The 144,179-nt window shown below is 42.6% G+C and overlaps 2 protein-coding genes across 3 annotated transcripts; one reads left to right on the top strand and one right to left on the bottom strand.

Moving 5' to 3' along the window:
- Nucleotides 1–11,587: 11,587 nt before the first annotated feature.
- On the bottom strand, nucleotides 11,588–32,080 carry tmem26 (transmembrane protein 26). The gene is made up of 6 exons (XM_033034290.1): nucleotides 31,791–32,080; nucleotides 24,481–24,604; nucleotides 17,218–17,286; nucleotides 16,456–16,652; nucleotides 14,937–15,013; nucleotides 11,588–12,659 (listed from the first exon to the last, which is right to left on the bottom strand). The coding sequence occupies exons 1-6, from the start codon at nucleotides 31,979–31,981 to the stop codon at nucleotides 12,316–12,318; spliced, it is 1,002 nt and encodes a 333-aa protein (XP_032890181.1). The 5' UTR covers nucleotides 31,982–32,080; the 3' UTR covers nucleotides 11,588–12,315.
- Nucleotides 32,081–69,941: 37,861 nt separating this feature from the next.
- cabcoco1 (ciliary associated calcium binding coiled-coil 1) lies at nucleotides 69,942–139,714 on the top strand. Of its 2 annotated transcripts, XM_033034291.1 has the most exons (8): nucleotides 69,944–70,331; nucleotides 76,870–76,976; nucleotides 91,964–92,133; nucleotides 94,984–95,128; nucleotides 118,943–119,015; nucleotides 128,517–128,636; nucleotides 130,256–130,387; nucleotides 136,177–139,714. In XM_033034291.1, the coding sequence occupies exons 1-8, from the start codon at nucleotides 70,218–70,220 to the stop codon at nucleotides 136,249–136,251; spliced, it is 936 nt and encodes a 311-aa protein (XP_032890182.1). In that variant the 5' UTR covers nucleotides 69,944–70,217; the 3' UTR covers nucleotides 136,252–139,714. The 2 variants fall into 2 exon arrangements, with proteins under 2 accessions (XP_032890183.1, XP_032890182.1); XM_033034292.1 differs by lacking the exon at nucleotides 118,943–119,015 and having other exon boundaries at nucleotides 69,942–70,331; nucleotides 136,177–136,503.
- The last annotated feature ends 4,465 nt before the right edge of the window (nucleotides 139,715–144,179 follow it).

Raw genomic sequence — 144,179 nt, 5'->3', positions numbered from 1 at the left:
TTAAAGTGCGGGGAACGCTGGTCGGCGCGGACTTGGTGGGCCGAAGGGCCTGTTCTCTAAACTAAAACTAGGCAGAATTAGGCCATGGGTTCTTCTGTTACTAATAAACCACTCAATATCCTCCCAGTAACTGTCGGCTTATTCGCTGCCTTGTTGCACCTTCCCGCATGCAACATGCTAAAGTTAACTGGGTTAAATTCCATTTTGTTGCTTTTCTGTCCAACTGATCGTACCATCTAGATGAAACCTCCCCCCATGTTATCAACCAACGTCTGGATGTGGAAGAAATATTGTAGGTTTCCCATGATAATCTTTTAATATTTTCTCGATCCAGGGACTGTTCTTTAGATTGGAAAATTGTGCGTGTCCCTCCACTGTTTAACGAAAGTAAAAGAGGGAAGCACCAGATAATCATACACTAGTGAACTTGATGTTTATTGTTTGAAAATTACTATAATTACGGATAAGAGAAAATGAATACCTTGAACATTTTCAGTTGATCTGAAAGAGTCGGCATAAGGACAAGTTCAAATAGATTTGAGAGGAATAGATCGGGTAGATGCACAGAGTCATCGTCCTTTTCTTCTTTTGTTGCTTTTAGTCTGTTGTTATATGTATGTTTTAGTGTATCGTTAGTTTTGTATTATGGGGGGGAGGGGGGTGGGAGAAACTTTTTTTAGTCACTTTCCTCGATGGAGATGCAACTTTTCCGTATCGTATCTCCGTCCGCACTACGGCCTAACATCGTGGAGCTGGCGGTCCCTTTGCTGGGGATCGACTTCAGGAACTCCAACCGCGGGAGCTACGACCGCCCCGACACGGATGGTTCGACACAGAATGAGTCAAATGACGTGGGTTTGACATGTGTGAAGGGAAGCATCCTTGGCCAGATGATGGGGGTGGGGGCGATGCCTGCAAGGAGCATGGTGCTAGGCCAATTGGTACCTGTGGAAATAAAGGCGCACCAGCTTAAATACCCTCTGAATTGGCCCAGCAACACTTTTGGTTGCATCATATCCATTAGATTAAAAGACAATAATTACCTGGGCATGGAATTCAGATAAGGGAAGGTGGACAGCTCTTAACCTCCAGCAATTGCCAAGGTAGTGCAGAGCCACTGATCCAATAGCGAAGTAAACCTCAGCCATACGTTAGAGCTCTGCTTCAACTCTATTCCATGCGTAAGACATGTGGAACTCCTGGCAACAATTTTGGTCAGAGGTACTGGTTCAGCCAGACCCATGAAATGCACAAGCAAAGTTCCCCCAAGCATGCCAACATATCTCCCACCCAGTCCCTTCAACTCCAAAACTCTAAGTCCTGGACTTGCCTTAACATTCATGCAAGTTTTCAAGAGAGAGGCACGTTAATCTCAGGGCTAACGGAATCAAGGGATATGGGGAAAACCAGGAACGGGGTACTGATTTTGGATGATCAGCCATGGTCATATTGAATGGCGGTGTTGGCTCAAAAGGCCGTATGGCCTCCTCCTGCACCTATTTTCTATGTTTCTGTGTTTCTAAAGCGATTTAGTGCAATGCTGAAGATCGCCTTAACTTTCTGATTTCTAAGTGAAATAAGTATCTTAACCTGCCCAATATAGAATAGGGCTGCAACAGGGTGAGGTCTCTGAAGTGTTGAACACATTCCCACTTGTTTTGTTGGTACTTTTACTCAATAAAATACTGTAGTGTAGACGTTAGAATCTGTGAAGTGCTTTGGGACTTTGTGGGAATTGAAAGTGTTGAATTTTTAAATGCATTTTCTTACTTTCGTTCTTCAGGAGCTTCACCTTTTGCGAAGGGGTCAAGGAAAGAGGGTTCACGTCGCAGCCCTGTTTCCACCAATCTTTCCACCACCACGCACAAGAAGCGACAGGACAGACACCATCGTAAGCAGATGCCGAGAAGTGTGTTCAGCTCTGGCTGAGCAACTTCTAATCTTGTGTGTGAACTCGATAAGAAGACCTTTTGCAAAAGGTAAATAAATATATGGACATCAGCGAATCAAACTGATGAATTACTGAAACACAGACAAAGCATTGGCATCAGTCTTATTGCAGGATAGTCAAACGATGCCATCTAGTGGTGAGAAAGACTTTCATCAACTTTAGCATCACAGCTGACTCAGAGAATGGGGCAGGGCAAGTAACAGTGTCAGTTGGTCGAGATTTTAGGGCCAGCAACCACAGGTCTATTAGATTTTAAATGGTCATGGATAAGAACAGGGCTAGTCCACAAGGAAAATTGGGCAGGAACTTGCAAAAATAGGTTCTTTGACAGCAAATGGATGCCGGGGAAAGTGGGGTGTTTCTGAATGTGTGATGGTTAAAGTTCAAAACATGTATGTTCTTGTTAGAGTGAACGACGAGAGAAATTGAGGCTCTGCTCAGGAACAAGTAGGAGGTATGGGTCAGGTATAGACGGCTGGGATCAAGTGTATCCCTGGAGGAGTATTGGGGATTCTCAAGAATGAAATCAAAGAGGGCAAAATGGAGGTATGGGATAGTTCTGGCAGATAAGATTAAGGAGAATCCAAAGAGATTGTATGTGTATTAAAGGAAAAAGGGTGACTAGATAGCGAAAAGGGCCTCTCAGAAACCAATATGCGGAGCTGCAGAAAGTGGATAAGCTCCTCAATGTATATTTCTTCTCTATTTTTACCGTGGAGAAAGACATGAAGACTAAGAAACTTAATGGCAGCACAGTGGTTAAGCAGTAAAGCTGCTGCTGCCTTACAGTGTCGTGGAGCGCCAATGGAGTTCACTCTGATCACCGATCGGCTGTTAAGGCTAGTTCCATGTCATACCACTTTCACATCCACTCCATACACAACAGTGGCGACTTAACCTACAGAGGCCACTTAACCTACAAACCCGCATGTCTTTGGGATGTGGGAGGAAACGGGAGCACTCTTAGGGAACACACGCAGTCACAGGGGGAACGTGGAAACTCCGCACAAACAGCACCCAAGGTCAGGACCGAACCGGTTTCTGGTGCTATAAGACAGTAGCTCTACCAACTGTACCACTGTGCCACCCTAAAGTTCCTGAAGTTCCCAGCTGCAAACTATGGGTCAGTGATCCGAGCAATCTATTGATCCACCGGCAGGATTGTTCATGGAGTTTAGTAGCAAACTAAAGATGCTCAGGATCTGCATAATCTGGAAAAGATGCTAAAACGAAAACGTTATCTAATGAATACAATTGAATGAAGCCACAGATGGCTGTGGAGGCCAAGTCGTTGGGTATTTTTAATGCGGAGATTGACAGTTTCTTGATTAGTATGGGTGTCAAAGGCTATGGGGGGCAAGCAGGAGAATGGGGTTGAGAGGGAAAGATAGATCAGCTATGATTGAATGGCGGAGTAGATTTGATGGGCCGAATGGCCTAATCTGCTCCTATGACTTATGAAGACAACTGTTATCGGGCAACTGAAACATCCTACCACAACCAGAGAGGTGTGCTGAACTACTATCTACCTCTGTGATGACCCTCGGACTATCCTTAATCGGACTATGCTGGCTTTACCTTGCACTAAACGTTATCCCTTTATCATGTATCTGCACACTGTAAATGGCTCGATTGTAATCATGTATTGTCTTTCTGCTGACTGGTTAACATGCAACAAAAGCTTTTCACTGTACACGTGCCAATAAACGAAACTAAAAACGACTATCCTGAGCAGAGCAAAATCCTCGAGTGTGCTGCATGTTAAGAATAGATTCTTGTGCGCTCAATAGGGGACATTCACGAACAACATCCCTTGGAAGATATCAGTAGCTGAAGTTGCATTTTATGATCAGTGCTGCACTCCAAGAATTTTACAACAGCTGGATAAGGAACTTGCAGGACACACAGGCACAGAGAGCAAAAGGGTTGTCCATTGTTGGAGTAGGCGAGTCTGTTGTGGGATTCTCCCTTATAATCTTAGATATGGGGAGGATGTTTAAGGACTGGAGGGTTTCAGAAGCTGAACCCTGGTTTAGTTTTAGTTTAGTTTAGAGATACAGAGCGGAAACAGGCCCTTCGGCCCATCGAGTCAGCGCTGACTTGCGATCCCCACACATTAACTACACACTCTAGGGACAATTTTACATTCATACCAAGCCAATTAACCTACAAACCTGCACGTCTTTGGAGTGTGGGAGGAAACCGAAGATCTCGGAGAATACCCACGCGGTCACGGGGAGAACATACAAACTCCATACAGACAGCACCCGTAGTCGGGATCGAACCCGGGTCTCCAGTGCTGTAAGCGCTGTAAGGCAGCAACTCTAACACTGCGCCACCATGCCGTTCAAGTGCAAACATGGAAATTCAAGCCATAGGTCTATGGTCAATGCTGGGAAAACACATAGGAAGACTTAATTGTTACTTGGCAAAAATAAGTTAGAGTCAGCAGAAATTTGTTAAGACAAGTTGTATTTAACTAGATTGAGTGGGATGTGTGATGTGGTAATGGAGAGAGTAGATAGAGGGAGTGTGGTTGAAGTTATGAGCATGGATCTTCAAGAATCGTTTCATTAGATGCCATATAGCAGATTATTTGTAAAATTACAACTCTTGGGATTAAAGCCAGAATGGCAACGTAATTCTGAAATTGGCTAAGGACCAAAACCAGAGACTAATAAGTTACGAACAGTTGTTTTCCTTGCTGGAGAGAACAGTACAGCGTTTGATTAAAAGTCGATGTTGGAATCAATGCTCCCTTTGATATAAATTAATAACCTGTAGTTGAGCACATCAGGCATCATTTCAAAGTTTCAATTTGACAAAAATACAGCAACATTGCAAGCAATTAGAATGATGGGTACGGACTTCAGCAGAACAAAAACCGCTGGAAAAAATAAGGGGAAGGAATGTGGAGTTGAGGTTACGATGAGCTCAGCCTTGGTTTAATTGAGTGACTGGGGAGGTTCCAGAACCCTAGTGGTCTACTCCTGCTCCTAATCAATGTGTGCATATGTTCAAACTGCACATATATGGGGCTATTCGACTTGGCATGGAAGTGGATGGAGATTCACTTTGGGGAAGAATGAGAAAATGGTACAATTTGAAATGGGGACACAGGAACAAAGATCCAGGGACCTACAGGCATGTATTTCTAAAGACCGCGCATTCGAGAAGAAGGCTGCCAAAAGTGCAGATAGCACCCTTAGCTTTACTATTGTTCAAAAACAGTACAGAAAGTTACGCTGAGCTTTTCATTGGAGGTTTTTGTTCAATATTGAGCTCAACTCTTAAGGCCGGAAGTCTAACTGTTAGAAAGGGCACAAACTGATTTCTGAAATGGTATTAACAGTGAAATGGTTCAGTTATGTGAGAAGGTTGTAGAAAATAGCATTCTTCTCCTGAACTGAAAAGAATAAAGGAGATATAGAGATGTGTAAAATTGTGAGATTTTATTTGAATGACGAAGTGAAAGACTCTGCTGCCAATGGTCTTGGTAATCTGAGGATTAAATGTTCCATTTAACTTATGTGCTATTCTTTGCATAGTTTTAATTTAGTTTAGTTTAGTTTAGATAAAGTGTGGAAATAGTCCTTTCCGCCCACCGGCTCTGCACCAGTCCCCGTACTCTAGCACTATCCTACACAATGGCTATACCTTTAACTTGGAGAAAGTGAGAGGAGGCAAAAGACAAGTTGTTGAGGGCGAGGACAAGTTCCACCAGCTGGGGGAGAGTTTCAGTAGAGAGTGTTTTGTTCGAGGTAGAACTGGAGAGGGCCTTGAGACCTTCCTGAAAGTGGTGTCACAGGCAGACAAGGTGGTAAAGTTTGGCATGTTGGTCTTCATGTTGGCTTGGAATACAGAAGAAGCGCATGATGTTACAATTGTACTAGAATTTACTGAGGCTGCATTTACAGTATTGTGTTTAGTTTTGGTCACCCTGCTATAAGAAAGATGCTACTAAGCTGCCTCGCCAATAGTCTGTCTGTCCCTTCCTTCTTTGTTGTTTGTTTGTATGTGTTAAATGTATGTTTTTAGTGTTCTTTAGCTTGTTTTCTGTGGGGGGGTGGGGGGAGTTGGGGGAAACTTTGTCTAGTCTCTTACCTCGACGGAGATGTGATTTTTTTCTGTATCGTATCTCCGTCTGCACTGCGGCCTAACATCGAGGAATTGGTGGCCTTTGCTGGAGACCGACTTCGAGAGCTTCACCGCGGGAGTCTGTGGACTTAACATCACGGAGCCCGGGATCCCATTACCAGAGATCGTCCTCGGAGCTCCATCCATGGGTGTGTGCGGACTAACATCGTGGAGCTGGTTAGAGACTGACTTTCTGGTTAGAGACTGACTTTCGGGAGCTCCAAGCCACAGGAGCTTCGACCGCCCCGACACGGGAGCTTCGACCGCCGGCTGTGGGAGCTTCGATCGCCCCGACTGCGGAGGGTCCGACTGCCCCGACCATGGGAGAATAAAAGAGAAAGAAGATTGGACATTATTGCCTTCCATTACAGTGAGGAATGTGGGGAATCCACTGTGGTGGATGTTTATGTTAACTTTTATGTAGTTGTGTGTCTTGTTGATTTTTTTTAGTATGGCTGTATGGTAATTTGAATTTCACTGTACCTTAATTGGTACATATGACAATAAACTGTCCTTGAAACCTTGAAGCTGGAAAGAGAGCAAAAAAATGTACAGGGTTGTTATCTGGACTTGGGGGCCTGAGTTAACAGGAAAAGTTGAGCATGCTGGATATAAGAGTATAAGAGATGGATGAGTGATCTTAAAGACATTTATAACATCATGAAGGGCATAGATAAAGTGAATGCACACTCTCTTTTACCCAGGGATGGGGAACCAAAAAATAGACCATGGAATTTTAATTAAGAGAGGGGGAAGTTTTAAAAGGGACCTGATTGACAACATCTTCAAACCTTAGATGGTACATGGAATGAACGAACAGTGGAAGTAATTGAGGCAAGTAAAATAACAACATTTAAAGAACATTCAGTCAGGTACATGGATAGGAAAGGTTGAGTGCCATGGGTCAAACGCAAGCAAATGGGACTAGATTGATGGATATCATGGTTGGCATGGATGAGTTGGGCTGAAGGGCCTGTTTATGTGATCTACGACTCAAATGAAAACACACACGCCCAAGCTTTTGGATCAATGAGTTTTTATTGACATAAAACAAATAAATGAACAGTAAACCATGTAACAACAGAGTAATAATGTCCATACGTTCCCTGTTATATAAAAATACAATTTCCAGTTTAATGAGCTGACTCTTCCATATGGATTTGGGCATGGCAATGTTACTGGATCAGAACTCTTAGATTCAACCTGAGTTTGAAATTCCACCATAGTATCTGAGGATTTCAAATTAGTGTGAAATACATCTGGAGCATGGGTATCTGAAAAATTGACCATGGAACTGTGAGATTGTTATAAAGGTCCAGAGGCTCCAAAGTTGCTGGGATCAATGAGCAAGGAGGAAAAGCACTCATGGCCAAGGATCCATGATCTCCAGGTTATCACACGCAGCAACATCTGGAAGCTAACGTTACGTTAGCGGGAGAGTTGGAGGGGTGGGTGTCTAGATCTTGGAGGAAGCTGTGATCAAGGGATCTCAATTGATTGTGGGGAGAGGCCTCTGATGTTGAGGGGTGATGGGCTCTGAAGGCAGGGAGAAGATCTGCTTGATAAGGTAGAGTCTGAGGCAGGGGAATAGTTGTGGTGTAACTACACCACTGATCTAGGAGAAGGGTTGGACTCCAGACCCTGAGCAAAGTGGGCAATCTTATGGCAATGAGGGCGGCAAGTTCTCAGCTTCTCCTGTTCCACAAAAAGGGCTGTGAAAGAACCAGCCTCTTCCACAATATTGTCCTTGAGTCTGCTTGGCTCCCCACACTGCCCCTGGCAAGGATTATACCTCTTAAATAGTTAATATGTTCTATAATATTGAAATGACCAATCCACTTCTTGGAAGAAGTAAATTATTGACCACCCCTAATCTGCTGAAACCAGAAATGACCTGATGGTCCGAGTTGGGTTTGTGGTTTTGCAAATTATAATTTCACAAGCAACCCCATCCCAACTATTTTGGAGGTTGAAGTTATCCCAAGTTGTCCACTAATGCCTGTAGGGGGAATGAACACCTTGATTTGACCAGGACTGGCCTGTCTTTAACTCTAGTCACAGGTCAATATGCCTAACCTTAAAGGTACACAAAAAAGCTGGAGAAACTCAGCGGGTGCAGCAGCATCTATGGAGCAAAGGAAATAGGCAACGTTTTGGGCCGAAACCCTTCTTAAACTGCCTTCTCAGCAGATGAGCAAAGTCATTTGTCCCTGACAGTGGTTCAAGAGAAAGGCTCACCATCACCACCTGAGCCCCAGGAGGGATGGATGGATAATAAATTATAGCCTTCCTGAAGATTGCGTCTAAAATCCTTGGTTTTATTAATGATTGGTGAAGAATAGAACTAGCAGTTCAACTGAGTCTGAACAAATATTTACCAGAAAGGGAAAGACAATGTGTCTTTCCAGAATGATGCCTGGATTAGGAGCTATTACCTAAAGGAAGAGGTTGGACATTGTTTTCTCTGGAATGCCAGAGGATACGGGGAGACCTGATAGAAGCATAGATGGGGGAAGACAAAACCTTTATCCCAGGATGGAAATATCAAAAACTTGAGGGCATATCTTTAAGGCGAGAACTTTAAAGGAAATTGTGGCAAGTTTTTTTACACACAAAGTGGTGTTCCTGAAATGTGTTGCCAGGAGCGGAAGGGGAGGCAGGCACGATTGTGGCAATTAAGAGATGGTTGGATATGCAGGGATTGGAGGGATATGGGTTATGTGCAGGCAGATAAGATTTGGTCTTGGCATCATGTTCAGCATCGACATTGTGGGCAGAAGGATCTGTTTCTGTATTGACTGTTCTATGTTCTATGTAATGAGTAATGCTACCTCTTGCAGTGAGATAAATGGAACCAGGGAATGTTGTGGGCTGGCAGAGGTAGGTAGTGACCGGTTGTGATAGTCCAGCCATTGTGTAGAAGAACCATGGAGATTAGCTGCACCACAACTACACCAATCTACACACAGACCATGCGGCAGGTGTGTCAAATGGCCAAGAGGCCTGTACACTCGAGGGATGGCGAGCCCGATTTTTGTGAAAACATTCAATGAAACAGCAAAGAATTAATTGCCAACATAACAAATCAGTGTTTCAATCAATTGTTTAAGAAGGAACCGCAGATGCTGGAAAATCGAAGGTACACAAAAATGCTGGAGAAACTCAGCAGGGGTGCAGCAGCATCTATGGAGCGAAGGAAATAGGCAACGTTTCGGGCCGAAACCCTTCTTCAGTGTTTCAATCAAACTTCATTTGTGATTCGTGGTGATTAGCCTAATTAATTGCCCATTGACTGGGAAATATTGGATAAAACTCAACGTGGAGCGATAAATGTGGACAGCAGACTGCCCAAAATCAGAAAGAGTGGATGAAAATATTCAAAGAACAGAGAAATTATACTTGGGAGACCAAGGCTGGTGAATGCATGATAATACGTATTTGGTTCTGCATTCATCTATTAAGTAAGATTCAGCCCATTCTTTAGCTTAAAAGGCTGGCTAAAAAGATTCCAGGGCATAGATGGGGGAAGTAAATTCACTGAAGAAAATGGCTCCGACAACAGACCATGACTACCAACAGATGAATGACGTTGTGGAAAGCTAATCAGAACATGACGTAAAAAATGGAAAGAGTGAAGTTGTGTTATCTACAGGTTAAGCAATGGGCAGTTAATGGATCGACTCGGCTTAGATTCACTTAGAATTTAGTCACTGTAATGACAGGGGATCTTACAGAATTTTTTTCGCCCAGAGAGTTGTGAATCTGTGGTATTCTCTGCCACAGAAGGCAGTGGAGGCCAATTCACTGGATGTTTTCAAGAGAGAGCTCGATATAGCTCTCAAGGCTAACGGAATCAAGGGATATGGGGAAAATGCAGGAATGGGGTACCGATTTTGGACGATCAGCCATGATGATATTGAATGGAGGTGCTGGCTCGAAGGGCCGAATGGCCTCCTCATGCACTATTACAAATAGCTCTACATACCATAAAATAATTAAAATGGGTGAATAAAAATAAAGACAGGTGTAGACATAAAGAACTGAAATGCTGGTTTACAAAAGATAGATACAAAATGCTGGAGTCAATGGGTCAGGCAGCATCTCTGGAGATCACGGACAGGTGAGGTTTCAGGTCGGGACTGATTGTGGTTGGGAGGGGTGGGGGGAGAATGCTGGAAGAGAGGTGGGGCAGGACAAAGTCTGGCAAGTGATAGGTAGATACGGGCGAGGTAATGGGGGGTGTAGATTGGCAGATGGCTGGACAAAAGCAAGAGATGAAAGTGTGAGATATGGAGGTAAGAAGCCCAAATTGTGAAGCCAGTGGAAGGAATATTGGTAAGTCCAACCTAACACAGTTTTAAAAAAAATTGACACATACTTATGCTCCAAAAGCACATTTCACTGAAGTACAGAAAGATATTTTTGGCACTGAGCCCAAAACGAGTTCACTAGAGAGTTCACAAAAGGACACAGCACTGAACGCAAGCCCATTGCTCAATTGCTTTTTTATCAAATAGTTTTTTGGTCACAAAAAAAGTTGCAATGTCTGGTTTGTTCGGCGCAGATTGCACACAGTGCCAGTGCAGAAGATACACTGTGCGTTTTGGAGCACTCACAGAACACACACACACACACCCTGTCATCAACTAACAAGCATGTTTCCATCTAATCACTGCACTGCAGCAACAGTGTGCGAATTCATGGAATTTGACATTTATTCATCCAAGCAGTAATTCAAGTCTGTATCTTTCTATTTTATCTGTTCAGTATGAGTAATCTGCAGCGTACATGAATAGTTACATTTATGACTTTTTCCCTTGATATCTTACAAAGAAATAACAATAGTAAATTTAAAAAAAACGTTTAAATGACGCACATCAAGGAGGACTTTTGAAATTTACGAAAACACGATAAGAAAATTGGTAAGTATTTTCCATTATAACAGGCATCGGATCCGTTACAGCAGGTAGTTATGTTGGAGACTCAAAAAAAACAACAGATAATGGAATCTTGAGCAAAAAACAAAGTGCTAGAGAAACAGCTGGTCAGGCTGCATCTGGGGAAGAAATGGACAGGCGATGTTTCGAGTCAAGGCCCTTCAGACCAAATGGGGTTATTGGGTAGCTATGACAGTCATGGGTTCAAGCCCCATTCTAAAGATTTAAGGGCCTTAGGCTTATTTTTAGGCGACTACAGGCGACTAGGCTGTCGCCACATGGTCACCGGGGTGTCGCCTGTATGGTCGTGAGTAGTCTCCTCAGTCGCCCAAAGAGTCGTAGCGTCTTTCTGGTCGCTGCTGGATTTTCAACATGTTGAAAATTTTTCGGAGACAGTGGGTTTGACGCCAATGAGCGTAGCTTGACTTCTCCTGACGTAGTTGTCGCCAGGTTAACGTAGGTTGTCGGCAGGTGACGTAGGTTGCCACCCGTGCTGGCATCGGTTATTTGTTGTTGTTAAAGTAATGATTCTTTTCCAAATTTTATGTCGAAGGGGGGTCCAGTCGTCGGTTTTTCGGCGACCTGCTACGACTATGACAGTTGCCGGCAGTTGCCTAAAAATAGCCTAAGTGGACAGGCCCTTTAAACGCATATCCAATATTGAAGTTTCCAATGCAATTTTGAGAGACGACTACATTAGGTAAAGAAGTTATATTCCGAATAACGCATTTAAACTCTCCTGCAGATGTAAGTGGTAACAAATGAGGAAAGAGCAGAGAGATTATCCTGATGCCTAGCCTAGAATTATTTGTCAAAATTCTCAATTTCGGCACACAAACCAGTTGTCACATTCCCTATAGTAACAGTTATAGTGTTCTGCTTTGGATTTCCGAAAGGTGACTTTGCCTTGAAAATTTATTTTCTCTTGCTTTGAATGAGCAGAAAAAGGCAGCAGAGATTCAGAGTTGCAAAGGGAAAATGTTCTAATGCGGTTGTGTCAAAGAGAGGCCTCTCAAGGAAGGACAGAGGAATGGAGTTACGCCAATCCCGGTCTATCTCTAAATCATGAAGTCACATGCTGAAGAAGCATTCCTTACAATTATCATCCAAGTAACCTTGGAGCTGTGCCTTCTGGTGCTTCCTCCCTTGCGCATGAGCAAGCAAATTTGCTAACTCCAACAAGCAGCTTTGTGTCTCAACCAATTGGACATATTCATTTCTAATGACGATGGCGAGATCTTGCAAGTCCGAGTCGGTTCATCCTATCTTTGCCCCGGCCAGAAGCACCTGCTACTCATCGACGTCGACGTCTTCCATCTCAATAGTAGAAGCAACATTGGTCACAGTGGTCTTGTGGCTTTCCCTGCGCTGGGGGTGACGTAGTTCTAAATATATGACAACCAGCCGATAGATCTGCAGTATCAACACCAAGCTGTTCTTGATCGTGAAGAACAATAACATCTGGTGATTTATTTTTCGACTTAGCATTAAGAACAATCGAAACACAAGGAAAGGTCCATCTTGTATAAATATGGATATGGATATATTCCAGAGGTCTGCGCTGTATTTGTATAGCTGTGCTTTCCATAGTGGGGTGTGATGTCCTGGAACTTCTGCATCTTCCCTCTGCTGTACTGAAATTTAACAAGCAGCATGAGAACAGTTTAGTAGCCAATGTGCAATTTTGTAGATAACAATATCACCTTTCCCTTTGGAGAACAATGTGAAATAGCAAGATGATTACAGGCTAACTGCCCAACAGGCCATAATATATATGTAACTTCGATAGCTAGCACTTTATAGTCCAAAGAAGGACACAAAGTGCTGGAGTAACTCATTGGTCAGGCAGCATCTCTGCCACAACAAACCATTACATCTCACTGCATGAACCATTGCCATAGAAAATAAGCATCTGTTATCCCTCATTCCATGAATCAACGTCATGAATCAACATCGATCCTCACTGCATGAATCAACGTCAACTCCATGAATCATACATCATCCCGTCCCTGTCTATCTTTCACAAACAAAACGATGCTCACAGCAAGCTGCCTTCACCCATCACTCCATGAAACAACACGGCACAAAGCCAGCTTCCGCCACACCTGCAGCCATGAGCAGACATCAGCATTCATTGCCTTTACCTCAGATGGCCACATAAAGTTGGAGTAAGTCAGCGGATCAGACAGCATCTCTGGAGAAAAGGAATAGGTGACGTTTTCGGGTCGAGACCCTTCCTCAGACTTTTTGGTTTAAACTAGCCTTTATCTCAACTCACTTGAGGAAACACCACTCCATAAAACAATTCTAGTCACACCTCACTCCGTGAGCCGGGTGGGTGGCACGACTGTCTTATTTTTATTTTTTATTTTTTATTCCATTTATTTATTTGTCCCGTTGAGTGTAGTTTATAGCGTTTTTTTAACTGGGTATGTGTGTGGGGGGTGGTGGGTGGGGGAAACTTTATAATATTTTCCCTGTACGGGGGAACCGACCTTTTGCCTGTCGGGTCTCCGTTGTCGTTGGGACCTAGCACCGTGGAGCGGCCTCCAAGCAGAACGACCTGGGGGCTTCAGTCGCGGAGCCTGCGGACTCACCGTCGTAGGGCTGGCCGAGTTCGGAACGGGAGGAGCTGTGGTGGCGCGCTCCTTCGGCCCGACCCCGGAGCTTCGGAGGCTCCAGCCGCCGGCCCGGTGGACGGTAACACCGGGAGCTCGCGGGTCCCCGGTGGGAGACCGCTTTTCAGAGCTTCCGCAACGGCCACTTCTCCCGCCCGAGTTGCGGGGTTGAAAATGACCTGGAGCGGGGCCTTACATCGCATGGCGCAGCTTTAAGCGCCGCGGGACTTGCTAGTGCTTGCCGGGCGCTCCAGCATCAAGACCCGGAGCGCGGCCTTGCATCGCCCGGCGCGGCCTTAATGGCCACGGGACTTATTCACCATCGCCCGCCGGGGGCTTTGACTTTGACATCGGGAGGAGAATGGGGAGCACAGGGGAGAGATAAGACTTTGCCTTCCATCACAGTGAGGAGGAGATTCACTGTGATGGATGTTTGTGTAAATTGTGTTGTGTCTTGGTTCTTTTCTTGTTGTATGACTGCAGAAACCAAATTTTGTTTGAGCTTCAATGAGGTTCAAATGACAACAAATAAATTGTATTGTATTGTATTGTATTGTATTGTATTGTATTGTGAACCAATGCCACAATAAAACGACATCGCCCCTCATGCCGTAAAGCAACACCACACTAACCAACTCCATCATACTTCACTCCATAAAACATCATCTGAGACATTTCTGTCACATCTTAAACCATAAACCACCACATAAACCAATTCTCCGTCATGGATTCCAGCCCACCCCATTCCCAGAATCAACAACAAACAAGACAATGCCGTCATAATCTTCTCCGTGAAACATTGACCCAAAAAAACATACCTCGGTCACATTTCACTTAAAACACAAGACGAGTCTCTATCACAGCTTACTACATGAAGCAACTCCAAAAGCAATGATTTCTAACATACGTTTAAAACCACATATGATAGCTGCCTCCATTAACATTGACAAAATATTATAATTTCCCAATTCCTTATGGCACTGAAGGAAGCATTTTGTCCCATTGAGTCTATGTTGGTTCATGCACAATCCCTTTCACTCACTTATTTTTCCTGTAAGCTATTCTCCTCGTCCATCAACTACCCCTCAAATTCTACCCTTCACCAACACACCAGTGACAAATTGCAGTAGTCTTAGTGAGGAAATTCCAGCACATGGAAGAAACCCAAGCAACTTAGTTACAAGGGGAGGGTCAGGATTGAACCTAGGTTCCAGGAGCTGTAGGGCAGCAGGTCTTCCAAACATGCCACCGTGCTGCCCTAACAAGGGAACAGATAGCACTGTTAAGATTTACCTGCAAGGTCCAAGGGAAATTGCAGCATACTCCATGTCCATAGAGCCAGAATGGCATAGACCAGCTCAAGGCAGCACCTGAAATCAGCAACACTTGGTCAATGATGTAGAACTCGAACAACACCAATAATAACATAGAACAGTACAGCAGGAGAACAGTCCGTTTGGCCCACAATATCTGTGCCAAACATGATGCCAATACCATCACTTATCTGCCTGCACTTAACACATATCTCTCCATTCCCTGCCTGTTCCTATGCCAATCTAAAATTCTTCCAAATGCCACTAACATATCTGCTTCAACCACTACCTCTGGCAGCACATTCCATGCACTCACCACCCTCTGTATAAATCCTTGCACATCTCCTTTAAATGTTGCCCCTTTCACTTTAAAACTATGCCATCTTGCATTTTATTTTTCCATTGTGAGATAAAGATTCTGACTGTCTACCCTATCGATATACTCTTATTAGGTCTCCCCGCAACGTCCGACGTTCCAGAGAAAACAATCCAAGTCTGTCCAACCTCTCCCTGTATCTAATAGCCACTAATCCAGACATAATTCTGGTAAACCTTCTCTTCACCTTTCCAAAACCCCCACATCCTTTCTGTAGTGGGGCAACCAGAACTGCATACAATAATCCAAAAGTGGCCTAACCAAAGTCCTATGAAGTTTGCTGTAATTTCCTGCCAAAAACCAGGTCGAGTGAGTGACGTGAAGTTCGAGCGAAGTTCGCGGGAAGTTCGCGAGTGACGTACGGCGTCAGGACGCTGCGTACAGCGTAATGACGCTGCGCACGCCCGTTGAGGCGGTGCGTACGGCGTCGAGGTAGCTGCGGGCCAGCAGGCCGTTGCCACGCGGAATTTTTGAACACGGTCAGTTTTTCGGAGCCCCGCGCGATGTCGGGACCAGCTCCGCACAACTCCATACGGCTCCGGCGATCGAAGTGGGACCGGCCCCGCGAGGCCGTACGGCTCAAGCGACCACGTTAGGTCGCGCTTGCCGCATGGAGTCGCATGCTCGTGGGACAGGCCCTTTACTTACCACCCCGTCTATGTTTAGGTCCTAGTCATTTATATATGTCACAAACTGCATGAGTTCTTTCCTCCTTTCTTTCTCTTGAAGGCCCTGTCTGATTCTGGCCTCTAAAATCTTGCATGCACTTCTTTTTCCTTGTTGACCAAATTTGCAACCTCTTTGGTCATCCAAGATTCCCTTACTTTGCTGCCTATCCCTCCTCCTTATTGGAACATGTCAGTTCTGAACATCGATCCTTTACAAAAACAAACATCACCCATTCCTTCTCTCCGGCGATGCATTTTGGGCCATATGTCAGATGTGGACTTAACCAATAATATTTGATCCCAATGTACATTCCCGAACTCCTGCCTAATAACATTGTGGTTTGCCTTACTCCAATTTAGCACCTTCCCGCAAGGTCTAGCCTTCTCCCTATTCAAAACCATCTTAAAACTTATAGAGTTCCGATGTATCTGAGTTGATCTGAGTATAAACCCACCTGACCCCAGTATGTGATTGTGTTTCACTCTTAAACTCCAATATATCAGCTGCCGTCCCCACAAACATCAAAAGCAGCTGGGAGAGTTGGTCGCGGTTGACTCCGATTCCCAAAGGCAGTATCCATTTTCCTATGATAAGTACAATAAGGAGAATCTGGTGTAGGCCCAGGATCCAGTCGAAATTCTGAAAAATGTCCTAATGCAACAGGAAACATGAGAAGAATCAAAGGAATGGCATACACCAACAATTTTTAAGAATAATTAGAAACCAAAGTTACAAAGAATGGACACAAAATGCTGAAGTAACACAGCGGGCCATGCAGCATCTCTGGAGAGAAAGAATGGGTGACGTTTCGGGTCAAGGCCCTTCTTCAGACTGTTTAAGAAGGAACTGCAGATGTTGGAAAATCGAAGGTACACAAAAATGCTGGAGAAACTTAGCGGGTGCAGCAGCATCTATTGAGCGAAGGAGATAGGCAACGTTTCGGGCCGAAACCCTTCTTCAGACCTAGGCAACGTTTCGGGCCGAAACCCTTCTTCAGACTGTTTACTCCAGCATTTTGTGTCTACCTTTGATTTAAACCAGCATCTGCAGTTCCTCCCTTACCAGGAAGAGAAATGTTTGTGCAGGTCTTTTCTATCAATATATATTTGTTGTGGAATTTCATTGTTTATTGGCAGAGGTAGACACAGGAAGAACAATAAAGTAATATAGCTTTTTCATGCAGTAAGAAGTGTAATGAAATTAAACAGAGATTTACCGAATTGCCTGTGGAACTGGGATTCGTGTTCCTTTCTGCGTCTAGACTTCCAGTTGGACGGATATCATACTGTAAAAGAATTATCCGTTAATTGTTTTTCAGCAAACAAAGGAACAAGGCGCAAAACTTTAATTTAAAGTTTCTGCTGAAATAACATTAGTCTGAGTTCTATTCTCTCATCAAAGTGCAGCCTGGCTCCAGTACCTGCCACTATTTCTAGCGATGTTACAATACTTACCTTCAGCGGTGCTGAAGTTCTGCCACTGGCCGTGTGCGCGACTTTGGCGCCTTTGAGGGGGGGGGGGGGATAACAGTATCACAATAACACCCATGTTAATCGAGAATCTGTCAATCTCTGCTTTATAAATACCCAATTACTTGGTCTCCACAGTCAACCGTGGCAATGAATTCCACAGATTCACCACCCTCTGCCTAAAAAAATTCTTCCTCATCTCCTTTCTGAAGGTACGTTGTTTTATTCTGGAGCTATGTCGTCTGGTCCTAGACTCTCCCATTAGTGGAAACATCCTTTCCACATCCACTCTATCTAGGCCTTTCATTATTCGGTAAGTTTCAATGAGGCCCCCCCTCATTCTTCCAAACTCCAGCGAGTACAGGCCCAGTGCTGTCAAACGCTCATCACATGTTAACCCAATAATTTCTGGGATCATTCTCGTAAACCTGGGTTTCCGTGCTACATTGCGTGATTCTCTGCTGACTTCTCTAACTTCTACAGGTGCACAGTAGAGAGCATGCTGACCGGTTGCATCGTGGCTTGGTTCAGCAACTTGAGCGCCCTGGAGAAGAAAAGACTACAAAAAGTAGTAAACACTGCCCAGTCCATCATCGGCTCTGACCTTCCTTCCATCGAGGGGATCTATCGCAGTCGCTGCCTCAAAAAGGCTGGCAGTATCATCAAAGAACCACACCATCCTGGCCACACACTCATCTCCCTGCTACCTTCAGGTAGAAGGTACAGGAGCCTGAAGATTGCAACAACCAGGTTCAGGAATAGCTACTTCCCTACAGCCATCAGGCTATTAAACCTGGCTCGGACGAAACTCTGATTATTAATAACCCATTTTCTGTTATTTGCACTTTATCAGTTTATTTATCCATGTGTGTATATATTTATATCATGGTATATGGACACACTTATCTGTTTTGTAGTAAATGCCTACTATGTTCTGTGTGCTGAAGCAAAGCAAGAATTTCATTGTCCTATACAGGGACACATGACAATAAACTCACTTGAACTTGAACTTGAATGCAGATAACTGATTGGGGCTCAGTTGCCATGGTTAAGATTCATTTGCTGGTGTCTGAGTTGAGTTGTTGATGTGTGGGTTGAGCTGTTGGTATTGAGGTTACTTTCCAGATCTGGATTTGCACTGGCAGTGTTTGGCTAGAATTCCAGTGCTTGGACTGGGTTGTCTGGTGTCTGGTTTGAGGGATCAATGTCCGAGTGAGCCTCTATTCCCTTAGGAATTCTGTTCGGAACACTTGCAGTGAAGCTTTGGGGCCGGAATAAATGACATCAAGCAAACAGAATAACCTGCCTTTAATCACGGTTTATTCAAACTCATGTAAATACTCACTTTGATGCCCATTGATATTGGTTTTACTGGACCTCCTTGATGCCACACTCAGTGAAATGCTGCCTTGAACTCAAGAGCAGTCGTTCTCACTTCACCTCTGCAGTTCAGCTCTCTTGTCCATGTTTGCTTCAAGACTATAATGAGGTCTGGAACCAAGTGGGCCTGCTAAAATCCAAATTGGACAAAGGTAAGGAAGTTGTTGAAAAGCAGGTGCCAATCGATAGCACTATCGACAATGGCTTCCGTAACATTTCTGATAATCAGGAATAGTCTGATTCAGTAATGTTAAGTCCAATTGGGTTTGGCCTGCTTTGTGTGAACAAGACATAGCTGGATAATTATCAACATTAAAGACTCCTGAGATGGAACATTACTGGAAAACTCTGGAATTCTAGGTGTGGGTCTTTACAACTGTACCTGGCATATTGTCCGATCCTATAACCTTTGCACTCAAGCTGTTCCTTGCAACCACATGAGTGAATCAAATTGACTGAAGACAATGTTGCTATGGGTCTCCAGTTACATATGTATATGCCAGGCTGAGAATGAATGGATGAGTTCCTCCTCTGAAGGACATTAGCGAGCTAAAAGTGAGTTTTTACAACAATCCAATAGTATTGCGATCAACTTAACTAAGATAAGCGCTTGTTGCTTTCTTATGTTTCAGGTAATTAACAAAACTTGAATTCCACTACAGCCAGGATGTTATTTAAGTGTCACATAGAGGGCAGTGAGTAGAAAGAATGAGCTGCCAGAGGAGGTACTTGGGGTAGCTACTATAACAACACATAAAAGACATTTGGACAGGTACATGATAGGAAAGGTTTAAAGGGATATGGGTTAAAGATGGGCAGGTGGGACTAATGTAGATGGGGCACCTTGGTTAGCATAGGCAAGTTGGGCCAAAGGACTTGATTCCGTGCTGTATAATCTCTAATTTATTGTTCCAAACCTTTGGATTGCAAGGTACACAAAAATGCTGGAGAAACTCAGCGGGTGCAGCAGCATCTATGGAGCGAAGGAAAAAGGCAATGTTTCGGGCCGAAACCCTTCTTCAGACTGATGGGGGGTGGCGGGGAGAAGAAATGAAAAAGGAGGAGGAGGAGCCCGAGGGCTGAGGGATGGGAGGAGACAGCCCGAGGGCTGAGGAAGGGGAGGAGACAGCAAGGGCAAACAAAATTGGGAGAATTCAATGTTCATGCCCCCAGGATGCAGACTCCCCAAGCGAAATATGAGGTGCAGTTCCTCCAATTTCCGGTGTTCCTCACTCTGACCATGGAGGAGACTCAGGACAGAGAGGTCGGATGGGGAATGGGAGGGGGAGTTGAAGTGCTGAGCCACCGGGAGGTCAGATAGGTTCTTATGGACCGAGCGGAGGTGTTCGGCGAAACGATCGCCCAGCCTCCACTTAGTCTCACCGATGTAGATCAGCTGACATCTAGAGCAGCGGATGCAATAGATGAGGTTAGAGGATTGCAAGTCTCGTTAGTCCACTAAAAAACAACAACATTCCTGCAGCACTTGCTGGAATAATGATGAACCATGATGTCTGCTTAATTCACAAGATGAGCTAAAGACAGAATAATGCCATGTTCTTTTGTGGCTTGTGGAATCTGGACAGGATACAATTTCACAAACTGGGTACAAGGGATTGCAGTGTGCTTGAGAACAGACTCAAATCAATCAAGAAAACAAAGAGTGGAGGGTTCAGAACATCTTGTGCTGATGTACTGATTGGGGATAAAGAAGCATAATGGTCGTGTTACCAGCCATAACTGGAAGCACACGACAAACTCATATTCAAGGTCCACCTTGGCAGTTTGGAAATGTCATTGTAGTTTAAAATTCTTTTCTCGGTGAGGTATCTCCCTGTTGGTGCAGATGCAGGATGTGGACTTTTTAGGGATGGTTATCATGGCTCAACCAGAGCCTGTGGATGCTGAGGAGAAATGATCCTTTGGTAACCACCATCCTCCTCCTCCTGCTCCTCTCAGGCTTTGCCTCCTGAACTCCATGACGCCACTGGTTGCTGTCTTCGGTTGTCATGGTTGTGCAGTATCTCCGCACCTGCTTGGTGTGTAATCTCGCCATCGATGCAGAAACCAAAATCACACTTCTAAGTATCCAATGGCATTTTTTCACTACTCTTCTGGTAGTTGTGTGGATGTCCTATCTCGGCTCATTGCTGAGATTGGGAAAGTCTCCTGGTGCAAGGTGCCAGGTAAGTCCAGTCTTACCCCTGGTCGCAAGATGCATGCGGTGTAGGCAGTGTAGGTTACTGAAAATGCTCAGCAGTGCGATCTCTTTGGAGGTGTCATTTATGCTGCCTGGAAGAACAGCGCTCACCATCGGGAAAGTCATCTCACGATCCACAGCAGGTTGCATAACAACGGAGTGGAAGCCTTTCCCATGTATATAAATGTCCAAGTACTTCATGATTAGTACTATAAGGGCATGGATGCAGTCAATGGATGCCACGGATAAACGTAAACCCTGGTGCCCGATGTCAGCTGTTCCACAAGATATCAAAGTAGACAAAATGATTTATTTGTGCATGCAGTGAGCAGTAAAGTAAGAATTGATTGGAGTTATCGTGTAGCAAGGAGGTTTGGGAGGATTTATAACCTCTCTTGAGGGAGCTGTCCAGTCATATGGTGTAGCTGACGGACATAATTCTCAGTGACAACAGCATTGGAAAACCCGAGCCTGTGAATGCATTGGTCGGTCAATGTAGGACAAGGAATGTGTAGGAAGGAATTGCTGATGCTGGTTTCAATCGAAAATAGACACTAAAAGCTGGAGTAACTCAGTGAGTCAGGCAGCATCTCTAGAGGAAAGGAATGGTACCCGGACATGGCATCGAAGGATGAGAAGCTGAAGCAAAGAAGTTGAAGCCAGATAACCGAACGGAAACTAAGCCGAAACGTCAAATAACCGAAAGCGTACGAAGCCGAAACGCCAACTAACAGAAAGGGTGGTACGCCTAAATGCAAACTAACCGGGATGGGACGCCTAAAAGCCAACTAACCGAAAGGCTGCGTCGCCTAAAAGCAAACTCACCAAAAGGCCGCTGTGCTGAAACGCCAACTAACCGAAAGGCTGTGTCGCTTACAAGCCAACTAACCAAATGGCCGCCCTGCCAAAAAGTCAAATAACGGACATGACGTCGCCGGGGGGGCGGGGGGGGGACTTGCCAGCGATTGGTCCAGACCCCCGCATCCATCACATTACTGGCCGGTGGAGACGGGAGGGTGGGGGTCCTCTGACGCCACGTCCACACACGAAAGGAATAGGTGATGTTTCGGGTCGAGACCCTTCTTCAGATTCAGACCAAGAATCAGGGGAAATGGGAAACAAGAGCTATAGATGGTGATATAGAGGGATATAAATCTCCAATGAGTAGCTTCTTCACTGTTGGGCATGTATGTGCCTCCTGCCCCAAGTTGCCCTGAGTTGGTCGGTCATGCCCGTAAGAAAGTCACTGGTTATTGAATTATCGCTCGACCTAATGGCCGCTGATCACTGCTGTCATCCTGAAGAAATTAGTTTCATTATTTTATCCACACATATGCGCACCTTGGAAAAAGTCTGAAGCCAACTTGTCAGATCTCCCAGAGTTAGCAGGACGTCCATTTAAATAATGTCATCCATTTAAATAGTGAGGAGGACCACAAACTGGAACAATGTGTTCTTAGTACAACAGAGATTACTCCATAACAGCTGTAGTTTGGAAATTTCAGCGCCAATTATGTTGATATTGACTAATCAAATCTTGATGTCCTTAGGTGCATGGCTGATACTGGCAGTAGGTCAAACATGCTTGTGTACTTGTTCCTGGAAGTGCCAAAACCAATTTAGAAGTTGACGCAATTTCACCCAGAAATATTAGTTGCGGTGATTCACGATGGGAATATTCAAATAAAAAAGATCAATGCTATGTAATCATAATTTAGTTTAGTTTAGACATACAGCGTGGAAACAGGCCCTTCGGCCCACCGAGTCCGCACACGACCAGCAATCACCCGTACATTAACACTATCCTACACACACTAGGAACACTTTACATTTCTATACAAGGCCAATTAACCTGTACTTCTTTAGAGTGTGGGAGGAAACTGAAGAGCTCGGAGAAAACCCACGTAGGTCACGAGGAGAACGTACAAACTCCGCACAGACAAGCACCCATAGACAGGATCAAACCCGGGTCTCTGGCGCTGTAAGGCAATAGTTCTATCGCTACGCCACCGTGCCGCACTATTCGCCCTAGGTTGCCGCTCTAGGTTCAAATGTATATGGGAAACGCTATCCGTAGGAATTCAAATGCTGCAAGAAGTAATGCAGGAGTTCAGGATGACAATTACAATCTAAAATGTTCATTAACAAAATGGTACTACGTCATCTGTGTGGGACTTTATAATTTTAATTTCACTCTCCTTTCTGGACAAAGCACTGAATTACATCCCCAGCCCCAATAACAACAAAAGAAACATTGTTGTATCTGATCCAACACATGTCCACATTTTTTGAGAGAGATTGCTCGGAATAAACTTAGTTCTCACCAAGGAGACCAACTAACACATAATACGGCTGTGACATAACTTTATCTCCTTTGTTTTCTTGCCATCATCAGCTATAGATCACCTACATTAAAGTTTTGTACGATGCATCAGGAGATATTGCATTGGAATTTATGGTAAGCAACAACTTATAAAAACTGCTTGATTGAAGAATTCAGAATGAGCAGTTCAAAGTCTGAATGTGGTTGTTTTTTGCAATTTAATTAAAGGCCCAATCATGCAAATTATTTGAGAAAGCAAATTAAAGAAAAGCTGGTCTTATTAGAGAGAAAAAATAAAAATGGGGTAAAACCTTTAGCATTCTTTATGAAAAAAATGATTCCAATGTAAACTTGTAAAGTTAATTTTCAGTGCAGAAGAAATTGTATGGCAGTAAATGGACAGGCATTGTTAACCTTTTCTATGGCAAGTTTGTAAGTAATGAGTGGGCAAGTACAGTAACTCCATGTCATTCGGGCTTCAATACTGAGTATATCAATGAGATGTTGTTATAGTGGTAATGCTGGAGGTACTATGCTAGATATTCTATGTGCAATATCCCATGTTTCCATCTGACATTCTTTATCAATGTTGAATGAAGAAATCTCCAGTTATTCTTATGTAGATAATGATCTAGTCTCACTGTGGTGGTGCTGTCCCTGGTATGGCAGACTATCCAGTTTACTCTAATGTTACACTAGTTTAGTTTAGTTTAGTTTGGAGGTACAGGAACAATGGCGTATTGAGTCGACACCGAACAGTGATTCCCATAAACTAACACCATCTTACACATGAAGGACAACTGGTTGTACATGCTACTGGTTAGCTGGCTTGCGTGCATTCACTGTAATGCTTTTTGAAAAATAAATAACTACACCCATGTTAATCCGCCTCTCCATACATTACATTGCCACACTAAAGCTAGGCTGTGAAAACTAAATAAAAATATCACTCATTTACAAACGGATCAACAAGAAATCTATAGGCCAGTAGAATCCGAGGGAAGATTTGTCATAATGGGAATTCAATTACTGTCAAAATTAGTACAGGGAATACCAACATTTATAAAATAGCAACATTTATAACAGTGAAAAATAAGACGGCCATACCATGCATGTGGAGTTATTCTTTGAAACACATTCGTCGTTGCGCATTTTTTCAAGTTGGCATATTTCAAGGATCCATATTGGAGGTATTATGTTGATCAGATAAAAAAACAATGCTGGAGAAAACCTGTTCAAGTGAGCATACAGAAGTGTTAGAATACGCTCGTCGCTTTACCTCCCCCCTTTACCCCATTCAAGGACCCAAGCAGTCTTTCCAGGTGCGGCAGAGATTCACCTGCACCTCCTCAAACCTCATCTATTGCATCCGCTGCTCTAGATGTCAGCTGCTCTACATCGGTGAGACCAAGCGCAGGCTTGGCGATCGCTTCGCCCATCACCTCCGCTCGGTTCGCAATAACCAACCTGATCTCCCGGTGGCTCAGCACTTCCCCCTCCCATTCCAAATCCGACCTTTCTGTCCTGGGCCTCCTCCATGGCCAGAGTGAGGACCACCGTAAATTGGAGGAACAGCACCTCATATTTCGCTTGGGCAGTTTGCACCCCAGCGGTATGAACATTGACTTCTCTAATTTCAGGTAGACCTTACTTTCTCCTCCCCTTCTCAGGTCTCCCTCAGCCCTCTGGCTCCTCCTCTTCCTTTCTTCCTCCCCCACCCTCACATCATTCTGAAGAAGGGTTTCGACCCGAAACGTTGCCTATTTCCTTCGCTCCATAGATGCTGCTTCACCCGCTGAGTTTCCCTAGCATTTTTGTCTACCTATTAATAATCATTCGTCCAGCACCTGCTTTTGTTCATCCATGTTTAACTACAGTGAAAATTACAATGAGCGTGACATTGAAAATGCATGAGGGAATCCAATTTATATAATTGCTGCAGAATATTTCAGTGCTGAAACAACTATTCAGCATCTGCTGTACATTAATGACAGTCCAGCTCAGTTCATGAGAGCTTTGAGTCATTGAGTCATAGGTAAATATTGAAAGGTGTGGTGAATGAAACAGAAAATATAAATCAGTGCAACATGGCATGGCTAACATAAGTGTGTTTTCTGTGCTTAAAAGATTAGTGAATCAATTGGATTTTAATAATGGGTTATCCAAAAATAATTTTTACTTTTATACTGTAAACAAATGAACATCTGAGATGCCAGTTTTGTTTTACCAATTAAAGTAATGTGTTTTTGAAATGGTGGAAATACTATATGGTCGGCATGACCCTTGTAACCACAGCTTAATCAGCACATCAAACTCAAGCCATTTGTACACTCAATAGTACAGTAAATGACAATATGTAGTCCTAGATTTTGTAAATCTTCTGGACCATTAAAAAATATTCGACAACCTTTGGGAAAAATCACCAATCAAACATAAATTGAAAATAATTAGCTTGGAAGTGCAAAAGGCAAGCGATGAAGTGTTTTCAATACCAATTTCATGCCTCAGACCATGTTTCCCATAAGTGTGAGGAGTGGCGATTGATCAGCACAACTCAATTCATGGCAGCAAAGTTAAAGTGCAATGACGTTTACAATACCCTGAAAGACCTAGGATTGGATGGATGAAAAAAATGTCACATGTTAAGCAATTCGTCAGGGTTAGGCTGCAGGATTGATTCCATGTACAAAACTGATTAACAACGATTATATATTATTAGTGCCTCTGTAAATCTATTTCATACTTTTGGTTCATTTACTCCGCGTTTTCATACAAACTTACAATTCTTTTATGGTCTTTATGTCTTTATCCCAGTGAGGCTTATCTTCTCAGCTTGTTTATCTTATCAGCTTGTTTGTGCATTGATGTGAACTGCTTCTTTCTTGCAAGAAGGGCTGCTACACTCTTGCGAGAAAAGACTCAACTGCATCCTTCTTGTAAGAATGTAGCAGATCACATCAATGCCCAAGCTGTTTGACAGGCTTTCACTGAAACACGGTATGGCCTAAGTTATCCATATTTCTATTACTTTAAATCTAGTCCTTCACCTGCCAGATCAAATGGCAGCTTTTCTGCTTGCACACTGTGATTGCATGCGGAGGACCAAAATACCAGTCTGGAAGGTCTCCTTTCAAAGATAGACACAAAACGCTGGAGTAACTCAGTGGGACAGGCAGCATCTCTGGATAGAAGGAATGGGTGACGTTACAGGCCGAGACCCTTCCTCTCCTTTCGAGTCAGTTGAAGTAGAGCCATATCTTTACTGTCCCAAGCTTTTATTAGGCAGCGCCAGGATAGCCATCAGTAGCAAAAGCCAGTTTTTGTTAAAAAAAGAAGAAAATATAACAGCAAATGCAATCAATGAAAAAATAACAAACACTACCCATTCCTTATTTTTATTGGCTCCAATTTGTATGCACTTCCCATGGCGTGTTATGTTGCTAAACCATGCACAGACCCTTCTTTCAATGTGATTTCTGGCACAGTAACCTGATTAAACTCAATACACCTAACCAGATAACCCTGAAAATACGGTCACAAATAGGGACAAAAATCAAAGAGGGGAAGCTGAGAAAATTACAACGTCAAAGAAAATCACTTTGTGTTGCTGCCAATGGATGCCAGGGTGCAACTGGAGAGGTTTAGAAAGCTGGGATTTTATTGAAAGAGTGATGCTTAAATTAAGACGAAACAAAAACGTTTTATGAGGAATAACAGTTTAAGATCTCAGACAGATAGGATTAAGGGAATGCTGCTTGACCCCAAGGTTAGTTTTGGTATTCAATCTAGGCCTTTCGATACCTTGTTCACATAATCTTATATAGACACAAAATGCTGGAGTAACTCGACCTGACTCGTCACCCATTCCTTCTCTCCAGAGAAGCTGCCTGTCTCGCTAACTTACTCCAGCATTTTGTGTCTATCTTCAGTTTAAACCAGCATTGGGTGAGGCTGAGTCGGGAGCACTAACATCGCGGAAGGTTCGACCAGCCCCGACGCGAGGTTCGATCGTCCAGCGCGGGGGAGCTGACATCAGGAGCAGATCAGCTCGATGCGGAGGGCCCGAACTCCGCCGGCTACGGGAGTCAAGATCATCCCGTCAATGGGGGCTCGAGGTCCACGACCAAGGAAGAACTAAGGGGAAGGACTTGAATTTTATTTCGCCTTCCATCACAGTGAGGAATGTGTAGGAGTCACTGTGGTGGATGTTCATGTTAAAATGTGTTTTTGAGTGATCTGTTGCTTTTAATTGTATGACTGACCTGGCCAATGAAATTCCTCGTATGTTGCAAAACATACTTGGCGAATAAAGTGTGATTCTGATTCTGATTCTGATCTGCAGTTCCTTCCTACTCACATAATCTCTACTGCTTTGGCTTAGGAATGCTTTTTTGATCACAGTTCGAGCCTCAACAAATTTTAACGTATTCATCATTCCACCTTTATCTTATCCTTTATCCTTATGTTTAGAAACATAACTCCTGACGAACATAGTTCTAAGTTTAACATTACACCCCTCTACTCCTCCTCCTGAGGAAAATGTATCTCTTCTTCTTCATCTTCAACAGTTCCTTGTGATCAAGCTTGCTTCCACTAAGGAGAGCGACTTTTCACTTACTTCTTTGTCTGACATCTTTTAACCATTCTCCATACCTCCTCTCTTACTTCATGTGGTCATCTTAAACAACAGTGTGTTTGGCCTTGTCGAGAGTCACTGCACTGAATAATTATCCAAAGAAGAGTTGCTCATTTCTAGGAATTATGACCTTCTTACTTGAGATATTAGATGGAAATCACTGATTTAAAAGACAAAACTAGAAGAATTTTTGATAGGAGCTCACTTCCCTTTCTCACTCATATTTTTGTGAAATGTGGTTAGACTTAAAAAAAGAACCATGTGATTTATGATAATTTTCAAAGACCAATGTGATTTTCTGTAATTATAAGTTCATATGTTGTAGGAGCAGAATTAGGCCATTCGGACCATCAAGTCTACTCCGCCATTCAATCATGGCTGATCTATCTTTCCCTCTCAACCCCATTTTCCTGCCTTCTCCCCATAACCCCTGACACCTAGAATTGCTGCCTTACAATCCTGACTACATGTGCTTGTCTGTACAGAGTTGTATATTTTCCCAGTGACCTGTGTGGATTTTCTCTGGGATCTCCAGTTTCCTCCCACACTCCAAAGACGTGCAGGTTTGTTAGCTAATTGGCTTGGTAGAGTTGTATCCTGTCCCAAGTCTGTGTAGGGTAGTGTTAGTGTATGGGGATCACTGGTTGGCATGGACTCAATGGGCCGACGGGCCTGTTTCCACGCTGTATCTCTAAACTAAGCTAGACTAAAACTTAGTCTATTTTTCAAACTGGAGTCTGAAGAAGGGTTTCGGCCCGAAACGTCGCCTATTTCCTTCGCTCCATAGATGCTGCTGCACCCGCTGAGTTTCCCCAGCAATTTTGTGTACCTTAGACTAAAACTAAACCTGGACTAATCAAAATCTATCAATCTTAAAATCTATTGCCTTAAAAATATTAATTGACTTGGCCTCCACAGCCTTCTTTGGCAATGAATTCCACAAATGCACTACCCTCTGATTAAAGAAACTCATCCTCATCTCCTTTATGTTCTTTTATTCTGAGGCTGTGGCCTCTCGTCCTACACTCTCCAGTTGTTCAGAATAATAACCTGAAGGGATGTTAACTTTTTGCCTTGTGCACCAGATGCTATGAGCAGCCTCTCAGATTTCCATTCCCTCTACTGCACATCGTGCTTCATCAGTTAAATGTGACTTAATTAATTCCTGTACAGCATGCCTATTCTGACATAAGTTACTGTCAGAATAGACAGAATTACATGATATCACTGCTGCTTTTCAAAGAATATTTCCTCCTGGTGCTGCTCAAAAAGTGTTAGCTCATGCCACATTTTCTAATTATAAATTATATTGTCACGCAGTATTGCAACCACTTTTGCATTAAATGCCTAACTTATCGTGCCTTTCCACCCATTTGATCTTGGCAAACAGGTATGCTGCAAAGCGTATCAGCAAATTGGCAAATAGCATAACTGCTCTATCGTCACTGCAAACCATTGTAAAGAAGAGAGGGATTGATATTTTTTTTTGACAATAGCATTGTCAAAGAGGAATCGTAACAAATCAGGGCATACAATTGGGTGCTGTGTGCATCTACTGACCAGATTCACAGTTACATAAAGACAACCATCATAGACACATGATGGTGTTTCCATCACCTGTGGAAGCAGGTGGAAGCAGAAATACATGGTTGGTTCTTCATCATTATAGGGTCCTATTCCCCACCCAACCACACTGCGGGTAATGCAAAAGTCACACAAATAAACAACCCATCTTCAAGTTGCATTGGATCTAGAACCTGCGTCTATTTATGTGAGAAATATTCATTCTTAAACAGACTGGTCATTGAAACTGGAATAGGGCACCCCCCCTCTGTTTGTCAAGATTTATCCCAATCACTCATCATTCTACCTATTTTTGTCTCAGCAGCAAACTTGGAAACTTAACATGTTGTTCCCTCCACCACGTCATTAATGTAAATAGTAAACAATTGAGGACCATGAACTTCAAGCGATCCTTGCATTCCCTCCCTCTCCGTCCCTCCCCCACCCTAGTCATCCATCTAGTTTCACTGCCGTCCTGCTTAGTTTCAGAGTTTGTATCCACTCCTTATTCACCTTCGTCACAGACAACAATGGATCGTTGTGAACTACACCATTCCTTGTTCATCGTTGCTGGCTTTGATTTGTCCTTTTCACACCTTTCATTCATTTCTTCTTTGGACCTTCTCATATCTCTAGTTGCCTTCTCCTCTGACTCAGCCTGAAGAATGGTCTCGACCTGAAACGTCACCTATTCCTTTTCTCCAGAGATGCTGCCTGACCCGCTGAGTTACTCCAGCATTTTGTGTCTATCTTCTGTGTAACTTACTCCAGTAATTGTATCTAGTTTCAGTCAATTTGTTTGAATTAGATTCAAAAATAAACTTCAGAAATATATTTAAGTTGAAAAGTTCTCCCTCCATGATTTTGTTCTAGTTATATTTCAGATTACAAATCAAATTCATGAAATTTCTCTTCATAATCTGACGTCAACCCCCGGTAACATTAGGCTGGTTTCTCTGAACTTGATGTGAGGCAACCATCACAACTTAAGAGTCACAAAAGCTGGTGTAACTCAGACAGGCAGCATCTCTGGAGAGAAGGAATGGGTGATGTTTCGGGTCGAGACCCTTCTTCAGACTGAAGAAGGTCTGTCTGAAGAAGGGCCTCGACCCAAAACGTCACCCCACCCTTCTCTCCAGAGATGCTGCCTGTCCCGCTGAGCCACTCCAGCTTTTTGTGACTATCTTCGGTTTAAACCAGCATCTGCAGTTCCTTCCTACACAACCATCACAACTTGCTAGACACAAAAAGTTGGAGTAACTCAGTGGGTCAGACAGCATCTCTGGAGAAAAGGAATAGGGTCTGAAGAAGGGTCTCGACCCCGAAGCGTCACCTATTCCTTTTCTCCAGAGATGCTGCCTTTACGGCTGAGTTACTTCAGCTTTTTGTGTCTATCTTCGGTTTAAACCAGCATCTGCAGTTCCTTCTTACACATCACAACTTGTTAAGTCTTCCCACACCATTGCATCAACAATACAACTTAAGAGTCACAAAAGCTGGTGTAACTCAGACAGGCAGCATCTCTGGAGAGAAGGAATGGGTGATGTTTCGGGTTTTCATGAGAATCAGAATATTAGATGTTAGAAATCTGGAGTAACTACAGATATTAGGAACGCTCAGCAGAACATACAGTATCTGTGGAAAGAGAAACGGTTTAAGTTTCAATTCTGACTGGAGTCTTCGCCCTGAATCGTTGAGCGTCTCACGTTCCACAGATGCTGCCTGACTTGCTGAGTGTTTGCGGATTTTTAACATTTGTATTCCCCTTTTGCCCCAGTCTCTTGATGTTCGAGAACTGCAACATTAAACTCATGGCCATTGGTAAAATCCGGCCACTCTCCCATCCCTCAATGCACTTCACAGACGGCTCCCTGTGCAGGAAGCGGACTTAATACTGCTGTGGATGTGAAAAAGCGATTCAATTAAAAAAAAAGACCGCTGCTTCACAAATAACTTTGAACGCCCAAGCTTTGATTCCCGTCGTCATTTTTAGCCAGAACAAAATGCAGAGGGTGACCAAGTAAAAATAGTTGCTCAGATCAAGTCTTTGTGTATTTCTGCAGGCGCCCGTCCGGTTGAATTGCCAGCCTGGCATATGCTACTTTTTTTTTTTCTTGTTTCAAAACTTTACAAAACTTGCATCGAAGTGAGAGAAACTGGTCATTTTACCCGACGTGAATCCATATTTCAATAGCGTGTGATCGAGAATCGCTCTTACCCTTTGTAATCGGCTCCTTTCTGGATGGTGATGGTCACTATCATCTCTACAAGGATCAGCAATGTCAGAAGCAGCAACAGCCAGTACATCGTGTCGTTCTTCGCTTTAACCACTCGCCAAACTGCGAAGACAGTGTGAAGGATGAAAACGAGCCTGGGGACAACGGCGCTCAGATAAACGTGCCAAACCATTGTCCGAACCCGTGCCCGGCGGAGTCAGACCCCAAGTCCTCTGACCGCCCGTTTGAAAGAAGCAAACGTGGAGAGATTTTATGGTCAAGCTTCCCCCGCCCGGAGAGTCTCCCAGCTCCAGGCTCCTCCCTCGTGTGATCCCCAGTCCCAGCAGGTCGCAAAGATCAACACAGCGGTCATCCTGAACTGGCAACATGGTTGAGCGCATCACTTTTATACCGCTGAGTTTCTCCAGCATTATTGTGTATCTTCGATTTTCCAGCATCTGCAGTTCCTTCTTAAACACTTGTATACTGTTGTTTTTAATAAGAAATGTGATTTACTAAGTGAATGCGCAAGGATCAGCATCAGTCTGAAGAAGGGTCCCGACCCGAAATGCCATCTGCCCGTGATCTCAGAGATGCTGCCTCTCCCACTGAGTTACTCCAGCTTTTTTGTGTCTATCTTCGGTTTAAACCAGCATCTGCAGTTCCTTCCTACACATTAAAGACACAAAGTGAAAAAGATAAGGGAAAAAGAATAGGAGGATATTTTCAAAACTTTGAGTCGGGACTTTAATTTAAAGTGTTTAAATTAATGGATACAAAAAGATTCACGAATTGAGAAAGCAAATACTGGCTCTTGGCCACCGCCATTCATTTGGAAAATATTCACCTTACCTCCAGATTCCCCCACAAGGGAAACATCTTCCCTATCTAGTGTCTTCAAGAATGTCTTTCATTCTTCGAAACACCACCAAACTCCCCAATAATTCCCTACAGGACAACTCTCCATCTCAGATATCATCTTGTGAAACCTATTCTGAGCCCTGAAATACAAAGATATCCTTCCGCCATCAAGCAAGTCAAGACCACATGTAGTATCTCCAGACATGGTCTTACCAAAGCCCAGCTCAGTAGCTGCCTGACAAGTTCACAAGTTATAGGAGTAGAATTAGGACATTCGGCCCAACGAGTCTACTCCGCCATTCAATCATGGCTGATCTCTGCCACCTCATCCCATTTTCCTGCTTTCTCCCCATAATCCTCGACACCCGTTCTAATCAACAACGTGTCTCTATCTAGGCCTTAAAAATATCCACTGACTTGTGACTCACTGAGTTACTCCAGCTTTATGAGTCTATCTTCTAGCACGACTTTCCTACTTTTGTACTGACCTCACTTGCTGAATTGGGACTGTGGTAGAAACAAGCATTATTGAGGTAGAAGGTACACAAAAATGCTGGAGAAACTCAGCGGGTGCAGCAGCATCTATGGAGCGAAGGAAATAGGTGACGTTTCGGGCCGAAACCCTTCTTCGAGCGAAGGAAATAGGTGACGTTTCGGGCCAAAACCCTTCTTCCCTTCCTCTTCCCATAGATGCTGCTGCACCCGCTGAGTTTCTCCAGCATTTTTGTGTACCTTCGATTTTCCAGCATCTGCAGTTCCTTCTTGAACATTATTGAGGTAGAAATGAGTTGTCCTGGTGTTGCAGAGAATAGGGTGTCATAAACTCAAATGAGGTTCACACTAGATGCTAAGGTTGCAAATAGCCCAGTTCATCCCTGAGAGAGGCCAAGGAGAAGCAAAATGAGTAGTCACATTTGAAGTTGGTGGTAGTGGCCAAAGATAATGCCAAAGATAGTGGCCAAAGATAATGCCATCAAGTAATTCCACTGGAAGCTCATTCCACACAGCTCGCCTTTTGACCGGAACTCGAAAGAGGGAGCACATTACGCCAATTTTGGCCTCCCTTCACTGGCTCCCAGTGCACTTTCGAGTTCATTTCAAAATTCTTTTATTTGTTTTTAAATCGTTGAATGGGCTCGCCCCGCCTTACCTCTCTGAGCTGCTCCACCTATATGCTCCTGCCCGGTGCCTCAGGTCAGCTGATCAGCTGCTCCTTGAGGTACCAAGGTCTAAGCGGAAGCTCAGAGGGGATAGAGCCTTTTCTGTTGCTGCTCCGGCACTCTGGAACACTCTGCCGTTGCACATCAGACAGGCCCCCTCACTGTCCATCTTCAAATCTTCCCTAAAAACACATTTTTATTCTTTGGCTTTCGACACTGGCTGAGGCATTGCTCCTGTTCTTAGTGCTTTTAATGTCTTTTAATTTTTAGTGTGTTTTTTATAGTCCTTCGTTTTACGGTTTTTAATGGTTTGTAATAGCTTTTTGTCCATGAGTTCTCATGTACAGCACTTTGTGGCAACTGCAGTTGTTTAAAGTGCTTTATAAATAAAGTTATTATTATTATTATTATTATTATTATTATTATTATTATTATTATGTAATATGCTGTAACTTCTAATATCAATTTGCAGCTGATGATTCTGCACCTACCACTCATGCTCTGCAAACCACAAACTTACTCAGCAGTTTAGTTTTATTTAGCTTAGTTTAGTTTAGTTTAGATTAGTTTAGTTCCATTTGGTTTAGAGATACACCGTGGGCCCTTCGGCCCACCAAGTCCGCACCAATCAATGAACACATGCACTAGTTCTATCCAACACACTAGGGGCAATATACAGAAGCCTATTAACCTATAAGCCTGTACATCTTTGGAGTGTGGGAGGAAACCGGAGCACTTGGAGAAAACCCAGGTGGTCACAGGGAGAACGTACAAACTCGATACAGATAGCACCCTTAGTCAGGATCAAACCTGGGTCTCTGACGCTGTAAGGCAACAGGTCTACCGCTGTATCACTGTGCCGCCCCATGTTCCCTAACCTTAAATCACAGATTCCAAATCCTACTTTCCATCCCCTTAACCTTAGTCACTCCTCCTAACCCTAACTGATCTAACTGATCGGATGGTGTCACACCCTTTGGAAAGGAGGAGATTGGAAAGCTGATTTTGACACGACAGATCATGACATAGAATTGGAAGCAATTTGGGTTGAGTAAAGGAATAACAAAGCATATAGGAACTATTCATAGGTCACCAAATAACCATATAACAATTACAGCACGGGAACAGGCCAACTCGGCCCTTCTAGTCTGTGCCGAACACTTATTCTCCCCTAGTCCCATCTACCTGCACTCAGACCATAACCCTCCATTCCTTTCCCATCCATATAACTATCCAATTTATTTTTAAATGATAAAATCGAACCTGCCTCCACCACTTCCACTGGAAGCTCATTCCACACAGCTACCACTCTCTGAGTAAAGAAGTTCCCCCTCATGTTACCCCTAAACTTCTGTCCCTTAATTCTCAAGTCATGTCCTCTTGTTTGAATCTTCCCTACTCTCAATGGGAAAAGCTTATGTCTATCCCTCTCATCATTTTAAAGACCTCTATCAAGTCCCCCCTTAACCTTCTGCGCTCCAAATATAGTTATAATAGTAGTTATAATATTGCACACTGCATAAGAAGTTAGAGGTGCGTGTAACAGATTCAGATTCAGATTCAGATTCAATTTTAATTGTCATTGTCAGTGTACAGTACAGAGACAACAAAATGCATTTAGCATCTCCCTGGAAGAGCGACATAGCAAATGATTTGAATAAATAATAATAAGTGTCCGGGGGGGGGGGGATTGGCAGTCACCGAGGTACGTTGTTGAGTAGAGTGACAGCCGCCGGGAAGAAGCTGTTCCTGGACCTGCTGGTTCGGCAACGGAGAGACCTGTAGCGCCTCCCGGATGGTAGGAGGGTAAACAGTCCATGGTTGGGGTGAGAGCAGTCCTTGGCGATGCTGAGCGCCCTCCGCAGACAACGCTTGCTTTGGACAGACTCAATGGAGGGGAGCGAGGAACCGGTGATGCGTTGGGCAATTTTCACCACCCTCTGCAATGCCTTCCGGTCGGAGACAGAGCAGTTGCCATACCATACTGTGATGCAGTTGGTAAGGATGCTCTCGATGGTGCAGCGGTAGAAGTTCACCAGGATCTGAGGAGACAGATGGACCTTCTTCAGTCTCCTCAGGAAGAAGAGACGCTGGTGAGCCTTCTTGATCAGAGTTGAGGTATTATGGGTCCAAGAGAGGTCATCGGAGATGTTGACTCCCAGGAACCTGAAGCTAGAAACACGTTCCACCTCCGTCCCGTTAATGTGGATGGGGGTGTGCGTGCCGCCTCTGGACTTCCTGAAGTCTACAATGAGCTCCTTGGTCTTCTTGGAGTTAAGGGCCAGGTTGTTGTCAGCGCACCATGCTGCTAAGTGCTGGACCTCCTCCCTGTAGGCCGACTCATCGTTGTTGCTGATGAGGCCAATCACCGTTGTATCATCGGCATACTTGATGATGGTGTTAGTACCATGTACAGGTGTGCAGTCATAGGTGAAGAGGGAGTAGAGGAGGGGGCTCAGCACACAGCCCTGTGGACCGCCGGTGTTCAGGGTGAGGGTTGAAGAGGTGTGCTTGTCTAACCTAACAGACTGGGGTCTGTTGGTTAGAAAGTCCAGTATCCAGTTGCAGAGGGAGGGGTCGATGCCCAGGTTACCGAGTTTGGTGATCAGTGTTGATGGTATAATGGTGTTGAATGCTGAGCTGTAATCAATGAACAGCATTCTTACGTAAGTGTCTCTGTTGTCGAGGTTGGAGAGGGCGGAGTGAAGTGCCGTTGAGATGGCATCCTCCGTACTCCTGTTCTTGCGGTAGGCAAACTGATAGGGATCCAGTGTGGGGGGTAGGCAGCTTTTGAGGTGTGCCAGGACCAGCCTCTCGAAGCACTTGGTGATGATGGGGGTAAGTGCAACTGGGCGGAAGTCGTTGAGGCTTGCCGCAGTAGAGTGTTTTGGCACTGGCACGATGGAGGTGGTTTTAAGGCACGTGGGGACAACTGCTTGGGCAAGTGACAGGTTGAAGATGTCAGTCCAGACGTCTGTCAGCTGCGCAGCACAGGCCCTGAGCACGCGCCCGGGGATGCCGTCAGGGCCAGCAGCCTTACGTGCATTAGTCCTACTCAGTGCCACGTATACGTCGTAGGGGGTGAGTGTGAGGGGTTGGTGATCGGCAGGGAGCACAGCCTTGATGGCTGTCTCTAGATTGTCCCTGTCGAAGCGGCCATAGAAGTGATTAAGCTCCTCAAGGAAGGAGGCGTCGCTGGATGTGGGGGTGGTGTTGGAGGGTCTATAGTCCGTGATGGCCTGGATGCCTTGCCACATGCGTCGGGGGTCGGAGTTGTTATTGAAGTACTCCTCAATCCTGAGCTTATGGCAGTGCTTGGCCTTCTTGATGCCCCTCTTCAGGTTAGCCCTGGCTGAACTGTAGGCTCGAGCATCGCCTGACCTGAAAGCGGTGTCCCGTGCTTTCAGCAGTAGCCTGACCTCGCTGTTCATCCATGGCTTCTGATTCGGGAATATGGTCACCTGTTTGAGGGAGGTGACACTATTGATGGTGGAGTTTATAAAGTCCAGAACAGAGGATGTGTAGGAATCAATGTCCGTGTGGGATTCAAGGGTGGCCTGGGCTGCAAACGCCTTCCAGTCAGTGTTTCCAAAACACTGCTGAAGTGTGAAGTCCGCTTCCTCTGACCAGACTTTAACTGTCCTCACAGTTGGTTTAACCCGTCTGATGAGTGGGGAGCAGGAACAATGAGACGTGATCAGACTGACCAAGGTGGGGGAGGGGGATGGCTTTGTAAGCTTCAGCCATGTTGGTGTAGACTTTGTCCAGTGTCTTGTCTACTCTAGTGGGGAAGGAGACATGTTGGTGGAATTTGGGGAGTACAGTCTTCAGGTTAGAGTGATTGAAGTCACCCGCAACAATGAAGGCTGCCTCGGGGTTGTGCGTCTGTTGATTGCTAATGGCAGTATGCAGCTCTTTCATTGCAAGCTTGGCATTAGCATCAGGAGGGATATAGGTTGCAGTCACAACAGTGGAGGTGAACTCTCTGGGCAGATAGAACGGTCTGCATCTAACCAAGAGGAACTCAAGGTTAGCTGAGCAGTGACTCTCGATGATGGTGGAGTCCGTGCACCATGCTTTATTTACATAAATGCACAGACCCCCACCTCTGGTCTACCGAAACAGAGGTAATGCAGTAATCATGCGTAACTTATACCTGTCTATAGACTTGTATATAAATCAAATTTGACATGATAAAATGAAAGGCAAATTCATGAAAAGTATGGAAAATGCCTTTCTAAACCGGTATGTTCATGTTCATAAGGATAGGAGTCAAATTAGGGCCATTCTGCCCATCAAGTGCACTCTGCCATTCAATCGTGGATTATCTATTTTTCCCTCTTAATCCCATTCTCCTGCCTCTTCCCCATAACCCCTGACCCCCTTACTAATCAAGAATGTATCTATCTCAGCCTTAAAAATATCCATTGACGGCCTCATATGGCATATGGCATATGGCAATGAATTCTACAGATTCACCACCCTCTGACTAAATAAATTCCTCTTCATCCTTCCTAAAGGAATGTCCTTTAATTTTGAGGCTATGATCTCTGGTCCTAGACTCTCCAACTACTGGAAACATCCTCACCACGTCCACTCTATCCTGTATTTTGCAGAACCAACTCAGGAAAAAACAAAGAGCTAGAGGAACACAGCAGGTCAGGCAGCGTTCGTGGAGGGAATAGACAGATGAAAATTCTTCAGAAGGGTTCTGACCCGAAATATTGTGTGTCCATTCCCTCCACGGATGGTGGCTGATGTGCTGAGTGCCTCCAGCACTTTACCTTGTGCTCAAGATTCCAGCAGCTTCTTTTGTCTCTAGTTAAAAGGCTATTTTCTATCTTGTATTCTGCAATTAGTAAGGGCTAACTGGGGGAGAGTGACCACAATTAGATGACATTTTTTATTGGGTTTGAAAGTGAAGTGGTTCAAAGTGAAACTTGGTTCTTAAATCTACAAAGATGAGACAGTTGAGGATATGAGAAAACTGTTGACTTTTTTGGGGAGAATATCTTGAAAGGTACGACAGTGGTTAGTGGTAAAAAAAAGTTGCAGAATATTTATTAATTTAAAGAACAAAATTCTAAAATGAAAAATGATCAGAGAAATTAAAAATATTCAACCAAAAGAAGAGATGTCTATACAGTTGCCAGTAATAACAATAGGCCTAAGAATTTGAAGCATTTTAGAATACACAGAGGAGGGCCATGGAGATGTTTAATTTAGTTTCAAGACACATCATGGAAGCAATCCCTTCAGCCTAGAGTCCACGTCAACCATTGATCGGCAGGTCATATTAGGTCTATGTTATTCCATTTTCTCATCCACTTCCTTCACATTAGGGGCCATTTTTCTTTACAGAGGCCAATTGACCTACAAATCTGCATGTCTTTGGGATGTGGGATGAAAATGGTACACCCGGAGGAGCCCATATGGTCACAGGGATAATATGGAAACTCCACACAGACAGCACCCGAGGACAGAATGAAGATCTGGGTCTCTGGCAGCAGCTGCACCGCTGTGACACCTTGATAAAGAAGAGTATACAATATAGTGGTCAACTGGTGAGAAGCAAAAAGACTGTAAAAGCTATTCCAGAAATGTTCTAAGGAAAAGATTGTCAGGGCAAATGTGGGCCCCTTGTACAAAGAGACAGCAGAATTTATGACAAGAATGGGAAAATGACAGGGGAATTAAACTATTACTTTCCATCTGAGGCACACAAGGCTGCCAATATCTTAGAGAATCAAGCATTTATTGCGAATGAGGAGCAATAAAACACTCTTGACTCTTGACTCAGTGAAGGAACTGAAGTGCAATTCATAAATAATACTCGTGAAATTGGAGGCAAATAAATGCTGTCCAACAATCTATTTCCAAAGAAGAGACTTTAATAGAAACATAGAAAATAGGTGCAGGAGCAGGCCATTCGGGCCTTCGAGCCTGCACCACCATTCAATATGATCATGGCTGATCATCCAACTCAGTATCCTGTACCTGCCTGCTCTCCATACCCCCTGATCCCTTTAGCCACAGGGGCCACATCTAACACTCTCTTAAATATAGCCAATGTACTGGCTTCAACTACCTTCTGTGGCAGAGAATTCCAGAGATTCACCACTCTCTGTGTGAAAAATGTTTTTATCATCTCGGTCCTACAAAATTTTCCCCTTATCCTTAAACTGTGACCCCTTGTTCTGGATGATTAGTAATGATCTGGTTTTTAACTTACAGAACTCAGTTGGATCTGGACTTGTTCCTAGTGGAGGGTGGCAAATATAACCCCGGTATTTAAGAAAAGAGAGGGGAGGAATACAGAAAATTAGTGATTAGAACTTTATTCCTTGGAATGCAGGAGGATGATGGATGATCTTATAGAGGTGTATAAGATCATGAGGGGAATAGATAGGGTAAATGCGCAGTCTTTTACCCAGAGTAGGGGAATCAAGAACCAGAGGACATACGATTAACATGAGAGGGAAAAAAATTAATAAAAACCCGAGGGGCAACATTTTCACACAGAGGATGGTGGGTATATGGAATGAGCTGCCAGAGGAGATAGTTTAGACAGGTATCATAACATAATTTAAAAGACATCTGGGCAAGTAAATGGGTAGGAAAGGTTTAGAGGGATATGGGTCATGTGCAAGAAGTTGGGACTAGAGTAGATGGAGCATTTTGGTGGGCATGGGTAAGTTAGGCCAAACGGCCTGTTTTGTGCTCTATGATTTGTTAGTCTATCATCAGTGGGCAGGTGCTATAGACCTGCACGGGAAGGTAGATGCTCCCGCCCCCGTGAGTCTCGGGCAGATGGGGCTCGTCAGCCTGGGAAGGCAGTCCATCTAGGAGAGGGAAAACTCTGATTTAAAACCTCCACTGCCTTGTGGCCATATCCAGTCTTGGAAAAGGCCCCTGGAGTAAACATCAAGAAAATCCGGAGTCGGGGCCCCTAAGGCAGTTCGTCGTTGTCTACAACCTCGCTCTGGCAGCTCCTGCGACGGTGCTGGTGCCAAACTGTAACGGCCCTGCTGTTCCTTTGGATCGATCAGCAACGTGAAGAGGGGGACGTGCTGCATGGGCAACAGCCTGTCCTCCATATGACATCGCCCAGGCTTGCATCCGACCACACAACACCTGCAAACTAGGATGCATCACCCATGGTCAATCATGGCCGAAGAGGGCCTACACATCACTAGTAAGGCAAACATGGGACTCAATAATGAAGGATGTTGCAACAGATCATCAATATTAGAAATGAATCGATTCAACGTGGATTTATGTATGATTAAACCGTTGGAATTCTTCAAGAATGCTACATGTTGAGCAGATAATACGAAACCAGTAGAAGTGGTGTATTTGGATTTCTAAAATGCATTAGATAAAGTCCCACATGTAAATTTGATTAACAAGGTCAGGACACATTGAATTGATGTTAATGTATTCTCATGGACTCCGGATCGTTTAATGGACAGAAACCAAAGAATGGGAATAAACAGATCCACCTCTGATTGGCAGGCATTGACAGGGATTGCTGCAAGGGCCACAGCTATTCACAATGCATATCAACGGTTTGGCTAAGATTATGTGTCACATTTTCAAAATATGTGGGATTTTTTGTATAGAGGTGGATACAAAGAGACTTCAAGCGGATATGCAAAAGATGAGCAATGGAAGAGAACATGGCCGTTGGAATATCTATCTATCTATCTATCTATCTATCTATCTATCTATCTATCTATCTATCTATCTATCTATCTATCTATCTATCTATCTATCTATCTATCTATCTATCTATCTATCTATCTATCTATCTATCTATCTATCTATCTATCTATCTATCTATCTATCTATCTATCTATCTATCAATCAATATATAAAATTGTGTGCCTGCCGCCTGCCGTCCGGCTGCCTTTCTGCCTTTTGATTCGTTCCATCGTGTGATGTCACAATGCCCAATACTCGCAGATGTCCAATTGGAATGGATCCATTTACATGGACGGCTGCCGGCTGCCTTTCTTCCTTTGATTCCCTGCAACTCCGAAACCAGACGCAGAATCACCGACATCTTTTCCATTTCGGTAGAGATTTCACTTTTCTTTCTAAGTATCCGTTCCTCATTACATTTCGTCGTGTTTTAGTACACGTTTTTAATCAAATCCTTCTCCCCCCCACCAATATTTCAAAAATAAACTGGCTTCTCACCCATAGAAGCAGCCCCAGCCCCAGCCCCTGGTGAACGTTCCATCGTGTGATGTCACAATGCCCAATGCTCAAAGACATTCTTGCCATAGAGGGAGTACAGAGAAGGTTCACCAGACTGATTCCTGGGATGTGAGGACTTTCATATGAATAAAGACTGGATAGACTCGGCTTGTACTCGCTAGATTTTAGAAGATTGAGGGGGTATCTTATAGAAACTTACAAAATTCTTAAGGGGTTGGACAGGCTAGATGCAGGAAGATTGTTCCAGATGTTGGGGAAGTCCAGAACAAGGGGTCACAGTTTAAGGATAAGGGGTAAATCTTTTATGACCGAGATTAGAAATACATTTTTCACACAGAGAGTGGTGAATCTCTGGAATTCACTGGCACAGAAGGTAGTTGAGGCCAGTTCATTGGCTATATTTAAGAGGGAGTTAGATGTGGCCCTTGTGGCTAAAGGGATCAGGGGGTATGGAGAGAAGGCAGGTACAGGATACTGAGTTGGATGATCAGCCATGATCATATTGATTGGTTGTGCAGCCTCGAAGGGCCGAATGGCCTACTCCTGCACTTAATTTCTATGTTTCTATGTTTCCCTCTCCTCACCCCTCTCCCTCTCCCACCCATCCCTCTCTCCCCACCCCCCTTCCCTCTCTACCCCACCCCCTTCCCTCTCTCCACCCGCCCCCTTCCTCCTACCCCTCTGTCCCTCTTCCATCACTCCCCCTACCCGTCTCCTCCTCCCTCCCCACTCTTCCACCTCTCCCCCCTTCCCCCTCCACTCTCCCTCCCCACTCTTTCCCTTCTCCCCCCACCCCTCTCCCCCTCCCTCCCTCCTCCCCTCCATCCCCACCCCCCCCCCCTCCCCCACATCTCTCACCCCATCCCTCTCTCTCACCCCCTACTCCGCTCTCCTTTCCCTCCCAAATCTGTCCCGTTTCCTCCTCCTCCTCTCCCCTCCCTGCCCTCATCTCATCCCCCTCCCCCCACCTGTGTGTTTGGGGGGTGGTTAATGTGAGTGTGATGCCACAGCCCCCCCCCCTCGCAAACGCCGTTGGGGATACAGACCCAACGGGTCTGCACTTGGTCTAGTAACGTTTAAAATTATGAGATGGTCCACTTCTGTGAGTTTATTTGTTAAATGGTAAGCGATTAGGTGGTGCTAATGTTCAAAGGGATCCAGGAATGGTTTAGTACATAATTGGAGACCAGCATGCTGGTAAATCAGGAGAGCAATTACTATGTGTAGGAAGGAACTGCAGATGCTGGTTTAAACCGAAGATAGACACAAAATGCCAGAGTAACTCACCCGGACAGGCAGCATCTCTGGAGAGAAGGAATGGGTGAAGTTTCGTGGGTCGAGAAGGGTCACGACCCAAAACGTCACACATTCCTTCTCCCCAGAGATGCTGCCTGTCCCGCTGTATTACTCCAGCATTTTGTGTATATCTTCAGAGCAATTACAATGTTAGCCTTTATTACGATGGTTTTTCATTACAGGAATCAGTAAAGGGTCTGTCCCACCAGCATGCGACTCCATGCGGCAAGCGTGACCTAACGTGGTCGCTTGAGCCTCACGGGGCCGGTCCCACTTCGATCGGCGGAGCCATATGGAGTTGTGCGGAGTTGGTCCCGACATCGCGCGGGGTTCCGAAAAACTGACCATGTTCAAAAATTCCACGCGGCAACGGCCTGCCGGCCCACAGCCGCCTCGACCGGCATACGCAGCGTCTCGACGCCGGACGCTGCGTCTTGACGCCGTACGTCACGCGCGAACTTCCCGCAGACTTCGCTCGAACTTCACGTCACTCACTCGACCTCCGCGCGGCCCCCGCTTCCGGTTTGGTCGCGCTTGTCGCATGCAGGTCGCATGCTCGTGGGACAGGCCCTTAAGTCTCGATGCAGGGACTTGGTAAGAATATCCCTGGACTATTGTGTACAGTTTTGGACTTTTTCACTAAAAATGATTGTACTTGCCATTGAGGGAGTACAATGAAGTTGAACTAAACCGATTTCATAGTTGGTGGGTTTGGTGTATGAGGAAAGACCAGGTAGACTGAAACTATATTCATTAGAGTCCAGAAAAATGATAGGAGATCTTACTTTAATTCACAAAATTCTTGAAGGGCTTAACAGGCTAGAGGCAGAGAGGATGTTTCCCACTGGTTACTGAGGCTAGGACTAGCGGCATAGTTTGAGAATGAGGATGATCATTTAACTTTGGAACAAGGAGAAACCTCTTCCCTCAGAGGGTGGAGCGCTCTACCCAGTAGGATGTGATGAAACAGTCACTAAGTTCATTCAAACCAAAAAGGCAACAGATTACCGGGCATTAAGGAAATCCTGGAATGTAGGTGTCGTGCTGGAGGTGGAAGATCAGCCGTAATGTTGATGAATTGCAGAGCCAGGCTCCAGTGGCAGGAGGGCCTATTCTTGTGCCTACTTCATTTGTTTTCAACAGTGTATGCTTTCCTCTGTAATCCAGCTCTCTGAGGGGAAGGGTGGGAGAGGTCGGGAAGAGGTCTTACAGAACTATCGTGCATTCAAACCATCAAGAACTGTAATAAATCAGAGTGCTGGACAGGAAGGAAAAAGCTGATGTTTCGGTTAGCAGAGTGGGTGAGAGGAATCTGGAGCAGTATTTACTTTCAGATCCAAGGAAACCAGAGGCAGAGGCAAGTTTGCTTGTGTACAATAATATAGTAACAAACTGATGGGAAATGCAGAGAAAAATAATGTGGTTTTAAGGAATGTTAGGATTGTAACATTTAAAACAAAAGCTGCGGATGGCATGAACGTGGTTAGTATTTTTTTTCAATGATCATCTGTCTCTCTTCCACAACTGATTAAAGCGAAACATTTTTCGAATTTCACGTGTGCAATCTTGAGACAATCAACAGCAGCGAATAATTGGGTTGACTCGGAATGTTTTTATTTAGTTAACGTTACGGCCCTTCCTGAGCAATTAACCGTGGCGTGTTTACATTAAACTGACTTTTTTGTACGGTGTTCTGGACAATGCACAAATATTGAAAACCGAGCAATCTCAACGCAGCAAAGAGGAAACCTAAAAACCACAATCTTACAGTCAGAAGACCATGAATCATAGATGCCTCCAACCAAAGAAGCAAGGGGAATTATTCTCATGGCTTTTTATCAGTTATTTCTTGCACAATTGTTCATCAGTCTGGAACTGCCTCTGACCTACAACCCCGTAGCTAGCTAACACTGAGCATTGGTAACACTTCTTGTGGAAAAATCTTTGTGAAGCAGCAAAGAAACGTGGTCGTCCATTTATACAAATCATTCAGAGCTCGAATTTCCTCACCCACTCATTTGGAAAGGCTGGTTCTTACCTTGAGTGGATCTCCCTGCTGATCAATAATCTTCAAGTTGCTGTTTGGCCATACTGACTAATATTGAGAATAGATCAAATGTGAAAAAGAACTCATGTGAATGTATTCCAGCCTCGGAAAGAAAATGGATTGATATTAATTTCTTTGTTCCGCATTTCACAGATTGTGTTAAAACAACACTTAATTATGTATCCAATATACTTCTGAACTGCTAACAGAGGATGCTAGAAATATTCAACAACTCAGGCAGAGAGAAAAACAGTTAACTTTTGTCAGAAAAGGGAAAGGGTAGAATGGAAACATGGTTTAAATTGCAAGAGAAAGAGGAAGGTGAAGGGAAAAGACAAGGCTTGTGAAGAAACGGTGGTGGTGGTGGTAGTGGTGGTGGAGTCAGAAGGAGGAAGGTGGTGCAGGTGTGTTTGGAGTCAAGAATCAAGAGTGTTTTATTAAATATATAATTCCCTATATATAATATGGGAAATATATCTCCCGTATGTAAGGGAGAGGGATTGTTGCCTTGGCCTTACATGGCACAGGGAATATGGGATATCTTGCAGGCACCCAAATTCAAAGGGCAGTGAAGTGGTGCAGCAGTAGAGTTGCTACCTTTAAAGTGTCAGAGACCTGGGTTCGAATCAGACCATGGGTGCTGTCCGTACGGAATTTCACCAATTTTACCAAAGCCAATTAACCTACAAACCTGTACGCATTGGAGTGTTGGAGGAAACTGGAGCACCCTGAGACCATGTGTGTTTTCTCCGGGTGCTCCAGTTTCCTCCAACACTCCAAAGACGCACAGGTTTGTAGGTTAATTGGCTTTGGTAAAATTGGTAAATTGTCCCTAATGTGCAGAATAGTGGTAGTATACAGGTGTGATCGCAGGTTGGCATGGACTCGGTGGGCCGAAGGGCCTATTTCTATGCTACATCTCTAAAGTCTGAAACCTAGTTCCTTTGTAGGGAATATTCTACACATCTACCTGTACTTGGCAGAATGTTTTTTTCAGTGAGAGATGCTGACATACGCTATTACCATAAAGCACTTAAGCATAACTTATTCTATGATCCCAGTGGTCTCAGGAAGACTCTCTCCTGTAGATTAATCAACCTCTCAGCCTGAGAAGGTCCCCCTCTTGTCTGCTGTGACAGACAGTCGTTCAATTTAGATATGACCTACAAGGCAAAAAGATACAGTTGAATGAAGTGGAATCATGATGTAATTGTCTCACTTGAAGAAAGTGCCCTTTGCTTTCTTGTCTGGAAGTTAATGAGTGGGAGGGAATTTGTGTTTCTGTCCGACTGCCAGTGAGTGTGTGAGAGGGGGAAGAACATGTGTTATGGAGACAGTAAATGCTGGAATGTTTAGCAGAAGAATATGTGTTGGAGGAACTGAGTCCTATGAAGAGCTCTGATCGCAAATGTTCTCTGCCTATTTCCCTCAAATGATGCTGTCAGGCCACGAGAGTTCCTCTAGTGCTTTGCACAATGTGTGTTATGGACTGGTTGACAATACCTTGGATAGAGGGAGAGTGGGTTCTTGATTGGCTAAACTCTAGAACAAGCGTAGGGTATAGTATCATAATCTACTGATGAGGTAATGGACTTAATCCCATGTTCCATCATTTCAGGGCACATCACTGGTGGAGTTACCTCCACTCCTATCCTCGATATTGCTCTTCACCTCCCAAGCACACTACACCACTCTCCTCCTGGAGATCTTCTCCATCAACATCTCTGTCTCTGTGAATCCGGATTGTGTATCCTCCCCTGCCTCTTCTCCCCTGTTTATGTGTAGCCAATGGTTGCCAGCTGCAGCAGTGGTGCATGCATTGTCACAGAGTCACACAAAACTCGGAAACAGGTCTGTGTCGACCAAGATGACCATCTCAGCTGGTGCCATTTGCCTCCATTTGACCTGCATCCCCATAAACTTCTATCCATGTACCTGTCCAAATGTCTTTTATAGGTAAATATTGCTATTGTACCTGATTCAACCACTTCCTCTAGCAGCTTGTTCCATTCTCCCACCACCTGCTGTGTGAAAATGTTGCCCCTCAGGTTCTGATTAAAACTTTCCCTTCTCACCTTAAACCTGTGCTCTCTAGTTCTTGAATCCCTACCATGGGAAAAAAAAGACCGTGTGCATTCACCTTAAAGGTTCAAAGGTTCAAAGGTTATTTATTGGTCACATACACCTAGGTGTAGTGAAATGCTTCTTGCCAATGCAGCACATAAAGAAAGAATACAGACATAACATTAATAAGAGATTTAAACATAAAGAACATCCCCCCACAATGGCTCCCACCATGAGGGAAGGCACAAAGTCCAGTCCCCAACCCCAGTTCACCCATAGTCGAGCCAATTGAGGCCTCCACAGTTGCCTCTACGGAGGCCCGATGTTCCTGGCCGTTCTCGCCGGGTGATGGTGCTCCGGCGTCGGGAGAATCCTCGCAGCGGCTTGGGACACCTGGAACGGCCGCTTCCGTACTGGAGGCCGCGGCTTCCAAAGCCAACAAGGCCGCGCCGGTTGGAGCTCCACAACCGGCGATCTCATCGCGAGATCCCAGGCTCCCGGTGTAAAGTCAGGGCCGTCGCCCGCAGCTGGCCGCTCCACAGTCCCGCAGCTCCGCGATGTTGTTCCCGGCGGTCTCAGCTCACCGGAGCTCCAGCGCGGCGACCCGGACAAGGCATCGCCCGCTCCACGATAGCGCTCCAGCGCTGTGCTGCTGCCGAAGCCATGGTTCTGGGTGGTCCCCGTCAGGAAACACCGCTCCAGGCCCGCTGGTAGGCCGCGAGGACGGGTCGAAGCTGCAGCCCGGAGAAAAGCTGCCTCTCCGACCAGGTAGGGACCCTGAAAGGTAGTTTCCCCCTTCCCCCCCCCCCCCACCCCCCACATAAAAAAGTCTAGAACTCCAGAAACAAAAACACTTTAACTAACTAAAAATAAAAAAAAGATGAAAAGACAGACAGCTTATGAGTGCTTCCCATAATTCAATATACCTCTGTAAGATCACTTTCACCCTCCTGCACTCTAAGGAATAAAGTCCCAGTCCATAGGGTCCTGGCAACATTCTTGTAAATCTTCTCTGCACTTTTTCCAGTTTGTGGCATCTTTCCTACAACAGGGTGACCTAAACTGGGATCCCTTTGCCGGGGTTCGATTTCGGGAGCTGCAACCGCAGGCGCCTGCGGACTTAACATCGTGGTGCTTGCGATCCCTTTGTCAGGGTTCGACTTCGGGAGCACCAACCATGGGAGCTTCGATCACTCCGATCGTGGGAGCTTCGATCGCCGGCTGCAGGAGCATCGATTGCCCCGGCTGCGGGATGGTTTGACTGCTTTGTCCGCGGGAGAACAAGGAGGAAAGAAGATAAGACTTTATTGCCTTCCATCACAGTGAGGAACGTAGGGGAGCCGCTGTGGTGGATGTTTATGTTAACTTTGATGTAGTTGTGTGTCTTGTTGCTTTTTTGGTATGACTGTGTGGCAAATCAAATTCCTTGTGTTTTTACGTTTAAGAAGGAACTGCAGATGCTGGAAAATCGAAGGTAGACAAAAATGCTGGAGAAACACAGCGGGTGAGGCAGCATCTATGGAGCGAAGGAAATAGGCAACGTTTCGGGTCAAAACCCTTAGGTTTCGAACCGAAAAGTTGCCTATTTCCTTCACTCCATAGATGCTGCCTCACCCGCTGAGTTTCTCCAGCATTTTTGTCTACCTCCTTGTGTTTTTACATACTTGGCTAATAAAGTAATTACAATTACAATTCTGCAAATGCGACCTTATCGACATCTTGTAAATCTGAAACATAACGTCCCAACTTCTACATTCAAAGCCCTTACTGAAAAGGCTAGCATTCCAAAGCCTTCCTGACACCTTTGTTGTCATTTGAAATGTTTCCATGCTTCTGTATATTGAACACATCCCATAATGTCATATTATCTTGATATATAAATATTTTGATGATATACTTGAACTAGCAGGATTTATTTCCAGCTTTCAATGCTGAATTTTCCCCTTCATCAATCATTCTGAATATTTATAATATAATTTTTTTTAATGCATTCCTCTGCATTGATTTGCCAGTAATTGCTACAAACTTGTTTGTAGCTGATAGTTATTGTGAAAGAATTTTGAGCCATATTTATTTATCATAACGAACACAAACCCCACTTTCCAGGCTTTCTTCATAAATCATCAGAATGACTAGGCTGTGATTCATCTGACAACCACATTTAAGAATCATATGTCGAACTTGTAGAGTGCTGATCAAAACTGACCAAAGAGAACTATACTTTCTGCAAACAAAATGTGTAGGAAGGAACTGTAGATGCTGATTTAAACCAAAAATAGACACAAAAAGCTGGAGTAACTCAGCTGGACAGGCAGCATCTCTAGAGAGAAGGAATGGGTGGCATTTCAAGACGAGACACTTCTTCAGACTGAGATTGAGGGGAGAGGGAAAGAAGAGTTATGGAAGGGTATGGTGTGAAAAATGAGACATCAAAGGGGTCGAAGTACAAAGAAAATGAGCTTTCTGTTGTGTATTGCCCTGCGATGAATCACATCCCATTAAATTTGATTAAAACTTTCACTTAGATGCAAACGTTACCAAATGCCCTGAGGAACATCTCAAGTATTATATAAAAATGATAATAAGGCAATATAGAAACATAGAAAATAAGGTGCAGGAGGAGGCCATTGGGCCCTTCGAGCCAGCACCGCCATTCATTGTGATCATGGCTGATCGTCCCCAATCAATAACCCGTGCCTGCCTTCTCCCCATATCCCTTGATTCCACTAGCCCTTAGAGCTCTATCTAACTCTCTCTTAAATCCATCCAGTGATTTGGCCTTCACTGCCCTCTGTGGCAGGGAATTCCACAATTTCACAACTCTCTGTGTGAAAAAGTTTTTCTCAGTCTTAAATGGCCTCCCCTTTATTCTAAGATTGTGGCCCCTGGGTCTGGACTCGCCCAACATTGGGAACATTTTTCCTGCATCTAGCTTGTCCAGTCATTTTATAATTTTATATGTTTCTATAAGATTGCCCCTCATCCTTCTAAACTCCAGCGAATACAAGCCTAGTCTTTTCAATCTTTCCTCATATGACAGTCCCGCCATCTCAGGAATCAATCTCGTGAACCTACGCTGCACTGCCTCAATCACAAGGATGTCATTCCTCAAATTAGGAGACCAAAATTGTACACAATACTCCAGATGTGGTCTTACCAGAGCCCTATACAACTGCAGAAGAACCTCTCTACTCCTATACTGAAATCCTCTTATTATGAAGGCCAACATTCCATTAGCTTTCTTCACTGCCTGCTGTACCTGCACGCCAACTTTCAGTGAACGGTTTACAAGGACACCCAGGTCTCGCTGTACCTCCCCCTTATCTAACCTAACCCCATTGAGATAATAATCTGCCCCCTTGTTTTTGCCACCAAAGTGGATAACCTCACATTTTTCTATATTATACTGCATCTGCCACGCACCTGCCCACTCACTCAACCTGTCCAGGTCACCCTGCAACCTCCTAACATCTTCTTCACAGTTCACACTGTCACCTAGCTTTGTGTCATCTGCAAACTTGTTAGTGTTGCTCCTAATTCCCTCTTCCAAATCATTAATATATATGGTAAACAGTTGCGGCCCCAACTCCGAGCCTTGCGGCACTCCACTCGCCACTGCCTGCCATTCTGAAAGGGACCTGTTCACTCCTACTCGTTGCTTCCTGTCTGCCAACCAATTCTCTATCCACGCCAACACCCTACCCCCTCGGAGGCACTCTACAAACTCTCTTTCTAGGGGTCCTGAACCAACCTGATTTTCCCAGTCAACCTGCATATTGAAATCCCCCATCACCACAGTAGCATTACCTTTGTTACATGCCAGTTTTAACTCCTGCTGCAACTTACTCCCTACATCTGGGCTACTATTTGGGGGTCTGTAGATAACACCAATTAGTGTCTTCTTGCCTTTGCAATTCCTCAACTCAATCCACAGTGACTCTACCTCGTCAGTCCCTATGTCTTCCCTTGCAAGGAACTGAATTCCATCCCTCACCAGCAGAGCTATCCCCCCTCCTCTGCCCACCTGCCTGTCCTTTCTATAGGATGTATAATCCTGAATATTACGTTCCCAGGCCCGATCCTCTGCAGCCACGTCTCAGTAATCCCCACAATGTCATATCTACCAACCTCTAACCTCAAGCTCATCTACTTTACTTCTTATACTTCGCGCATTCAAAGACAATACATTTAATTCCTTACGCATCTCACCTTTCACATCGACCCCTATTACACTTGGCCATACCCTCCTATCCCTTTGTGAGCTTACTTTCCCATTAATTCTGGGGTCATTAACTATCACTATATATTAACTAACTATATATTAAATATTAAGGAAATATCAAAAAGCTTGATCAGAATGTGTTTTAAAGAAATAGCAATAGAAAAAAAAATAGATTTAGGGATTGCCTTGTCAACCAAAGGCTTTGCTACTCAGGGTGCCGAAGAGACCAAAACTAAAGGGCCGCAGGCCTCTCAGAGGGTTGGGGGGCTGGAGCATACAGAGAGGTATATCATTGAAGAGAGAAGGTTTTAAGAATTAAGGGTTGCGAGTGCAGGTCAGCAAGCAGCAGAATGATCAGTGATGAGTGAAGGGGAGTTGTGCATTAGATCATGAGCAACATAGTTTAGGATGAGCTTAATATACATCACATGGAAGGAGGGAGACTGTCCAAGTTCGAATACTAATTCTAGAAGTAAGAAAGTCATGGGAAACAGTTTCAGTAGACAGGCAGATGATATTACACGTTGAAATTGACATTCTTATTAATGGCACAGAGTCTATGTTCATAGAGTCTGCAAACAATCTCATGCAGTTTCGGATACCTGGGAGGAAGAGGCAGGGAGTCAGTGGCTAGGGAACAGTTGTGAAGATAAATGAAGTTAATGTCTCTGATCTTCCTAATATTTGTTTGGAAGAAGTTTCCATTCATCCAGTACTTGTAACAAACTGCACGATTTACAGTTTATTGATGAGGGAAAGGTCAAGAGAGGAGGAGATAAGATATATCCAGTTGTTAGCCATGTACTTATGGAAACTATCGCATAGTTTTTGAATGTTATTAAGAGAAGGTGCAGAGGAATTGGAAATAGAAGGATGGGTCCTCAAGCGAAGCCAGCCATACTTGTACAGCAAGGGAAAGAGGGAGAAACAATTGTCGATGACTCTCTGGCTGTGACAGGATAGATTATAATGGAGCCAAACAAATGTAATCTCACCCACCTGGATAATCAGTAATAATCAGTCAGTCGATTTAGTTTATTGTCACATGTACCGAGGTACAGTGAAAAGCTTTTGTTAGGTGTTAACCAGTCAGCAGAAAGACGAAACATGATTACAATCGAGCCATTTACAGTGTATGACAAGGGATACATGATATTGGTAAAAAGGTATAGTATGAAACTGGCTCAAATGTACCAAAAGTAAGAGAAGGGACAATAGGTCAAGGAGGATCTTGGTCAGAATTACAACTTTTTGTACGTGGATTTAGCAAGAGTTATCTCGGTACGTTGGGAGCAGCTAAAATTGCCATCTCAACTTCCAGGAGGGATTATGGATAAAATTAATATGTGAGGTAGCGCACACACTTTGAGTCGAAAAGGATGGGGATAATAGTTTGTCAGGTTGGAGAGAATCCTGATTATTTTAAGGAGAAGGATTTTGATGGGTGATTTAAAGGAGAGGAGGATTATACCTGAACAGAGAGAACGTTCAAAAATATTAGATAATATGGGGACCGGGAAGGGAATGTGGGTGGTTATGATTTTAGTGGAAACAGTTTAAGAGCAGAAGGTGAGTCTTCAAGCAAGCTGAGAGATTTAGCGTGTGGGAGATCTGAGAGAAGAGAATGAGAGATGGACATCTCGCTAAGCTAGATCATACGTAACTAAATATTTTGACATTCTTTCCTTATCACCCCATAAAAACTGGTAAATTGAAAAGGCTGTATCCCAGATTAACTTCAGCATTTCGACTGCCAATTTATAAAAACCTCTGTGCTATCCAGATCTTTCAATTATTAATGATGTGAGCCAAACCTTGCTCATTCAAACTTTCCTGATTACATTGAATTACTTTCTGTCCCTTGAGAAAGAGGAAACAACGACATATAAAATGTTTTTGATGCCATATGTGCTCAAGCATATCCACGTAATTGGGGCTTTCCACTCTTTTATGGATATCACGTTCACTTTGCATTAGTTAATAAGTATTTGAAGCAAAAACCATCATCCCTGTCCGCTGTGCTGCACCACTGGGGGCTCAAATAAAAAATAAATTGGAATAAAATATCAATATTGACGTTGCATTCCTCTTCTGAAACATTGGACCGTGTTCACTAAAATAGATGGCACGCTTCCATTGCTATAACGCTGTGTAAAAAACGTGGCAGAGATTGGAGGCTCAAATTTCACCAAAGCAGATTGTTTTCTCATAGTGAAAGTAATAAAGCCATTTATATAAGGACTGAAAATCCTTAAAACTGCAAAAAAAAAAGTGTCATTTAATATAACTCATGGGTTAGGTTTGAAGAATGAATCATTTGCAAAAAATTATTTGTTCATAATTTTTCATAAAAGTTTAAAAAAAAGGTCAATATTTAGGTGGAGAATCTTATTAATGCTAGATGCGTGAAATGGGATCAAACATAATTGACAGTGGTACACTGTTCCCACAGAAAGCTACTTCCAATTTGCACGACTGGTGCAGATCATTCCCAATCTAATCAAACTCAGTATATCGTGGGAGGGGGAAATTCTGAGCCACAGCTCAAAACATTGCAGACTTGCTGCACTCAATCATGAATGACTGTGGCCAATTAAAGAGGTAAAAGGAAGAGAAGGCTCCAGAACTATCCTTGCCACCAGCCAAGCTATTCCAATTGTGTTGCAACAGTGACGTCTACTTCACAGTTGTGAACTTCTATCAGTATAACCTACTTAATACAAAAGAGAGCCCAAGGCCATTTACACTGGCACAGTCAAACAAGAGGAGAAGTAATTAGATGTTAGAACACGCATAATGATACCCATCAGCAAAGTGAATTACTGAGGTACCCACACCACCCTGGCCATACACACATTTCACCCCTACCATTGGGAAGAAGGTACAGGAGCCTGAAAACTGCAACGTACAGGTTCAGAAACAGCTTCTTTTGGCTATTAAACACTACAACCTCAAATAAGCTCTGAACTACATAGACTATTATTGTTATTATTGCACTATATATGTACACACAAAAAATAAACAGTAACAGTGCAATAATAGTCTATGTGGTTCTGTGGAATTCTCTGCCACAGAAAGTAGTTGAGGCCAGTTCATTGGCTATATTTAAGAGGGAGTTAGATGTGGCCCTTGTGGCTAAAGGGATCAGGGGGTATGGAGAGAAGGCAGGTATGGGATACTGAGTTGGATGATCAGCCATGATCATATTGAATGGCGGTGCAGGCTCGAAGGGCCGAATGGCCTACACCTGCACCTATTTTCTATGTTTCTATGTTTCAGAGCATATTTGATCTATATATTTGTGATATATATATATATATATGTGTGTGTGTATTTGTGCACTGAACTTTTTTTTCTCTCTCGTTTATTCTATAGTTTATAGTGTACGATGTTGACATATTCTGTTCTGTTGCTGCAAGTAAGAATTTTCACCGATTGTTCATCTGGGACTTTTGACAATAAAACACTGGATAAACCATGATCCAGGCAAGGTGGGCAATCAATCCAATATCAATATTGACGTTGCATTCCTCTTCTGAAACATTGGACCGTGTTCACTAAAATAGATGGCACGCTTCCATTGCTATAACGCTGTGTAAAAAACGTGGCAGAGATTGGAGGCTCAAATTTCACCGGTAACGTTGCTGCCTTACAGCACTTGCAGCGCCAGAGACCCAGGTTCGATCCCGACTACGGGTGCTGTCCGTACGGAGTTTGTAGGTTCTCCCCGTGACCGAGTGGGTTTCCTCCGAGATCTTCGGTTTCCTCCCACACTCCAATGATGCACACGTTAGTAGGTAAATTGGCTTGGTATAAGTGTAAAATTGTCCTTAGTGTGTGTAGGATGGTGTTAATGTGTGGGGATCGCTGGACTCGGTGGGCAGAAGAGCCTGTTTCCGTGCTGTATCTCGAAACTTAAAACCAAACTAAACCCTATTGGAGTCCATAGCCAAGGTGAGAAACTAATGCTGAAAAACTAAGCTAAGTCCAACTATAGGCACAGTACAGAGGTAAAACCCAAAGACCACAGTCAGCACCACCTACCTTGGATCTGCAATGACTACAGCAGTGAAGCTTGGACGAATTAATTCACGGGATTGATCCCTGGGATGGCGGGACTGTCATATGAGGAAAGATTGAAAAGACTTAGCTTGTATTCACCGGAGTTTAGAAGGATGAGGGGATATCTTATAGAAACATATAAAATTATAAAAGGACTGGGCAAGCTGGATGCAGGAAAAATGTTCCCAATGTTGGGCGAGTCCAGAACCAGGGGCCACAGTCTTAGAATAAAGGGGAAGCCGTTTAAGACTGAGGTGAGAAAAAACATTTTCACCCAAAGAGTTGTGAATTTGTGGAATTCCCTGCCACAGAGGGCAGTGGATGCCAAGTCACTGGAGGGATTTAAGAGAGTTAGATAGAGCTCCAGGGGCTAGTTGAATCAAGGGATATGGGGAGATGGCAGGCACGGGTTATTGATTGGGGACGATCAGCCATGATCACAATGAATGACGGTGCTGGCTCAAAGGGCCGAATGGCCTCCACCTGCACCTATTTTCTATGTTTCTATGACTTACCTACATTAAGAATGGAAACTGAATAATTTTCACATCTGCTGTCTTTATCGCATCCTGAGAGTTTTGGCAGGACATTGAAAGGACCTCTAAATGGGTGTGAAGTACCACAACAGCATATGGTTCAAGGTGCTAGAGGCCAGGCACCAACCCCAGAAAATGGGTAACAGACCCCACAATCCAACGGCCAGAGACAACTTCACCTGTGAAAGCTTGGAGGATCGCAAATTGGAGGAACTGCACTTTATATTTTGCTTGGGCTGCTTACAATCCAGCGGTATGAATATTGATTTCTCTAACTTCTAGTAACCCTTGCTTTCCCCATCCCTCCCCCACCATAGTTCTCCAACTAGTTTCATTGTCCTTCTAATTAATTTTACTGATTGTTTTCACCTTCCCCGCACCTAACAATGAACTATTCTACATTTCCTTATAATCGTCTGCTTTGAACAGTATTTTTCACACCTTACCCATCCATATTTCTAGTCTCGTTCTCCCCTGACTCTCAGTCTGAAGGGTCGCGAACTGAAACGTCACCCATTCCTTCTCTCCAGAGAGGCTGCCTGTCCCGTTGAGTTACTCCAACATTTTGTGTCTAACTTCAGTGTTAATCAGCATCTGCAGTTCCTTCCTAGGCATAAAAGGTTGAAGTAACTCAGCATGTAGACAAAAATGCTGGAGAAACTCAGTGGGTGAGGCAGCATCTATGGAGCAAAGGAAATAGGCGATGTTTCGGGTCGAGACCCTTCTTCAGACTGATGTGGGGGTGGGAAGAAGAAAGGAAGAGGCGGAGACAGTGGGCCGTGGGAGAGCTGGGAAGGGGAGGGGAAAGAAGGAGAAAGCAGGGACTACCTAAAATTGGAGAAGTCAATGTTCTTACTGCTGGGGTGTAAACTACCCAAGTGAAATATGAGGTGCTGCTCCTCCAATTTACGGTGGGCCTCACTATGGCCATGGAGGAGGCACAGGACAGAGGTCGGTATCGGAATGGGAGGGGAAGTTGAAATGCTGAGCCACCGGGAGATCAGGTTGGTTATTGCGAACGGAGTGGAGGTGTTGGGCGAAGCGATCGCCAAGCCTACGCTTGGTCTCACCGATGTAGAGCAGCTGATACCAAGAGCAGCGGATGCAATAGATGATCAGATGTCCATTTGGAGGAAATGTCGCAACCCGAAACGTCACCAGAGATGCTGCTGGTCCCTCTGAGTCACCCCAGCATTTTGTGTCTACCTTTGGAGGAAATGGACAGGCGACGTTTCGGTTCGGGACCTTCATCAATCACAAACCAAAACGTCGTCTGTCCATTTTGTCCACAGATGCTGTTTGACTAACTGAATTACTCCAACACGTGTGTTGCTCAATATTTTATATTTACGCTTTAATTTTTCAGAGCAGGGAAGGAGGGGGTATTGTGTTTAATACCGGCAACCAGATATTCTCCTTATCGTAGATATGTTACAAAACTTACATTCAGCGGCGCTGCAGTTCTGCCAATGGCCGTGTGCGCGACTTTGGTGCCTTTCAGGGGGAGGGCGGGGTTAAAATGCGTTTTTTCTCCTACCTGTCCTGGATATATTTTCTCGGAGTGCAAGCTTTTGCTGAAGAATTGTTCCGACGGCCTTTCTGTGAATTTTTTTTTAATCGCCCGACAAGTTCAGGGCTGGAATAATTTAAAAATCAGTTTCTAAAGCCGTCAACGCCGACAACGGGGACGGATTTCACATACGGGACAGGTAAAGGTAAGCCGTTTATTTTATGTATAAAAGTGCTTCTTAAGATTCACATTTTACGTTGCGAAACGGTGATTTAGGCCCCATATGAACCGGCAGTATTTTTCCTGCCGATATGGGGTTTAAATTCACCGCAACCGCAACGTTCCAAACGATCGCGTTCCACAGAATCCCACTCGCAAGATGATTTAAACATTAAATTCCTTCCATTTGGCCTATAAATCCATGACAATGAGTTTTAAAATTCATGTTATATTGTGAATTCTTGTGTGAATGTTATTTGGACACTTAGGCTATTTAAAAATGTTAATCTTTTCTTAAGAAATAGATAGATGTTTAGATCTAGTAATGGAATTTTGTAATTAGCTACAATTGGGTAACTAACTAATTATATGCTTTAATTTCAAGTCATCCAAGTAAGATTGTTTAATATTTGTTTCAGAATGCTTCAATCTATAATAACTGAAATTTTCTTTCAGTTCTCTTAATTTTTAAGAAAGTTATGGGCTTTTGACTGTCCTTGATGACAGCTTTTGTGTTAAGTCAATGGAAAAGCAATAGGGGGGTTGCACGGAAGGTCACTGGGTCATAGGGCTCGACGCACGGAGCCGCTAAATCCAACTGGAAGACATCCGTCACTTCCGGTATATGTTATTAATGCTAGAAACGCGTACTTTCCTACCTGTTAAAAACCGCCAAAACTTTGAATTTTTGCGCTGAAAAAAATTGTGGGAGTCGGGGTAAGTGTGAGAGACATGTACCTAACTTCAGAATTCCAAAAGTGAAGCGAAATGAAGGTATAGAGAAGCGAGAACTGAAGGGACTACAGCAGCTAAAGTGCTTGGTAAACATTAAAAATATTGGGAATTATCACGTTTGCTCACTGCATTTCATCAAGTAAGGCATTATTTGTGTTTTTTCTTGATTCCTTTGGTATCTAAAAATTCTCAGAAGTGATAAATCTGGCTGTAAATTTTTCTTCAGATGCGTTTTCATTTTGTATGTAAAAACCCACGAGAACCATGGGCGATTTAAATAAATTACAGCCAGATTTATCACTTCTGAAACTTTTTAGATGCCAAAGGAATCAAGAAAAAACACAAATAATGCCTTACTTGATGAAATGCAGTGAGCAAACGGCCAATGTTCACCAAGCACTCCGGCTGTTGTTGTCCCATTCAGCTCTCGTTTCTATCTACCGTCATTTCTCCTCACTTTTGGAATTCTGAAGAATGCTAAATGTCTCTCACGCTTATCCCGATTTCCATAATTATTTACAGCGCAAAAATTGACAATTTCAGCGGGTTTTAACGGGCCCACTATGCTGGAAACAATGGTAAGTGCCTACTAGGCTGTGGGCCGAGGAGCTGTATTCTGCAGTTTCGTGACCCAAGTCACCAAACTACATGAAATTTTCACATATTGTGCAAAAAAAATTATATAAATCACCCCTGAAACTCGTTATGAACAAGACTTGCACATTTTTTATTAAATTAGAGAAAAAACGGAAAAATTTCGGGTAATTTTTAGTCCAATCAAAGCAGGTTTAACATTGAGTTGTCTGCCAGTTGGCCAATCACGCGCTTTGCTTCAGGCTAGCACACAAAATGGCTGAGGGGGCTTCACTGATGCCTGTTTTACTGGAGATTCCGATTTGTTGTTCTGTGGAATAAATGTTGTGGAAAGTTGCAGCAAGGTAATTGTATTTAGTGAGAAAATCATTAAAAAGGCTGAAGAAAGTGCTGCTAAGTGGATGGAAGTGGAAGAAAGCCTTGAAAGCAAAGTCGCTGCTGAGGTGCTGGAACACAAAGATTAAGACAACCAGGAATCAACTCTAACTGAAAGGTCTAAAGTCTGAATTTATGAAAATCTATCTGTATGGAGTTTAATTAATTTAATTGCACCCTTTGATAATGTGCATAAATTCATTCACTTCATTCATTCATTCATTCATTCATTCATTCATTCATTCATTCATTCATTCATTCATTCATTCATTCATTCATTCATTCATTCATTCATTCATTCATTCATGAAATCGAGGGCCTAAACTATATGTTTCCATAACACAGTCAATTAAACATTGTCACTAATGCCAGCTTGTTGTAGAGTAATAAGTCTTTAACAGCTAATCTCGGAGCTGCCTGCGATAACTTACCGGGAAAAAGTGCTCCGACCGCGGGGCCTAGGTACTCACGGTAAAGTGAAGCCGCGGTCTCAATTAATAAGCGGTCGATTCGTGAACGCGGGGGGGGGGGGAGGGAAGGCTGTACATAGTGCCGTCTGTAGCGGCCGTTTTCAGACCCCGACAACGGGAGAAAAACGGAGGGATATTGATCGCTATTTATAGGCTTCCATTGCAGTCAGAAATGGTCAGAAATGGTTGATTTTTCTGTAGAAATGAATTGGTGATATGTGAACTTGAACTAGTTTTTCTATGGTAACAGTGTTATTCTCATTAACATTAAGAAGAGGTTTAAATGTTATGAATTGAAGTCCATGCAGACTTAATGACTATGAGATTTTTTTTTTCTGTAGCCTCTACTGAAACTTGAAATAACTTATCAATTGTAGTAAATTACAGTGTAAGTCTCATTGACACTTTATGAATTGAAGTCCATGCAGACCTAGGTACTATGAGATGTTTCTTTCTCTAGCTATTCTGCACCCTCTGCTCCTGCATTTGAATTTGAAGTCTTTTCTATGGCTGTAAATTACAGTGTCAGTCTCATTGACATTAAGAAGAGATTGACATTTTATGAATAGAAGTCCATGCAGACCTAAGTAATATGAGATTTTTTTTTCTGCAGCTTCTGCCCCTCCACTCTTCAGAGCCTGACATTCACTGTGCTTTAATGAAATAATATAATTGTGGAAAAAAATGATTATATAAAGTTTTATTTGAATGTGGATCGTTTCACTGTTTATTTGGTCAAATTATTTAAACAATGAGTGAATTACTTATGATAATGGCGTGCCGGTGAATGACTGCGACAATCCACCCACCGATCCACACATACATACATACACACACTTCCATGCATGCAAACACACACATTCATGCACACATAAATCCGCACGCACACACATAAATCCGCACACACACATCCATTCACACACAGACATACATGTACACATCCAAACATACATGCACACATACATCCATCCACACGTACATACAGCCACAGATACATGTTTGAAAGACACACACACAAACTAGAGATAAACAATGCAACACTTTTAGGGTTCTTTTAGGTTAAAGGTAATAGCCCACATTTGCAAAGGCACCATCGGGGGGGGGGGGGGGGGGGGGGGGGGGGGGGCTATAACATAAATATAAGCTCATTGTAGCTTAAAATGAATATTCATCGAGTAAACATCAGAGCATTCGATTCTTGGCCAGGATGTGACATTTACATCAGAAATAAGACAGGTCTCTTACAGGTCTGGCACTGCCCCAGTCCCACTATTGCCGTTACCCCCACTCTCCCCACTTTGGCAGTCAGCGGGGTTCAGTAAATGGGGAAACCTAGAGGATCTGTCCTGACCCTTTAATTAGGCAGGTTCATGAGCCCTTAAAACCTGGGACATCTGCTGCAGTCTCATTTAATTTCCTATTAAAGCGACTGGAACATGCCTGCCTGGCACTGCCCATCCCACTATAGCCGTTACCCTCACTCTCCCTACTTTGGCAGTCAGTGGGGTTCAGTAAAGGAAGGAACCCACAAGAACTGCCCTAACCCATTAATTAGGCTGGTTCAGGAGCAGGACCTCTGCGACAGTGTCATTAAAAAAACACACTCAAAATTATATTCATCATATTATTTTTATATAATAATAATAATAATAATAAATTTTATTTATGGGCGCCTTTCAAGAGTCTCAAGGACACCTTACAAAAATTGAGCATGTAGAGGAAAAACATGTAAGGGGAATGAAATAAATAGTAGAGACATGACTAGTACACAAAGTAAAGACAGAATTCAATACAAAACACAGTATGAGGCAATTAATGCACAGATGAAAAGTGACGGGGACGTGGGGCTAAAGATAGGCAGAGGTGAAGAGATGGGTCTTGAGGCAGGACTGGAAGATGGTGAGGGACACGGAATTGCGGATCAGTTGGGGGAGGGAGTTCCAGAGCCTGGGAGCTGCCCTGGAGAAGGCTCTGTCCCCAAAACTGCGGAGGTTAGACTTGTGGATGGAGAGGAGACCGGCTGATGTGGATCTGAGGGACCATGAGGGTTGGTAGGGGGAGAGGAGGTCAGTGAGATATGGGGGGGCCAGATGGTGGAGGGCTTTGTAGGTGAGGACCAGGATTTTGTAGGTGATCCGGTGGGAGATGGGAAGCCAGTGAAGTTTTTTGAGGACTGGAGTGATGGTATCCGGTAGGCGGCGCGGCTCTCGTCAGCAGCGGCCTCTGCAGTCCGTCTGCGTTTTTATTATTTTATGTCTATGTTTTTATGTAGTTTTTGTTATTTTTGTTGGGGTATGTGTGTGGGGGGGTGGGGGTGGTGGGGGGGTTGGGGGTAACTTTTAAATCTCTCCCTGCACGGGAGACCCGACCTTTTCTTTGTCGGGTCTCTGTTGTCGTTGGGGCTGCAACGAGGAGCGGCCTCCAACAGGAAGACCGGGGGCTCCAGTGCCGATACTCACCTCACCGTCGCGGAGCTGGCCGAGTCCAGAGCGGGTGGAGCTGTGGTGGACGCTGCTGCGGCCCGACCTCCGGAGATTCGGTGGCTGCAACTGCGGGTTTGGCGGACAGTGACACCGGGAGCCCGCGGGTCCCTGGAGGGAGACCGCTTTTCGGGGCTTCCGCAACGGCGACTTCTCCCGCCCGAGTTGCGGGGTTGAAGAGCTCCTGGAGCGGGGCCTACAGCACCGCCCCGCGCGGCTTGGAATGGCTGCGGGACTCTGCGAGCGCACGCCGGGGGCTCTAACACCAAGACCCGGTGTGCGACCTTGCATTACCCGGCGTGGCGTTAATGGCCACGGGACAATTCGCCATCGCCCGCCGGGGGCTTGACTTTGACTCTGACATCGGGGGGGGGGGGGGGGGGGGGCAGTGGAGAGAAAAGTTTTTTGGCCTTCCATCACAGCAATGTGATGGATGTTTATGTAAATTATGTTGTGTCTTGGGTCTATTTGTTTGTAATGTATGGCTGCAGAAACGGCATTTCGTTTGGACCTCAAGGGGTCCAAATGACAATAAATTGAATTGAATTGAATGTGATGCCAGGATTTGGTGTGGGTGATGAGTCGGGCGGCTGCGTTCTGGACCAGTTGGAGTCGGTTGATGTAGGTGGAGCTGATGCCAAGGAGAAGTGAGTTGCAATAGTCCAGTCGGGAGGAGATGAAGGCATGGATGAGTCTTTCAGCAGCAGGCGGTGTGAGAGAGGGTCTGAGTTTGGCGATGTTGCGGAGTTGAAAGAAGGAGGTTTTAATGACATGGGGGATGTGAGGCTCAAGGGAGAGGGTGGAATCAAAGATCACGCCAAGGTTGCAGGCCTGGGGAGATGGGGAGACAGTGGTGACGTCGATTATACTTAATTATATATGATTACATTCATATTTACAGGTTACATATATATATATGCTATGCCTTGGGTCCAAAAGAGGATAGAAAGAAAATACTTAATGGTCTTTGTAAGAAGATTTTAATAAGCTCTTCTACATTTAAGGTAAATTGACATATTAGAGGCAAAAAGCATCTTCAATATACAGGTCTCTCCACACAACTGAAAACAATTGCATTTAAGTGATATATCATCCATTGTTCAGGCATGTAGTTATGATCATCTTTTTTCTTATTAGTTAATCCCAAATGATATCTCCTGTAATATATATATATATATATATATATATATATATATATATATGTTGGTATAATAATATATAGTTTAAATCAAAGATATAAGATCTTTGGTTTAAATGGACTGCAACACGGGAATAGGCTGCCCATGGTGTAATACGAGCATTGGCCACTAGATGGCGCTTATTTTCCCGATCTCATTTTCTAATTAGTTTAATTAATTAATGTGCAACTTTTGGCAATGATGAGTCATGACTTCCTTCTCAATTATATTTCATCCACATCTGTGGAAAATTTCATGTAGTTTGGTGACTTGGGTCACGAAATCCTATTTCTAGACACATTTGTGATGCTCGGCCCACAGCCTATACCTGCAGTACATCGCGTGTAATCCATTTGTAGTAGCGTAGCAACAGTACGGGTCATGGGTCGTGACCCGACTGCCGTGAAAACTCCCTATAGGGAACAAGGTGCTAATTTCCGAGTATGAAAATGGCCATAATTGTTTTAATACTGAAGATATGAAAGTGAATTAGGTGTCAAATTAAACTTGTTTTTATGCTTTATCTGATGGGATAAATTGCAGACTTGATTTTTTAAATCTCAAAATGTTGTAACATTACTACTCATCGTCACCCGAGGACATGGATAGACGACGTCTTGGCTGAGTTACACTTTGTGTCCAACACTCACGCAAGATTCCAGCATTTCCTTTAATCCTCCTCAAGATGTTGTAGGTTTAGTCTAGGTGCCTAAAATGCAGTGGCGTAGCGTGGGGGGGAGGGGCAGAGGGGCGGTTGCCCCGGGAGCTAAATTTTTATCCAACAAAAAAATTGTTGGATAAAAAAAATATATAAAATGGCAAAAAAAATTGTTCTAAAGGCACGCCGCACCTCTTTGGCAGCCTTCCCCTGAATTATTGTAATAAAATGTAAATTTTTTTGCCATTTTATAATTTTTTTTTATCCAACAATTTTAACCAACCAGCGATCTCCGCACACAAACTTGGGACAATTTACACTTATACCAAGCCAATTAGCCTACTGCCTACAAACCAGTACATCTTTGGAGTGTGGGAGGCAACCGAAGATCTCGGAGAAAACCCACGTGGTCATGGGGAGAACGTACAAACTCCATACAGACAGCACCCGTAGTCAGAATATATCTCAGCCATAATGTCTAAAAGAAAGGAATCTGGTGCCCAGGGCAGGAAAAGACAAAAAACAGAACAAGAACAGCTTGCTAAACTAACTGGAAGTCTTGACAGATTTATTGTGAACACTGCTGATAGCACCAGTGATGAAAGCACACCAGAATCTGTATGTCCAGATAATCCACTGCCTGTAAACTGTTCACTTTCTGCTTTAGAAGCAGAGACAGCTTTGCCTCCCCCAGGAGATCACGCGGTTCTTGGGGTGGAGAGGGGTGATAGCGGTATAAAGGGGAGGGTAGTGTCTTGTGTTCTGTGTCTTGTGTCTACTGTTTGTGGGTAAGTGTATCTGTTTAGTGTTCAGCCATGAGCGAATGGCGGTGCGGGCTCGACGGACCTGGTGGTCTACTCTCGCACCTACTTTCTATGTTTCTATGTTTCTATGCCTGAACATGCTTCAACATCTGGGCAGTCAAGTGCTCTTTCAGAGCATATTGATATGAAAGTTTTCACTGATATTGGTTATTGGCCAGAAAATGTAGATAAAACTTTGAAAAATGAACTTGTTAAGGAGAGGGACATCTGAACTACAGAATAAAGATGCATTTTTTCCAAGAGATAATAATGGCAGATCATTCTCTAAGGATTGGTTTTATATGAATTTAGATAATGGTGAGACAGTTTTAAGGACATGGTTGCTGTATTCTCCGGTGAAATGTGCTGTATATTGCTTTCCTTGCATGCTTTTTCAAAAAAATAAAGGAAGAAGTTCTTTTGCACAGCCAGATGGATTTAAAACATGGAAAAAGCTAAACCCCAGAGTATTAGATCATGAAAAAAGTTGCCATCACGTCGAAGCATTTGAAAAGTGGAAAGAACTTGAAATGCGACTACAGAAATGTGAAATAATCGATGCTGCTGTTCAGATAGAACAACAGAAGTCATTTGAGAAATGGAAAGCTGTATTATCAAGAATTCTTGATTGTGTGCTGTATTTAGCCAGACAATCCTTACCCTTGCGTGGTCACTCAGAAGATCTAAGTTCAAGTGATAACTGTGGAAATTTCCTTGAAGTTTTCAAGTTACTTGCCAAATATGACCCAGTTGCTAATCTTCACAAAGTTCAACAAGCAGATGGCTATGTCGTGTCTTATCTTTCTCCACAGAGCCAAAATGAGTTCATCCAACTACTTGGTGATCACATCCGAACAGATATCTTTCAAATAATTTTAAAGGCCAAGTATTACTCTATCATGTTTGATAGTACACCAGATATTTTGCATACCAACCAAATGTCCCAAGTAATTTGGTATGTGCATATTGAAGATGCAGAAGTCACAGTTGAGGAGTCCCTTATCAACTTCATTCAGTTACATGGGAAATCAGCTAATGAAATTACAGAACAAATTTGTGACAAGTTGCAAGCAGATGGTCTAAAACTTGAGTACTGCTATGGACAAGGATATGATAATGCTGCAACTATGGCTGGCCACATACGTGGTATTCAGAAACGTATTCTAGATGTAAACCCCAAAGCAGTGTTTGTGCCATGTAACAATCACTCACTTAATCTTGCTGGTGTACATGCAGCTAGTGTTGGAACAAAATCTGTGACTTTTTTTGGCACACTGTGCAAAAAGTGTATACATTTTTCTCAAGCTCTACACACAGGTGGGATGTTCTTAAAGAACATGTGCCAGTTAATGTGAAGCGATCCTGTGACACAAGATGGAGTTCAAAGCATGAAGCTGTACACGTTCTTGCTGAGTACACTGAAAAAATAATAGAAGCTTTGGAAGTCTTGAGGGATGGATTAGAAGAAACCTCAGAAACCAAAGGAGATGCAGGCAGTTTGTTAGTTTGCATTATGACCTATCCTTTCTTTGCATTCCTTTATTTTTGGAGCCCAGTGCTCACTGAAGTGAATGACGCTCAGATATACCTACAACAAAGAGGACTTGGACTTGATCAATGTGTTCAAAAGCTAAAAGCATTGACTCTATTTTGTGAGGAAAAGCGCGATTCTCTAGTCACAGAGGCAGCTGAGAGAGCTATGCAGATATGCAATACATATGATATTTCTACAGAAAGAAGAATTGGAAGACGAAAGAAGATGTCAGGTGAAAAAAGTAGTGATTCTGGCTTAAGTTTAATTCAGGAAACACGTCGGTAACAACTTGAGGCAGTAGATAAGCTAACAGCTGAAATTACAAAACGTACAGTACAGATGAATACACTTCATGAGCTATTTGCTTTTCTGCAAATTCAAACATTGTTAGATGCAAAAAAAGATGACTTAATTGTTCGACACATTCAGCATTTATGTGTGAAATATTCTGACTTGAATACTACAGCTATGACTGCTGAAGTACATCGTATTAGACGCCATATTGCTTTATTTAAAGAAGTTCATCCAGAAGAGAGCATTTCTACATGGACAGCTTTAGATTTGCTTTGCTGGATAATTAAGTGGAAGCTGCAAGAAAGTTTAACTAACATTGTTGTGGCACTGAGAATTTTTTTAACAATTACTGTGTCCAATGCTAGTTGTGAAAGGGGTTTCTCCAAATTAAAGTTAATAAAGACATATCAGCGATCAACAATGAGCCAGGAAAGATTAAGTAACCTTGCAATTTTGTCTATTGAGAGACATTTTCATGTAAATTTTGATAGTGTAATTGAAAAATTTGCAAGAATAAAATCCAGAAGATTTTAAATAAATGCAATATACTGACAATGTCTAACATTTAATGTGTTCTGTTTCCCTATTATTCGAACACTTTGTAATACTTTTATTGGAACCTGTGTAAGTTATTGGGGCAAATCCTCCAAAATTATGGAAGAACTTGGATAAGGACATGGATATTTTAAAAAGACAGATTTGCTGGCTGCAACGGAAAACCCCCCAACCACAGAAAGAATCAGTTTCAAGTTTCAAACCCGTCTGGCCTGTGGACTTGGACATCACACAACGGTGTGAACAGGAAAGGCTGAGACGGAGATAACGAGATTCTCTTGGATACACAAAGGAAGGAACCAAGCCTCAGCAGACGGTGGTAAACAGGCCAGCAGAAGCACAATCACCATCGGGGATGATAACGATCAGGCTGAGGGATCATGACATCAGCAAACCCCTTATCATCGGAAGCCTATTGTTCATGCCAGATCGAAACTGGGAAACATCAAAAGAACCCCTTCTATCCAGAGGACCACCTGAGGGTTTCAAAGGAATCTCAGGTATAAAACAGGAGTCAAGCCAGAACTCTTCCTCTCTTCCTCTCTTCCTGCTCTTTCTGCTCTGCTGGACAGCCCGTGAGCCTGCATCGACCTAAGCTGTGAGTATCCTGGTGACCTGGTGAAATTCCCGAAATAGGATAGAGGTCGAGGGGGAGTAAACTTGTGTTAAAGTAAGTTTCACGACGTGCCCGATAGTTTTCCGTCCATAGTCTTAGTTTAAAGCATAAGTTTAGCCACGTATTATGTAGTGTTGGTGAGATTCGATTTCTCATTGTTTAATAAAGCCTGTAAATTTTAGACTTGCTTTGAGTCCATCTTGGTTTCTGTTTTCTCTCATCGGCACACTCTGGTCAATTCAACCTTTTTATCATATCCCACCATAATTCCGAGGTCTAGAACCTAGGGGAATCCCTTTTGTGGAGTAAAGGGAAACGCAAAACCCCTACACCTGTAAAATGTTGTTACAATTTTGAAATAAATATTAATGGCTGCAAAGAAGTAATTTTATTTTATAAATAAATAAATAAATGTTATGCAAGTGTAATTATAGTAACAAGTAGCCTTTATTGTCATTCAGACCTTGCGGTCTGAACGAAATTTTGTTGCCTTGCAGTCCTATAGTAAAAATGACAAAACACACAATAAACACAAATTAACATCCACCACAGTGAGTTCAACAGGCACCTCCTCACTGTGGTGGAAGGCAAAAGTCTTGTCTTTGTCTCATCCCTTCTTATTCTCCCTCTGCGCCGAGGCCGCTGTCCCAGCCGCCGCTGTCGTCCACTGGGCCCGCGTCGGGTCGAGTGGCCGCTGCCGCCGGAACGTGCCCCAGCTCCGAGTTATGGTCGCCGCTGTCCCAGCTCCGAGGCCAGGTCGCCGCAGCCGCAGCTCCGATGCCGTGTGGCCGCTGCCGCTGCCCCCGCTCCGAGGCCAGGCCGCCGCTGTCGCTGTCCCCGCTCCGAGGCCAGGTCGCCGCTGCCCCAGCTCCGAGGCCAGGCCGCCTCTGTCGCTGCCGCTGCCGCCGTCCCAGCCACTGCCGCCGCCGTCCCAGCTCCGATGCCGGGCGGCCGCTGCCGCTTTCCCAGCTCCGAGGCCAGGCCGCCACTGCCGCTGTCAAAGCCGCCGCTGCCGCTGCCCAGCTCCGAGTTCTGGTCGCCGCTGCCGCTGTCCTGGTCGCCGCTGCCCCAGCTCCGAGGCCGCCAGCTCCACCATTAGGCCTCGGCGCAGGCGGAGACGGGGGATACGACAAAAGAAGTCGCATCCCCCGAAGGAAGAGACCAAAAACGTGTTCCCCCCCACATGCACAATATAATAAACCAAAAATCAACTAAACAGGCCAAAAGAACACAAAAAAAGAAAAAAAAAACAGACAGACTGCAGGCGAGCAGCAGTTGCTAAGGCAGCGCCGCCATCTTTTTGTTAGGTTGAGAAAATAAATACAAAACTTGGATTTATAACAGCTCATGGGCCATGGCTAGCCGCTAATGAGGAGGCGCAATATTTTAAACTGCCCCGGGCGCTCTAAACCCACCCTACGCCACTGCTAAAATGTATTTACTTTCCAAGCTGTTGCGTCAGGAATTACGCTAACATTTTAAATGAGTTCTTCAGAAAACGTTACAAAAGTTTGCCACCAAGCTAACACAATCTTAAATCGCGGTGGGGCAATGCTTAGAAACCGTTTTTGCATTGAAACGGGTTAAAAGTGAAAACATCTTTACTTCTGGATTTTCTCAAACTACAGAATAGTTAAAGCAGTGCTTCAGACAACTTTTTAAAAAAAAAAAAAAAAGTTTGCCACCAAGTTCACATAATCTTAAAACCTATTCCACGTGGTGGGCAATGCTCAGAATCAGGCTCACGCCTTTTATCCCCCATTGAAACGGAGTGAAAGTGAAAACATCTGCTTCTGGATTTGCCCCTAACTACAGCACAGTTGAAGCCGATCACAGACCACATCGGTACAGACCTTGTCCCGGGCCGGGAGGCAGCAACATTGCAGGCGAGTGCCCAGTCGCCTCTGCGGCTGCGCGCCCGGGCCCGGCCCGTCTCCATGGTGACCCAGGATATGGCCATGCCGCGACACAAGCCCAAAACGGGAAGGTCGCAGCACGACTCGCACTCGTCCCGCAGAGGCACCGACAAGGCGGTGACCGGCAGCAGTTCGGTAAGGAGTGGGTCTGTGGCAATGAGAGTCCTTTTAGCAGGCAGTGGAGACTTCACCATCCCCAGCCCTCTTGCCACCCTCACACACTCCATCCTCACCATCCCCACTTCATCCTAACCTCCACCTTCACTCACCCTCACTCCTCACCATCCTCACCCTCAGACACTCTATCCTCACCACCCTCAACACCTTTACCTCCACCCTCACCGTCACCATCCCCCACCCTCACACACTTCATCCTCACCTCCACCCTCACTCCCATCACCATCCCCACCCTCACTCCCCTCACCATCCCCACCCTCAACACCTTCACCTCCACCCTCACCCTCTCCATCCCCACCCTCACTCCCCTCGCCATCCCCACCCTCACCATCCCCACCCTCAGCCACCCTCAACAGTTTCACCTCCACCCTCACCCTCACCCTCACCATCCCGACACTCACCCTTCCCACCTTCACCCTCTCCTCCTTGGCAAGATCAGGGAACAAGATCTGGTTAACCATTGATGCAATACTGATATTCCTTCAGACTCATCTAAAGAACTAAAGTCGTGTTTACTTATCTCAAGATAGTCTGTCTTAATTAAAAGACTAGCCTTCAGTCAATTGCAGGAAGTGATCCAATCTCTTCTGGCTCCAATGCACCAGCTTTTATTCAATATAATAGCAACTTAATCTATTAGCACTACACTTCACAATGCTGAACGTCCGAAGCTTTTTTAGTTGCTTGGATCAATGGCCAATTATCAGAATATTCAAAAAATGCCTCCCAAAGCTACCATAAATTGCTGGACGCTACAATGCTTTTAAAACCAAATTGTGAACTTTAATATGTACAATTCCATAGCCATTCCAGCCAGCCCAGGCTTCCAATTTTCTGCCAGGACATCCACACTCGTCTGCTCGGTTCCAGGTTCATAACGTTCAGCTTAGGTTTTCTCCTTGATCGGCTGCCATTCTCACCATGATTCTTCCCCCCCCCCCCCCCCCCCCCTCCCCCCCCCTCCGTCTGACCTCATATTCAAGTTGCCCCAAGCACTACTCTTCCACCTCCCTCCCAGCAATGTCCCATACCCGGAGCCCTCCCTTTCATACTCCGTACTCTCTTATCTGACCCCACACCTTGCCCAGCTCTCAAATAATGACAAGACGGAGTACAGGAAGGAGATTCAGAACCTTGTAACCTGGTGCCAAGACAGCAACCTTTCCCTCAATGTCAGCAAGACAAAGGAGATTGTGATCATCCTCAGGATGCGCAATGGTACTCATAACCTGGTATACATTTACAGAGCCTTAGTAGAGATGGTTAGATGCTGCAAGTTCCTTGGAGTGAATATCACCAGCAACCTGTCCTGGACTAGCCATATCGAAGCAATGGCCAAGAAAGCACACCAATGCCCTTACTGTACTTCCTTAGAAGTCTCAGTAAGTTCGACATGCCCCCAACAACTCACCAATTTCTACAGATGTGCCGTAGAAAATATTTTATCGGGATGCATCACAGAATGGTTTGGGAACAGCTCGATCTAAGACCACAAGAAATTATCAGACCATCATGCAAACCAACCTCCTTTCTATTGACTTACTTGCATGATGGAAGCGATCACCATCATGCTTTCATCATGCAAGTATTAACATTTAATTGTATAACACTGAAAGATGAAACTGTATATCTCGCCACAGGCAATTGGCTTTGCTTTTAATTCTTGGTCTTACTTCCACCAATAGATTATGCTTAATGCTTGCAGTGATTTTACATAAAAAATCAATACTAGATCAATAACGTGGGAAAATCTTCTTAATTCCTTTGAAGATTAGGTTCTCTAACAGAAGTACAAAAACGTGAAATATCTCTTTAATATTGAAGTAAAAACAATAAAGCAGGTCCAAAGAAAAATAATTGGATCAATTTGTTCATACAGGACCTTTAACTAGAGTGTTAGTACAGTGCCTGGAGGGAGAAATACACAGTCATTTTAAAAAATTGAAATAATTTGAATGAAAAGGTTCGATAGGGGTAAGCTTTTTCTAAAAAAAGAATCCGTCTTCGATCTAAGTTGCTACTGCTTGAAAGCATGCTAACAAAAAACAAGGTACTTCTTGAGATAAAGGAGTGAGTCATGAGAACATTTTAACATATGAAAAGAGAATTGGGTAAATATATGAAATGGAAGAAATTTGCAAGACAATTGCATGGGAAAGGTGGCAAATTGAAGCTTATTGGATGTTTTTTTCAAAGACCCAGCAGTGATTCAATGGGATAAATGACCTCTTTCCTCAGGTGTCAATCTACAAATAGAAAAGTTCAACAGAGTTAATAGAATCTCTTTTTTACTGCAAGAAAATATGTTTCAATTATAAATTTCACCGTCTCCTGGTATATGACTTCTATGCTGCACAAGAATGTGTAGATAATTTACTTTTATGATTTTATTTACTCAGCTATTGTGTGTTAGAATGGGAAGTAATCTCAATATTTCAAAGCAGCTGCAGATATATGACTATATATTTATTCAACAGAACCAAATGACATTCGTCTATTTGCTGAGTTCACTATTGTTGCACTGCTTCTAAATTTGGTGAAGGGATAACCTTAACGCAAACAACATTCTTTGTCTTTTGCCACAGCTACAAAAAGGTGAACATGCAGGGCATGCAGGTATAAAGATCACTTCGGTTGTTGCTGTTCTATCCTAAATCTGTTAGCAAAGGCTACTCCAGATGCATAAACTCAAAGCTATTGGGAGAATGGGGAATTGGTTCCTTGCTTTCGTTGATTCCCATTCTCTGTTTCAATTGGAGTATTGAGACATATTCCGGTCAGGCTGGCTGATTTTTGGAGGATGTTGTTATTGAAGTTCGGTGGGTGCGTGGGTTTTAAAAATCATGTGGAGGTAAATCAACTGCAATAGTGAATGTTTTGAACTAATTGCCATTGTTTGTATTGGGGAAGTGGTATAAAAGAGGATAGGGCACCAGTTGAGTAGAGATATGATGTATATTCATTCCATTCAGCTACAAGTTGTTGGGTTGTCTATATAGTGGCTGGTGCCAAACAGTGCCTGTGAATTCATAACTGAGCATGACATGAGAAGCACTGAGGTTAAGAATGCTTTTGGCTCAGCCTAACTAAATTACAGGAAGATTATTATGATATTTGACCTTATTATGATTATTATTGATATTATGATATGATGTTAGTTGTTGATTGCGGGGCATAAAATGACAGAACATATTTTTACATCACAAGATTTCTGCCAGAAGAGCAGTAGAAATTTACCATTGAAACATGTATTTTCTTGTATTGAAAAGAGATTCCATTAACTCCGTTGAAGTTTTCTATTTATCCATTGACAGCTGAGGAAAGAGACCATTTAACCAGTGCTGGGTCTTTAAAAAATATATCCAATTAGCTTCAATGTGCTACCTTTCTCATGCAATTATCTTGAACTTTCTTCTATCTCATATATTAATCCTATTCTCTTTTGAAAATCATCCCTGAGTCACCACTTATTTAGGCAATACATTCCACAACACAAGAACTTGTTTTGTTTTAAAACAAAACCCTCACACATATCACACAGATTATTCGACTATTTAAATCTGCGTTCTTTGGTTAGTGACCCTTCTGACATTACCTTTCCAGTACATCACCTTGGTCTTCACATTCCAATTTGTGGTGCCCAGTTTTAGGCACAGTGTTCCAGGTAGAGCTCATCAAGTGAATAATAAAGTTTAAACATTATTTACTTTGTGTGCACTCAATTACTTTGGTTAAAGAACTCCAGGTGTACCAGAATAGTTTCAAAATATATATTTTCAGTCATTTATAACTTGAAGGCAACACGTAGAGAAAGGGCCAAATAGCCGCTGCCTGGGCTAGATCATATTTTGATTCACTCACAACCAACAGTCAATTAATGTAGCAATTCAAAGGACGTAGTTGTCAACTAGTCAACGACAAACTTCCCAGGATATAAGCTCCTGAAAACATGGTGCTCAACTCCGTGGCAGCCCAAAATCCATCAAGCAGGAAACAGCTGAAAACAAAAGCACATGTTCATTTATAAATTACAGAACTCAAGCTTGATATTATTGATGTCCTCTTACCTCTATTCACTGTTCTATTCCCCTAGAAAGTATGCTTCATTCACCCCAACTCAGTCTTCCTCCACTCTCCTCATACCTATTCGTCTCTTCTTTCCTTTTCCATTGTCTTATTCTCTCTGCCTCTTCCTTTATTTTAACATTCTTTCATACAGTACCAAAATGACATGACATCTCAAGATACTTGGCTTTCTTTATATCTGATAGTTAATAATTATCTATTTAATCAACCATTACTTTGGTATTCATGCTATCCGATTTTTATACAAATACTAGACCAACGGTTGTGGGGGGGGGAGAAGGCGGCATGCAGCGTCACACACACTAACTATCCCCCCCCCGCACTCACGCTAATTACCCCCCTTGATATTATATGAATATTATTAATTTGCTCCTTTTACCCCATAACCACCCTATCTACTGACGCATAGCCCCCAACTTGCAGTCACATCTGGGGAGGGGGGGTAGAGAGTGAGGGCACAGAGAGAAGGGGCAGAGACACAGAGAGAGGGGCAAGAGGGAGAGGGGCTGGCGAGGAGGAGAAGAGGGAGGGAGGGTGGGTGAGAGGGGAAAGGTGGGGGTGGGGATGAAGGGGAGGAGAGGGAGAGAGGGAGAGAGGGAGAGAGAGAGAGAGAGAGAGAGGGAGAGAGCTGTAAAATATTACGTTAGTGCACCTTGTAAGTACTTGAAGTAAGAAAATATATATATAATGTTCCTAAACTTAAACAATCATTTTTTTTCATTTTTGATATTACATTGCATATATTTTAATTTAATTATTTTTTCCATCAATATCATATTCATAAAAGTTTCTATCATTCACTATGATTACACAGTGAACTAAATAATTGATGATTAGACCTCCACTATTATGTACTTATTACATTTAATTCATGCATGTTATAAATTTATTAGACATTGTAAAGACAATTGTAAAGGCTACTATAATTATGCTAAGAACAAATCTATTCAGTTTGCACAAGCTTTAACATGCAAGTGTAGTACTTCAGCAGAATGAGTATTTAGCAGCAACAACAGAAGCAGTGGGGTGAGAGTATAATAGTAGGATTAGCAAATGTGCAATAGAGACAAGATGGGAGGAATAGCCTCCTTTTGCGCAGTAAATATCTGCAATTTTATATTGTGTCAAATGAAGAAAACACGAGCTGCCATCGTGGCTCAATACATGATCAGGAAGTCTTTGGTTCAGTGCCAGACCAGCAATAGCTATGTAGAAATCATGATGGCATTTAGGTACTACAATGAAGCCCAATGAGTTTTGTTTGAGAGTGAAATCATTCCAGATTTTAGGTGATTATTACAATACAATACAATACAATACAATACAATTCAATTTATTGTCATTTGGACCCCTTGAGGTCCAAACGAAATGTCGTTTCTGCAGCCATACATTACAAACAAATAGACCCAAGACACAACATAATTTACATAAACATCCATCACATTGCTGTGATGGAAGGCCAAAAACTTCTCTCTCCACTGCACTCCCCCCCCCCCCCGATGTCAGAGTCAAAGTCAAAGCCCCTGGCGGGCGATGGCGAATTGTCCCGCGGCCATTAAGCCACGCCGGGTGATGCAAGGTCGCACACCGGGTTCTAGATGTTAGAGCCCCCGGCGTGCGCTCGCAGTCCCGCAGCCATTCCAAGCCGCGCGGGGCGGTGCTGTAAGGCCCCGCTCCAGGAGCTCTTCAACCCCGCAACTCGGGCGGGAGAAGTCGCCGTTGCGGAAGCCCCGAAAAGCGGTCACCCTCCAGGGACCCGCGGGCTCCCGGTGCAGCCCGCCAGACCCGCAGTTGCAGCCACCGAATCTCCGGGGGTCGGGCCGCAGCAGCGTCCACCACAGCTCCACCCGCTCTGGACTCGGCCAGCTCCACGACGGTGAGGTGAGTAGTCGGCACCACAGCCCCCGGTCTTCCTGTTGGAGGCCGCTCCTCGTTGCAGCCCCAACGACAACGGAGACCCGACAAAGAAAAGGTCGGGTCTCCCGTGCAGGGAGAGATTTAAAAGTTACCCCCTCCCCCCCACACCACCCCCACCCCCCCCCCCCCCCCCCACACACATACCCCAACAAAAAATAACAAAAACTACATAAAAACAAAGACATAAAATAATAAAAACGCAGACGGACTGCAGAGGCCGCTGCTGACGAAAGGCGCAATTTATTGTTATTGTGATAATAAGAGCCCTGAACATTATCTCTGTAGTCAGATAATTTGTTGATTTGCTATATAGTTGTGCGTAGGCACATTTCTCATGAGGGAAAGGCAAAGTAAGAAGTTCGAGAGAGAAAAAGGAGTGAAAATAAAGGAACATCCAGTGTTGACTTGGAATCCATATTTATCATCAATAAATCCACCATTGTAGTGAATCGTTAGAGATTTACTGAAAGTCATATTTCTGTTTATTAAATAGAATGAAGAGACCACCGTAAAGGAAAAAGAAAACCCATTGGCCTGGAAACTTATTTCCTCATCCCAGATGTCTGACCTTGAACCATTAACAGTGGATTTGGCTCAGAAGTAAGTAATAGGTAGAGCAAGGACATCTTAAACACATTGAAACGTTTTGGGTTCAATAGTACTCTCATTTTGCAAATGTTACTTAAAAAACAATTTATTTAGAAGGTTTGTGAGAGTTGTATTTATCCATTGTTCTCACTCAGCCCCCACTGCAAATCCCAGTTGTGAAGCGACTTAGTTGTGTCCCTTGGTTTGGCCTAACCATATAACAATTACAGCGCGGAAACAGGCCATCTCGGCCCTACAAGTCCGTGCCGAACATCTTTTTTCTCTTAGTCCCACCTGCCTGCACTCATACCATAACCCTCCATTCCCTTCTCATCCATATGCCTATCCAATTTATTTTTAAATGATACCAACGAACCTGCCTCCACAACTTCCACTGGAAGCTCATTCCACACCGCTATCACTCTCTGAGTAAAGAAGTTCCCCCTCATGTTACCCCTAAACTTCTGTCCCTTAATTCTGAAGTCATGTCCTCTTGTTTGAATCTTCCCTATTCTCAAAGGGAAAAGCTGATCCACATCAACTCTGTCTATCCCTCTCATCATTTTAAAGACCTCTATCAAGTCCCCCCTTAACCTTCTGCGCTCCAGAGAATAAAGACCTAACTTATTCAACCTTTCTCTGTAACTTAGTTGTTGAAACCCAGGCAACATTCTAGTAAATCTCCTCTGTACTCTCTCTATTTTGTTGACATCCTTCCTATAATTAGGCGACCAAAAGTGTACACCATACTCCAGATTTGGTCTCACCAATGCCTTGTACAATTTTAACATTACATCCCAGCTTCTATACTCAATGCTCTGATTTATAAAGGCTAGCATACCAAAAGCTTTCTTTACCACCCTATCTATATGAGATTCCACCTTCAAGGAACTATGCACGGTTATTCCCAGATCCCTCTGTTCAACTGTATTCTTCAATTCCCTACCATTTACCATGTACGTCCTATTTTGATTTGTCCTGCCAAGGTGTAGCACCTCACATTTATCAGCATTAAACTCCATCTGCCATCTTTCAGCCCATTCTTCCAAATGGCCTAAATCACTCTGTAGACTTTGGAAATCCTCTTCATTATCCACAACACCCCCTATCCTGGTAACATCTGCATACTTACTAATCCAATTTACCACACCTTCATCCAGATCATTGATGTACATGACAAACAACAAAGGACCCAACACCGATCCCTGAGGCACCCCACTAGTCACCTGCCTCCAACCCGACAAACAACCATCCACCATTAGCCTCTGGCTTCTCCCATTCAGCCACTGTTGAATCCATCTTGCTACTCCTGCATTTATACCCAACAGTTGAACCTTCTTAACCAACCTTCCATGAGGAACCTTGTCAAAGGCCTTGCTAAAGTCCATATAGACAACATCCACTGCTTTACCCTCGTCAATTTCCCTAGTAACCTCTTCAAAAAATTCAAGAAGATTAGTCAAACATGACCTTCCAGGCACAAATCCATGCTGACTGTTCCTAATCAGACCCTGTTTATCCAGATGCTTATATATATTATCTCTAAGTATCTTTTCCATTAATTTGCCCACCACTGAAGTCAAACTAACAGGCCTATAATTGCTAGGTTTACTCTTAGAACCCTTTTTAAACAATGGAACAACATGCGCAGTACGCCAATCCTCGGGGACTATTCCCGTTTCTAATGACATTTGAAATATTTCTGTCATAGCCCCGGCTATTTCTACACTAACTTCCCTCAATGTCCTAGGGAATATCCTGTCAGGACCTGGAGACTTATCCACTTTTATATTTTTCAAAAGTGTCAGTACTTCTCTTACTTTGAAACTCATAGTATGCATAGCTACTCTACTAGTTTCCCTTACCTCACATAATTCAATAGATAGATAGATAGATAGATAAATAGATAGATAGATAGATAGATAGATAGATAGATAGATAGATAGATAGATAGATAGATAGATAGATAGATAGATAGATAGATAGATAAATACTTTATTAATCCCCTTATTCAGGGGAAATTCTGATGTCCTTGCAGCACACTAATAAAAATACAACACAGTATTCATAAAGAAGTTCAACACCAAAACATCCTTCTCCTTCTCCTTGGTGAATACCGAAGAAAAGAAATTGTTCCCTCGTTTTCCTTTTGCTATTAATATAGCTGTAGAAACCCTTTGGATTTACTTTCACCTTACTTGCCAAAGCAACCTCATGTCTTCTTTTAGCTTTTCTAATTTCTTTCTTAAGGTTCTTTTTACATTCCTTATACTGCTCAAGCACCTCATTTACTTCATGCTGCCTATAATTATTGTAGATCTCCCTCTTTTTCCGAACAAGATGTCCAATTTCCCTTGAAAACCAGGGCTCTTTCCAATTTTTACTGTTTCCTTTCAACCGAACAGGAACATAAAGATTCTGTACTCTTAAAATTTCCCCTTTAAATGTCCTCCATTTCTCTTCTACATCCTTCCCATAAAACAAAATGTCCCAGTTCACTCCTTTTAAATCATTTCGCATCTCATCAAAGTTAGCCTTTCTCCAATCAAAAATCTCAACCCTAGGTCCAGTTCTGACCCTCTCCATAATTATATTGAAACTAATGGTATTGTGATCACTGGACCCGAAGTGCTCCCCAACACATACCTCCGCCACCTGTCCCGTCTCATTTCCTAACAAGAGGTCCAACACTGCCCCTCCTCTAGTAGGTACCTCTATGTATTGCTGCAAAAAACTATCCTGCACACATTTTACAAACTCCAAACCATCCAGCCCATTTACCGAATGTGTTTCCCAGTCTATGTGTGGAAAGTTGAAATCTCCCACAATCACTACTTTGTGCTTACTACTAATATCTGCTATCTCCTTACATATTTGCTCTTCCAATTCTCGATCCCCATTTGGCGGTCTATAATACACCCCTATAAGTGTTGCTACCCCTTTCCCACTTCTCAGTTCCACCCAAATAGCCTCCCTAGATGAGCCCTCCAATCTACCCTGCCAAAGCACTGCTGTAATATCTTCCCTGACTAGTAATGCAACACCTCCACCTCTTGCCCCTCTAATTCTATCTGAAGCAACGAAATCCTGGAATATTTAGTTTCCAATCACAGCCCTCCTGCAACCATGTTTCACTGATCGCCACAACATCATACTTCCAGGTATCTATCCAGACTCTAAGCTCATCCACCTTTCTTACAATGCTCCTAGCATTAAAATATGCACATTTAAGAAACCCCCCGCCTCTTATTCTCTATTTATTTCCTTTTTTTTCTTTCTCCTCTTGTGCCCGAGTGCTTCCCTTTTCTGCTTCCTGCCTCCCATTCTGTCTACTAGCTTTCTCTATTTGAGTCCCTCGCCCCAACCATTCTAGTTTAAAGTCTCCCCAGTAGCCTTTGTAAAGCCAATACAGGAGAAGTCAAAATTGAAGTTTAGGGTAGTATTGGATAGGTCACCACAGGCTAGAGAGCAGAGATACCAAATATTGCTTGGATGGCCATTTTCATTTTGGAGCAAAAGATCACGTTAAAATCGATGTAGCTCTTCTGTGCAGATACTGTGCTGGAGAACAGGGAACATTTGCTTGTATATCAATGTCACATGGTGAACAATATTAGTTTGATATCACTTGCACAAAAGTTAACATTTATACCAAGCCCACAGGAATACTGAAGTAACTCATACTATAGAATCGAGACTTGCATTGGTGTTATTTTGAGCTGCTGGAGAGACTAAGGCATCCATTTTCCTCCACGTTAAGTCTTTAACCCTAATCATTCAGAGTTCAAATACTCTTCACTACTGATCATCTCACCGACATTGTCTCTGATCCCAGGTACACAAAATTGCTGGAGGAACTCAGCGGGTGCAGCAGCATCTATGGAGCGAAGGAAATAGGCGACGTTTCGGGCCGAAACCCTTCTTCAGACTGATAGGGGGTGGGGAAAGAAAGAAGGACAAAGGGAGGAGGACGAGGAGCCCGAGGGCGGGCGGATGGGAGGAGACAGCTAGAGGGTGAAGGGGGGGGAGGGGACAGCACGGGCTAGCCAAATTGGGAGAATTCAATGTTGATGCCAAGGGGACGCAAGGACCCCAGACGGAATATGAGGTGCTGTTCCTCCAATTTCCGCTGTTGCTCACTCTGGCAATGGAGGAGACCCAGGACAGAGAGGTCGGATTGGGAATGGGAGGGGGAGTTGAAGTGCTGAGCCACCGGGAGGTCAGGTAGGTTATTGCGGACTGAGCGGAGGTGTTCGGCGAAACGGTCGCCCAACCTACGCTTGGTCTCACCGATGTAAATCAGCTGACATCTAGAGCAGCGGATGCAGTAGATGAGGTTGGAGGAGATACAGGTGAACCTTTGTCGCACCTGGAACGACTGCTTGGGACCTTGAATGGAGTCGAGGGGGGAGGTGAAGGGACAGGTGTTGCATTTCTTGCGGTTGCAACGGAAAGTGCCCGGGGAGGGGGTGGTGCGGGAGGGAAGTGAAGAATTGACGAGGGAGTTGCGGAGGGAGCGGTCTTTGCGGAAGGCAGACATGGGGGGAGATGGGAAGATGTGGCGAGTGGTGGGGTCACGTTGGAGGTGGCGGAAATGGCGGAGGATTATGTTGTCTCTGATCCCATCCTAGTTACCGTCTCTCTCTCTTTTGGATCTGAGGAAGGAGCAGCTCTATCAGCTACCCTATGTAAATGCTAATAAAATCAGAACTCCAGATGATTTCCTCAAACAAGCTTTTATCGCAGGAAATACTTCCTCTGCAAAATAACATGCTGTAACATTCTTTTAAATGTAAATAGAGCCTGTTTCCGTGCTGTGCCACTAACAGTACTACACTACTGAATTACATGGTTAGTACTTGGAGAAGTCTTAGGACAGAAGAAAGCAATTTGGACATCTACAAAGATTATACTCTCAGAGAATCTTCAGAGAGAACACATCTTACTTGGACTTCTTTGATGAATAATGGACCAGAAGTTATTTGTTTTAGCGTCATAAAGAGATAAAGCATGGAAGCCAACCTTTCAGCCAGACTGAGTCCACACCAGCCATCAAGCATTCATTTACTTAATCTTACACTAACCTGTTTATTTTCCCACATTCCCACCAACTCCCCTCAGAGTCTGCGACACACCAACACATTAGGGGTAACTACAGGGGCCAATTAACCTACCAATCCAGGGTAAAAACAAGGGACAGCGGATGCTGGTTTATACCAAAGATAAACACAAAGTGCTGGGGTAACTCAATGGGTCAGTCAGCATCTCTGGAGAAAAAAGGTGGGTAGCCTGAAGAAAGGTCCCAACCCAAAACATCAGCCATTCTTTTCTCCAAAGATGCTGCCTTACCCGCTGAGTTACTCCAGTACTTCATGTCTATCTAACCTACCAATCCATATGTCTTTGGAATGTGTGAGGAAACGGGATTACGCAGATCACAGGGAGAACATGTACTCCACATATGAGGCCTGGAACGAACCTGGATTGCTGGGCAGTGGAACTGTGCCCCTGCCATTGTCTGTATATTTTTGACTTTAATTAATTAGTAACCATTTACTTTGACGTTAAAAGATATATTACGTTGAATAATTTAAGAAGTTTTATTTATTTTAATGGTTGAACTCTTTCCAAATGTTCGTGATAATCAGAGACATTATGATGGAGACAGTGAAACGGCCTCTGACAACATAATCCGCAATATCTGCAGAAAGACTCCCACCCAGGCTCTTTTGCACATTTCCTTCCCAACCAGCCACTGCCTGACGGATGTCTTGGGGATTAAAGGCCAACTCTCCTTCCCTGGCTTCTCACGCCAATGCACTGTCCAACCACAACATTCCTACGAAAAAAACACAATGAGAACTACACAAATACCACAGTCATTATGAAAAAGCCATTGGTCTTCTTAAATATGAAATGTCAGTGTATCATTGTGGCCTCCAGTATATGCCAATTAAACATATTGTCTTGCTGCATGCTGCACAATGCCTGTAGCCAGTGCTGGATAAAGAGCAGCATGAGGCACAACTTAAAACTAACGGCACGATGGTGCAGTGTTAGAATTGATGGCTTAGAACGCGTGACCACGGGTGCTGTCTGTATGGAGTGTTTATGTTCTCCCTGAGACTGCGTGGGTTTTCTCCGGTTTCCTCCTACATTCCAAAGACGTACAGGTTTGCAGGCTAATTTGCTTTGTAAAAGGGGTCGCTGGTCGGCACGGACCCGGTGGGTTGAAGGGTCTGTTTCTGCGCTGTGTCTCTAAAGCTAAAACTAAAACTAAACCTAAAAGGATCTGAAGAGTGGAGGGCAAAAAAGAACCACAGGCATTTTCAGATGACTATGCACACTTTGCCTCTCAGCAGAATAGAGGAGGGAGGTCTGGTCTGCATGGATTATGAAGAATTCCCTCATAGGAAATTTTCATAAAGAACCTTCTAAGTTATAGTCCCAAGTGTTAGCCAAGTGTCTGTTGCCACATTCCAATCCCTCACATCAACATTGCTCAGCGAGCCATAAAATTATTCTGTATCCTGCAATGCTCCTTTATATGCACTGAATGATTCCCTTGAAACTATAACTTGAATGATGCGATGCAAAATATCTGTATTTCCTGATGAGCGGCATCTAGTTTTTAAAACTCTGACCTTCCCAAAGATATACTCACTTCGGATCTGTGTCCGATTCAAAATTGAACTTTGTTGAAATCGTTGAACCTTCTCGAATGCTTCACAACATTGATTTTGACAAGACAGCATTATAGCCACAACAACTGGGAATAATGCACATAAAAACATATTGATCAGATTGGCATTCATTGGCTGCAGAGACACATGAGCGACGAACATTTCAATCCAATGATATCCACAGTCATTCAGCAGGAAGGAATTCCTAGCAACTGCCCAGGTGATGTTCACATTTTTGTGTGAATTGAACATATCATGATATATAGTGGGACAGAAGTAATTAAATATCATCGGTAATGGTATTGGTTTATTAATGCCACGTGTGCTAAGATCAGTGAAAAACCTTTCAGCTGGCAACAATTCGATTTGATCATTTGATTGTAACACTTTCATGCACAATCTGTATTTTTTCACTAAAGCTGCCTCAAATCTTCTTATTAATTTTAATCCTCCACATAAAGGAGGGATCCTGGAAAACAGGGACTGTAGACCAGATGTTTCATCTCACTCATATTTTCCTTAGAATTGGCCGTGATAAATATTATAAGATCAGAACAAACAAGGGATCAAAAATGTGAGAATATAATAAACCTATAATAATATAATATATATATATATATATATATATATAATAATATAATATAATATAATAAACCTATAATAAAAGGTTGGATGCAATCATTGTCAAATAGCAGGCCAGTTATGACATGAGTCTAATTATTTTCCAGTCATTTGCTGCACTACACTGAAGCGACAATTTGTAAGGGGAATGCATAATTCAATGGATGGTGACAATGTAAACTCTCCTGTTGCTTTTTGACCCAAAATGCATGACATTAGCAATCTTTCTTGATGAGGTTGGATGGGGCCTGTCATGCTAATGTGACTAATATTTGTACAAGGAAGGATATTATTTACCCTGGATGAGAAATAGGTCCCATGACTTGAGAATAATTTAAAACTGAACTAATACACAAATGAAGGATTGTGACGTTTATCTGTAAAGTTTCACAGCAGAATATCTCTCCTGATTGATGACATTGTAGGTGTGATTTGGTATCCTAGTGGTATATCACAGTGTCCCTGTGTTTCTGCAATCTCACTACTTGAAGGCGACTTCCTTTTCCTGTGAACCTGCACTGTTGTCATTTTATTGACCCAGAAAAAGGTCTTCAGATTCAGATTCAACTTTAATTGTCATTGTCAGTGTACAGTACAGAGATAACGAAATGCAGTTAGCATCTCCCTGGAAGAGCGACATAGAATATGATTTCAATAAATAAATCTATTTACATGTATACAGACATATAGGCTAGCACATATAGGCCAGCATTTGTACATATAGGCCAGCATTTGGTCCCTTAATGTTGCTCTGGTCTTATTCATAAGTGATAGGAGAAGAATTAGGCCATTTGGCCCATCAAGTCTACTCCACCATTCAATCATGGTGGATCTATCTCTCCCTCCTAACCCCATTCTCCTGCCTTCTCCCCATAACCCCTGACACCGGAGGTATCAAATGGACTGCTGGCTATGGGGCATGGGTACATGGAGTAATGTGCTGTCTGAGAGCCTGGCAGAAGCTCTAATTCATGCTCTTCTGAACCAGCACACGAGGCAACCCCTCAGAAGACTGGTAGGCATTGGTGCAATGATCAGCTAGTATTCAGACTCTCTAACATTATTTCAATCTTTAGACCTGGAGCTGCTCTGCTGACACTCCAGAGTACGTTGTCTTGTCCCTGTTGACATCACTCATTTCCCTCAAGTCAGTTGTCAGTGAATAGTGTCATAGAATGATAGTGTGAAAACAGGCCCTTTGGCCCAACTTCCCACACTGGCCAACATGTCCCAGCTACACTAGTCCCACCTGCCCGCATTTGGTCCATATCCCTCCAAAACCGGTCTTATCCATGTTCCTGTCTAACTGTTTCTTAAATGCTGGGATAGCCCCTGCCTCAACTACCTCCTCTGGTAACATTTTCCATACATCCACCACCCTATGAAAAAGTCACCCCTTTGATTCCTATTACATTTTTTCCTCTTAACCTTATGCCTATATCCTCCGATCCTCAATTCACCTACTCTGGCCCAGAGATTCTGTGCATCTACCCGATCTATTCCTGTCATGATTTTATACATCTCAATAAGATCACCCTTCATCCTCCTGCATTCCAAGGAATAGACCCAGCCTACTCAACCTCACCCTGTAGCTCAGACCCTCTAGCCCTGGCAACATCCTTGTAAATCTTCTCTGTACCCTTTCCAGCATCACGAACAGAACTTTGTTTACAATGAATAGGAATGCGAGTGGGGGTAAGTGTGTGGCTGGTATATGAAGATGCAGAAGAGAAATGAATTCCCAAGTACCATCCCTCTGATTCTGTAGGAGAGCAACTTGCTTATGCCTGGCATCTTTGAACTACCTAGCAACATGCAGCTTCATCCTTTTCATGAAATACAGAAAGCTGCACATCTTTGGCATCCCCAAGCTCCTATAGATACCTTTGTTCTTTGAGATCAGTATCTTCTCAAGAGTGGGATTCTCAGAACAACAGTCTGTTTATGAAAAATATCTCTGTGCTCAGTGAGGACTGTGTTCTTCCTCAGTCACATTCTGTTCTTTTATGTGGCAGGCCTCTAACTAGATCAGGATAGATTGTATCGAAGCAGAAGGGTTGTGCAGTTTATGTCGACATCTCTGCAGCAGCTATCACTTAACAGCAGCTGGAGTAGTGTCACAGAAATGCTGCCCAGTCCCAGCAAAAAGAAGCACATGAGCTCCAGAGGGAGATCATGGTTTCCTGATACCGCACAACATCCTTGCAAGAACATGGAAATGGATTTATCCAGGCTCCTTGCCACTTTCTGCATTTGGCTGGGCAGCCCAAACAACTCGTTAACCATCTATTTGTGCATCCACATTAGTACATCATGAAAACATGCCAATCATGGACCTCGTCTGAGTCTTGGTGCATCTCTTGTGACAAACTGCCCTCTAAATTATTCTGCCCAGTTCTCAACGATATCAGATATAGTGACACATTATACCCATTATTAGTATCATTGTCTTTCTCCTTTCTTTCCAGACTTTGCAGTGTGCTTTGAGTAATGCTCCAGCAGGAGAAAGCTGGGTCTGTGCTGGTAACTTGTCAATCAGAAGGAACTACAGATGCTGGTTTAAACCGAAGATAGACTCAAATAGCTGGAGTAACTCAGTGGGACAGGCAGCATCTTTGGAGAGAAGGAATGGGTGACATTTTGAGTCAAAACTCTTCTTCAGACTGATTAGGGGTAGGAGAAACAAGAGATATAGACAATGAAGTAGAGAGATAAAGAACAATGAATGAAAGGTATGCAAAAATGTAATGATGATAAAAGAAACACCTTTGCATCCAAACATCTTTATGGTGATGCATCAATGCAGACGTTAATCATATTAAAGGGGATTAGTAATCACAAAGAAGCATTATTAATTATCATACCTGGAAGATTCCATATAACTTCTTCTCAATTGAGATTTGTATCTCTCTTGATTCCTCTGCATAAGAGAACAAGGATGGTCCCCTCAAGTCTGGCGAGGCATTGCAGTCCAGAGGATGATTTTCCTGTGCATGTGGTCTTCCTCATATCCCTCACTGTCACCCTAAATGGAGAAAATGAAGACCATTGAGTAATCCATCCCATATAAGACACAAAGTTCTGGAATAACTCAGCAGGTCGTGCAGTATCTCTGCAAAACATGGATAGGCAACATTTTGAACCGGGACCCTTCCTCAGACTGATTATAGTAGAGGGAGAAAGCTGGAAGAGAGGTGGGGATGGGACAACGTCTGGCAAGTGATAGTTGGTACAGGTGAGGGAGGGTTAATTGGTAGATGAGTGGACAAAGGCTAGATATGGGAAGAAAACGAAAGACTGTGAGATGAGGAGATAAGAAGTGAAGAGGTGCAGAATGTGAAGCCAGAGGAAGGGATATGCGTGGAAGATGATGGGGGGGGGGGGGGGGGTGCGGGAGAGGGGAAAGGGTTAAAGTTGGTTAGTTAGCTAAATTTGGGAATTCAATCATACCATTAGGTTGTAAGCTACCCAAGCAGAATATGAGGTGCTGCTCTTCCAGTTTGCATGTGGCTTCATTCTGGCAATGGAGGAGGCCCAGGACAGAAAGGTCAGGGGGGGGGAGTTGGCAATGGGAATTAATATGGTTAGCAATCGAGGGATCCAGCAGGTCTCACCAATGTAAAATAAGTCACGTTGGGACCACTGAATGCAATAGATGACGTTAGAGGAGGTGTATGTGAACTTCTACCTCACCTGTAATAGCTGCTGGGGTCCGTGCAAGGATGGGGCAGGAGGTACAGGGACAGGGGTTAGATATCCTGCCATTGCAGGGGAAAGTAGCTGGGGAGGGCATAATTTGGGTGGAAAAGGATGAATGAACCAAGGAGTTGTGGTTGGAGCGGTCTCTGCGGAAAGCAGAAAGAGGTGAGGATGGGAAGACATGACAGGTGGAGGAGTCACATGGTGGCGGAAATGACCATTCCCCTTTCCTTAAAGGTTTTATAGACCTTAAATGGTGTACCATACATCATAAAATATTTCATGAGCCTGACACATACCCTGGAGAAGCCAACTAGAGCCAAGCTTTTTTAATGGTAGGCATGGTGGGTGCTGTCCAAATATATTGAAATAATAGAAATGAACTATCAGTGTGTGCAAGGGAGAGGGAATTAGTGGATAGGAGTGCTATTTAGTTACCATGAGACCTTGAGAAGTCGTTGATATGACATATAATCAAAGTGTGAGAGGGTTTTGATCGGCAGCTAAATATTGTCTGCTATATTAAATGGTCATGTTTCTCTGATTCTCTAGGTTAAATTACTAATGTAGAAGAACCCAAATGCACTCCACTGGACAGGTTCTATATTGTTCTCAAGTGACAATTGTTAATCAGTGACATCAATAAAGTAGTACAAAACTGATGGTGAATCTCTCAACACTGAAGTAAATTAAATGTGTAAAATGGAATTAAAACCAGATGGCAAAAGTAGTTCACATGGGCTATGTTGAGATAATGATACATTTGAAAAATCACGAGTCACTGAGGATTTACTTGGAATGGTTGTTTCTGTTCTCCAAAGTCAATAATCTTTCAGAAGTGATAGGCAAAAGTTCCAACTAATGAAACTCAGTGATCTCTGAGCTTTGTAACCCATACTAGTAGTAATGAGCATGGACACATATGCAACACGAGCGAATTGACACAATCCAACAAAATGGCATTTTGTTTGAGATGATTCAAGCACTGGCAACTCCTCTTAACACCGTAGTAGATACAACACCACATATGTGCTATGCATGATCAAATGTCAGAGGAAACAAATAAGTTACATTGTGGATTTCAGTATTTAATGAGGCTATGTTTACAATGTTTCTGTGGGACAGACTCGGCTGCTTTCGGCTACATAAGCACACTTTATGTCAAAATGTATAGGATTGCTATTGATGTAGAAATGGCACAGAAGAGTACAAGGCAATCTTGGTCAGTGCAGGACTCCAGGATGCAGAGGGAAGCAGAAATAGCTGTGTAATTCATCATTATCTTAATTGAATCATGGTCTTGTGAGTGCAGAGGTCAGTTCTGGCAGGAAACTATCATGTCACATTGTCTTGAAATATGGAAAGCTTGGCCACAGTTATCAAAGGAAGCAGTTAGAGAACGCTGCTGCATCTATTATAGTGACTCCTGAAAACTAGGAAGTGGACATGACAAAAATCACATTCACATAATTAGTAGTGGCCACATGAAAGAATTAAGATTTAAAATTACCATTACAGTGAATTATTTTGAATTATAAATGATCATTGACATAGCGTTAGGGCATACTGCTCATGATAATAAATTCAGCAAGATTCCAAGTTAGTAGGAAGTTAGTTAGTTAATGTGCATGCTTTTACGAACTATATATAGTGACTAACTAACACTGCTGGGTAAAGATTGGTTACATGTACAATTTGCATTTTGTTAAATGACACACTCAACAACTTTAGTACAAATGCCCATATCCATTTCCACCAAGATGCCAACTAATCCAGACCACCTCCCTATTCCCTTATGCCATAGGTGTGGAAAGCTTGTGGGATCTTGAACAGTACCAGCTGGTTAAGGTTCAGTGTGTGAATGGGAATCACTTAACGTGGGCCTGAAGTCAAACAAAATGATACATTTATTCCAGGGATATTTTGAAAATATCAATAACTGGCTATTCCATTTGCCCATGTCACAGAATCTGGACACAGACCTGGCAGGACCAACATGTTTACCAAGCTCTACTTGCCCCACTCAGTTAAATGTAGATCTAGTGAATCATTTAAATGTAGCCAATGAACATTCAGAAGAGACTAACTAGTTGAATGTACAGAGTTGCCACTGGGGTGAAATCAGCGCCAAAGATATTTCGAGGAGTAGCCCCTCTGCATAGGTTATTGCAAAATGATGAGCCATTGTAGAAGGTTACACCTAAAATTGCTGGTGATTCCCAGCAGCTTTCAGGACAATATTATAAGTAGGAGGCCTTGAAAGTATTGGAACATGGGTTAAAAAGACTACCTTGTCACAATAGGAGAAGTAAATAGGACTGAATGCAATGTAAAATCATACGCTTGGGCCTCAAAGTATATATGAATACTAGAAGTTGGTCACTGTATTGAATGAAAATGAAGCAACAAATGTTAGAGCCCTCAGATTTATCTATGGATTATTCAATACAGTGCTTATTTTCCATTGGATCTTTCCACTACTCCGATCCCTCTGCATAGTTTATTGCAAAAACGTGAGCCTTGGCACAAGGATGAAGAACAGCAGACAGTATGGAGGAGGTGCAAGACCAATTACAGTAATAGCTATTGTTCTCAAACGTAGGTTCTCTTGTGATGCTTCCAACTTAATGGTTGACATTGGTATCTCTCAGATCATGAACTCAGACTAATGGCATTTGCTTTGTGCCTATTCACATCCATTGACAAATGCACAGTTTGAAGAGGAGATCCAAGCCATCAGTTATGGTGTCATACAGTTGAATAAATTCTTTCTTGGATGAATTTTCATCTTGGTTTCTAACCTAAAAGTTACTAATGGCTACCATCAATCCTTTAGCAACAGCTCCCATGGGAACATCAGCCAAGGGTTTTCAGACTGTTTGTGTCTGCACTGAATCTCAGGCTAACTCACCAAAGCTCTACTAACTGTGATGCAGCGCCCCACTGTGTGCCTTGTAGGACACACTACAGGATTTGGAGCAGACGACCCATTTGCATGAGCTTTACTTAAGGATTGGCAAGGGTCTAGAACCATTTGCAATAGTTGTGCGATCTGTTCACATTAATTGTATGCATAATCCTCTGATATTGTGGAGATCTGAATGTTCTGAAGGAATTCGGAATGTCAAGATTTCTTCTCCCTCAACAAAGTCTCAGACCATGTACCATCGACTGCTTTCTTATACTGCGGCAGGAGTAATTGGCAGCCAAATTTTCCATGGATATCTGTTTGTACCATCACAGGAAAGGAACAGCCAACCAGAACCTATCTGGAAGCTAGTAGGGAACTACTGCAACATTGAACAGTGAAGTCAACATGGAAGGCAATCACTATGGAATAGCTTTCGGATTTTCAAACATGCTATACTTTCATCATATCAATTTTTTATTTTGTTATGGTTATCCCAAATGCAAAACCGTTGACCTCCTCTTGGGAAATGAGACTGGGAAAGTAAATAAAATTCTAGTGGGGGAGCATTTTGAGATTAATGGACATAATTCTATTAGTTACATAATAATTAGGAAAAGAGATCGGGCAAATCCACAAGTTAAAGTCCTAAATTTCCATTCAGAATGCTCTGCAATTTTTCGCAGTCTGGGGTAGAGCTGCTGGCAGACCAAGCTCTAATGCATCCCAATAGAATATTTTCTAGGATGCATTTATAGAAGTTAATAATTGGCATTGGAGACATGCTGAACCTCATTGCTCTTCTGAGGAACCAAGGTTGGGAAAGATTCTGCATAAATGCAGACTTATTCTTAATTTGTTTAATTCCAGTGATTATTAATGTAAACATTCTTCACCCAACTCAAAATTATAAAACAATTTCTCAGTTGGACAATTTCACTACCACTATATTCTGATAATATTTGCTTTGAGCACTTCATTTGATGTTATTGCATTCTAGAGCATTGTGTTTTAAAGATATACCTGTATGTCACCATGAAATTGTTACCTGGGAATGTAATTTTCCTATTTCTTTCTGTTCGTTAAAGAGCATTAGCAGAAATTTTGCAACTCAAACAGTACGAACATTCCATGAACGAAGGCATCCTCTTGGATTATTATGTCTCTGGATTTTTGTGGGCCAAAGAGCAAACTTTTACAATACTTCAAATATCTGCCTTCATGACTCTATTAAATGTCATTTTGGAGAACATCAGCGGTAAGTATAATTCTTAGTGCAGCTCATATATGAATGCATGATTAATCGCAAGAGAATTAAGTAATTCAGGAGAAAGTTGGTATCATAACATTGGAAAATGTACATTGGTTGATAGACGCTATGTATATCTGTAAATCAACAAACATCATTGGAACTTTGATTTTTCTTTTCACCAGCATGCTATTTTGATTATTTATTAATATGTAGCATGGCTTATTGCCAGAATCTTCATAGAAATAATTTCTGGAAGTAATTTTCCTTCAAGATGAATTTTGTTTCTTAAATTTTAAAACAAATAGATTTTCACAAAAATGATGCCTATATTGATAGTGCTTTTGCACTGCAAAAATGTGGTTCACATTTTAATGCATACTGTTTCAGCATCAAGTATAAGTAAAATGATTAATCTATTCATGGTCATTTAGATAATGTCTCTATCTTGATATATTTACATAGTCAGATCAGGAATTAATATAGAATTATAGATCAAATTAATTTAAGGCCACAGCATTGATGATGGTAAATTTCAGCATGAGCTAGGTTATGCAGAATATTTGTCCACATGTGGGTAATTGTATGACTTCATATCTGGGAATATTGCAGTTTTGAATTACTAAATGTGCTCGCGGACTGTCATGCTGGTTGTACCGAGGGGCTAAGAACTAGACATATAATCACTATGAAATGAGGGAAATCTCAATGTTGTGAGTACACACTGTTTGATCAGGGGGCTGAGGAGAGGGGCATGGAGGTATTTGGATCCTAGCTTGTGGAAAAGCTGGGGTACAGGAAATTTACAATAAGAAAGAATGGGTACTTGGACAGTTGTGAACATGCCTTGTAGAGTAGTGAGGGGGGGGGGGGGTATATTGGTATGTTGGTTCAAGAAACAGGATGGGATTGGATTCCCATCCTGCTCCCTCTCCTAATAAAATGTTCATTGTTGACCTCATCCAAATACAAGTATGTTCTGTACATAAAAACAAAGAACAGTACAGTACAGCAGAGAAACAATCCTTTCTGCCAACGATGCCCGTGCCAAATATGATGCCAAGTTAAACTAATCTCCCTTATCTGCACGTGATCCATATCTCTCCATGCCTTGCATATCCATGTGCTATTTAAAAGACTCTTGAATGCCACAATCATATCTGCTTCCACCACCACCTCTGACAGCTCATTCAGGCACCCACTTCTCTCTGTAAAATCTTGCCCCACGCATCTCCGTTAAACTTTGCCCCTCTTACCTTAAAGTTATGCCATCTAGTCTTTTTTATTTGTATCCTGAGAAAAAGGTTTTGACTGCCTACCGTAACTATATCTCTTACTGCACCTTTTCCAAAGCCTCCACATCCTTCCTCTTATGCAGTGAACAGAACTGCACATGATACTCCGAACCAAAGTCCTAAAAACTGCATTATTATTTTCTCACTCTTATGTTAAATGCCCCAATCAATGAAGGCGTACATACCATAATGCTTCTTTACTAATCCAGCTATATGTTTTGGTACTTTCAAGGACTGATTGCTTGGACCCTAAGATCCCTCTGTACATAATGCTGTTAAGGATCTTGCCATTAACTGTATACTTACCCGTTGTATTCATCCTCCCAAGTGCAACACCTCACACTTGCTTAAATTAAACTCCATCTGCCATTTTTTCCATACATTTCAGTAGTTGATCTATATCCCGCTGTATACTTTGACAACCTTCCTCAATCCACCACTATTGGTGTTTGTAAACTTATTAACCAACCCATCTACATTTACTTTCAAATTGTTTTTATATATCACAATCAACAGGGAACCCAGCACAAATCCCTGTGGAACGTCACTTTTAGTCCTTCAGCCAGAATAACATCCACACAACCCTTAGTCTTCTATGAGTAAGTCAAATGGCCAAATCACCATGGATCCCTGCATCTTCTCGATCAGCCTACTTTGAGATACTTTCTCAAATGCCTTATTAATAATGTCTTATTAAAATCCATGTAGACAACATCCACTACCCTACGTTCATCGATCACCTTCGTCACCTCTTCAAAAAACGTTGTCAAGTTCATAAGACACCACCTTTCATGGACAAGGTTATGCTGACTGTCCTTATATTTTCCCATCCTCTTCCATCCTATCCCGAAGAATTCTATCGCAAAGCATCCCCTCCAATTGTTTCCTTACCATCGACATAAAACTCACTGCCTTATAATTTCTGGGATTATCTCTTACTTGCCTTCTTAAACAAAGGAACAACATTGGCTACTCTCCAGACTTCCAGGACCTCACCTGTGGCTAGAGAAGAAACAAAGATCTCCGTCAGGCATCCTGCAATCTCTTCTCTTGCCTCTCTCAATGACCTGGGATAGATCCCATCAGGGGATTTATCTACTTTAATTATTTTCAAAATAGTAACTGAGAACAGGAAATTGCAAGCTTTCTTCCAGAAAGTCATTGGACTCACTTGCATTGCATTTGTCGATTCTATACTTAATACAAACAAAGAGCCAAACAAGAGAACATTTCACCTGCAACTCATCTAATCACTGGATTGGTGAGAAATGATGCAATTTTTTTGTGTGAGTTTCATCTCCAACGTCAAAGAACCTCCTAAAAGAAGAAAATATAATGATTTGTGAGAAAGTTTAAAGTTTTATCAATCTTACCAATTGACAGTTAAATTAACAAGATTTTGATACTACATATATATGTACAAGATGCAACATCTTTAATTTAACAGAAGATAAAACAGACATTCAAATTGATTTTGTCACTCTCTATCTAATACTTCATCAAATTATAGGAAATGGAATATCTTCTAAGGAATTCACTCAGTTGGTGTTGTGTTTTATTGCAGACAAACACTTGCCATTGCTGGATAATTTAAAAGAGCTCTCAAAACTCATGACTGAAGTCAGTCAGTCAAGTTCAGATATAACTCGTGGCGTGGAATTCTTCTCCGTCGACCAGTCAAAGGCCATTATTAATTACATGAAGATCAGGTACTAGTGATCTTTCTTCTTCAATGTTAGTAGCGCCCAAGTTGTAATTGTTCAGCCACAGTGAGGGGCTTTTCTTCAAGATCAAAGTCATTTAGTCTTTCATATTCGGGGGCATTTTGTATTTTCCGTAGAATAAATTGAAATAAAACTGAAAAAGATGGACTTCTTCTTGCTCTCCTTAGCTTCCGTAATCTTCTTGTAAACCAACTAAACCTGAAATACCTTGGCATGTCTTAAAGCAAATGTAGCCTAGTGGTTTTGCAGTTACCATGGGCATTTATGATGTCATCACAATAGAAGTCATCACATAACGTAACCTAGGTGAATATTAAAACCAATCTGCTTCTGCACAATGGAGATTATAGAAGATATACAACTTAATTTCCTATTTTAATGTCATTAAGTTTTAGCTTATTGCCTCCTCTTCCTCTGTCTTTTAGTGTCAATTACCGGTACTCTTTTTGCACATTTGTATCATTCCTCCTTCATTATCTTTTTCTTGCTGTCGTGATTCATCTTTGCCAACAAATAGTGATATATACAGTTGAAATATATCCTACATGAATAAAAGTAATAAAATGATACTTGTGAAGGTAGAATAGGTGTAGCAAGTAAGTTTTGCTATATCGCTGTACCTGACACTGCTCTGTGCAAGTAGTATGTGTGATGTTTCAATTTGTCTCCCCAGTTTAACCTGGCCTTTACGGTTGGCTGCCCATCAAAGAAACCCCCAGTTCCTATTCCCATTGTAAATTGCAAGTAAACCTCAGTGGATTTCAGCCTTGTCGTGAACGTTGCTGGCTAAAATTGAGGCAAGTTTACAGCTGGGGAAAAATTGTTGGCCACTCACATAGCAACATGCTGTCATAGTGCTCTTTTGTCCCATTCCATGCTTGCTCTCTCTGAGTTGGGGAGAATGCAGGTATCTTCATGGGCAACAGCTCATAAGTCTGGCTGTGGGCCAGATGGCAACTGCAGCATTTGGGATAGAGAGCTTGCTGCTTGGTGACCTGGCTGAACGTATGGTCTGAGAACGTAATAGTGGCATGAGAAATACTGATATGTAGAGAATCGTCCCTTACATGACGGTAGTCTGTCTTTTGATGAAAACAGCATGCTTCCAATCGTAGCTCCCAGCTCCAATCGTAGCTCCCAGCACGAGCAGAAGTGTAAACTGTTCTCAGTAGCAGCTCTGTTCCAAGTTGGCATCTCTTGTAGCAAGCAGTGTAAACATTATTGAAGGTTTAGAACATTTAAAATGCACTTCAAATCCATGTAAATAGCCACTGTTTCCATGTTGTATCATTCTATGTCATAGTTCATACAAAAAGATTTTAATAAGTATTGCGCAAGACCAATGAGAGGATACGCCGCTGGATTTACAAATAGGGCTAATCTTAACATGTAGAAGAGCTAGTAGTGGGAAAGCATCTAACATCAGCTAGATTTAGCATAATTATTGGAACAGACAAAGATACATCTGTAGTAACATCTATAAATCAGGTTAAGATCAATTTTACAAGGGTAAGAAACACTTTAGCAAAAGTGCATAAGGCGCATAGAGTCATACAGAAAATAGACAGTGTCCATGCAAACCATTTGCACCTATCTACATCAATCCCAATTTCTCCCTCTTGTATCTCCATTAACTCACCCAACCCCATTCTCCTTGTCATCCACCTACACCAGGGGAAATTTATAATGCCTAATTTGCCTGTCAACAAGCACTTATTTGGTATGTGGGCTGATACTGGTGCTCCCAGGGCAACCCAATGGGATCACGGAGTATGTGCAAACTCCACACACGTAACACTCAAGCTCAGAATCGAACCCGCAATTCTGGGTCTGTGCACAGCAATACTAACTGCTGTTACACTGTGCTTCGTTTTAAGGTACAGAAAGTCAGTGTCAGAGTGGATGAGGCTCAGACCACGTATTAAGAACAAAATGGCAGCTCCCAAATCAATTACCTGTATATCAGGAACCACAAAAGGTTAAATTAAGCAAAAAGAGAAACCTGTCAAATTAGGAGAGTTGAACAATGTAGAAAGTGCAGAAGAGCAAATGGTGACATTTTAAAAAGAAATTAGGGCAAAAATGCATGATAAATTATTGTCAAGTGAATCAAGGAATACTATATAATGCTTTATAAATATTTAAGAGGAAAATAAGGCAAATTAGCGATTCTTTGAATCAAAATGATATGTATGTGAAAGCAATAGAAATATCTATTGTTGTTAATGAATCTTCAAGGAAGTGGTGAAAATAGGAGATTGGCATGAAACCAGAGAGAGTTTTGGAGATGATGGCCCGCTGGTTGTGATCAAGGGGTAGGCATGAGGAGGTGTCCGAGAGCTGGTGCCCAGCCTCAGCATGGTAGAAGCAAGCTCACCAGACTACAACGGCACCTCCCTTATCGGCGGGTTTAATGACAATGTCTGGATTGTTGTGAAGTGTGTGGAGGGCTGTACATTCAGAGGGGGTGAGACTGGAGTGTCTGGTAGGAGTAGAGAAGTCGTGACAGTAGTTGGAAATAAAACGGTCCAGAGAGGGTAGAAAGCTGACAAAAGGACGAGCAATGTTCAAGACGGGAGGAGGGATCATCACTGAGAGATTAGGACCCCTTTCCGTAGAAAAAAGCCTGGAGGCAGAGGTGACGGACGAAGAGCAATACATTATGATGAGCCTGGACCTCAATGAGGGGACGGCTTAGGGGTACAATGGTAAGGCCTCTGTTAAGGACTGACCGTTCTGTATCGGATAGAGGGAGGTCAGGGGGGATGGTAACCACACCACAGGGATGAGCGTTGGGGGGTCAGAGGGGGGCAGTTGGGGAGAGGGAGGTTGGGCGATGTACCGTCGAGGACAATGGGGGCTGAGAGAGGAGGGGGATGTGAGGGGTTCAAATGAGATAGCTGTAGGAATCTGTGAAATTCTACAGGCCCTCTCAACCTGCATTCTGTTGGGATTCCCTGCCATTCTCCCAGTGTCTCATCAATTTCCTGTACCTCTGCCTTCACTCTTTTCCCTCCCATTCAGAGTAAGAATAATCCCTGGTTATCACCTTCCACCGGGCAAATCTGCTTTTATATTCTATTCCCCTTTCAATTAAGATAATTTCCATTTGCCTTTCTAATTACTTGTACCTGCTCCTAACTTTTTGTGTTTCATGTATGAGCATACCCTGATTCCTGTTAACAGCAGCATTCTTACAGCATTTAAAGTTCTGGTGGGCGGCGCGACTCTTGTCAGCAGCGGCCTCTGTAGTCCGTCTGTGTTTTTTATTATTTTTTGTCTCGTTTTTATGTAGTTTTTGTTATTTTTTTTGTTGGGGTATGTGTGTGTGGGGGGGTGGGGGGGAGGGGGTAACTTTAAAATCTTTCCCCTGCACGGGAGACCCGACTTTTTCTTTGTCGGGTCTCCGTTGTCGTTGGGGCTGCAACGTGGAGCGGCCTCCAACAGGAACGACCTGGGGCTCCAGTTGCGGAGCTGCCGACTACTCACCTCACCGTCGCGGAGCTGGCCGAGTCCGGAGCGGTGGTGGAGCGCTGCTGCCACCCGACCCCCGGAGATTCGGAGGCTGCAACTGCGGGTCTGGCGGACGGCAACACCGGGAGCCCGCGGGTCCCTGCTGGGAGACCGCTTTTCAGGGCTTCCGCAACGGCGACTTCTCCCGCCCGAGTTGCGGGGTTGAAGAGCAGCTGGAGCGGGGACACTTACCATCGCACCGCGCGGCTTGGAATGGCCGCGGGACTTTGCGAGCGCCCGCCGGGGCTCCAACAACAAGACCCGGTCTCGGCCTTGCATCACCCGGCGTGGCTTTAATGGCCGCGGGACAATCACCATCGCCAGCCGGGGGCTTTGACTTTGACTTTGACTCTGATATCGGGGGGGAGTGCAGTGGAGAGATAAGTATTTTTGCCTTCCATCACAGCGAGGTGATGGATGTTTGTGTAAATTGTGTTGTGTCTCGGGTCTTTTTTTTGTTTTGTAATGTATGGCTGCAGAAACGTCATTTCGTTTGGACCTCAAGGGGTCCAAATGACAAATAAATTGTATTGTATTGTAAACAATATTCTGCTTTCCTTCTAATCAAGGTGGATAACCTCGCATTTCCTTGGTTGATTTCTTTTGCTCAATCTCTGCACATTCATCTATTCCTTTGCCGTGTCTATGGCTAGAAATTCATTCACAGTTTGGAGAAGATAGTTCCAACCCTTTGAAAATTGACAACACAGAGTAGAGTAATGTTTCCCATATTTTTGGGCATATGACATTACTTTCATTTTGATACCATCCTTAAGATCTTTAGTTAGCCCGGAACCTTTCCTTAAGTGTAGTAGGGCAAGATAGTCAGAAGAAAGCTGGGTAATTTATGTACCATTGGGGCACAAGGAACTGCAGATGCTCAAATTTTGAGTAAAACACCATACGCTGGAGTTACTCGGTGTCTGTGGAGGAAATGGACAGGCAATGTTTTAGGTCGGGACTCTTCTTCAGACTGGAGAAGCTTCAGACAGCAGTCTGACAAAGGGTTCCGACCCAAAACATTGCCTGTCCATTCCCTCTGCAGATGCTGCCTGACCTGCTGAGTTATTCAACAACGCTTTGTAATGTACTCTAATTTACATACCATGACTGACACAAGTGTACTAAAGCTGGGTGGATTTTTGGTCACCATATTTTTCATTTGAATGAGAACTTTTGTAAATCCTCAGGGAAACAGAGAGGAATCGACCAGTATTTATCAGGTTATTCCCAGGTTTTCTTTTTACATGAGATTACATGATTGAATGTCAAGATAGGAGATGATTGAATGTCATGTTGTTCAGTTGCACTATAAAGTAAGGAACAGGCTCGATGGGCAAACCTATCTTTGCTTGTTGTTTTAATTCTCTTCCCATGTTCCCTTCATCTTATTCCCTGACAGAAATACACAGTCTCATTGACCAACCCAAGATAACTAATCTTGCACGCCAAGCTCAGTCACATATTATTTATTCAGCCTTTAGACAGGATGCTAAGGCTGAGCATACAAGAAGACCAAAGGGGTTGTAATCATTTGTGGGAAAACATTCCATGGAGAGGATTGTCTTAAATGGTTTCACCATAAGATAAGTTTCATGAAAACTGTGTGGGCACTATCATTAACTATTTCGCCCGAGAACGACACAGTGGAAAACAGATAAAAACATGGAGAAGTAAATGTTTTAGGTATATGGGTGGCTTTTGATAACTTTTGTGCTGAAGATGTCTGTTGCATGGAGAATTTCTGTACTTTATAAGACAAGAAGCTGAGAAGAATATTTTAGATTTATGCAGTGAATTATGCGCTTCTAGAATAATACCTAAAAGAATGGTGAAAGAATGCAATAATTACTTTTGATAGGAAATTGAATAGCTCACTTGAAAAGAAAAATCAGTTTTGGCTATAGTGATACAGCAATAGTGTGAGACTATTTGGGCAACATTTTGAAAAATTGTCTGGACTTTATGATTGCCTCTGATCTTGTAATGTATAATTCAATATAGGGATTTTGTTGTCAACTTTCAACCTTTTCTTTTCAACTTCCCTTTTGTGTTTTCTGTCATAGCTCCATTTTTCTTCAAGTCTTTGGTTGGGTACAGTTTCACAACTCATGAAGGCCAGGTATGTCAGGCCGGGCTGTTCAAGAGAGAGTTAGATAAAGCACCTAGGGCAAACGGAGTCAAGGGATATGGGGAGAAAGCAGGAATGGGGTGCTGATTTTGGATGAACAGCCATGATCATATTGAATGGCAGTGCTGGCTCGAAGGACCCAATGGCCCACTCCTACACCTATTGTCTATGTTTCCATGTTTCTATGTTACTCATCTTTTTTGTGACTATAGAGGTTCATTTTGTCAAGGCAAACATGTCTTTCGTAATTTTAGTTAACTAATTCAAAGAACAGGACTATTGAGATACAATCTGATAATTTTAATCCATGTTGTCACTTTTGAGTAAGATTCTTGCAGCTGTTAAAATGCTTTCCCATGGTAGCTTGTTTATATTTTTAGCTGTCTTACAATTTTATTTCTGTAAATCACTCTTTGTTCCAAGTTCTTGACTAAAGTATAGAAAACAGAAGTCCTCATTATTTTAAATTGACATGAAAGAAACATTCTATATAGAAATTTATTTAAGAAGGCACATTGAAGAATGTTTCTTCATGTACCACGTTATCAGTTTACATTAGATATGAAGATTTCAGAGGTTTAAAAAGAGACCAAAGCAGGAATTTGTAACACAGTAAATAAACAAATGTTAGTTTATTTCTTACCGAGCATTTCCTTTTGGTTTTGGCAAATTACTTTTAAATAGAAGAAATCCCTGTAAATTAAACAATCTTGGAGCAATTGGCTTCATGTCGGCTTTTGTTGTTAAGATGTGAGGATATTATGGGGAAGAGAGAAGCAGTTGTTTTCAGGAATGAGACAGTGATAGAGATAAGTGGATTATTCCTAAGGGGAAGGTCAGAAACGGAAGAAACTACTAAAGCTAAAGTTTCTAATAAATATAAAGGTTACGAGTCATAGGGCTATACAGCACGGAAACAGGCCCTCCAGCCCAACTCGTCCATGCCGACCAAGATGCTCCATCTAAGCTCATCCCACTTGCCTGCATTCCTCTGTTCCATTAAAACTTTCCTTTCCATGTACTTGTCCAAGTGAATTTTAAGTGCTGTTATAGAACCTGCCTCAACGACCTCCTCTGGTAGCTCATTACTTATACCCACTGTCCTCTGAGTGAAAAAAGTTGCTCCTCAGGTCAGTATTAAATCTTGCCCCTTTCAACTTAAACATATGTCCTCTTGTTTTTGATTCCCCTACCCTGGGTAAAAGAAGTATAAAAGAAGAAGAAAATTATTCATCAACAAGAGGACCCAGGAATGAAAAAATGAATGGCGATTTTCTAATATTTTGTGACATGCATTAGTGGTCCAGTATACAAAGAATATAAGCAAGAAAACCTTGCAAGGCAAGAGTGTTAAAATGACAGAAATCGCAACTAAATGGACTATTTTTATGAAAACGGTGAAATACTCATTTACTATTTCAGTCATAGGTTTTGCTTTCACAGAAATATTTTCTTAAATTTTTGCATTCTGTGCATGGATAAAATATGTTTGTATTTCCTTTTATATTATCACTGAACTTTTCTCATACTTTTTGTTCCACGTGCATTCTGTCACAATTTAACATTCCACTCTCTATATTTTGACTGGCTTTCTTCTGTGTTCTCTGACAGATCCTTGTCATAAATATACCATTTCTGTTTTAACTTTCATTTCCATTTTCATCATCCTTTCATCATAATATTTCTTGGTCCGGATTAAGGTAAATGCATTCCCTTTTATTGCAATTCCACTCAATATATTTTTCTCCAAATTTTGCTCCTCAATTTCCCTCACTGTTTGAGGATGATAGATATTAACTAAATAATAGCTTTGTTTGTGCTTCCTGTTTATAAATAAACTAAATATATTCAGATCTTGAATCGTCTAGATTTCTGTAGAACTCTAATGCTGTCCCAGTTCAATGCTGAGTTCAACTCAGATTACGTTTCCTTCCCAGAGTCTTGTGAACAAAGGATCCAGGAATGTTTAACAATGACTCCTGGCTATTTATAAGCCACTTCTCTATTTATAACCATTGTAACATAATCCCTGGTGGCAATTTCCACTTGTAATTCATAATTCATAGTCACAAAAGACACGAGTACTGGAGGAGGGATGTCAGGAGGACTGGAGGGGTGTCCCACAAGGATCGATGCTGGGAGCTCAATTGTTTGTAATTTACATAAATGGTCTGGCTGAAAATGTAGGTGATCTGATTAGTAAATTGGCAGGCAATACTAAAATAGGCAGAACTGTGGATAGAGAGGAAGCTTGTCAAAAGATACAGCGGTATACAGTTCAGTTGGAAATTTGGCAAATGGCAGGTGGAGTTTAACGCAGACAAGTGTGAGGTATTGCATTTTGGAAGGCTAAACACGAGGGGAAAGTGTGTCGTAAATGCCAAAACTCAGAAGCATTGAACAAAAAAAAAAAAGGCTGAGGAACTCAGCAGGGCTGGCAACATCTGTGGAGGGAAATGGACAGATATTGTTTTGGGTCAGGATCCTTCTTCAGATTGAGGAAGTAGTGGAGAACTAGCTGGTAGAAAGCAATGATGGGAAAGGGTGGGCATGAGCAGCATTAGTTCCCTCACCGTTTGAGCCATGATATAAAAGTCAGGAAGTCATGTTGCAGTCGTATAAAGCTTTAGTTAGACCACATTTGGAGTACAGTATCCAGTTCTTGTCACCATATTATAGGAAGGATGTGGGGGCTTAGGTGAGGTGCAAAATAAGTTAAGCAGGATGTTTCCTAGAGTGGAATATATTAGCTACTGTATATGGAAAGATTGGATCAACTTGAATTGTTTACACTAGAGTATCGGAGACTAGGGAAACTTGATGGAAGTTTATAAAATCATGAACGGCACAGACTGGGTAAATAATCACAGACATTTTTCAGAGTAGTAATGTCAAATATTAGAGAACATATGGGTTTAAAATGAGAGGGGGGAAGTGTAAAGGAGACGTGGAGATTCCTGGAACACTACAAAGGGAGATGGAAGAAATAGATACTTTTTCAATGGTTAAGAGGCATTTAGACACACATGGACAAGGGGAAATCGAGCGATACGAACCTTGTGCAGGCAGTTGTGATTAGTTTAGATTGACATTGGGGTCAGAATGTAACTGGTGGGCTGTAGGGTCTGCTCCTGCACTATACCATTCTGTTCAATGTTAATTTTTTATTTGTATCAATTCTCACATCAACGTACATACATTCTGAAGCAATCCTAATTAACTTAATTCCCAATTAATTCCTGCTGTTTTTACATTATCGTTTGTTGTTTCTGCTTGAATCTCCTGGGTCTCTTGGCATTTTGTTTGTATGCTGCTTCTGGTTGCTCTTTCTCATTCAGATTAGTTTAAACCTTTTCTCACAGCACCACTTAATTACCTCGTGAAAACATTAATCCCAGTCCTGTTCAGGTGTAATTTGTTTGAATAGTCCCAATGTTCCAGGAATCTGAAAGCTCCACTCTGGCAGAACTTCTGAAGCTAATTATTCATCTGCAAAATAATTCTGCTTCTCTATTTATTAACATGAGGGCGGAACGGGAGCACAGCGGTAGTGTTGCTGCCTTATAGCGCTTTCTCACGGGGCGACTTGACGCAAGATGTAACCAGAGTGAAGTGGTCGTGGTCTAGCACAATATCACACGATATAACGGGGGGGGTAGATAAAGAGTTCCCACGGGTACTCGGCATTTCTGTTATTTGTGCGAGTGACTTGTCCGTCTCCCGAGCTTTCCCGTTAAATCTTGAATGAACATTGTGAACTGTGAAGTGTTGTTAAATAATCACGTGGCACAAATGATGTCACTTTTTTTTTCACACACTATAAATATCCTCCCTTGGTTGAATTGGCTCATTTGGAGACATGCCTGTACTAATGCCGTGACTTTACTGCAGGAAGATGCCACATTACTTAGGAGAGAGGGGGAGAGAGACAGAGAGAGAGGCACAGAGGCAGTGTGATGTACTTCGGGGTGACTGGCGGAAGAGAAAGAGCGCACATGACCTTGGTCTATCTGTGTGTGTGGGAGCGAAGAGAGACTAAGCAGAATACATCGGTCTTATTGTGTGTGGGGGGAGGAAGAGAGAGGTGGGGTAGGGGAGAAAGAGGGGTGGGGGGGAGAGAGAGAAATGAGGGGAGACGTATATACACACACAAAGCAGAGTTTTACTGTGTATGTGGGAGACACAGATGGACTGAGCACAGTACCTCGGTCTTACTGTGTGTGGGAGAGGGGGAGAAAGAGACGTACACTCACAGAGGCAGAGTCTCTCAGCCTGTGTGAGAGGGAGGGAGGGAGGGAGAGAGAGAGAGGCACACACAAGGTGGATGTGAAATCTCACCTGCCTGTTTCAGTGACAGACACCCGCCGCCAGTAAATGAAGACACCCCCATCTGTCTCCCCCTCCTCTCTCTCGACTCCCCCACCTTTCCCTCCCAACTCCAGTCCCGTCCCGACCCCCTGGGAAACTGAAGGGAGCAACAATCAACTGCTGCCTGCCCGCTGAGTTAAAGAGTTCCCACGGTAGACTGACGATACACTAAGACGATGTTAGTTGCGCCCAAGTTTAAATTTCCAACGTGTGTTTCAGAGTAAAGAGTCAGCGCAGAATCCTTGATAATCAAAAACTGTCTGAATCAGCAAGTTAGACACAAAATGCTGGAGTAACTCAGCGGGCCAAGCAGCATCTCTGGAGAAAAGGAATAGATTCCATTTTTGGTAGGGACACTTCTTCGGGATGATTGTAGGGGGGAACTGGAAGCAAGAAAAGACCGGGACAAATCAGGGCCAACAACAGATGACCTCAGCAGGGTATTTTGAAGAGGGGTCCCGACCCGAAATGTCGCCTAACCCTTTCCTCCAGAGATGCTGCCTGACCCACTGAGTCACTCCAGCACTTTATGTCTATATTTGGTTCCCTGATAGGCCAATTGTTGGCTAGGGATAGTGTGATCCCAAGAGGGAACCATCGTTGCAAACCTTGGACTGGTTAACCGACATTTACTGCATGGGGGAGGGGGGGGAGCAGGAGGGGGTGGGCGGGGGAGAGAGAGAGAGTGTAAGTTACCTAAAATTAAATAATTCAATGTTCATAGTGAACACAGACACAAAATGTTGGAGTAACTCAATGGGTCAGGCAACATATCTGGAGAAAATGAACAGGTGGCGTTTGTGTCTATCTTCGGTAAAAACCAGCATCCGCAGTTCCTTCCTGCACAATGGATCTCAGTGTCAGTCTCTGACTCCCGTTGGCAGGCCATTCGGCCCACAGCCCGCCCAGCGATGACTAACCCATGTCACAGGGGGATGGTGTGAAGGCGGAGTTAGACAGAGCTTGATTAATGTTACGGTTGGGGAATGGGCCATAATATGGCCAGGGAATCGCTGTTATTCGTGACGCCCCCTCCGCCCTTTCCCAGCTGTTCTCAATCGCACCCCTGGCCACACAAAAATTTATACTTTAAGAAGGAATACACGGAACATTTAAACTCAGAACGCTTCTAACAGAGTGAGCCATGTGAGCACTTTGATCATTCTCCCTGTATTTGCATTTGACAAATTAGTCGGAAAAAAATGTTTAAAAGTGTTCATACCTTTTGCTATGCCTAATTGGCCCTTACCTCTGCGAAAATAGTCTGATATTCGTAGGTGAAATGTCACCAACAATAATTGATTCTATTATTAATTGACTAATAATTGACTATTAGCGGAAAGATGCAATTCTGATCTAATATTATCAGTGCCTCTGTCTTTGGAAGCAACACCAGCAATTTATTAAATCTGACTACATGCGGCACAGTGGTAGAGTTGCTGCCTCACAGCCCCAGAGACCGGGGATTCGATCCTGACCATATGTGCACCGGTTTCCTCTCACACTCCAGAGATTACAGGTTTGTAAGTTAATCGGCTTCGGTAACATTGTAAAATTGTCCCTGGAGTGTATAAGAATAGGTGGTCGGCGCAGACTCGGTGGGCCGAAGGGCCTGTTTCCGCGCTATATCTCTAAAATCTGAAGTTAGGTAATGTCTAAAGGAACTGCAGATACTGGTTAATACGCACAAAAGGACACAAAATGTTGGTGTAACTCAGCAGGTAAGTCAGATCTGGGAAGAAAAACATAAAAAGTTGGAGTAAGTCAGCGGGTCAGGCAGCATCTCTGGAGAAAAAGAATAGGTGGCGATTCGAATCGGAACCCTTCTTCAGACATCCTAATCGGAATTGAGTCTGAAGATGTGTCTCATCCCGAAACATCACCTATTTTTCTCCAGTGATGCTGCTTGACTCGCTGAGTTACTCCAGCTTTTTGTGTCTGTCTTCGGTTTAAACCAGCATGTGCAGTTCACTCCTTACACGGGTCTCTGGAGAACATTGATTGGTAGCGTTCCGGACCCTGCTTCGGAAAGGCATCGATCGCTAGTCGGCGAGGACTCCGAGCTGTATCTCTCAAAGAAGTACACGTGAAAAATTTCTCACGGACCATAAAAATGCGGGACCTTTCAGTAAAGTCCCTTTTAAAGATTATAGTTATTTTCTTGAATCTCATTAACATAACTCATGAATAAGTTGATGTCCATATGCGGATGCAAATCTTTATTTTTTAAATTCAATCCCACAGAAGACAATTTTTACTCACCTTCTGTCCCCTCTGTCCAGCTTCCGGGTTCACCGTTCACAGGAGTTCCCACGGTAAACGCAAGAGTTATTACGGATATCGCACTGGCCACTACGTTCATATAATGTTGCAATGTTCAACCACAAGTGTACAAGTCACTCTTGGAGAAATTCAAGCTTGCTTGAATTTTCTCCCGAGTCAACAAGTTACACGATTACCTGCCGTTAGCGCCACGGTGGTCCACGGTGGTCCACGAATGCCGTACGGTTATCGTACGAGGTTCCCACGATGTTCAACTCTGGTTACCTCTTGCGTCAAGTCGCCCTGTGAGAAAGGCCTATTACAGCGTGCAGAGACCCGAGTCCCGTGTTCGATCATGACCACGGGTGCTGTCGACAGAGTTTGTACGCTCTCCCTGTGACCTGCGTGGGTTTTCTCCGGAATCTTCGGTTTCCTCCCGCACTCCAAAGGCATACAGGTTTGTAGGTTAATTGGCTTGGTATAAATGTAAATTGTCCCTAGTGTGTGTAGATTGTGTTAATGTGCCGGGATCGCTGGTCGGTGCAGACTCGGTGAGCCGAAGGGCCTGTTTCCGCGCTGTATTTCTAAACTAAAAAAAATACTGGAAGCATTCAAATAATGACCACTTTTGAGATCGTACTCTTTAATCTTTTTCCAGTTCCTGAAATTCTACCAATAACATGCCACATATTTTCTGTTGATGTTATTGGCACTAGCACAGGAGATATCTCTTGCTGTTGCCAATCTTTCACAAACTTTACTTCAACCTGGCTCTAGAGAGGGAACACGCTCATATTTGGCACAATCCAGTCCCTTGAATATATGTATTTTAATGTCCCTAACTGGTTGATTTTCTCACCATGCTGTGGTTTATTTCAGACTGCACTCTTGAAGGTGTTAATACCCTCATCTACTCCAATGTTCTCCAGGAGGTAGGAGAGTACCATGCTGTCAAAATGTATATATTTTACGCAACTGCAGATTGTTCACCACAATGTAGTAGCAAGATGAATGAGCTAACCAGAGGAACTAAATTGTTGCAGTGCACTCAATATCTTTTCAGAATATCAATCAAGAAACTAGTTTGTGCTTTGCGAATTCCATTTTCGGAATTCTTCACATGGACAATACACCGTTCTACACCGTGGTTTATGCTGCTGCATTGCCTCAGTGCTCCTGCAGCATGGTCAATCATGCGTGTATTTGTAGGTAACAATTCTGGACTGGATCTCACGCCTCAAAAAGCAAGAGGTTTACTCATTGTCGTAAGGCCACAGATCCTTTTTCAACTTCAATATACATTTTATTTTGCCTGTTCATTTGTGAGAGTTTTAAAAAATTTCAAAAGTATACAGCTCATTTTGTCAATCCATTGTAAATGTGCTTAGGAAACCTTCATTAAAATACCTGGTTTCTGGGCATGACTGCGTGCTTCGTAATCGATGTTAGAAGCATAGGATTCTCACAGAAGGTACGAGCTTACGTTATCATTTTAAACCTACAATTGATCAATTTTATGCAGTACCAAGTGTCATGGAGCTAAGACGAATGGATGAGTTGAAATACTACACAGACCTGGTTTCATAGAATGATGGAAGAGTTATCAGGGACCAAATGACCTATTTGTGTTTCTATGCTCAAGGCAGAGAAATTGGATCCATTTGCTCAAGTGGTTTGACACAAGATAGAATATGTTAGCAACGAGTTGCTCTGAAATTACAATCGTTGTGAAATTGGACCAAGCTTTTCTTCACACATTTCACCTTACCTCAGCTGATATTTATCAATAGCGTGTAAATTTGTTTTTAGACTTTAGAGATACAGTGTGGAAACAAGCCCTTTGGCCCACCGAGTCCGCTCCGACCTGTGATCATCCCGTACACTAACACTATCCACCCACTAGGGAGAATTTACAATTTTAACAAAGCCAATTTTCTAGAAACTTGTACATCTTTGGAGTGTGGGAGGAAACCAGAGCACCTGGAGAAAACCCACGCGGTCACAGGGAGAGCGTAGAAACTTCGTACAAACAGCATCCACAGTCAGTATTGAACCCGGGTCTCTAGTACTCTAAGGCAGCAACGCTACCGCCCTTTTTACAGGCTCCTCGACCCATCGAGTCCATGCCGACAACCAGCTCATTCATGTATTTATGTATCGTATTTCCCGGCAATGAAGACACTATTTTTTACCCTAAAATAAGGCCAGAAAATTTACCTGCGTCTTAGAGGCCAGAGTTTAGATTGTTAGCCAAGAAAGATAGACTTGGCTATCCCTCAGTACAGCGACTATAAAAGGACAGCACCGCTGGGGGGGGGGGGGGAAAGTTCCTTCCACAGCGTGTGGGGAGTATAGCCTGGGTCAGCACGGTTGGGCCGCCAGAGGTAAAGTTGCGGGGAGGGCAGGAGCGTTGAGAAGGAGGGGGGTCTGGGATCATGCCAGCAAATCACTCAGTAGCTCGGATGGCTGCGAGCGGCCGCTGGGACCGGACAGCGGAACTGCAACTAGACCCAGGACTCGCAGGCGACCTGGGAGCTACAGCTAGTCCCAGGGCTCGCAGGCAACTTGGGAACTGCAGCTAGTCCCGGGGCTCGCAGGCGACCTGGGAACTGCAGCCAGTCCCGGGGCTCGCAGGCGACCTGGGCGCTACAGCCAGTCCCAGGGCAGGCGACCTGGGAACTGCAGCCAGTCCCGGGGCTCGCAGGCGAACTGGGAACTACAGCTAGTCCCGGGGACGCGAGGGATCTGGGAACTGCAGAAAACCTATAGAAAAACACGTGAAAACTATGTATTATTAGTATGTACTATTACTAATTTATGTATTATTAGAACATATTATGAATAATTACTAATTTAGTTAGTATGTATTATTACCTCCATTTATTAACTATGGCGATAGATGTGGCCCGCCATCCGCTCACAAACATGGGTCCTGGTCCCTATGCAAAAAAGGTTGCCGACTCCTGGACTAAACCAAACCCTTGATCCTGTCCCGCCAGCCTTTTTTCAAAATTTAGCAACTCAAAATGGGGGTGCGTCTTCATTGCCGGGAAATACGGTAATTCGATTTTCTCAACTATCCCCTATACATTAGTGGCAATTTACAGAGGCCAATTAGGGGCAACTTAGAAGTATTAAATAACCTACAAACCCGCACATCTTTGGGATATGGGAGGAAATCCATGCTGTTACAGAAAGAATGTTCAAACCACACAGACAGCATCCGAAGTCAGATTCGAACCCGGTTCTCTGGCACTGTGAGGCAGTGGCTCTACCCGAAATCTAAACACCTTGCGATCACTGGCACTTTTATCAGCCGCACAGCAACCAGACACATACAGGAAAATGCCTTGTCTCACGTCCCCATGTTTTACTCGTAAGGCAACAGTCTCTTCTTTTGATCATAATGATTCAGTAGCTGGAATTTCTTCAAGCAGCTCATTAAATGAAGCACGGCAATCCCATTTCAGTGCATGATTCTATAAGCTAAGGATCATAGAAATACTTTAAATCTCTTTTTCCCAGAAATCTGTGGTGCTTCTGAAATATGCAAAGTGAACTTGTACTGTCATTTCTAATTGTCCTGGTCTGTTGTTTTCTTTCCTTATCTGGTGAAATATTGTATTGTATATATCTGGTGACATATTGTATTTAGCGTTCCAAAGAACTGAAATAATTGCAGGTGCAGTCAGTTGCCAGTGCAGGTTATTGGCAGACAGAATCATAGCAACACCAGGACCAGGGCTGAATTGATGAAAACAAATCTAATCTGGAAGTTTTTAAGTGTAAATTAGATGTAGGACAACTGTTCGGGGGGATTTGTTAATTTTTTGTCACTTTCATTTCCTACACAGTGGTTCTTTACTAGTATTAATTGGTATAAGTTCCTTACTCTCATTAGATTTCTGGTTTCACAATTTTTCTGGCAATCAGTTCGATCTTCCACTGTGAATAAAGAAACAGATGGTTGTTAATCCTCATCTGTTTTTTTAAAATCCCTTTTAATAATTCTCCTGTTACTTGAGACCAATATTTACATTCACTGCTATCTCCACCTGTACATACTTGTAGAAGCTCTTACAATCTGTTTTATATTTCCTGTTAGTTTGTATTAGTTAATATTCTATCATCTTCTCCCTCTTTACCAATGTTATGCTAATCATTTGCTGGTTCTTTATTATGACCATAACATTGATCATCATAAAGAATCAATGACCAATTGGTCACTCTTCCTAACAATATTTTAAGCCTTTTTTAATCTATTATAAAATAATTTTATTTGTTAGCCACGGAAAATGAACTAACCCACCCCAAATATTTTTAACGTTAAGTGAAGTATTATGAAACAGTTTTCCCTTTGCTTTTATATATCACAGCTTTTAATTTCTCTATCTTCAACCCATTTCTAATACCGTTATAATTGGATTTATTTAGGTTTACAGCTATTTTTTTGTCTTAAATACACCTCATTAAAAAGCAGTTTCAAATTCTAGCATGTTATGATCTATCCCCGAGGATCCCTTGCTGTGAGATTACTAATTAATGCTATTGCATTACACATCAGGGTATAAAATAATCTTTCGGCATTCTTGCTGTTCACATAGCATTCTACATTATTATTGATAGTTTTAATATTTTCATATATACTGATTATACATTTCAATTTTATCTTCAGTTATGCTGCAAAATAGGATAACATGAAAAGCACTTTTGAAATAATTTGTTTAATGCAGATATTGAAAATTGAAATATAAACAAAAAATGCTGGAAATGCTCACCATGTAAGTCTGCATCTCATTGTTCTAACGAAAGGTCTTCGACCTGATACAAAAGCTCTGTTTTGATTCCCTAAGATATAACCTGACCTGTATTTCCAGCATTTTCTGTCTTTATTTCACATTTGAAAATAAGGAAGGCAGCAAGGTTATTGTTACAATAAGGTCGTTATCTTTTTTATTTTAATGCTGTGATTTTATAATGTATATATCTCATAATCAATAACATGACCTTGTAAAAATTATGATTCCTTTCAAAATAGTAAGTACTGAATATTGTCCAATGCTGATTGAGAGAAAATCCTAACAATTGCATCATAGAAAGCAGACCTTGTGGTTTCATTTAGATTCCCATATTCATATTTTGCACACAAAGGGGCTATTTGACCCATAAACACCATGCCCACTCTCAAAGCTATTCCATGAATCTTGTTCCTTTAGTTATTTCTTGAAGCTTATCCTTGCCCATATGCCCAACAACTCCCCCTGATTTCTCATGATCATAAGATTGTCCTTGCTAAAACATAAAACGTATTCAAAGGCTCAGCAGGATACATTCTGTTTTGTAGTTTTTTTTTTGCACAATCCGCGAGCATTGCCACTTTTCATTTCACTGCACATCTTGTATGTGTATGAGATAAATAAACTTGACTTTGACTTTGACTATAGGGGAACTTCCTCTGACTGAGAAAAGCATACGGTCAGAGGGAGAATGGGCAAACTCGATATGCACAACACCAGAAGTCAAGGTTGACTGGGATGCTGCAGACTATTGCTGTTCCGCTGCACCACTTTGTTTTTATCTAACTGCTTCATTTACTCAGTCGTGATTCCTTCTATTCCTTGCTTCCTCTTGTATTTATCATTTAAAAACTCCCCTGGATTGGTAATGATCAGAACATTTTCTCTTTAATTGCTATTCACCTTGTCCATTCCATTTTTCTGCAAGTTCTATATTTTCACTGCTCTGAATACTAAAGTCTCTCTACATTTTTCTGTTGGTTTTGTTAGCTGATATTTATGTTGCCTTTTTTTAGATTGACTCTAAATTTTGTAATTTTGAAACCCTATAACAGACCAGATCTCAGTCTCTCTTTTATAAAGAAAATGACCTGTTCATTTTGTTCATCATTATGCCCACTCAGTTCCGCAAGGTAGAGTGATTATGAACTATATTGCCGTGCAACATTGTATTTAATATATTCTATGTTAATTATGCTAATTGTGTTAATTGCGCAAAAGTGCACAGGTTGCTGCATATGTTTTAATTCCATAGAAATTCTAACACATAAACACAGCAAAACAGTAGCAGGAGTACGCAATTTGGCTCCATAATGAGTGGTCTCTTCACTGTATTACGTGAACACAACTGTCACCACAGTATCCAGACGAGAGAATTCTAAAGATTTGACAATATTTGAGTGAAAATATTTCCCCTCACTTCAATCTGAAATGGCCTATCTTTTATTTTGAGACTGTGAAGAGGCCCATAGTTCTGAACTCCAAGGGAAACATGCACACTGTATCTATCCCGTTGAGCCCTAAGTATTTATGCTTTAATAAGACCAATTCTTCTCGTCATAAGAAATAAAGGCTTCACCTTGCAGACCTGCCTTCCATGGAACCAACTGTATAACCTTCACTGCAAACCCTCGTATCGCAAATGTATGTTTTTAGCTTAGGAGCCCAATATTTTACACCACAAATTTTAAATAAGCCTATCATTAAATGTTGTTCTTTTCCAGAGGAGCAGAAGCATGAATAGATTATGACTTGAACCACTGAAATAAACAATTATATCAGAAATGTCTAGTAATTGAGCTGTTACTGCAGGATTAATCAGAACCCTTATTAATTAATCTGCATCTATAATTTGCTAATCCAGCAGGAGACATATTGGTGTGTCTGTGATAAGGTTACATTTCTAATTGTAGACTGTTGGTAGTCCCTTTAGACTGTGGATTGTAAAAACGGTACTCTTTCTAACTGGATGTAATTTAATAAGAATTTCCTTCAATCATCTGCACACTGCAAGATGGATGAAAGAACCTAGCCATGAAAAAAATCAGCCATATCATTTGGAGCAAAAAAGCAAACTGTTGAGATACTCGGCGGGTGTGGGGGGGGGGGGGGGGTTGGTGATGGAATTGTTGCCGTTTTGGATCAAGATCCTACTTCAGGACTGAGAGTGGAAGTGGAAGGTTTCCTGTATAGGGAGGAGATGGAGCTGATAAGTAGATTTAGGAAGAGTGAGGAGTGATGGGCAGAAGGAGCCATGTGGAGCTTGGAGTGTGGCGATAGATGGGTGATAGATGGAAGGTGGAAGCAGACAATGAAAACAAATAGGCAGATGGAGCCAGAAATGGAAAATTCAATGTCGATGTGGGAATGGGAAAATGGGTTGAAATGACACGCAACAGGAAGCTTGGGATGGCTACTGTGGATAGAGCGTAGGTCAGCCAGTCTGGGTTTGGTGTCACCCATGTACAGGAGATGACATTGGGAGCACCAAATGCAATAGAGCAGGTTGGAGATGATGTATAACGCCCTACAGATGTTGCTTGACCATTGAGTTTCTCCAATAGTTTGATTTTTGCTCCATGTTTCAGGATCCGCAGTCTCTTGTGTTTCATCCCTGTATAATTTACTCAGTTATGTAATTAATGAATGTTATTTTTGAATTGTTATTGACAATCAAATTCATTACCACTTGGAACAATACTCTACTAGGTGACTTTCAATTATTTTATTAGTTTACAAGCTGCAATGTTATTTAGCTTCTATAGTTGATAAGGCAGTTAGAATGAGTAACTGCATCTGTGGCAGCTAAAGGTAGTTTAACTTTGCAGGTGGCAACATTTATTGTTTTCCTTTTTGAGAATGTACCTCAATATATCTGTGGTAAATATGTATTAATGAAGTGCTTTGAGAGGTTGATCATGGCGCAAATCAACTCCTACCTCGACAAAAACCTGGACCCACTGCAGTTTGCTTACCGCCACAACAGATCAACGGTGGATGAGATCTCGCTGGCCCTCCACTCCGCTCTGGACCACTTGGACAACAAAAACTCATATGTCAGGCTGTTATTCATCGATTACAGCTCGGCATTTAACACAATCATACCCTCCAAGCTGGTTACCAAACTCGCAGAACTGGGTCTCTGCGCATCCCTCTGCAATTGGATCCTCGACTTCCTCATTCACAGACCACAGTCTGTTCGTATTGGTGGAAACGTGTCAGCCTCGATAACAATCAGCACGGGAGCACCTCAAGGCTGCGTGCTCAGCCCCCTGCTGTACTCACTCTATACTCATGACTGCGTAGCCAGTCACAGTGCGAACTCCATCATCAAGTTCGCTGACGACACCACTGTTGTGGGACGTATCACTGATGGGGATGAGTCAGAGTATAGAAGAGAGATCGAGCAACTGTCCATTTGGTGCCAGCGCAATAACCTGGCCCTGAACACCAGCAAAACCAAGGAACTGATTGTGGACTTTGGAAGGAGTAGGAGGGGGACCCACAGCCCCATTTATATCAACGGGTCGATGGTTGAAAGGGTCAAGAGCTTCAAATTCCTGGGCGTGCACATCTCTGAAGATCTTTCCTGGTCCGAGAACACTAATGCAATTATCAAGAAAGCTCATCAGCGCCTCTACTTCCTGAGAAGATTGCGGAGAGTCGGTTTATCAAGGAGGACTCTCTCTAACTTCTACAGGTGCACAGTAGAGAGCATGCTGACCGGTTGCATCGTGGCTTGGTTCAGCAACTTGAGCGCCCTGGAGAGGAAAAGACTACAAAAAGTAGTAAACACTGCCCAGTCCATCATCGGCTCTGACCTTCCTTCCATCGAGGGGATTTATCGCAGTCGCTGCCTCAAAAAGGCTGGCAGTATCATCAAAGATCCACACCATCCTGGCCACACACTCATCTTCCTGCTACCTTCAGGTAGAAGGTACAGGAGCCTGAAGACTGCAACAACCAGGTTCAGGAATAGCTACTTCCCCACAGCCATCAAGCTATTAAACCTGGCTCGGACAAAACTCTGATTATTAATAACCCATTATCTGTTATTTGCACTTTATCAGTTTATTTATTCATGTGTGTATATATTTATATTATGGTATATGGACACACTTATCTGTTTTGTAGTAAATGCCTACTATGTACTGTGTGCTGAAGCAAAGCAAGAATGTCATTGTCCTATACAGGGACACATGACAATAAACTTGAACTTGATGTATTATGTATATTCTCTCATTATTTGATGCTAGTTAATTCACAATAATCAGAAGTACACATCAATAATGATTTATTTTGAAGATAATCGTATGGTGGCAGAAAAAAAATTGTTTGCAGGATGATTTAATAGAGGCATTTAAATGATAAAGGAGGTTATGTAGGTAATTGGAGGCTATGCTTTTTGGGAAAGCAAAATTTACAATTTATAAAAATGAAATAATCCCTAATAAATCTAATGAGGAATTTGTGATTTTTTTTTTTTTTTACCCAGAAGAGAATTTGGAACTCACTACCATATGGAGTTATTAATGTGAACATTAGAAATGCATTAAAATGGGACCAAAGGAAATACTGCTGGAAAAATAGCTCGCACTTGTCCACATGAAGCAGCTATGCTGTGCATTTTGTTCACCCAACCTTTCTAAATCACAATGGAGCATCCTTTTTGCATCCCCCTCACAACCCACATTCCTTCACAACTTTGTGTTGTCAGTAATTGTGGATGTTATATTTAATTTGTTACCTATTATGAATAACTGAAGCCCAAGCTGTGATTACTATGTGGAAAAAAAAGAGGCATTTATTCCTACTGAGTTTGCTGTTTGTCAATTCTCAACCTATGCCTGTATGTAAACCCCAACCCGTGAGCTTTGATTTTGCACACTAACCTCTTATTATATTGGGATAATAAGTGCAAGATGTCATTGATACAAATGGAAATAGTGAGAGAGGGAGAACAGATCTCTTGGGAAACTCTACCATTAATGGGAAAAACAATTGGTAGATTACAGCCGAGATAGCATGATTTGAGAGGAAATGAGATAGCTACAGGCACAAAATTTTGGGGAAGCTAGATATAAACAACATATCTGGCTATCAGATAAAATGTTGTTAACTTGAAAATGATAACGAGAGTCAACAGTAAAGTCAGTATGCACTTACAGTAAAGACAGTAAGCACTGCTATATTTAAAACTAATCAACAATAGAAAATGGCAGAAATTATACTATATTTTCATTTACATAATTTTCCAACTGAAGACCTTTTTTTTTCTCCATATGATAGTCATTTAAGAAATACCTTACATCAATCAGAATATAGTCAATTTGCATACATATGACTGATTTCTACTCTTTGGCCCTTAAATGTACAGTTTTATAACTCTATTGCAACTCCTACTGGGCTGGAATTTCTGCTTGAGGCCCACATTCTGGTTTGAAGAATTCATTTAGTTTATGCTGATTTTCAACCTGATCTCTTTCTGTTTGTATATTTTTAAATGGTTTAATTGAAACAGAGATGAGTAACTGGCTGTTTTTTTTCTAATGTTGAACCTATTCTTACCTGAATTCTTTTTACTCCCCAACAAAATCTAAACACAAAATAATTGCTCATCTTCCTAGTTTTCCATTGCATCTAAATAGTTCTATAACAGCCATCAATATCCAATTATTTATTTTTGAATTCTTTCTCTTCATAGCTTAGTTTAGTTTAGAGATATATCGCGGAAACAGGCCCTTCGGTCCACCAAGTCCGCACCGACCAGCGATCCCTGTACATTAACATTATCCTACAAACACTAGGGACAATTTACAATTATACCAAACTCTGTGCAGACAGCACCCGCAGTCAAGATCGAACCAGGGTTTCTGGCTCTGTAAGGAAGCAACGCTACCGTTGCGCCATCATGCCACCCCTGTTTCTCCCAGTTGTAGTTTGTGCACAATTTGGTTTCAAGTCAAGTTGGCATTTATGTATTTTGTTTATTTTCTGGTTCTCTTTTTCATTGATTTTGTTATTTTCTTTTTTCTGAAATGTTCATATTTTATTGAATTTTACTCTTACTTTAATCGTATGAATATTATATGCACTGAAGAAAGAAGGCAATAAATAAAGGGTGCCCACCATAATAAGCAAAGGTTTGGTGAAGAATGTTGGGTGAAGACATAATTTCGATGAAAAACAGTGAATGAGAAAACGGAATCCTGCAGAATTTCAGCTAATGGGAAATTGAATTGTAAATCGGAGATTTGGAATATTATTGAACTGCAGAGTACATCAAAATGAGCTCCATTCTCTCCTCATGTTAGGATCCTCAGATCATGAATCAATGAGCAGTAATCAGAAATGAGGACCATGAACAATTTCCTTCTAGGGATATTGTGACTATTTATTGCGCCTAAACTATAACTCTGACTGCACTGAGTAGGTATTCAACCTATAACTATTTCCAGTCTCAAGGTTTAGCAACTTACCGTCTTAACGTTCAGTTTGCATTTACTGGTCAGCAAATAAGATCAATTACTTAAGGGTTGGCATTGATCACATATTTTGTCACATTTGCAAAAACCTTAATATTATTACTTGTCTTCAATAGAGAGATTTTGGCATTTGGGCTTTATTTCATGTACATTTAATATAATTTCAGTTTTGAATGTTGTGTAATGGATAGTTTTATTTTAAAAAGCCTTGGGCTATTTTGCATTGATTGTGTTTATTTCCTAGTGTATTTCAGCATTACAGACTTTACGAGTTTCTTTTCCATCATACTCCTGACCTAAAGATTCTAGACACTCAGGTCAGTAATATATAACTTCAAAAATGCCTGTATCAGTTTTCTCCCATGACAATGAAATTAATGTAGGTCTCTTACTGTGAGCCCAGATGAGATTGGCTCTCTCTCATAGATGGAAATCTAAAGTGAAATTGTCTAGCATTATAAGGTTTAGATGTTCGGTGAATAACTTTATTCAGCCTCGAGGGAGTTTAACATTAATATCTCATGAAAGGAAATGCTCTGAAACCATAACAAAAGTAAAATTGGAGTGGTTTCAGCATTGACTTTAATTTGCAAAGTTCAGTACATTTTATTTATTAATTATTTAAGAGCTGGGAGGTAAATAAAAGAAAATCATTCACTGCTGATCCATTTACTTTGCGACAGCTTTACAAAACTAAAAATAGGTTTAATGGCTTAAAATGTTTTCTAACTGACAGAATTTTGAGGTTTGGAGAGAAGGGGGTCAGGGGCCAGACCTTTTCAGACTTGCAATAACAGAGTTGATTCCCACCAGGAATTTCAAAAATCAACGTATTTTCAATAGCTGTAAGTTTATTTATGTTACTGCAAACTAAAAGTGCTGAAGGCTGTATGTTATGTTGTTTCATAGAATATCATTGCCCAAGTATCAATGGAAACGACTGCTTGTCAATTCCAATGACCACCCGCGGTGAAAGTAGCAGCTGTGTTCTTAAAAGACAATGGTGTCTCATTTCTGTGGGGAGGTTACATGGAAGCAAGGTTATTTTCCCTAGATTGTCCTTTTTCCCAAGAGCGATTTATTTTCTGCTTGTCAATTTCCAAAGTAACTTTTAAATGGTTCTCTAGTTCCTGATTGAAATTACATTATAACCAATTGGATCAAGGGAATCAGGGAATCAAGGAATCAAGGAATATGGGAGGAAAAGCAGGAACGGGGGACTGATTTTGGATGATCAGCCATAATCATATTGAATGGCGGTGCTGGCTCGAAGGGCTGAATGACCTACTCCTGCACCTATGTTCTCTGTTTCTATGTCTGCTTAATACAAACAGTGCTCCCTGATTCATTGATTGCTTAATATCTAATGCCAATGTTGTGGAAACACGTGTTAAAGCAAAACTACATGTATGTATGACTTCAATAATCCACTATCCATCTGTGTGGAAATCCCAATGGTTCGGCATCTGGCAATTGCAGAATACTTTCATGTGTAGGAAGGAACTGCAGATGCTGGTTTGAACTGAAGATAGATACAAAATGCTTGAGTAACTCAGCGGGATAGGCAGCATCTCTGGAGAGAAGGAACGGGCGACGTTTCGGGTTCGAGACCTTTCTTCAGACTTATCATCTCGCCCGGGCTCCAGTTCCAGCATTCCTTTTAAACTTGTTGAAGCACTGTATCCCGTGCTCCCTTTAAAATTACCAGGTTAATTGGAAAATGTAATAATATAATAATAATAATAATAATAATAATAATAATAATAATAATAATAATAATAATAATAATAATAATAATAATAATAATAATAATAATAATAATAATAGTAATAATAATAATAATAATACTGTGTAACATCTAATGAAAAAAATTTAAATTGTTTTGAGGTATCAACAGAAATAACTTTCAATAGTGGGGGATAATCTGGCAGTCCGGCACCACTAAAGTCTCAGATGTGCCAGATTATTGGAGTTTTTCTGTATATACCTTATATGATGCTGCTGGTTCAGAAATTCTGGAAAGCAACATTCACAGCATCCTAATTTCATCAGTAAGTGCACTGTCCAAAACAAAAAATTATCAAAGAAAACCAGAGGAATTAATTTTATTTTGAAACATTTTTATAAAAAGATGAGCAGTCTTGAGTCCCTCTTCTCTTAAAATAATAAGGCCATGTGATCATACAAGAGAGAGCTTTAAATTTATCAGAGGCTGTGATAAAGACGCAGGGAGAAGCCGAGAGAGTTTTACATTCCCAAGGTTGCTTGTTTAGGTTATTGCATTTTTCTCATAATATTTAATCTGCCATCCCGGAAGGAGAGGGCCAGTGGCTGGAGGCCAGAAATAGGACCTGGAGTTAGATCAGACACCAGGCTAAGTAGCCTGGGTGTGAGGCGGAGATGCGGTATGATTAACAAAATGTGGGTGGGAAGCAGACGTGGTGTAACTAATATACTGGGGCAGTGATGAGAAACTGATGGTTGGGATGGGGCATCAATCATATAAATCATATCATGTTGGCCTTCATTGCTAGAGGATTTGAGTTTAAGAGCAAGGAGGTCCTACTGCAGTTTTACAGGGACCTGGAGTATTGTGTGCAATTTTGGTATCCAAATTTGAGGAAGGACATTATTGCTATTGAGGGAGTGCAGCGTAGGCTCACCAGGTTAATTCCAGGGATGGCGGGACTGACATATGATAAAAGAATGGGTTGACTGGGCTTGTATTCACTGGAATTTAGAAGGATGAGAGGGAATCTTATAGAAACATGTAAATTTCTTAAAGGATTGGACAGGCTAGATGCAGGTAAAATGTTTCCGATGTTGGGGGAACCAGGGGTCACAGTTTAAGAATAAGGAAAAGCTCTTCACCCAGAGAGTTGTGAATCTGTGGAATTCTCTGCCACAGAAGGCAGTGGAGGCAAATTCACAGGATGTTTTCAAGAGAGAGATTTAGCTCTTTGGGCTAAAGGAATAAAAGAATATGGGGGAAAAGCAGGAAAGGGGTACTGATTTTAGATGATCAGTCATGATCATATTGAATGGCAGTGCTGGCTCGATGGGGCAAATGGCCTACTCCATTTTTCTATGTTTCTAAGGCGAGCAATGATCAGTATTGGGGTTGGCCTTGTGGTTGTGGGTGGGGCAGACCTCAGAGACTAAATGGGCCAAGTGGTTGGAGCCGTCGGAGGTCATGCCCTGGGTCTCTGCGGGGGCTGGGAGCAATGTGCGGTGCTGGAATCTGGTTACTGCCTTATGGGAGAAGGGAACTGCAATTTCAAAAGTAAGCACAGGACTTGTCTAACGATGATCCCAATCCAATTCTGCATTCATCAGCAGGATTTCTTCAGCAATAGTCTGCATTCAGTCAGCAAACCTGCATTCAGTCAGCAAACCTGAGCTTTCCTGTTGACTGCTAATTTAATTCTTCATCCTTCTACCACATTGACTTGAAGGCCCAATTCAAGCTTGAGGGACAGCACCTCAACTTGTATCCAAGCCCTTTGCAGCTTTTTGGATTTCGACATTGAATTCTCCATCGTAAGGCATTTTGCTTTCTATGTGTGTTTAAGACCTTCTGCAAGTCTGCTGTTTATGTCATAGAGCTGTACAGCATGAAAACAGGCCCTTTGGCCAACTTGTCTACCACTTGGCATGCTTGGGTCATCCCATTTATCTACATTTGACCCATATTCCTGTAAAGTCTTCCTGATCATATATCTGTCCAAATGTCTTTTCAGTCGTAATTGTAGGCATTCTCCAGCTTTCTCTGTGATATTGACTCATAGTCAAAGAAATGTGCAGGCGAGAAATACACAATTGGCTCATTATCATGCCAATCTAACTAATCCCATTTCACTGCATTAATTCAATATTCCTCTATTTCATGCTCTTTGAAGTATTTGTCCGAGTGCCTCTTAAATGTGTTCTTGCCTCCTGCACCTCCTCGGGTAGCTCAATACAGATGCCAGCAAGTGTTTGTGAGAGAAATTTACTCCTCATTTTGCCTTTAAACCTCCTCCTTCTCACCTGAAACCTCTGCCCTCTAGTTTTAGACACCCGTATGATGGGAGACAGACTCTACCTATCTACCCTATCCATGCCTGCCATCATTTCATACACCTCGATCACGTCACACTTTGCTGCAGGGAAAGCAGACCCAGCCCATCTAAAATCTCTATATAACTCGAGCCCTCCAATCAGTGCAACATTCATTGTGAATCTCATCTGCACAGTCTCTAGCTTCATCTCTCCTGTAAAGTGGCAACCAGAACTGCACACAAAATTCCAAAGTGTGCCAACATTTTGTACAACTCTAACATGATGTCCCAGCTCTTGACTCAATGCCTTGGTTGATGAAAACAAGCATGCCATATGCCTTCTTCACCATCTTGTCTATCTGTGAGGCCATTTTGGAAGATGTGACTGGTAGTGGTGGGAAAGGTGGAAGGAATTTCGGAGAATGATGTATTGGATGCAGAGGCTGGTGGGTGAAAGGAGAGGTCCAGAGGAACTCGCTCCTTGTTCCATCTGGGGGGAGGGGGAGTGAAAGCAGAACTACAGGACACGGAGGAGGCATGGGTGAGGGATCCATCCACAACATCAGGGATGAAATCATGTTTACTGAAGGAAGAGTTCATCTCATATGTCCTAGATTGGAAAGGCTCATCTTGGGAGCAGATGTAGCAGGGAATAGACAAAATGGCGGCGGCGCGGGCACACCGCGACGCCCTGTGTCTCCCTAGAATGGGAAAATTGAATCTGAATATTGAGAGTAAGGGATGGCCTCCTTACAAGAGACAGAGTGGGATGAGGTGTAGTCAAGGTAATGTAGGGGTCAGTGGGTTTGTAGTAGATGTCAGTAATTGGCTTCGGTAAGTTATAAAATTGACTCAAGTATGTGTAGGCCAGTGCATAAGGTGAACGCTAGCCGGGGTGGACACGGTGGGCTGAAAGGCCTTTTTCCGTGCTGTATCTCTAAAGTCAAAAAACTAAAGCCTAAAGCTGTTGTGACAGAATTGGATGAAGATGGGCAGAGACTTATGGTGGGCATAAAGGTCAGCTTGGGATAGATTTCCACTGTTTATTTTATTCTTCCTGGCAGTCATTGTGAAAGCAGGAATGTTACCCACTTCATTTAGTTACATTTCCTGCAATGTCATCTCACACTTATTTCAACACATATGACGTAACTCACAAAATGTGTGTGTTTGGTGAGAAACTTCCTGCTGTTTTTAATACTTAGTTTGGGTTCTTCAACAACGGATTTGATAAACCATTTTAATGTTATTTTGATTGAAAGATATCTTGTAAATGCACCCACATTAGTCATGCTTTCAGATAGCAGTTTTCTTTTGATGATGAGAGACACTAGCATATGGTGCGTGAAATCAGCCTTTCTGAAGTGTAAGGAAATAGTCCGATAATTTAACAAAGGTCACTGAACTTTGGATATAGTCCAGAGTCTTTCCTGTCTTTGTTTCAACCTAGACTATGACTTCTCAGTTTATATTTGTTAATTCTTCTAAAATGTCAATATATAAATTAAACCATTTGACAAATATGTATTGAAACCCAGTTTAACAATTAAAAAAACAACAAATCGAAAAATGTTGGTTGTTAGCTGGATGTTTCATTAACTTTTAAGTATAGAAGGATATTTAATAGTTCCATAAATGATCAGACTTCATTTGACGAATAAATGAAGGATGCTATTGTTTAAATCTTAAAAATAACACTTCTATTGAGCAAATGTTAGTATATTCTCCAGATTAAATATTATGCACAAGGTGCACCGGAAACATTAAATGGTTTTAGGGCAAAATATCATATTTGGAAAAAAAAAATTCTTGAAATGTTCCATGAAAATGTCAAAATCTTTTACTAAAATACCTACAAGACATTTAGCTTTAACCCATGCTTTTATTTCAACCCCGGTTTGAGGATTGGCACACACTTAATGGTTAAGTGCTGTGAAATACCTCTTTGCACATTGTCAGCAACATTGAGAATAGGAATAGTCATGCCTTTTGTCCGTGATGTTTATTAGAACAATACCAAGATTGAGATAAAATTATCACGATTATGTTTATTCCAACATATATTTGTTACAGATGGTTTTAGTGCAATTGGTTTAGTAATAATTTCATTATACGCAAGTGTGCCTTGTAGATTTAAATTGGTGATGGTGATAGACTGATAATAACTGATCGTTTGTGTTTCTAAGTGTAGCCATTCTCCACTGGAACAAACACACATCTGCTGCAGGGAGATCTCTGATTAGTAATTGTAATGTGATCATTCAAGAGCCATGTGTGAGTAATTGTCACATGCACAAGCACAATTAATTGCTTAATTGTACAGGAAAAAATTGCAAATGCTGGTTTACACCGAAGGTAGACACAAAAAGCTGGGTCAGCGGGTCAGGCAGCATCTCTGGAGAAAAAGGATAGGTGAAGTTTCGGGTCGAGACCTTTCCTGAATTGTTGCAGCTTTGCAGGTACATTAAACACAACAGCACAATAGACTGTCAATAGACAATAGGTGCAGGAGTAGGCCATTCGGCCCTTCGAACCAGCACCGCCATTCACTGTGATCATGGCTGATCATCCACATTCAGTACCCCGTTCCTGCCTTCTCACCATATCTGCAGACTCCACTATCTTTAAGAGCTCCATCTAACTCTCTCTTGAAAGCATCCAGAGAATTGCCCTCCACTGCCTTCTGAGGCAGAGAATTCCATACATTCACAACTCACTGGGTGAAAAAGTTTTGCATTTTACTAGAATGTATTTTACCTGGGTTCAATGTGGCAAAGTATCAAGGATAGTTGCCAGCAAATCCATCCTGCCCGTCTCCCAAACGCTTTTCCATATATGGAACCCATACAGCAAGGAAACAGGCTCTTCGGCCCAAATCGTTCATGCCGACCAAGATGCTATATCTAAGCAAGACCCATTTGCCTGCCTTTGGTCCACATCCTTTGTGACAGCCCTTCTCCCAAGCTCTGATCCCCTTCACTAGCAGAAAGACCAGGAGAAATCAATGATCAGCAACACAAACAACGCCTGGCTGCTGGAAAATACAGATCCAGATTGAGCTGAGGCCAAAGAAGCAACTGGTGTGTCCAATTAGCTGTTCCATCTGCACCTCATCACCCTCCTCCTTAAAAACCAAGGCAATTCCAGCCAGGAAGAGGAAAAATGAAGGGGTGAGGGAGGAAGCAGCAGGGAACAGAAGAAACCAGGAAAGGAAGTATGGCAGAAAGAGGAGAAAGGAGAGAGAGTGGGGCAACTCCCTACTAGCTGTTTTCCCCTTTTGCAGACTTGACAAGAATACTGAGCTGTCGGGGTAAGCCCAAGTCAGCCAACGTCTCCAATGTGGCCAAGACTGAGTTGCCGGGATAAGCCTGAGACTGCCAGCATCTCCTCACCTGCCTATGGAGTGCACAAGGGACTGCACCCGCACATGGAGTGCCGCCAGCATCTCCTCTTTGAGGCAAGAACTGAACTACTAGGCAAGCCTGAGACCACCAAGGTCTCTTCTTCAAAGCAAAGACTGAACTGCCAGGATAAGCACAAGGTAGGCAGGTAATCCTTCAAGGCCAAAACTGAGCCACCAGGACATGCTTGAGATTACTGTGCATGCTTCTCGAGGCAAACACTGAGCTGCCAGGACAAGCCCAGAACCGCCAGCACCTCCTTTTGAGGCAGGAGTGATCTGCAGAGACAAACCTGAAATCACCATGCCTCTTTTTCAAGGACAAATCTGAGCTGCTGGAACAAGCATGAGACTGCCAGCAGCTCTTCTGAGGCCAAAACTGAGCTGCCAGGGCAAGCTCTAGATTGCCAGTGCCTTCTTCAAGGCCAAGACTGAGCCGCCAGGACAAGCTTGAAACCACCAGCATCTGCTCTGTGAGGTCAAGACCGAGCTGCTGGAACAAGCCCGAGATCGGCAGCGTCTTCACACATGAACACTGATGAAGAGGGACTGTGCCCCTATAGATACCCTGACCTTTTCGTCATTACTGTCCTTCACTATGAATAAACCACATCATGCGTGATCACCCTTCTGTGATTATCGGTGTCATCATTGTCAACCTGCCGTCATCCGCACCACCACACCCTTTAAACTATTCCAGTCCAGTCCAAGTGTCTTTGAAATGCTGTTCTAATACCTGTCTCAACTACCTCCTCAGATTCCAGTTCAATGTTGTCCCTCTCACCTTAAACCTGTGTGGTCTGGTTCTTGATTCCCCTATCCTGGGTTAAAGATTCTGTGCAATCACCCTATCTATTCCCCTCATGATTTTAAACGCCTCTCTCAGATCATCCTCAGCCTCCTGAGCTCCAAGGCTTTACATAGGTTGGGCGTTCGTAAAATGGGGATGAACTAATCTAATGTTTCTATTATTTACAGCTATATAAGAACTATAGATAGTGAAACAAAAACTGACTGAGGAACTCAAATCACGAAATCATCTGCAGAGGAATATATATAAAACGTACTCTGCACAGCAACATATAGTAGGCATGTCAGCAGTTTGCCAATGGGCAACTGATTGCAATTTGACACTTGACTCCTCATGGAGGGCAGTATGGGATTGTGAACTGGAGCAAGGTGCTCTGCACTTGCGTTCAGAACTGCTTGAAGCATCTTGTACCAGATTGCATTTCAATATACACATGCAGGCAAGAAATGATAGGGGAATAGGGCTGTAACTCTGGAAGAATGACCTGGCCCACAACAGCCCAGAGTTGGAACTTGGAATTTGAACAAATCGAAGGTAATCCTGTAAAAAAATATCTTGGATGCAGAAATTGAGGAAAACCAGAGGCCCCAAGAGGGAAGCGAGCTAGGTAGGTACAAATTATACCTGTCTGAAGAAGTGTCTCGACCCGAAACGTCACCTATTCCTTCTCTCCAGAGATGCTGCCTGTCACACTGAGTTACTCTAGCATTTTCTGTCTCGGTACAAATTATAGGATGTATTTGATGATTCAAGAAAAGAAATAAGAGATCAGTTGGTGCTGGAAACATTCAGCAGGTTGGGCAGAATCTGTGTAAAAAAAGAACAAAAAGTTAAGGTTTCAGGTCCATGACCCTTCTTCATAACTGTCCCAATACGAACAAAGAGTCTAACCTTAAGAAGGATCTCCACCCGAAAATTTCACCCATTCCTTCTCTCCAGAGATGCTGCCTGTCCTGCTGAATTACTGAGACATTTTGTGTCTATCTTCGGTGTAAACCAGCATCTGCAGTTCCTCCTACACAAATAAATTACTTGTATTCGATAGCTATTTAGATAGCTAAGTCACAAAGTGCATTTAAACCATTGAAATATTTCTAAGGCTTAGTCACTGTTGTAATCTTGGAAATTCATCTAATTTACACGCAACAAGATCCCAAAAAACGGAATTGTGATACACAATCAGATAATCCACTTGGAAATGTTGTTTTTGGTATAAATATTTACCAGACCACAATGTAGAATGTTCTGAATTGTTCCGTGTGATTTTTGTTCAATATAGTGAAGCCACTTAATTGACACATCTGACAGTGCACCACTCCTCAGCACCTACGCACTGAAATATTACTTCTGCTTCTCTTTGCACAGATGCTGCCAGACCTGCTGAGTGCTTCCAGTATTTTATGTTTTTATTTCAGATTTCCAGGATCAATAATGTGTGTTTTTTATTTTCATATGGAGATACGTTTAGTAACTTGTTTTTCCTGAACTTTGTCTTTATTTACCTTTATCATAGCATGGAGTACTGGACACAGTATCTTAATGCAAAATCATTTTCCCCTTGTTTTAGCTTGAGGTTGAAGTTATCAAGTCAGCAGATCCGTTCCCTTCACCATTGGAGGAGAGTTTATCTTGGGATATCTATTCATCCTACATTCTACAGCAGCCAACAGAGGAAGCAGAACCTGAGGTATGGCCCCATTTTCTAAGTTCACAGTTAAATGAGAATTTGTTCACAAATGTACATTTATATAAAGCACTAAACTAAGTGGAACCTGTTGGGTTCCTGGTCTGGTCCCCCAACGCAACCCATTCCCCAATGCAATATTCCACCACTTACCCGTTTCCCCAACGCAATCCATCCCCCCAATGCAATATTGCACCACTCACGCATAGCCCCAACTGCACAGGCACGGCTCATTCCCCTCATCCCCCAGCACTTCCTCCCCCTCCTCTTCACCCTCCCTCTTCTTTCCCCTCTGCTCCTCCCCTCCCTCCCTCTCTTTCCCCTACCCTCAGCCAATCCCTCCCTCCCTCCCTCCATCGATAAAAAGCAGCATCTGCAGTTCTTTCCTCCACGGGTCGTTCATTGGTAGCTGTGGTTTAGATCCCGTTGACTTGATGATTGGACCCATTTGCATTGTGTGTGTGTGTGTGTGTGTGTCCGCGCAAACTGCTCGGCCCACCCTGCAACCCGACTCTCCCTCCCTCTCTCTGCCCACTCTGGCTCAGCCACCGCTCGGCCCGTCCCGGTCCTGTCCGACCGCCTGCTGCTGCCGCTCAGCCTGTCACCGCCCTCAGCCCATCTCCATCCTGCCCACCCGCCTACCTGCCTGCCTGCCTGCTCGTTGCCACCGCCGGGCCGCAGGGGGGATGGAGTCGGTGTTCGTCATGGTGGGCACCACATGTTTCGATGAGCTGGTGGAGAAGATCTCCTCCGAGAGGGCCATGAGGGTGAGTTACCGCAACGGAGGCGGCGGCGGAGGAGGAGACGGACCCGGGGGGACGAGTAGACAGGACCGCCATTGCCACAGCGGGCAGGGGAGAGGGGTGAGTGATGAGGGAGAGAGAGACGGGACCAGGGGCTCCAGTGGGCCTCCACTGACCCCCGCGGACGCCGCCAGTGGTGTGGGAGACGATAGACAAGTTACTGTGAGGAGGGGAGAGAGGAGTTTATGAGTGAGGTGGGACAAGCCACCACCTGTGGGGCAGGAAGGGGTGTTGCCATCCCAGCCGTGGCATTGACTGACAGGAGAAGAAACCAATCTGCGTGACGCTGACTGAAGGAATCTGCGTACACGCTGTTTTAAAGATTTTTAAACCTCGATAACTTTTACAATATACCACCGACCGGAACGAAACGTGTTGCACTTGCAGCACAGGAGAACGGCGAGGAACCTGGCAAAAAATCATAGCGCTATCACGTACCGTTTTTGCGCAAATAGAAAAACTGCGCAAACCGGATGAGCACAAAATCAGAGATTTTAGTTATGTATAGATTCACGGCACAGTGATGCAGCAGTAGAGTTGCTGCCTTACATTGCCAGAGACCCGGGTTTGATCCTGACTACGGGTGTTGTCTGTACAGAGTTTGTGAACCGTGACTTGCGTGGGTTTTCTCCGGGATCTCCGGTTTCCTCCCACCTTCCAAGGACGTACAGGTTTGTAGGTTAATTGGCTTGGTTTAATTGTCAATTGTCCCTAGTGTTTGTAGGATAGTGGGAGTGTGTGGGATCGCTGGACTCGGTGGGCCGAAGGGCCTGTTTCTGCGCTGTATCTCTAAATTAAACGAAAGACATATTTTTCTAGGTTGTGCAAGAGACTGAGGAGGAGATGGAAGTTAAAGACTCCACAACTGAGGATGCTCTGGCATGTTATAACATGGATGATGTCACATCAATGCTGAGTCAAGTAACAGGCGAAGTGCTCAGCAATATTCAGGTTTGCAGTTTGTTACGTTTTAAAATTCAAATTTATTAATCAACAACGTGTATTTATATATAAGGAAACGTGTAAGTAAAAAACAGTGAGGTAAATATAGAACGATCATGAGCACTGGAACACAACCCCACATTCATCCTTGATTTCTTTCATCCTGCCACTAATAGTTATGGTCTCAGTTGTTGGTTCCTCAGATTTAAATTATCTTTCCAAATCACTTTTTTTTAAATCATGTTTTAAGATACCCTTTAAAATCTATCTGAGTAACGTTTTCGCTGAAGAAGGGTCTCGACCCGAAACGTCGCCTATTCCTTCTCCATAGATGCTGCCTCACCCAGTGAGTTTCTCCAGCTTTTTTGTCTACCTAACGTTTTATCTACCTCTGTTAGCATCCTTTTGAGGCATGGTGACAATTTTCACTTTATAACAACTCTTTGAAATGCTTTTGGATACATTTAGGGGGGGAAATGGTCATTTGTGGGCTGTCACTAAATAGTGGTCATGAATGAAAATGCATTTTTGCAAAATCTCGTGATGGCTGCCATTTTTCAGAGAAGGCAACATCTTATATCTACCTCATGCAGCCTGTAGATGGCTCTAGTCCCTGTGAATCTCAGTATGCAGCCCTTGCTGCCAATAATCACGGCTCTTACACCAAGTTTGTGTTGAAGAGTACAGCATTAATGTTGTGCATGATCTCACAGACAGCAAAATGATTTTGTTATTATTACTTTAACCAAAGGACGAATATTGACTGGATACCAGCAGATGGCCGGTTTTCTTTAAATACTGCAGAAAGAATGAAAACAAAATGAAAACCATAGATATGTTTTCTATAGATTGCACATACAGTATTCCCATAACAAGAAATGCGAGTGCAATAAAAAGCTCCAGTTCATAACTTGTTTGGAGAATTAAAATCTGATTTGAAAATGAGTCATAATAAATCTAATAATACAAAGAAATTACTTACTTACTAAACAAATCGAGAACAAGGTAGGTCAAAAGGAAGAATCTAAGAAAACGGGTGTTTCAAGTAAGGGGGAATGGCTAAAAGATTTTATAAATACATAACCAATGATTAGTTAATTAGAGATTAAGAAAAAATCTTGAGGACAACATTGCTACTGAATAGCTTTGGTGTTTGCAGAAGAGTGCGGTATTGGGAAAGAAAGAATACAAGAGAGACTGGAACTATTAGACAGGGCAATTATAAAAACTATTAGTGGCACTCAGTCAAGAAAGGAAGCCAGGCTATGTTGGCATGCACCCATGAATTCTGCTAAAATCATGCAGGAAATAGCAAAGCTCTGAAATGGCCATAATTTTCTAAAACACCCTCGAATATAGGGGGATTGCCAATTTCAATAACATGGGATAAAATTTGTATTCACCCAAAATACATAGTTTAGTTAAGGCCAACAAATATGGATTTATAAAATTCAAATAATTTCAAGAAATTTTGAAGAGTCCTTCCAGGAAGCAATTGATATGTTATTTTTTTATAATGCATTTCATAAATTACCACAGGTTTGTTAATGTCAAACAGTGTTACAGAGAAAAGACAGGGTATGCATGTTGTTTATAAGGCTGAAAACTATGAAATGGTTAGTGCATGTTTATCATGTTCCCATTTCCACATAGTTCTATGTGCCCACAATTTTGCACCACAAATGGATGAAAATTGACCAGAGTAATCCCTTTATTTAAGTTTTTGTTGTGGAATTCCACAACTAAGGTATAACTAGTTCACAGAGATTATTTACTGCATCCATATTTCACCTCTTTAAATTTCAACTGAAACTGTTTACAAATTATGACATTTTGGAAGGAGATTAAACCAGGTTGTTTGTTTACTAACTGGGAAGTAATGGGTGCCTTAAATATTTTTGGGCAAATAATTAATTCCATTACAACTGAATGGAATTTCAAAATAACAACAAGCTTCAGTTGACATGGAATTTGTTATTGGCACAAAACTATTTAAGACACCCATTACTTCTTAGCGATTTTTTTAAATGTTACTTCCTTTTAGCAAACTCGTCTAATCTCCTTCCAAGATGCCATTACCACCACATTTTGCAAGAGTAATAACGTTGGCCTAGCCAGTGATGTGCAGATACTGAAATATGAATAGTAAACTGATTTCTTACAATTCGGGGGCTCATATTAAAGTAACCAAGTAGGATTGCTGAAAAAAAGCTTTTAACCTTGAGAAACACCAGCTCACCCCTAATCAAACTAGAGACCCGTGTTCACCATTTATCTGCCGCAACTGCACAGTGCTCTTAAAAGGGCAGACCAGCTTGACAACTAAATGTTACACAGAGTTTCCAACTGCAGACTAACTAGAGAAATGTGTCAAGGGGTTGATAGGTGTTTTGTAAATTTCCAGCCTCCTACAACCCAAGTCACATCATGTTTTCCATTGGAAGTAAGTGGGCTTCTGTGGATTGAAATGGTAAATTTACAAACAGCTAAAACTGAAAGCACAAATTCTTCAATTTAGTTCTGTACATTATAAATCGGGGGACTTCAAGAGTGCAGATTAGCTCAAATATTTGTAGTTCTTTAAACAAAGATATCAGAAACCCATTTTCATGGCTGCGATTTACATTTGCATTTAAATAACATGTTGCGTTTAATCATTAATTTAATTAAGAAAGCCTAAGCCGCTCTTTAAACTGCTTTCTAAAGGGAAAATCAGGATGGAGAATAAATGCCAGACTGCAGATTCATATTCCTAAGAGAAAATTAAAAAAACAAGATTGTTGAAAACTCTCAGATACAACAAAATATAAACTAAGATTGTGGTATTTTGGGAACCAAATTAGATTAATATCAGAGACAGCAGTTTAAGAAAGCAGGCTGAAATGTAAATATCAGGCTTGTATCAGGTTAGATATCTCACAAACCTACCGATTCATGTAGTCATGCCGAAATACATTTAGAGCAGTATGTTATTAATATAGAATTTTTAAGCAGTGATTTAATGTTGCTTGTATATCGATTATCCTGTGCAATATGAACTTTGCTGGCTGACATTTATTCTGATTTACCTGATTTTCCTTTAAGAAAATTGTAGTAAGTTTGTTTCTTGAACTTCGACATATCATGAGTTGTCGTTTTTCCCATGATGCGGTTGTTCGAGCAACTTGACCTAACTGGGATAAACATAGGGCAAATATTGCCAAGTTAAGATGTGTGCGACTTGAAGGATATTTTGATGGTGGTGTGTTCATACACTTGTTGGTTAATGTTAAAAAATTGAGAGCCGTTATCGAAAAAGGCATGCTGCCACAGAAACTCCTTGAAGATGGTACACATTGTGGTGGGGGTGCACATGAAGATGTATAGTGGTAGATGGGGAGAAATCAGGCTGGCTGTATTAACCTGAACAATGTACAGCTTTTTGGAGTGTTTTTGTAGTTATATTCATCCGGGGAGTGGAGAGTTATCAAATACACACGTGCGAGCCTTGTAGTAAATAGTAGAAGGACTTTGAGAGGTTGGGAGTGAGTTAGTGTCCACAAAATTGTGTTTCTTCAAATAGCTCTTGCTGCTGTATGTATAGTATTTATGTGATTGGTCCCAATATCACCAACGTGTGATTGATAAGCTACCCCTCCTCTGGAATGATAACAATATTGAAGGATTTAATGATGATACTGATATTGAATATGAACAGTATATTGTTAAACTCTGCCATTGTGGAGAAGGTGATTGCCTCGCTCGAATATTACCTGCCACTTATTGGTTCAAGCCTAAATATTATCCAGGCCCTGCTACATCAATGCTTCCAACTGAAGACCTCTTCGGTAAGATTACTGTAAATGCTGCTGAAGGTGTAACGTCCTGCATTGATGCCCTGGGGCTGACATGATTGATTTAAAAAATATACTCCCCATTGTGCTTTGGGTTATTGGTCAAGAGTTCTTGCCTCATTTGCCTTTGATGTCAATTATATTAGGGTTCCTACATGCCACCGAGTTATATGTTGCCTTGATGTAAAAAATATGATCATTCTCATCTTGTCTCTACAATTCTGCTCATGTTCATGTTTGAGCTGGGTTGAAATATGAAGGCACCGAAGAACACTGGTGAACAGGTTATTGGAAATTGTCACCACAGTCAGTCTGACCTTTTGTCATTTTACCGATGACTGAAAATTGACGGATGAGTCAGGGGTTGCACTCTAACCGAGCTAAGGTTGTATGAAGATAGACACAAAATGCTGGATTGACTCAGCGGGTCAGGCAGCATCTCTGGAGAAAATGGATATGTGATGTTTCGGTTTAGAGCCTTCTTCAGAATGAGAGTCAAGGGAGAGGGAAACTAGAGACATGAAAAGGTACAGAACAAATCAGAGCCGGTACTGATGGCAAGCAGCCCACAATGGTCCATTGTTGGCTGTGGAGGAGGCGATAGCGAAGACATATGGACAGTGAACCTAGCAGGAGGACCAGGCTGGGGGAGGGATGGAGAGAGAGGGAATGCAAGGATTACTCAAAATTAGAGAAATCAATATTCATACTGCTGGGTTTAATGATATGCACTTCAGCATTCTAGTCTGATTCCCAACCTGCATAGAACAATGAACAATGGAGGACCTGGCGTGGGGGAGCACCGGAATGGAGGACCCGGAGCGGGGGAGGGGGATGAGGGGGAGACACACAAAGGTGGAGCTGGCGGGAGGGGGTTACTTTGTTACCATGTGGCGACTATTTGCATACCTTGGGTTTGCAAGCAAAGAATTTCACTGTGCCTTGTCACATGTGACAATAAAGCATAGAAACATAGAAAATAGGTGCAGGAGTAGGCCCTTCGAGCCTGCACCGCCATTCAATATGATCAAAGCATTCCATTCCCATAGGGTATGACTCTACTAAAGTTGTTTCATTTGGAGAATTAAAAAGCCAAGTCGCTTGTGATCTTGTACACTGCACCTGGGGGGCAGGCTAGAGGGTTAGTTCACACATTCAGTCAGATTCAAAGCCAGTACCATTGAGCAGAATTTGAAACTCTGAAGACCTACAGATTCACGCAAATATCGTCCCTGTGATCTCCACTTTAATGTGAACTAGATAAATACATGCTCTCTTCACAATGCCCATAGTTCATTCTCTTGAACCATCTCTATGCTCTGCTCATCTATGGTTCTGGTGAAACATATGGTTCTGGTGAAATATATTTTGTAACTTTAAACATAAAAGTCAAATATCCTGTAGCTCAGTTGTAAATTGAATATAATAGCACAGGAGGGCCTATATTGCACAGTTTCAATTCAAATAAACAATTAATTTATTTAAGTAACTACATATTAAAATAAATACCTTGCACGGTTCCTCCCATATTTGTGAAAAGTTTATTAATAGCACATAATACTTGTGATTAATTCTTATCAAGACATTTTGCATTTGGACACTTTATCTCGAACAAAATGTTGTAATTTGTTGTCTGTGAGGTGCCAGGCATTTTCAGCAAATCAGTTAACATAAGCATATCTCCTATTTTCAATTCATGCGTAATAGTTAATCATGTTATTCACTTCCTTACACCTTCTGTTTGTTGTAGATATACATATTGGGAGGATGCATGGGGAAAATTGTAAACTATAAGATAAACAGTTATCACATAGGGGCAGGGATATCTCCTCCATTTGTGAAAAACAGGAAGGTAGGAGTGCAAGGCTTGTCAACCACTGTCTGCCTAATGGCAAACTTAAACATGAAGGAGACAGTGCAGTCTAGGACGGTTTGTTCATTAACCCTGTCCTGTCGTCTCCACAGAGTGAGATAAGTGAAAAACTGCAGAAGCAAGAGGAGGCCTTCACTACAAGAATCAATAAACTGAAGAAGCCCTGAGCATTGAGACAGGAACAACTGCTGAACTTCCCCAGTAAACCACAGCCCTGCGGAGGTTGCTGCTTGCTGAGTCACTTATTTAGTTGGAAAGTAGGTGATTCAGAGGACAAATCTCAACAATGTTCCTTGTGTTTATGAGGAAATATTCAACGTTTTGTTTGAGAATGCATTTTATTTCCTCGTGGTTTGTGTTCCTACGTAGTGCATGTAGACAAAAAAGGGTCCTGATGACAAAGCCCATCATATATACTGCTGGGACGATGTTAATTGTTTCATTCATTGCTCAAGTATAAACACTAATAATCATTTTAGCAGTACATTCAGTGGAAATGATGATGTTATTTTATCCCCTGACACCACCACATATCACACACCAGCTCCAGCCGAGAGAACAAGATGCATTCAGGCTCCATCAACAGTCTCTATGTGCAGGGCACAATCTCGGACTAACTTACAATCAGAGGGAAACAACTGAATGAAGAGGAAGGGAGAGGGACTGGTAAGGCACGGTTACAGTAGAAAATGTAAAAGAAAAGGAAATAGGTTTAAAAAAATATATTGTTGGTTTGTGCAGAGGTTGCCCATCCTGTTTGATTCAACCAAATTACTTCAGCGAAGCATAGCTATGGATCACACAGGTTGATGTGGGATCAGAATCATTAACAATGAACAGTTATCCTGCCCCACAGGATAATAATCCACCTCCCCATTACCATATGGTAAATTTTACAGATGTTTTATTCATAAAAATTAAGCTGACATTCTCGAACTATCACATTCTCTAGACCAATAGTTCAGCCCTAACTATTATTTAGATAGAACATAGAACAGTACAACACAGGAAGAGGCACTTCAAACTACAATGCCCATGCTGAATATGATGCCAAGTTAAACTTATCCTTTAGGCCTGCACTTGATCCCTATCCCTCCATCTCCTGCATTTTCATGCCCCTTTCTATAGTATCTGCTTCCACTACCATTCCTGGCAGTTCATTCCATGCACCCACGACTCTCGGCAAAAAGAAATGTAGCCTCACACATCATCTTTAAACTTTCCCCCTTTCACCTCAAAGCTATGCCCTCTAATATTTGACATTTCCACCCTGCATAAAAGATTCCGACTGTCTATCCTATCTTTGCAACTAATAATTTTATAAACTTCTATCAGGTCTCCAGAGCTGATCCAGAGAAAACAATCCGAGTTTGTCCAATCCAGGCAGTGTTCAAGTCAACCTATTCTGCACTCCCTCCAAGGCCTCCATATCCTTCCTATGGGGTGAACCAAACTGCACACAATACACAATGCAGCCTAACCAAAGTTTTATACAGCTGCAACATGATTTCCTAACTTTTATTCTTGACCAGTGATGGTAAGTATACCGTATGCCTTCTTTACCAAATTGCGATCACTTACAGTACATTTGCCCAGATTAAACTCCATCTGCCATTTCTCCACCCGTATCTTTAACAGATCTATATCCCATTGCAACTTTTGACAACTTTCTTCACTGTCTGCAACCACATCAATTTTTGTGTTATCTCAAAAGTACTAATCAACCGATCTATATTATCATCCAAGTCATTTATAAATATCACAAACGACAGAGATCCCAGCACTGATCCTTGCACAACACCAGTGACCACAGACATGTAAAATAGCAGCCTTCCACCACCACCTTAGGTCTTCTATGGGTAAACCAGATCTAAATCAAAGCTACCAAATCACCATGGATCCCTTGCACCTTGCTCTGTTGGATCAGACTATCATGAGAAACCTTGTCAAATACTATGTCCTTATCGACTACTATGGTCCATGTCGACAACATCCAAACCTTCACTAGTCACCTCCTAAACAAAACTCATTCAAGTTTGTACGACATGACCTGTTCAGTACAAAGCCATGCTAATTTAATACAACCACTATTCCAGTTGAAAATTAGATATAAAAATATCAAAATATTGCTTTTCAATTCCGTTATTTAAATGTATTTAAATTTGAGGAAACTATAATCCACAATATTCCTTCTCCTCACCTTCACTGCAAAAGTCGCTAAGCAGAAACTCCCTCCAAACACATCAGCTAATGAAGTGAAGAACTTTACTGTCCAATTTTATATGATGTTTCTAGAAGTATTCGATTTTTGTGTGTATGTCTTGCAAGCTTCAGTAGTTGATTTGAGAAGTGTACAATAGCTGACACTAACATTACTAACTAATTATGGGTTTCAGGTGATGGAAAATGAATTTTCAAGTTTCTACTCACAACGTGGGCACAATCAATTGGACAATACAGTGTATGATCACACTGTTTTGACTTTGTTCATTCTTGTGCCTGTGATTGCTGATATGCAGTTCTGGGTGGAATGCTTATCCTTATGATCCTTGAGATTATATTACCACCTCAACAAAGATGTACGATTTGCATCTACTTTTCTATGGTGAATACTGAGAAAAATATCTAACTAAAGTTAGATGAATAAACTTCATGTAAGTTCCAACATTCCCAAATTGAAATTGTTTGCTACTTTATACACAGTGGTGCTGCAACTGAATGTTTCTTCCTAATTGGTATTTGGCAGTGCTCATTGCCAAGCTACTAATTACAACATTGGAGCTACAAATCATCAGCTGCAACGTGTATTTGTGTAGCGCCTTAAAAGTGAGCCAGATGAACTTTTAAAGTAACAGGTTTTAAGAAGCATCTTAAAAGATGGAAAAAGTTTGGAAAAGGTTCAGATGGGGAGAATGACGGAAAAGGTTCAGATAGGGTTCAGGGCTGCGGCAGCTGAAGGTTTGACCATTTGTGGTGGTAAAAAATAAATAAATAATGCTGAAGTGGTTGGAGTTGAAGAGTTAATGTCAGGGATTAGTGCAGAAAAGGAATGTCAAAAATGCTGGTTATTGATTGGAAATGCCAAACTGACAATGCAGGTAGCGGCAAAGCAATTCTGAACCTGGCTGCATCATTGTGATTAACTCCCAGTTATTCAGTTGATTGCCATCTCTTCCAAAGGCATCCTGTAATGGTCGACACACACAAAGTGCTGGAGTAACTCAGCGGGTCAGGCAGCATCTTTGGAGAAAAAGAATGTGTGACGTATCGGTTTGGGAACCTTTCTCAGAAGAAGGGTCTGAAGTGGGTCATGATCAAAAACGTCACCCATCCTTTTTCTCCAGAGATGCTGCCTGACCCGATGCGTTATTCCAGCACTTTGTGTCTATCTTTGGTCGAAACCAAAAAACTGCAGTTCTTTGTTTCTGCATGCTGTAATGGCACCACCTTCTGTTCAATGTTATAATTGCAGAGAGAAAAAATGAAATAGTGTCAATATTTGTGGCTCCACCAGTCTGAATTTCAACTATAATTTAAAATTAATCTTTTGAATATATTTGATTTTGTATGTGTTTATATGTTTAGTTTGAAATCTGCACATTTCAATTAAACCCAAAATGTTTTAGATTATCCAGTAAATGTCTTTTTTATTTGAGAAAGAGCAGAATCATGCACTACACAATATTTATAGCATGCTGTTTGGTCCCCAGCATCTGTATTTAGGCTGGAAGGTTGGAACTTCATGTCTTTGTCGCTGACATAATGGGACGAATCATGCTGACTGGGTCTGGCAGTTCTGAGAAATGTTTGTGTTCAACCATTCAAGCTTCAACAAGTCTCAGACTTCCACGTCTGTTGGAGAACACTAAAATCCAAAGATGTTCTGTTTTGCAGATGGACACCACACCATATCTGTTGTCGTGCTCTGCCACTGGATTCCAAGTGGAATCAAAGGGTGGAACCATCGTGACAGTACTCAGATCCCACATAAATACAGATTAGGATCAGGCACCCAATTTATTTCAACAGATTTTAGATGCCGAATCAGAGACATAGTAGCTAAGAGGCAAAAGCAAAATAAAAGATAAAGTAAAAATGCCAACTTAAAAAAAAATAATAAAATAATAATCTTAAGTTTAATGCTTTTAATTATTTTTGGTGTTTTTTTTTCTCAAGTTAAAAATATAGATTTAATTTTATATAGATTTAATTTATTTCAAATGTATTTGTTTTTTTAAATATTTCGGAGGATCAGACTTCTTAACAAATTGTTTCAAATCCTTGTCAATTTGGATAAAAGACAGTGCTGCTCTTGAACTTTGCCTTCAGACACAAATCGCCTATATGAGTTGCCTTGCAGATTAGTAAAATAACTTGCAACATAAAAGATTTTTTCTCAAACAAAAACAATCCACTGGAGGGACTCAGCAGGTCAAACATTCTCTATGGAATCAAAGGGATAGTCAACGTTTCGGGAGAGTCATTGCATAAGGACTGAGAGTGTAAAGGGTTATAAACATTATAAAGAGGTGAATAGAAGGAGTGAGCAGGAGCTTGCAAGCAATAAGATCTCTCGCACACCCCCTTCTTTCATATCCACCCGTTTCCCAGTTTGTTTCACCTTCCCCAGATAGAAACATCTGCCTATCACCCACATACTCAAACAACTCAGTCCCCATAAACCCTCCTCTCCCCTCACAGTTCCCTACCGACCAGCAAGTCTCCCTTATCTGGTTCTGTTCACCATCTTCCTTTTTTGGCAGATTCCATAATCTGCAATCTTTCTTTGTCTCTACAGATCACTTCCCAGCCTCTGTCGCCACCTTCCCTCTGTCCATCCCTCCCTCCACCATGTGGCTCCATCTGCCCATCAACCCTTCCTCACCTGGATCCAGCTATCGTTTGCTAACTCCTGCCTCACCCCTCTCCCTCACCCCTTTATACTGCTGAATGCTCAGTCCTGATGCAGGGTCTCAACCTGGAAATTCCTTTGCCTCCACAGATGCCTGACTGACCCACTGAGTTCCTCCAGATGTTTAGTTTAGTTAAGAAATACAGCACGGAAACAGACCCTTCGGCCCACCGAGTCCGCACCGACCATTGATCCCCGCACATCAACACTATACTACACACACTACGGACAATTTACATTTATACCAAGCCAATTAACCTAAAAACCTATATGTCTTTGGAGTGTGGAAGGAAACCGAAGATCTCGGAGAAAACCCACGCGGTCACGGGGAGAACGAACAAACTCCGTACAGACAGCACCTGTACTCAGGATCGTACCAGGGTCTCCGGCGCTGTAAGGCAGCAGCTCTACCGCTGTGCCACCGTGCCGCCCAGGGCTTGTATTTTTCCCCCAGATCTCGGAATCTGCATTCACTGGTGTCTCTAAAATATTGTTTTCCTCTGTTCTTGAGTCAGATGCAATATACTCCATTGTATATCTATGTGGAGAGGTACAAGTAAATTGTTAGTGTAATGCTTTCACAATTGAAAATGAATGGTCATCTCACAATCCACATACTCGACCACGAATCCGCTGTGGGACAATGGTAGCACTCTAGCCTGATGAGTTAATCCAATGTGGCATTCCCCGCCCTTTTCAGTAGGATTGCTGGCATTTCCAGACCATTTCGGAGGAATTGCTACATTTTCCGAAATGCCATTTCTTGGATGGGACATTAAATCTCAGTAACCAACGCCACAGACTACCTCTTGCACTACCAAGGACTTGTATTCCAATTGCGTTTTCGCACTAATATATTGTTTTTTTCATTTCCGTAATTGTGCTTATTACATTAAATTCAACTTCACTTGAAATCAAGGACCAATTTACCTTCTCGGGCAGACATAAATGATCCAGTGGTTGTATCTCATATAGCTGGGGGGGGGGGCTCTCCTGATAACTGCGAATACCATCGCTTAACCAACAGATTTTTTGGCCATGATAACATTGCTCTTTATTGAGTATTTTCCAGTGCCTCCTTAAAATATAGGAGACCATTTGTTCATCTAGTATATACCACCTTGCAGAGCAATCCCATCAATTCTATTCCTCCACTTACTTCCTTGTAGCAACACAAGTGGATAGCGTGATAAAGAAGGCATACCTGTTGGAGCATCAGAGGGTGAGGGAAGACCTGGTGGAAGTTTATAAAATTATGAGAGGCATAAATAGGGAACACACGGAACATTTTTCCCAAGGTGGAAATGTCAGGGAGCTTTAAATTGAGCGAGGGAAAGTATACGGAAAATGCATGGGGCAAGTATTTTTCCACAGAGAGTGGTGGGTGCTTGGAATGTACAAGCAAGGATGGTTGTGGAAGCAGATGCAATAGTGGCATTTAAGAGGCTTTTAGATAAGCACATGATCATGCAAGGAACGGAGAGATATGGATCACACGCAGATAGAAAGGATCAGTTTAATTTGGCACCAAAAGCTGGAGTAACTCAGCGGGACAGGCAGCATCTTTGGAGAGAAGGAATGGGTGACGTTTCGGGTCGAGACCCGAAACGTCACCCAATCCTTCTCTCCAGAGATGCTGCCTGTCCCACTGAGTTACTCCAGCTTTTAGTGTCTATCTTCAGTTTAAACCAGCATCTTCAGTTCCTTCCTACACAGTTTGATTTGGCAACCTGCCCCGCACAGATATCATGGGCCGAAGGGCCTGTTCCTGTGCTGCACTGCACTTTGTTCTAATTTCTGAACTCTCTCTCTCACATGTTCAACAATCCTTCCCTGATTCTCCAACCACCCACCCACATTAAGGGTATTTTACAGTAGCCAATTAACCAACCAACTCACACTTATTTGGGCGTGAGAGGAAAAGGAATCACCCAGAGGTAACTCACACGATCGCAGGGAGAAGATGCAGGTAGCTGGAGCTGTGAATGTGCAACACTACCTACTATGCCAACATGCAAACACTGGTTGCCATACCTCCTACGTTACATACATAAGACGTCCTATGTAAGAGTATTTTTCAAAAGTACTTCTTCAGCTATAACTTGTTTTCATGCATCCTGGGTGTGAATGGCAGGAGTCGGTGGCCTAACGGTTGAACTACTGCTAACAGCGTCAGAGATCTGGGTTCGATCCCGATTACGGGTGCTTGTCTGTACGCAGTTTGTACTTTCTCTCCGTGACCTGCGTGGGTTTTCTCCGAGATCTTCGGTTTCCTCCCACACTCCAAAGACCTACAGGTTTGTAGGTTAATTGGCTTGGTGTAAATGTAAAATTGCCCCTTGTGTGTGCAGGGTGGTGTTAATGTGCGGGGATCGCTGGTCAGTGCGGACACGGTGGGCCGAAGGGCCTGTTTCCGTGCTGTATTTCTAAATTAAAATAAAATAAACGCAAATCGTCCTTCCTTCACCAGTTAGTCAGCACTCTGCATCTGCTATTGTTGATTAAAAAGATAAAAGGAAAGAACATTAGCCTCCACCAATCAAAGAAATATACATAATTCAGGGACAAATTTGGATGGTTTCCCCTGCTAGCGGGCTAGCACTTCGTCTTCTTTCGTGTCCATCTTCCATTATTTCAAATGTTGACATCGCTGTCATCGTCCGTCCTGAAAAGGACACAAGCTTGCGGTGACAATCAGTGAGAGCCATCACTTGTTGCAATAGATGATGGTGGTAGCAGAATTAGCTCAGGATACTTCCAGTTTCCAGCCCCGCGACATGGACGCTTCTGCTATGGGGCCGCTAGCACTTCTGAACTGCTGAATTCAAATGGTCACAAAGCAAATGCCTCTGTATAAATCTGATCATTTGGGAACTGACAGCAAATAGTAGCTGAATTGCAATAAGAATCTGAAATAGTTTCTATTTGCCCTTCGGGTAAGGTAGACAGCCAGTTCCACTTCGTCACTACTGCACATGACTCCAGTCTCACGCACTCGCACATACTCAGCGCAACTAGAAATGAGCAGTAAGTACTGCCTGGGTTGCCATTAATCAAACTTTAAGAGCAAGATTTTTAAAGCATCAATTAACTTCTAAAATGAATGGCATTTCAACTCAGACGGAGCAACAAAAGTCACTTCATATATTATAAACCAGAAAAGACTGGAAACCCTCTGGCAGC

Source organism: Amblyraja radiata, chromosome 15 (assembly GCF_010909765.2).
Source record: "Amblyraja radiata isolate CabotCenter1 chromosome 15, sAmbRad1.1.pri, whole genome shotgun sequence".
NCBI lineage: Eukaryota > Metazoa > Chordata > Chondrichthyes > Rajiformes > Rajidae > Amblyraja > Amblyraja radiata.
This window is presented reverse-complemented; position numbering and strand designations above follow the sequence as displayed.

What these genes read in the sequence shown, in the direction of transcription:
- tmem26 (XM_033034290.1), bottom strand. Translation starts at nt 31,981, where the DNA reads ATGGTTTGGCACGTTTATCTGAGCGCCGTTGTCCCCAGGCTCGTTTTC. An exon ending in AGAATAACTCCACATGCATG is followed by an intron (nt 17,287 to 24,480) that starts GTATGGCCGTCT and finishes ATTCTTTTACAG; the next exon opens with TATGATATCCGTCCAACTGG. An exon ending in CCAGTTCCACAGGCAATTCG is followed by an intron (nt 16,653 to 17,217) that starts GTAAATCTCTGT and finishes CTGTTGCATTAG; the next exon opens with GACATTTTTCAGAATTTCGA.
- cabcoco1 (XM_033034291.1), top strand. Translation starts at nt 70,218, where the DNA reads ATGGTGACCCAGGATATGGCCATGCCGCGACACAAGCCCAAAACGGGA. An exon ending in CGGTGACCGGCAGCAGTTCG is followed by an intron (nt 70,332 to 76,869) that starts GTAAGGAGTGGG and finishes TTTATTAAATAG; the next exon opens with AATGAAGAGACCACCGTAAA. An exon ending in CAGAGGAAGCAGAACCTGAG is followed by an intron (nt 128,637 to 130,255) that starts GTATGGCCCCAT and finishes ATATTTTTCTAG; the next exon opens with GTTGTGCAAGAGACTGAGGA.